The sequence below is a fragment of the Cyprinodon tularosa genome, unplaced genomic scaffold (genome assembly GCF_016077235.1).
Source record: "Cyprinodon tularosa strain WSP-4 unplaced genomic scaffold, ASM1607723v1 ctg71, whole genome shotgun sequence".
Taxonomy (NCBI): Eukaryota; Metazoa; Chordata; class Actinopteri; order Cyprinodontiformes; family Cyprinodontidae; genus Cyprinodon; species Cyprinodon tularosa.
The window spans coordinates 4,231,268-4,375,446 of record NW_024039463.1 but is presented as its reverse complement, the minus strand read 5'-3'; the positions used below and the strand labels follow the sequence as shown (position 1 = coordinate 4,375,446).

Below are 144,179 nucleotides of genomic sequence, written 5' to 3'. Positions count from 1 at the left end.
GTTAGGGACCGTCAACAAATCTTTAAACCAAGCACTCTTGAGAAACAAAAATCAATACATTCCTTATTTTATGACCAGCTAAGACTAAAATGCCAATAGATAACATATGTAAGGCACACTTGCTTTTATGCAATTTAAAATATTTTTACCTTTTTAAGATATATCTAAAGACAAAAGTTGGGACCCTCATTCAATAGCTTACAGGTCATGTGAACTAATTTTTATTCAATTTTAAGCCTTTGTTCATTTTTCAAGATTTTTATAATTAAAAAAATGTTATATTTCTTCAATAGCTTCCAGGTCATGTGACCCACCGACTCAAATTCTTTGTGAAATTGCTATACTACATTAGCCTGATGAGGCACACTCATTTTATTCCATTTCAAGCCTTTGTATATTTTAGCCTAACCCGTGCGGGGAGAGGCATACCGTCGGGTTCGGTCGCTCCATCCCCGGCTGGCTCCGGACCGGGACCAGCCCCCGAACTGTTGACTTGGTTCGAATGCCTGTGTCTTCCTTTTCAGAAACCCAAATCTGGTCACCCTACAATGAAACATATTGACATTTGTGGTTATAGGTTGTGTGAATGCTTGCAGGGTGTAAATACTTGTTTAAGGCCCTGCAGTATCAGGTTTCTGGCATATCAATATCAAGTTTTAAACCTTTCTGGTGAATTTTACTAACTTTCTTCACAAAATGTCCAAAAAGAGGGTTGAAATTTGCTGTCTGAAACATTCAGTTCTTATTTTCCTATGACTAGAAGTGCTTTTTCGGGCACACCATGTACTTACTTAGAAAAACACATATCAGTGGGAAATTTTGCCACACAAATATTTTGTCCTATCAGCACATTCGTGAAAAAGAAACTTCCTCCTCTGCAGCTTTTCTTTTTTCTGTTTTTTTTTTTTGTACTTTTTATTCAAGAAAACTAACAGTATGAAAAGCTGTGAAACCAAATACCTTATATATGAAGCATCACGTTCAGCTTCACGTGGGAGAACAATGCTGCAATAAATGCGTTTTGTTTTTTTGTTTTTCTTGTAAGCAAGTCATGATGACACAAGAAAGACTAGGAGTAAGATAAAATAAATACAACTGTCAAATGTCTGAAGGAATTAGAAAGGGGGGGATGTAAAATGTGAGACAGGGCAGTGAGGGGGCAGAACCAGGATTAAAGTACTGTACGTAGTGATGGGAGGTATGTATGAGCCAGAGAGAGAGAGAGAGAGAGAGAGAGAGGGAGAGTCACGTGTATGCCAGAATAAGCTCAGAGCTGTAGATGGGAAATCTCTGGATAGAGCAGCAGCAGCAATAAGTCAGACCCCTCAGTCCCTCATGTTCCTTCCACATGTATTTTTTGTAGCAACACTTTAACACCTGTCCGCCTTACCTTATCTGACCCTGTCCTCTTTTAGCCCCGCCCCCTCCAAAGGGTTTTTAAATAACATTAAATACTAACCTCATATCCTCTTATTTGGAATAACTTTATATCCTCATTGCACACTTTAAATGTAGAATGAATCCAGTGTAAATGTGCATTAAGATCTGAAAGTGTTATTCACAGGCTCATATCTTCTAACATATATGCATCAGGCATCCTAAAGCTACGCACAAAGCCCAGCCTAATGTCACCTAATGTGGGTTTTTCTGATTTAAAGAATGTGATGAAGGACCCTCTGACTCACACTAATTCTCCTCCTCCTTACAGAAAAAAAGAGCTGGTAAAAAGCCAGGTGCTTTTTTTTTCCACTTTAAAGGTTGGAGTGACATTCAAACAAAAGGGTTAGAGTCCAAGTGTGGGCCTTACGATATGCAAGACTTCCACTGCAATAAAGCTTAAGAAAAAAGAAAAAAGAGAAGCAATATAGATAGCACATGCTGAAAGCTTTACTTTTCCTATTGGTGAAGAAAGCTGAAACCTCACAGCTGGGGTAGGGCCAAGTACACGTGTTGGCCACAAACAACCCCTGCTATTAAAGATCTGTTCTGTTTGGACGTTTCTGAGGTCAGACTCCGTGACCACACTGTAAAGTAACTCTAAATTGGTGACTAATGTTCGTCTGCTGCTGAGGTGACCATTACAGGCAGTGAAAAATGGACGCTGACATTCTGCCACCTGCGTTACGACAATGTGACTCCTTATCAGATTTTAAAGTAATTTACTTGTCATACATAACATCTGCTTACATCGCTTCTGCAAATGAAAAAGACCAGGACCAGCAGATGATGAATTAGCTGTTCGCCCATTTTTTAGGTAAGAGGAGTGGCCCATGAATCCACATGTTTTTTTTTGTGTGTAAAGGCATGATCTTCAAAGTAGAATGTGGTAAAAATGAGTAAAATACTGCAGAAAAGGCCAGTGAAGCTGTAATATATGGCAAAAACTATACAGGAGCATTAGGGTCACTTGAAGGAAAAAAGAATATGGAGGATTTGGGGGGGTATTGTATTTCTAGTTCAAGTAATATATTAAAGAAAAGGTTGTGAAACTGCTTGCAGGCTATCTCCACACATACCAGATGGGCTTACTAAGACTGTGCATCCACAGGATGTTTATACACTAAAACAGAAAGAATTTCCTGTCATCTTATACGAAAGTATAAAGTTACAAACTCATTAACAAAAGGCTGTCACAGTTCCTTATGTAAGAGCTGCTTAACTTTAACGTAACTCTCACCTCAAATGCAGAAATACTTTTTCAACAATTATATCGTAATGCTTTTTTCTCCTAACCGGTTCTTTTTCTCGAAGTAACCCTAATATATCATCTCATTTAACTGAGTTTTTTAAACAACTTTTTCATTTACTAATTTTGAATTGATATGTCAAGTGACTTGAAAGGTGAAAGTCAGCAGCTGCATTACAAATCTGTTTTCTCACCAGATACAGTTTGCAGTGGGATTAGAGGTACAAATGCAACATAAAAGATTTGCTTTTGCAAAACATCTCTTAACGTGAACAAGAACAAAGGCCTTTTGGGTTCATGATACACATGATAATTTCTCATATCAACAGATGCTTCTTTTTGTATTTTTCTTTAGGAGAACAAAACAATACTGTAATACTTTGTTTGATTATTTCAAAACTTAAACCAACTTCGCAGTTTTGCTTGAAAGCCAGTCAAGCCTGTGTAACAAAAAGTAATTCCTCTGTTAAACAGAATGTATAAAATATATATATAGTAGCTTCATCTGGTCTGTTCCTGTTTGGCTGTGACACCATCCTTGAGAGAAGTATCAGCTGTGCTGTTGCCATTAACACCTTTATTTATGGATGTTGTAGCTTGGCCTGTTTTTCAGTGTAGTCCTGTTTCTCTGACTGTGACTAAGTGGATGTGCTCTATTTATCCTCTTACATGGGAGCTGGCTCGGAGCTCGTCTGCCTGGCTGCGTGTTTCCCGGCCGCATGTGGATCTGGTTAACTGTTACCTTTTGTATCTCTGCTTCGTTTTTTGTGTCTGATTTTGTCTCCTTGAACCCCAGTCGACCTCGGCATATGGCCGCTCACAATGAGTCTGGTTCTGCTGGAGGTTGCTTCCTGTTAAAGGGAGTTTTTCCTCTCCACTGTCACTATAAGCATGCTTAGTGTGCGGGATTGCCTTAGAGCCAATGATATGATGCAATCAACTGGTTTTCCTTAGATAGAAAACTTTGAATCAGTTTCACTGTATGATCTGGATGAATTGTCTCTGTAAAGTGCATTGAGATGACATGTGTTGTGAATTGGTGTTGTATAAATAAACTGAATTGAATTGAATGTTTTTTTAAGGTTTTCCTTTACAACAAACTAATTTCAAAACCTTCTTTGTCTTTGTCAGTAATTTTCAATCAGACCCCAAGTACTAAAGAGGTGAAAATCTTGTAGTGAATATATTAGGGTTGGGCAATGAGCTGCATTTGCAATATAATCACAGTTTGGAAAATGCAATGTTCGAATCGCAGAGGCACTCAATTTTAGTCACAATACATTTAACAAGACTAAGGGCCGGATCTATCAAAGGTTTGCGTGTATTAAAACGGGAGCTATTTCACTGCGCACGCTAAAAAATGTACAAACTGATCTATCAACAGCGTGCTAAAAGGATTTGGTCTTTAAACCGTGCTATATAGCGCCTCTTATCCATTTAGTACTTTTTCTGCAATGAATATGCAATATGGGGCGTTTACACGCAAAAGTGCGTCTTGTGGGAGGAGAACATGTAAATATATTAATTTAGCACTCGCAAAGTGATTTATCAAACCTGAAAGCAATTTTGCTAACGGTATCTGACTCTATATTTAACACGTTTCAAAAGAAGGTGCAAATGGTCTGTATGCGTAATTGAATTGTGATCGCAAGAAGGAGACACCGAAATGAAGCAAGGAGACGCAGAGAACGAATTTTTTCACTCCGTGTGAATATTTTTGGAATGAACGAGAAAACGATCATCAAAACATATCGTTTATCCAGCATTGCCATATTGGAGCTGTTGGGGGAACTCCGAATGGATTTGGAGCCAGCCACAAGGAGGACCCACGCAATACCAGATATCACAAAACTCCTTGCAACATTGCACTTTTTTGCATCTGGGATCTCCCAATCTCGTTTTTCAGAAGTGCTGTCTGACGTTCTAAATGCCATGTCGCCCTGACGCCCTACCGGAGAACCCCGACACCCTGCGCCTGTGGAGCAACATGCCAATGCTGCGGGGATGCGTCCGCGCAGTCATCTTATCCACAATCACTTCTTGTGAGCCATTTGGTATGTGCATTTTTCTACAGGCCAATATAAAAAACCTGTTTTTTTTTTTTGTTTTTTTTTTTTTACTGCAGTGAAGTAGAAATTCAGCCACATACCACCTTAGGGAATAAAGGTTGCCAAAGTTTATATATATATATATATATATATATTTTTTTTTTTTTTTTTTTTTTGGAGGGGGTGGGGGTGTCACTGTAAGATTAAAATTTCTTAATGCACTAGTTTGCACAAACTACAAACTACTTTGCCGCAAACCACAAAACGCGCAAAACCATCATTTAAATAGGGCGTCTCCAACAGTTTTGCACCTGCCACCAGTTACGCAATCGCTCTTGTTAAATCACCCGCAAACCATGGTTCAGCCCCTCGCGCAAAATTCCAGTTTGCGAGCGCAAATTACTGCACGCAAAATTGGATCTTGATAAATCCGGCCCTAAGACTTTAAATGTCTCCCTTAGAGAGCGGTGATACGATTGAAATGGGTATGCTGTTGCACAGTAGGGAACAGAGAGTTGCAGCTAGCACCCACATCTACATTATAGTACAAGTAAGAACTTTTTTCATGCAAATGTTACAGCAAAGTCCTGCAACACTGGATTATGGACAAGCAGGCTTTCAAGGTCATAGAAAAACTGAAACTCTGGAGTAAAACATCAACATGCGTGTGCTTAGTTCCAAGTCCTAAGTAAAATTGCAATAAATTCACAATATTGGTTGATAATAATTGCAATTTTGATTTTTTGCAAAATTGTTCAGCCCTAGAATATAGTTATTGGGAAGGTAACCTTTATCTAAATTAATATAATCACCTAACTTTGAATGTGCTGTAATATATCTCAATAAGTCGCTATGCTCTTGGATTTGGGTGCAATTAAACTTAATCTCATATTTACCTAAAAGGATTCAATATAATTAAATAGGCATTTAACCCTTTAGTCCAGTAAGTTACCTTGAGATGATGTTTCTTTTAAATTGCAAAAATGTAAATTTAAATCAACTGCAAGTCAACATGTTGAAATTTAAAGAGTCACCAGCTGCATTCAAAATCTGTATTCTTACCAGAGACAGTTTGGATTAAAGGTACAAATGTTACATAAAAGATTTGTTCTTGCAAAATATCTCTTAGCTTGAACAAGAACACGGCTGTTGTTCAAGGACATCAGATTGAGAAACCAGTGTTCTACCCAACTGTGCAACAACTGTTTCATTTTGAAATTTGCTTTGGCTGAGGCACGTTTGTTTTCTCCTTCTAACTTCATATATCTGGTTTATTCCCCAACCCTCAATCGCTTGTTCTTACCCACACTAAGCATGAGTGACACAATTACCTTTGTGAGATTTAAAGATCATTGCATATTTCTGAGGAACACCAGCAGGTTAAGATTCTTCTTCTCTAATAACTATATACATGTATTGAAGCAGCTTCCCTTTCAGCCCAAACAGTAGAAAACAGTATGTTACTATGGATGAACAACAGCTCTGACCTCTGGTCAACATTTGTAACATTAATGGTACAATAACAACAAATCGAGTTCTGGTTAAGCTACAGATAAAGTTTTTTTTACAACAGGAGTCCGAGCTGGGAGGGAGGCAGACCTCTTTCAGACTGTGAAACATTTAGATGATATGTAAGCTGTGATTTCTAGAAACCTAGAATTCTGTTGGCAACTGGGTCGCAGCAAACTGGATAGAAAATCCTTGAACTGATCTCTAGTTTTCACTTTTTGCGTTTTGTGGTTTATAAGAGATGATCATTTTCAGATCACTCAGAATTGACAAAAAGACAGTTGCACAAACAAAGTATTGTGGTATTTGAAGTATCTAGAAAGATGTAAGTAAAAAGGGGACATATATAGTGGATCTCAAAAACGACATTCCACCTGTTAAAAAAATCTGCTTTATGATTTTTTTTTTAAAGCAAATAATTTTCTAGAAATATAAACCAAAAATTTGAGTATGTTAAAATAAAAATATAGTAAAACTCTGCATTAACCTGATGTATAGGTCTGCACACCAACTAGTCTTCTTCTTTTTGAACCACCTTTTAATTCATATTTTTTTCGTTTTTGGAAACAAACCCCACACTGATTCCAAAGATTTTGAAAACAGATATAAAGCTAAACTGTCTTAGTAGGATTCCCATGGCAATTATTCAGTTCCATTTTTCGACTGTAATCAGATTTTGTACAAAGATGTTACAAAGGGTCTACATGTTGTTGCACTAATGCAGAGTCAGCAAAAATGCACTAACAAAATTACAAAGCAATACTCTATTATCTAGAGAGGTTAGTGATGAAAGATCCAAGTGTGTAAAAAAATGAATGACTTCCACTGTGTTTTTCCGAATTAAAAAAAAGGACATGGAAACTGCTCAGGAATCTTGCCACAGGTTGATTGACAATGTTAAATGGAGCCTGATGGATTTTACATGTGACAACGATCTCTTGTATTTACCATATCTCTGGTCTAAGGAGGAAGGTTTCAGAATTAACATTCAGGCCTGACTAAATTCTTCCAAAACCCCTTTGGAGAAGATGTTTTACACAAATAGATGTTTCCTATGAAATAGTTTAAAAGAAACTGCTAGGCTCATCTCTGATTCCACTGAGGCAGACCTTTCTCTTAGCTGCCAAATTAGTAGGCCTGAATCAGAGCCTCCCCTTTGTAAGAATCACCTAAGAAAGTGAAGAAAATTTTGGAATCCTTCTTCAGTAAAAAAACTGAGCATGAGTACTTGACATTTGCAAAGTCCAAAGTTTTGTTTTCTCTAGTACAGCAGCTGACAAATTTGGAACGTTGGCAGTGTAGCAGAGTGAGACGTGATTAAGATCACCAGGTATTGTTGTGTCTGGAACTTAACTACAACAGAACTGATTCCCTCACATGCAGTGTTGGCAACTGCAAAAGGTGGAATGTAAACGGAACACTGGTAAACTCTTTTAGCAGATAATATGACGAAAAACTAACTGCCAACAGTTAAATGTCTTGACTACAGTGACAAATCTTCAGAGTACAATGTCCTGGATGAAATCATCTGTTCACAAACTGCCAACCCACCTCCTTTGAATCTTCCAGTCTTCTTTATATCTCTGTCTGCTCATATGGTCAGAAAGCCTGACTTAGAGACACTGGTCCATGAGATATGATCCTACAGCCATGTTTTAGTAAATCACATAATGCTGTTTTGATGATATTCTGACTGGGTCATCGCTTTGGTTTGGAGTTCTTCTAACTTCCTTCCTAAAGATCTTAAATTGCTGTTAGTGATTGATGGAAGACATGGCTTACATCTCTTGTTCCTCTCTCGTCTCCTTGCTCCTGCTCTGCATCCCTGGCACCGCCTTTTCAACTCAGTTGGTACTTGCGGAAGTAGTTGATGCATTAATTCAGTTTTAGAGATGATTATTAGCTTTGGAAAAAAAATCAACTTGCTGTAGTTGTTGTGGTTATGTATAATAACAAGTATCCAAAAAGGAAAAAATATCAGTTAAAATCCTTCCAATTTCACAATATTTCAAGACCAGAAACAAAAAACATCAGAAGAACTCTGATCCACAATCAGTCAAGTTTTCATTTAAAAAAAAAACAAAAAAACCCAGATTAATAAATTTTTTTTCTCTTTATAGGCAAACTTAGTTTGTGCCACAAGACTATTGATACAAAGAAAGTGTTTAAACATGACCTTTGTCGGCTATGTTACATGTGCCTGACATTTTTTTTATTTATCTTATGGTTATTTTGTTAAAACTTTAAGATATAGTCTCCTTTGTTTAAGCATCCACCTCAGTTAGTAAAATTACAAATCAGGACAGGCCTGTAAAAAAAATCTGATATTTTTCTCTTTCCATCATCAGATGTATCATGTTTGTTGAAACTTGAAACGGATTCCTTTCTTACATAAAAGAAAATATATGAAACTCTGCAAATAAACATCTTTGAAATGAAGGGTGTTAAAGAAGATATTTTTTATTCAAACCTTCCTCATTCTGCTTTCTGAAAGACACATGGCCATTAAATACATTTTCAGCAAGAAACTATTGATTTTTTCCCTGATCCAATTCGATACCTGGGCTGAGCGTATCGGCCGACATCCGATATCCATGTGATATAACTGTTGAATGAATTCATCCATATATCTTAATGCTATCTCTGCTTCTGTCTCCTTGAACCCCAGTCGGCCCCTGCAGATGGCCGCTCACACTGAGCCTGGTTCTGCTGGAGGTTTCTTCCTGTTAAAAGGGAGTTTTTCCTCTCCACTGTTGCTACAAGCACGCTTATGAGGAATTGTCTTCGAGTCAATGAGTCGATGCAATCAACTAGTTTTCCTTAGATAGAAAACTTTGAATCAATTTGACTGTATGATCTGTAACTGTATTATCATGTGTTGTGAATATAAATAAACCGAATTTAATTGAATTTAATTTAATCTTGACACATGAGTGAAGGCTTTAGCCTTGACAAAAACATTGTTTAAAAAGGTAATGCATTAATAAAGAAATAAATGTACTTTGTACTATTCATTAATAAGTAAGCAGCAAATATATTAGTTCTAAATAAAGTGCACTGGATTGGATTTCTGATATCCCCAATATCCAATCCAGCTAACTAGTCAATATCAGAGCTGATATCCGATCCAGGTATCGGATCGGTTCAGCCAAAGTACACAACACATCACCGAGTACAGTTTCACCTAAACATATGGCTCAGTGCTAATAGCTGCAACACCATGCAACCCTGCTCAACTGTTTGTCATTATTAACACATAATAGGAAGCCTTGTGTGGGGCAGTACATGATTGTCGCTCTGTAAAAGGCCACAACGATATACATCAAAATTAACAAAAGAATGATGTTGCCATAAGGAAATTAAAAATTTAAAATAGCCAGGCCAATTTCCAAGGGAAATCTGATATTAATCAGTTAAGTGTTGGGATGTTGGTCAATCCCTATCAAACAAAACCAAGTGCACAAATACTGATAATTTTAACTTCAGGCTGAGCAAATATATATATAACCATGTAAATACAGCTTTAAATATGTTTTTTTAAATCTTCCCTTTAAATTACTTATTTAATTTTAAGTTGAATTGGGCAGGATATATGTCACATTAAAGTGCATAAAATGAGAAAATTACTTAGCTTGGTTTTTTAGCTTTTATAAGTTGGCTTTTTAACAGAGGTGTGTGTACAATGCTACCGCTGTAAGAGAATGTCTGTAATGAAGTTATTGCTACAGGATAGTGTAAAAGAGCTGCTGTGCACAGTTCCTCTCCAAATGAAGCTGGATGTTTGCCTACAGAGAAATTATCAGCCCCTATTACATCACTCTTAGATAGAATCTCACACTGAACCACCCACGTGACGATCCCATAAAAAAGTGGTAGCAGAGGGAGCGTGGGCCGCTCTGCATTGGACACAAATTTGGCTGCTATACTGTCGTCGACCATCTCACCAGCTCTCCGCAGGGAGCCCCACCTGCCAAGACATCCAGTGTCACTTAATAACTTCACAATTATATGCTTATATCAAACCACACTCTAGCAGATAAATCACCTTCTTACGACTGTAGAAAAGAGCTGTCAGTGCCTTTCTTTCACCTTTCATAAATCCCCTTATGTAACCCCTAACCTTCACATTAAGATTACATTGTGATAGAGCTGCTAACTCAATTTGTTACATCATCTGGAATCAATAGGAGCACATTAGTTGATGGGAAAGATAAGCTGTGGTAGCTCTGGCTCACAAGAAACTCATTATATGTCCTATTGAAGTGAATGACAACTCTTAAGAAGCCAGTTTTTGTGAACTGTGTGCGCCTGTGTGTGTATGTATGTGTGCATACTGGCTCAAATTCCAGCCCAGTGCAGGAATTATTCAATGTGCTGCAAAGGCAATACTTGTGGTAAGCTCCCAGCCCTCTGCATCATGCGTAGTCCTCATCTGTGCGTGGAAAGTGCAGGCTGGAGTGCTTACATAATCTAGTTAAAATATATCCTGGTCACATGTAACATTCAGCCCTGCAGATAGATATCCCACTGTCGCTTGAGCTGCTCTGGCAGCCATTCAGATATTAGAGAGAGTATGAACACACACACTCACAGATTTGGAAGAGATTTGACAGTAATTAGTTGGCAGATATTTTCAACCCCTTGCAGATGAAGACTCTGTGGGGCAAAGCTTTCTGGGAGCTTATCTCTCTGGATGAAGCACATGTGACTGTGCGAAGCTAGACAAGGAAGGGACAAAGGAGAGGGGAGGGTGAACAGCAGGAGTCTGGAAGTACATACTCCCAGTATATTTCCTTCTCTGACTGTACAAGTTTGAATATTAACAATAAACCCAAGTACAGTTGACTGCAGGCACACACTGCTGCTGCACTGTGCCTACACTACATGTGGTCACATCTCTGGTGCGTAGGTGGGGTTAAATTGCGGAACTAGATATTACTTCATCAGGACGACATACAGTATCAGGAGGAGTAAGCTGGTGGGATGGAGGAAGCCAAGAATAAAAAGAGAGAGATTCTCGAGGCGAGGTTCTGAGTAAAAGGGTGATGCCAACCCTTATCTAATATATATATATATATCTAATATATATATATATATTATATCTAATATGATAAAACATACAGAATTTCTAAAGAGACAACTTTAGTGCATGTTAATTGGCTTGAAAAAATGTCCTCTCAATTTTTTACATTCCACTACCAAAAACTGCTGAGTACTTTATTTGGATTGTATGTATTTGACTAAACATAAAGTGCTACATATATGTGTTACGAATTTTTTTTGGTGTTTGCTCAGTCTCATTCAGATTTATTTAGCAGAATCTAGTAGCATCAATTCTCCTGGCCTTTTAAGACATAATTCTGTACTTTAACTATGTCATTACAACATAGGAAACTCATAAGAGAGTTTCCTAACAGTATCACGCCCCCTCCACCATGTTTTAGTGGGGATTTTGTTTAATAATGGTAATATGGAACGTACACCAAATAATTATAATAAAAAATTATAATCTTATCTGACCAGTGTAAACTCTTCAGCATCTACTTTTGATGATCACATTTAAAAAACTTTTTCTTGCCGCCATCTTTCTATTAAAGCCAGATTTCTACAAGATCATATTGCCTGAGCTGGCTCTGCAATGGACTGAGTCCCTGTCCAGGGTGTACCCCCCCTCTCGCCCGTAGACAGCTTTAGATAGACACCAGAACCCCTTGCGACACCGCTTGTGATAAGCGTGACAGAAACTAGATTGATATTGCTTGAGCTGTGTATCTTAGTAGCCCCTATATTTACAATTGATCTATCTATCTACCTAGAAGATCATTCAGACTGAATCCCATCTGCTATCACCTGTTTTCTGTCCTTCCTGGAGGAGAACACCCCCGAACATGATGGCTCCATCACCATGTATTACATGGACACAGTGTTAATGATGGATTTACTAATGTTCTCGAAAAACCCCACCCGCCTGCAGCCAAAATAATTTTTGCCTGCGAGTTTGGTCTAGCCTCGATCAATGCCCCAGGCCCTAGAACTGGCGGGCCAATCACAACGCAGAGATGTGTTTTGAATTTCTGGATGCAAAGCGGGCGGGGTTTTGAGGGCGAGACGACAAAGCTGTGCGAGGAGAAAGCACAAGGAAGATGGCAATAACTTTTGAACAGTAGCATGCACTGCGGCAGCAGCAGCTTTCAATAGAGTGCTCCATTGAAAGTTAAAAGTTCACTTTTCTGTTGCTATTCAATAAATGTACGTGTTAAGATCATTTGAGGCGTTAATATTATACTGAAAAGAGTCACTATATGGTACATTTACTGATTTAATGCGTAATTAAAAAACAATTTCCCCAAAGTTTAGAGGACTGCGGCAACCAGCGGACCTCCGAGGCTAACGGCAGCCAGGGCTAACCGCAGCCTGTCTGCAGCGGCCCACTCTCAGCATAGTCAGTGTTGGGCACGTTACTTCGAAAAAGTAATTAGTTATAGTTACTAGTTACTTCTCCCAAAAAGTAACTGAGTTACTAACTGAGTTACTCCACAATAAAAGTAACTAGTTACTAGTAAAAGTAACTATTGCGTTACTTTTGCGTTTCTCGCCCCCGTAAACCTCACCACCCGGCCCCCACCTTCTCGCCGTGTGTTTCCAAAGCCAGCTGAATAGAGCGGACGACAAAGACAAGAACCTGCAGACAGTTTAGCATTTATTGCAACTCAACGTAAATGACATCAGGGGGGAACGCGATGTGAAGTTTTATAACAGGACATTCAGGTCCGGTGAGTATATGAAATTAATAACTGGGGATGTCTAATTCTGAAATCCTGTGTGTTTGGGTTGTTATAGATACTGCAACATCTATCTATCCATCTATCTATCTAGATGTATACTCTGTGTGTGACATAAAATATGGATCTCCATCCCTGCCACAAAGGCCATCAAATAATGTTTAAAATAAAAAAATACAGTAGGTTGAGAAGGCAGAGTATCCATCCATCCATCCATCCATCCATCCATCCATCCATCCATCCATCCAGATTTCTCCCTTTCTCCATATAGGCTATCATTTCTGGCTGTTGTCAGGTTCATTTGATCGTTCACGCTCTCCATAGTTCTCCTGTGGCGCGAGCATAGAGCGACTGTTGCACGCCTTTAGCGAGCATGCGCGTTTCCTGTCGCTTGCGCGGTGACTCTTGCCGCCTGCGCTGTGTAGAGATGCAGAGGAAACCGTTATGTGATGGGGAAACGCAGCTCGCATAACACCGGTATTTCCATGTGGAAAACGCTGTTTTGCTGCTGGAGTCATCATCACTCTCCATCTCTCTGTGTGTGCTGTACGTTAACACCCACCAGCAGAAACACCCACCTATTCAACTGACAGACGGAATCTCATCCTCCCCTCTCTCATGACAAGGTGCGCACCTCTGGATGACCTAAAAAAATAATCTTTAATATCTCTTAAACAAAAATAGAACAAACAATATTTTTTTCTGCACAAATCTGCACTAACGTTGCACTAACCATTCAGTCTATTTGCAGAGTTTTTTGACGTGGGTGGGGTGTCAGCTTCACGCAGCTGCACACGAGTTCTATCATGAAAAAAGGTTCATTGTGCGACCTGAGTAACGCGCAGTAACGGGGTGCCTGCAATGGTAACTGCGTTATAGTTACAGTCAAAGTAATTAGTTAGATTACTCGTTACTAAAACAAGGTAACGGCGTTAGTAACGCCGTTAGTTTCAACGCCGTTAGTCCCATCACTGAGCATAGTAGTGTGTGAAGGACCGCTGGCTCTGATGGCGATTTTTCACTCCGCTTTGGAATCAGTTTTGGAAGGATTAGACTTGGGGTTTTTGTTGAAATGTGAGCAGGAAGAGGCTCTACGCTCATTCATTTTCAAGTAGGACGTATTCGCTGTTTTATTGACAGGCTGTTTGTTTACACTCCCCCACCAGCTTTCTGTCATGCTTACTATGTCACAGTCAGTTGCGCTTATTGGTCAGAGCGTTGGCCAAAAGGCACAGACATGGTTTGAAAAACAACGGGTTGTTCTCATCAACAATCTTCTGATGTCTCATTCATCGGGGCCAGACTAAATTGCACATTCAATCTCACATTTAGTCTGGTTTATCAGGTTACCAAGTTGGTTAACTGTATTGTGTGGGTTGCCACTTGGCAGACGCTGCTCTGAGATAATGACTGGGGATACCTCTGGTTGTTTGGTTACTGCCACCCACTGGGCTGGAGGTGTAGTGCAGTTCTTTTTTAAACTCTCACATAAATCGGGCTGATTTAAATACAGAGTGAGAAAAATTCAAATAACCTTTGTAAAAAGAAATCCCAGTTGATTTTATTTCCCACACTTTTTGGTTTAAGAACAGACTTCTGCTTCCCCTTTCGTTCACTTTACACTACCTTGTGTTGGTCTATCACATTACCAAAAGAAAGAAAATGACAGAATGTTGAGGGGATGTGGATATGTTTTTTTTCTAGACACATTTCCTACATTGTAAGTTTGAAATGTTAGTGTGAGCCACAGGTGGAGATGATTTGTAAAGGCTTAGTTTATGTCAAAAACCAAAAACTGCCTTGAAGGAGCTGAGCAAGCAAGGGCTCCGCAAACATTGGCAAATATTATGTAATCCTGTTATTACATGGTAATTATTTGCAGCCAAGATGGAACATTGTGAAAGAGTAATTTTGGCCAGCCATCATGATATCTGATCGCTCCCTCATGTGCCTCTATGTCCTCGGTGATGCTGTGAAAATGTTAACAATACACTGAAAAAAGACAGCTTAAAAGGTGTTAAATATAAATTGCACACACACATTAATACACACGACCAAAAGGTCAGAGTCAGGCAGCAGCAGAACAGATGACCCAAGCCAGCTGAGTCATATGCACATCTTACAGCAAAGGACAGCTGCTTGTAAGATAAGACACACATAAACATGCTCCACTTCTAGCTGCACCCAAACACTCTCACTTGAGCCCTTATCCATGTGCAGCACACTTAATGGTAAGGACACTCTGCACATAATTTGGAGAAAAGTAGAGGTCAGCTGAGGGCATCGGCTGAAAGTCCACGTGAAGCAGAATGTCATTAATGGGAAGGTTTGCAGCAACAGGCAGAAAAGAAATTCAGTTTACATTTCCATAAACTTATATAAAAGCTCTTTAAAAGCCAAACTGCTCAACGTTCTGTCCATATGTTGTGAGGTGTGGCACAGACAGCTCTTCATACACATGCTGCATCCCCCCCTTTCTCTATAAAGGGAAGTTTAGATGGGGACAGAGCGTGCCCTGTAATAAAGTGGGTGTGAGTCTGATTGAGATTCTGTTTTTTTTTCATGAATGAGAGTGGGAGACATCCTGTCTCTGAGGGGTACGCTCTGTTCGTGTCGTGTGACTCATCTAGGATCCTGATAGGAGAAGAAAGCGTGCGGACAAAAGAGCTTCCTTTGCAAGGAGACTGCAAATGATTTGCCGTTGTTCCTCATGCAAATGACAAATTGGACGAATTGTCAGACAGATGAATAGAGCTGGATTAATGTTAATGCTGAAAGACTCAATGGGATCACACAGAAGATTTACTTAAGCATTCAGGACAATATGCAGTGAAATCAGGAAAACACTTCCAAAACTGGAAGATTAAATGTCTGTTAAAACAGACTGCCTAACTCTATGGTTAATACTGTGCGTACAGTTTAAAATGCCTCTTTGATCTCTATACACACAGTTCCTGTACTTTGAATGGAATGTGATATATTCCACTGTGACATGGATGGTTTGAGGACAACAAAGGAAAACAAGAGTTAGCTGGGAGAGCTGCAGGAAGCTCTCTGTCGTCACAAAGTCTGGGGTCAGCGGAGGATCTCAGTCTGCGGAACAGAACCAGTGGAGACCGTTTTTTTTTCCTTTTATGTGATGTCAAAGAGATTGCAGAACAATTAAAATCAAAGATGACTGATCTGACAGCTTCATATATCTCGACTGACTTCATACATACTCTGGTGTGTGTGAGTGAATGTGTGCAGAGTGTATTCTTCACAGCAGGATGTGATTAAAGGCACAGCAGTGCAGAGCAAACCCTCTGGATCCAGGGCTGCTGGGTGCTCCTCATGGGATGGAAGCTCATAAAACATGAAGGATTTGCTGTGAACTCTTGGCCACAAATCAATGACTTTCTGAATTTAACTTCTGTGGCACAATCTGCTTGTGGGAAGCACCGAGGACAAAATAAGAGGTTATTTTAAATATTTTATGTCAGGCAAATCTGCGGTCCGTTGAAGTGAAATCTGGGCAGCTGAGTCCTCGGCTGTTTAAACATTTTTTTTTTTTTATGATAAACGTTATGCTAGAGATGGACCAGAAAGAGTGATTTCCTTTTGAATCCTGCTCATCCTCACTGTCAGTCGAGAGGGATGGGAAAACGGGGACTGCTTCTCTGCCGTTTGGAGTGGGTGTTCTCAAAGCAAACGTGATCCCGTTTGCAGTGAGAGGGTTCGTGACTCACTGGCTCCGACTCTTGTCTGGCTTTCAGCAGAGATCGCTCCTCCTTATCCCACCCTCTCAGCCAAACAGGTCCCATGAGTCACGAATACCAACACTATGCCCTAAACAATTTTCAAAAATGCATGTGAATCAAAATAAAAACCACTTAGATTTAGGTTTGAGGTTTATAATTTATGTTATTCACACAATATCAGAGTTCTATGTGTCAGTTCAAGATTTTTTTTCTGGTAGAAGAAGAATAAGCCAAGATTTCAATAGACTTCAGTTGTACAAGTTCAATAATTAGGCTACAATCAGGGAACACCCTGCCCCGAACTGTTACCCAATCAGTTAACATTTCATTTAACACCATGTTTGTCATAAAAATAACAATTATGTCCTGATTTAATGGCTTCATATGTTAATACTGATGTATCTTTGCTTTGGCTGTTCTTAATTGAACAAAAATGGAGGTGAGCAGATGTGACTGTTCATATGCCTTGGGTAGTTTTTGATATTATTAAAACAAAGGTAGAAGTTAAACATATACCTATCTGAACATCCAAAGTGTTTCTAGTCGGACCAGAAACTGATGATTATTTACAGCATCTTCATTTTTGTCTAAATCCAGGATAGTCAGCTCCTCAGGCTAAAACTAACTGATGAAAAATCTTCTGTTTCACACTGAGAAGCTCCTGCTTATTTACAGGAGCAAATGAGATTGGAGGCAGTTCACTGTCAGAGATATTACTGGTTATGATTAATTCAAATGAACTATCTGAAAATAATACTAGATTAGGCAGTTTCTAAAAGAGGAAACAATTGTTCTCTATCACAGTAAGATTAGTGATAAAGCACTACTTCAATGTAGAATATCATTAATCATCAGACTATAATAACAACTCAATCAAACATAATATGTTTACGAAATAGATTTTGTTTTTTTCTTCTTTTGTTTAAGCTGGAGTTCCTCAAAGATGGTAGAAGTTGACTTTGGTCTTTGGTTTTTGTGATGGACTAGAATGCCAAGGGTAAGATGATATAAAGAGTGCGTGAAACCAAAGGTTAAATTTGTAGAGTGCAGAAATTGGCCAAAAGATTTTACTCTAATTAGGGCAAATCAACTGATTGGATTATGTTTTGTGTGTTATAAAACTCTCTCTTTTTGTTTAATTCCCAGTTTAGTTTTCAAAGTTTTATAAATAATTAGATCTTTCTTTTTACATCATGCCCCAGGACCATTTTCCAGTTTCCAGCTGGCTTTCCTTTTTTTATTTTTTATTGTTTATTGTCCCATCGCCTTACAGATAGGCTTCTGGTCAGGCATGGCCATCATCATCCAGCTAGACGGGGGGCCACCCTTAACCAATCTTTGCCCACCCCTGTGGCCACCCCTACCATTTTTTTCTCTCAAGTAGAATATTCAAAACATTTTAATTTTATATACATTAACAATTACTTGACAACAAAAACACTGTGGTTAATTATGCACATCAATATACCAACATTAGAGATGATTAGTACAGAATTCCTGCTCTTTCAGAACTAGAATTTGTGTTATATGCAATAAAGAGAAAATGATGTGTCTCTGCAAGTCATCTAAGAGTCTTCAGTGAAATCCTACATACTGTAAATACCTATTTTTAATAAATACCTATTAAATTATCAATTTATGCAGATATTAGTACTTGCATATATCAATTTAATGCCGAATGATATTGGTAAAAGTAGGTAAGTAATGACAATGGAAAATATGTTTGTTCCAGAACTCAACGTCCACCTCTCCCTCTTCAGTTCTTTTAAAAAACGTGTTTATTTTGGGAATTTTTTATCCGTTCCTTCAGCAGCTCTTTCCTTTTCCTTTTCTGGAATCCGCTTAAGTACCTCTTTTTGGTATCCATCGTCGCTAACACATTGCACTTAACGGTTATTGTTTAAATCTACGCTCTGAATTACCCATAATTCCAAGTCGTATTGTAAAAAATAAAATACTCAAATACATGGTCCTTTTAGATCTTTATTGGGGTTTGTAACATAGTATATGAGTGTATTTTTTTGCCAACCGTCTAATAAACTGTACACTCTTATTAACATAGTAATTAAAAGTACCACCGTCTGCTTTGCCATTGGTGTCATGTTTAAACGGCCCACCATCATGTTGAAATCTGCTATATGTTGGGGTACAGATACAATCCTGTATCAGGTGTGTTTAAGAGGAATTTTTTGCACCATTACATCTGCAAAGAGACGTCCTAGTCCACAATTGTGTAGATTGTGTAGGGGGCCAGCTGTCAGTGACGGGGCCTCAAAGAGGTCAGGGGCCCCTAGGCAACTGCAGTCTCTGCTTACCGATAGTTACGCCATTGGTAAATACCTATTTTAATAAAAACCTATTAAATTATGAATTTATGTACATATTAGTACTTGTATATGTCAATTTAATGCAGAATGATATTGATAAAAGTAGATAAGTAATGACGATGGAAAAGATGTTCGCTCCAGAACTCAAAAGTGAAAGAATTTTATCCAATATACCTTTTATCTAGAGTGATGTTTAAATATCTGTATTTATTTGTTAGCAAAGGCTGAAGGAAACTATAGTTTGTTTTTATTTAGAAATATGGGCGTTGTGCTTGTTCCTGTTGGAACTGGTGCCTATCCACTTTTGGCCACCCATCAGTAGGCCTATACATTATAAAAAATTTCTGGCTACGCCTCTGTCGTCATCCAGATGATCATGACGCTGAATGCCTGTGTAGTGCGCAGTGAGGGGGGGGGGGGGGGGGGGGCAGCCCCGGCTTGACTTTTCGCCCCGCTGTTGAAATGGAAACCGATCCTCGTGTCCACGTGTTTGTGTCATTTCCATGCTATTTGCATATGTAAACCGGCCTCTCCTATTGCTTCGCGGCTGCATCGAATCGGCGAGCCGATTCGTCGGCCGGGGCCCCGCGGAGCGGCGAATGGCAGCGCAGGAGCGCGCTGGCCCCGCCCGCTCAGACACGTTGCTTCTGGAGAAGCAACACGGGGCTGATTACTGGCCGTGGCTGCTGCCTCACCGCTCACACGCTGCACACGTCCCGCACATCAGCTGCTTCTCCTCTCTGCCCGACGCTCCTGGCCGGATTCATAAAGTGAACAAAGGAGGAGAGGAAACGACTGGCCGCCGCATCCCGGGAAGGTTGGTAGATCTGCGCTCCTCATCCTAATTATACCTTCATTATTTAATCTGTGCAAGGTTAAGGTTACCTATTTAAAAAGTCATCTGGAGGAATTTCACAGAAATATTGCAATAATAATAAAATAAAATGTTAAATATATTAGGGCTGAATTGTTTAGAGACTGGACAGTATTTGATTTCTCTTTTTCTAATTATGTAATCCTAACGGCGCGCTCCCAAATTTACTATGAGCGACGAGGAAGTCTATTGTGTCTTCTACAGTCCTCATTCACTTTATCTGATTTTTTTCCCCCTCTCTGTGAATCATTATAGTGTCTCTCCCTCCTAATCTCAGTGATGTCTTTATGTAATAAAGGGTTATTATGGTAACTGATGGGTATCTTTCACGTTTGGGGGCCTTACCTGGCCAGGTGTGCATAATTAAGGCTGTCTGATATTTTAAATATCTTATAAATTATATATTTTCTTAGTGATAAATAAAAGAAAGAGTAGGTAGGGATGTGTTGAGGTGTTTTATAAAGTCCTGTGCTGCTGGATCTTTGTGAAAAACCTGGCAAGTTGTTTGGTTACATAACTATGTCAAATCTGTGGTTGAACAAGTTGTGGCACCAGCATGATGTTTGGCTTTTCTTTAGCTGTAATGAATGTACATGTCATTTTGTTTTATAACAGAAAAGTGGAGCTATGCAGTATGAGGTTTCTTGTCACAGGAAGTATAGGAATCTGTTTGTCATCCCCTGTTACAAAACAGAAGGTTTTGATAGTGGGCACTCCAGATTAGATAAAAGTTTCAAACTGCCTGCTGTGTTACTATGGTTCTCATTGTATCCTTGTAAAACTGCACGATTGCAGGTTGCTTTCCGTGATCTCCCCCCCCCCCCCCCCCCCCCCGATTTCTTTAAAATATTTTTAGTTTTTGGAGGAAATGTAGGCATTATTTTAAGGCTTGTGTTTGGTTCTTTGAACGAGCGAACCATCTATGCTCCACACTGGCTCTATGACCATTAGATCAGATTCCTCGAACAAAGAACCTGTGAGCCATTACCTCTTCTAACCCTCAGATTTCATAGGAAACCCGAGACATGGCAGACATAAAAAAAAAATCGGAGCTGTTCTCACTTCCTTTTATCGCCAAGGAAACACGCCGAAGCCCTGGCAAGCAATTAAGCATCCAAGAGAAGCGTTTTCTTGTTTACAAGACAGGCTTCAATAGGGAACAAGCTGATGTTTTATTCTGTCTTTTGTTTCCCTCTAAGAGGTCAGGACTCCAGTCCAGACCTCCGCCCCCCTCTATAGGAACCCAACAATGTCTGAGCCGATATGGGTGCTGGTAGATCCAGGGATCTTTATTCTATCATAACCTTGAGTGAAATTACCACAGTATTCACACATGCACTCAAAAAAATAAAAAGGTAGAATCTAATATAATTACTGTTATTTGAAACAAAAGAGCTGCAGGTGATTTTGATAATTGGCTAAAATGTGTATTGTTGCTCGGCTGTCTGCCTTGTAACTAGCCTGCATTCTGCTGCTTTACAAACCAGCAGTTGTCTGAATACAGTTTTATCTTAATTAGAGCGAAACCTGGTCTTTGGTTAGTCTTAATAAAATTGCTTTATGTTTTCAAGAGCTGAAGTATTACTAAAATCTGTGTCGTATGAGAGGGAGATTCACATTAACCCCTTAATCTTTATGTTAGTCTAAATCAAAAGATGGCAGAATGACTTTAGTACCTTGTTCTCAATGCCTGGGATCTCCCTGGAAATCAAAAAGTTTTACAGTTTTTAATTTTCTCCCATACCTTGAATCAACGTCAGATCTGTGCACAGCCTGGCGTGTGTCAAACGCTTCTTGTTTCACGGTTTACAGGGTTTGGACACGTGTAGCTCTGAGGCCTTTGTTGGGAATGTTTTTGTAGTTCTCTGTGATGTTGCCTGGTCTGTGTTTACCAGCTCAGGTGTTGCATCTGCAAAAACAAGCAGGTCATTGTGGTCTCACTGCCAGCATCTGTTTTTCTGTCCCCTTTCACCTCTACTTGCTCAGAGTTGCTGTTTTTAGTCGACTTTTCATGACTGTTATTATTTCAACAAGCCCTTGTTGCTCAGACAAGGACGCTCCTGCAGTTATTTTGGCTCCAGCCTTGATTTGTTGATATTTTAGCCATCCTTTTCAACCATGGCTGTCCTTGCTCATTTTTCTTGATGAATCTTTCTCTCACACCAGGTCAGTGATGATCAATGCTGGTTAGAGCCTGCAGCTGAGGATGTCTGCTACAGATTCGGACAACTCCATCGACTGGCTGGCCAGCGACACAGAGAATGAGAGCGAACCAGAGCTGGACTGCACGGCAAAGCACGTCCAGAAAGAAGCGTCTCCACCTGAGAGGAGCGGCGAGCTGAGGGAGGATAACTGCTGCGAGGTCACCGGTAGCAGGAGCTCTCCTCGCAGCGCTGTGAGCTCGGACAGAGACTCTGACAATGGACTGTATAAATCGCAGTACGGAGAAAAGGTGAATTGCACGAACGCTCAGGCGGCGAAGAGACGCCATAGCCCCTCCGGAGAGCAGTGCAAGGACCGGCAGCCTGTATCCAACATGTTGGAGAAAGATCAAGTTTTTATCAAAAAGGTGAGCACCTCTGTGGCTGTTTGGTTCTCACAGGAGGTGGTTGATAATGTCAGAAAAACTTGGACATTTCCTATCACCCTGATTACCCCACCCCCATACAGCTCTTTCTGACATTTCCTGTAAACCTGACCCTCCCCCTTTAACACCTCTGTTCTCCAGAGATTGTGTCATCTGATAATAAGGCTTGTTATATATTTGACTTCTGTTACTCAAGCTGATTTTTTTAAAGCTGAAATCAATGTTCTATCATTTCCAGTGCATGGAGCTTCAATGCTACATCCACCCTCTGTCATCAATCTTGAACGGCCTTCGTTCGGGGAGATACAAGGAAAGTAAGTCATTCCATTTTGTCCTCTGTGCTCCTTTTAGTTAACATTGAATACAGGAAAATTAAGGGATTATCTCCATTTATTATCTCTATAGCAATGCTTGTTGATGTGTTTACAGATAGAAGTTCTTATTTTTAAAGAATCTTACAGAAGTGAAAGGGATTTTTCAGTTTTTGACCTGATTGATCATCAGTTAGAGCTGAAATAGAGAAAAATGGACAGGCATTGTACATCTGAAACCTGTTTTTTTTGTTCTCTGGCCCCCCAGCAGTAAATTATAGCAGAGTTTGTTTGTATGGAAACTGCAGTTTGTTGGTGTGTCGACATGTTTCCCAGAAAAAACAATGGAGGGAACAGACAACATGCTGATCTTTGTGGAAAAAAAAAAAAAGTGTCTCTGAGATTTGAGAGTGTGATGTCTGACACATGGTATTGTTGGACCATCCATTAACCACAATTCAAATTGGTGGTACCTTCTCTGGGGGTTATGTAACAGAGATCGTTTTGGGTGAAGGCTCACTTAGGGACAGAGTATTTCAACAGATAAAGAGAGTCCTGAATGATTTTATTTAACCCACAGAGAGTAGGAAACCTCTCTCTTTACACTTCTCTGCAAACTTGGCAGGAGTGAGTGGGAACATACTGTACCACGCTTTACCAGAGAAGCAGCTGCTGTTTGTGTTTTAGTAAGAGCGGCATTACATGTGGCTTTTGGGAGATAACGGCCGTGTCCAGACAGGCTCTGAAACGGCTTCGGTTTGGGATCTTGGTCTGACCCAACCTTGTGTGACCCGCACTGGTTGCTCACAGAAGCTTGGGAGCCTGTTCCCTCATGCAAACACTTCCCAGAGCCCATCTGCTGCACAGACTTGGGGTCCTTCTGTTGACGTGCTTCACGCTGCAGCTTTTCTTTCTTTTCCAGGGCTCAGCAGTTTCCAGGAGAGTGTGGCTATGGACAGGATTCAAAGGATCATGGGTGTTCTGCAGAATCCCTTCATGGGGTGAGTTTGACCTAAAAACCGTCTACATTTATTTCCCCCTTCACAGCATACTTTTTCTTTTAGTTGTATGAATACCCCCTGGTTGTTTTCAGATTTGATCACGTTGCAATCAGAAATTTCATCCTCCTATTTTATCTTGATTTTGTGGTTTAGACCAAAGCTTTGCAACCTGTGGCTCCAGAAACATTTATGACCTTTTCTAAATAATTTAAGTGAACCGGTTTAGAGGCTTAAACAAAAAATTAACAGCAGTTGTTTATTTTTTTATAAGAACAATTGCAAATATGTGAAAAAATGTTGAGTTTCCACAACAGGACGACACTAAAAGTGTTTTTCACTTTTCACCAGATATGAATCTTGGTGTTTTTTTTAAAGTCATTCTCACATATATATTAATATTCCATAGAATAAACCTACATCCATTTTAAAAGTGTTTTTGTTTTGTTGATTTAAAAACGTTAAAAAAAATTAAATATTCAGAGATTAAAACAAATTTTCTCTCTAAGATTTATATCAGTAAAAATACTTTTCTTCCCTAAAAATAGTCTCAACCGATTTTACTTACCTGGACTGAGAGCAGAAACAAATATGTAGATCATCAAGGTTCTAGATCCCTAGAACCCAGATCAGCACAGTGTAACAGAAAACTGTAAAATTGAAAGAAAATTAGAGTTTTTATTTTAACAAATAAGTCTTCTTTACTTCGTTTACTTCTATACCATTGAGTAAAATGCATTACGTCATCTTATTATTGAAACGTTTTCCATTGTGCTGTGTTTTTAATTACATTGATCACAGAGCTGCATCACAGAGACCAATGATCACAGCAGGTCAGGGACAAAGTTCTGGAGATTTTTTAAGTGGAGTTTAGTTATAAATCAGTATCTTTGGATTGTAACCAGCATATTTCAATATATTATCCATGATGATGCAAAGAAAATTACATGACTGCAAACACACCAGAGCAAGTAGTTTTGAAGAGCATCAATCATAGACTCGTGGAAACTCTGGAGGAGCTGCATGGATCCACAGTTCAGCCAAAACATAGGATACCTTTAGCTGTTCATGCAACAAACCTGGCAAGGGTAGCTATTCTTAAAAGGAATGAAAAAGACCTGCTGCTTTGTGTCACATATGTAACCCTGATGTAATACGATGAAGTATGTGTCTGAGGCATGATCAAATGTGAAAATGTCTCGGTTCTATAAAAACTTTTCCAAAGAACTCGATGTACCCTCCTGCATCATCATCTTTTTTTTGTATTATGCTGCCTTAGCTAGATGTGTTTTTTTTTCCCTTATATTTTCTGGTTGAGGATCTGAGGCGAAGCACATCCGGCCGCTCGGAAATACTGTTTGCTTTCTAAGTGGTCTCCATTATGTGTGTGACACATGGCTCACAGCAGGCCGCCGCTCCCCCCACACGCATTTCAGGATAAATTTACTGCAGAAACGACTGAGCCGCACTTTAGCCGGCCATCTCGTTAAAAATGTATCATGCTCCTTGGTGGGAGAGGGACGCTTGTGTCCGCTTGATTAGCTCTCCACTGGCCAGACGGTGTAATGGAGTATGATATTACCCCCCACCCCCCCTTCAAAGGAGAAAGTATGAGTCCTTGTAATATGATCGCCTTTCATATCATGAAGTCCAAGCTTTGTTCGGTTATATTGGTAAAAATAAACGTATGGATATTTGTTTGATCAATACTGAATGCACCGTGATGGTGAAGCGTAGATGTATGCTGCTGAGTTCGGCGCAGACCTCTCCCAGCTGCTGCCTTCATATAGGAGACAAAGAGTGGGTGTGGTTGCATCCCACAGACAGCCAGGGCAGCGCCTGGAAGGTGGACCCAGCCCCTCCCTCCTGTCCCTGCTCTCTGCTCCATGTTACCAGCTGGTGGCCCCTCCAGCTCCGGATCAAAGCAACTTTTTGGGGGTTTAAGAGATAATCTTTCACATGAATTTTACATGTTTCCACAAGGAGAACAATAACATTAAGATGTGGCTCCTATGATGACTGTTAATCCTCTACCTGCCATCTGCTTTGGTCGGTGCTCCTCTGAGCTCACTCTCCTCCTTCCGTCTCCTCCTCCCACGACATCATCTCGTTTATTTCCACAATGACGCTGTTGGACACCGTGTGGCTTTGGTGTTTATATTTAGACACAAGCAGAGCTATTACACGTCAGGCCACGTGTGAGCTCTAAACATGTGAGAAATGTACTCAAGACTGTTTCCACACATACACACACACACGCGCTCTGTCTCGCTGCATATTTCCCAGATTCATTTGATCAGGAGAGAACAGTTCCTCGAAATGGTTTGCAGATTAAGATTCATGCACGATAGTAAAACTAAACATTGCCGTTCTTTGTCTGCTCTGTAATCCACCTCTCTTTCTTTGCCTTTCTGTTTTGCAGGGAGAAATATGTTGATATCATCCTGAAAATGGAGGCGATGTTAAAGAGCTGGTTCCCTCACGTGAAACTCCAAGAGCAGCACGCTACCACCCAGACAGAGGGACTTGTGCCCAGCAAAAGGCTTAAGGTAAAGTTTTTTTTTCTGAAATATAAAAACAACCCTGTTGTGTAAGAGCTCCTCAAGAAGACATGAGCTGCTGCCAAGATTGACAGGGCTGCCACGGGGGAGACAAAAATACCCATTGTTATTTGATCAGAGCCCTGTGACAAGAAAAGAAGGATTTAAAGCTATTTTCTACCGAGTCTCAGGTTCGCTTTTAACAATGACACAAGAGCAAAGATAAAACTGGAGGAGTGGCCTTTGCTGGTATTGAAAGATCTCAGCATACCTGGAAGAATCGTACGCATTTAAGTGGTGTGGATTTCTTCCTGATGTTAAGCTAGTCCAACCATAAATAAGAGCATTGTGTCGCAGGTTTTAAAGAATAAATTTGGTCACATTTTCACCCCCACAGGCTGCCAGTGTTTTTCTTTCAAGAAGTAGATTAAAAAAAGTATCACTGAGCTTGACCCTGGAAACATGGTGGAGGCAGCATTATGCTGTGGGGTTTAGTTTGGTTATAACTGACAGAAAGATGCAGGAAGCTAAATACATGACAATCCAAGAAGAACATCTTACCTCGACCCGTAGGGCACAATAGAGCAGAAGATGTAGATCAAAGCAGAGGCGAGTTCAGACCTGAATCCAATTGAGCGTGACGCGGCTTGAACGTTAATGTTTACAGATGCTCCCCATCCCATCAGTTGTAACTTATAATAAAAAAGAAGTGGGGGAAACATCAATCATGTAACCTTCTGTCCCACTGCTTTCTCGAACAGGGCTGATATTTCTTAATCCTCATAATTATTGACAAGTCTAATAGAATCAGCGCGGGTGCCAATAACTAAGGGGGCCAGTGTACTCAGACTAATAGCTTTTTGTAGGAGCAGCCTTTCAACTGTTTAAGCATAATTACCTGTTTTAAGAAGTAATAAACAAACTGAATAAACAAGAAAATAAAAGATATGGTTTTAAATTTCAGTGGTTCCTGATTTTGCTAAAGAGTTAGCGCTCTCCATCTCCTTATAGGTATCGCCATCGGCTCCGTCTGCTGCTGGGAGCTCCGTCTCTCACAGTGATCCTCCGGCTGCCACCAAAGCTCTGAGGGTCACGGACCTGACTCCACCTGAAGCCTACTCCGCCAACAACCTGAAGTGGCTCCACACGTCGCCGATCTGCTCCCCCACGGCTGAGGAGGGCCAGGCTGGTCCCAGGCACGCGCTGTTGCCCGGAGACAAAGACCTTACGCAGGACAGTGCCGTCTCCTCCAGCACAGATGGCCACGTTAAGACGGACTCTGTGCTGAGAGGACCGCCGCCGGGCAAAATCAACGCACCTTGCCTGGAACGGCTCCTTAAATCCACAGACAGCATCATCACACGCAGCGGGACAGGGGGTTTGATGGGCAGCAGCTGGTCCTAGTCCAAACATGGGGCGGGGGGGCTGGGGTATCCAGCTGTTACTGCGGCCCGACCCAGCCTCATCCTGCCCCACCCAGCTCAGAGCCAGTTAGCTCGCTTCACTCATTCCAGCCTTCAGGATTGATGGGAGCGTTCAAAGAAAGGGAAGTCGCAGATTCCTCTCCAGGGTCGCCAACGAACACGATGGGGTTTTTCTCAGATGTGACGAGGGTCCGCCCTCGCTTGCCCTTTTTATTGACACATCCACATTTCTCCTTGGATTCTTGAGTTGCGTGTGAGTGTTAAAAGGTTAGGCGACCCACGCGCAGATAACCGAAGCAAGTATTGTCAGAACTGGACTCTTCCCACCGGGTCGCACGATACAGGTTTTCATCAATCTGCCGTTCTGCCTTGAAGGGAAGAGTGTTAGCGTGTAGGAAAGGATTTTTCAGATATCCATACATGGTCTACATATTGTTGGTCTACTAAAAATGTGGCTAAAATGTGACGTTAACGCCCCCAAACTCCTCCCCTTCCCTCCCAATGACTCCACTCTTAGGTTTATTGATGTGACTGTTACTCATTTCTACTATTCATCAATAAATCTTTTTTTGTTTTTGGTACAACTGTTCTACCTCATCGAGCACCACGTCATGGTTAGTTAGTTGGAATGTGACAACTTTGCTCAGAGTCTGGACCCCCTGATGCGGTCTGCGTTGAGCCAAACGCCCTCCGACAACAGGGCCGTGCAAACAGAGGATGCTCTCTCTATCTCTCTCTCTCTCTCCATGGGGGACGCCCTTGTGGCCTGACTGGTGCCATTGTAAAGAATGTCAACTGCAGATTTGTTTTTCTGAGTCTCCCAGAAGAAGGCAAACAGTGCCTGCAAAGTCAAGCTGTGCCTGTCAGCCGTTTGATTAGAAAAGAGAAGCGTTTAGACTACCTTCACCTCTGTGGGGTCTACAGATTCAGGAATTGTCATTCTGCCATTTTCCTGTATGAATAAATTATTGCCAACTACTTGGTGTGGTGAAGTAGAACAACTACTATCAATTTATTTTGCCACACTAGACCGTGTGTAGACCACCTGAGAGGGACAAGGGATTTGTCTTTAAATCTTACTGCGAAAGGTTGTAGATTTACCCTGAAAAGTGGCCTTTATAGTGTGAAATTTTATACTTTCTAAATAAATGTGGTTATATTTGTTTGATGCAAATTGCTTGAGTTATTTATATTTTTTGACCTGTGAACACAGGTTATCACTGTTGATTTTCTTTTTTATTTACTGTTCCTTTAAGAAGTTTTTTTTTCTGCTTGTCTACAATTTGTCACGTTTCTTTGTCCAAGTCTTTACAAAGTTGTTTAAAATTGTAAAACATAATCTCATTTTTTTTTTTGCTAAAATAACCTACTTTATTGTAATTTTTCATAAAAAACAAAACAAAACTTCATGGCTAAAAGGAACCTCTTTGCTTGGTTTTGCTTTCTCACTGTTGGGTCAAATATTTGTGGACCCAAACATGGGTTTGTTTAAAGCAACAGGTTATGGTTTCCACTGTAACAAGTAAAGGAACCAGAGGCAGGATGAGAAAATGCGCAGAAACACTTAAAGGGTGGATCATCTAAATAAGTGGTCCTCCTAGTTGTCAATCATTCTGGTGATATGCTTACATAAGGCCTTCCTAAGTGCGCGTCCAGTTTGCTATCTTTTTCTGCACATGCGTACGTTCAGGCGTATTTCTTGTGAGCTACGGTATCAGGTAGTCATTGAAGCTCACCTTTCTCACCGCGGTTCTTTGAAAATGGCAGAGGGTCATAAGAGAAAATGTGTGGAGAGCTCTCCCTGCAAAGCATTATGGGATTTGCTGTCACAGTGGGCCGCTGTTGCTACCTCATGGCACAGGCACCGCACGGACGAGGAGTTACGTGACCAACGGGGAGCAAAAAGCAATGATCATCTGTCCAAATGGTCAGTTAGCTGAGTTTGCAATAATAATCCATTATATAGTCCCCGCTCTATACAGTTATTGAAGGATTTAGGGGTTAGGGCGGACATTTGAACACAGTAAGCTTGTATGAGCTATAAGAGGAGCAACTTTTAAACGGAGCGTGCACGAGCCGAAATGAGCTTGTGCATGCTCATGCATGAGTTTAATAGGCGTTCCCTTTTGGGAGCGGGTACAGGGTTGTGCATGTGCATTTTTTTTAAAAGTGGAGAGGATGAAACTTTTAAAAAATCGTGAAAATCCTCCACAGTACCTTTAAGGCTGTATTTAGAGCATTACTAAATACTTGGCAGGAAAAACCTTATTTACATTTGAGTTGGGAGCATTTTAGCTGCAAATCAAGAAGCAGAATTCATTAACTTATAGAAAGTATATATTCTATTTAAGAGCTTTATATGTCCTGGTTAAAATAAATCAAACAATCACAAATGTTAATATATAAAGAAAATGAAGTTGGCAAATATAGAATTAAGTGTAGTCATATTAGATCCTAAACTAAGAGTCAATTTTTCTACGGTGTTTTCTGTCTGGAAACTTGGAGAAATGACAATTTAGCAGAAAGGCTAATGTTACCTTAAGTAAAAAAGTTCTCTCGTTATCAATTCTTGTTTCATCCTGTTGATGAGATTAACTCTGATCAGGTTACTAGTGTCTTCTTTAAAATAACGACCTCTGAAGATGAATGAGGCTCCTTGTCTTTTCTCTTCTCCGAGAAACCGGATCACAGGCTAAGTTGTGTTCAGGAAAGCATAAACCCGGTATTTAGGCTAAATGGATTAAACAGCTGTTTATTTTGTGTATAAAGGGCAAACTGTCCAAAAGTTGAAGTCTGAATGGACCTTCCCTGTTAAGGAATTATTTAAGGTTTTGGATGGTGTCATTTTCAACCAGGGCTGGACTGGCCATTTGGCTTACTGGGCATATGCCCTGTGGGCCAACGCTCATTTTGGAGCTGGGCTAAGGCAGCCATAATGTAATCATAAATGTATTTATCATTAATTATTAAATATATTGACCTATATTAAATTATTGATCCATTTTCCAAATTAAAGGGTAAAGGAAAGCTTTAAAAAATTATTATATAGACTATCCACCGCAACAGCAAAGGAAAATGCAGTCCATTTTTTGTTTTAAACACTCAAACCTAGTTTAGTAACCTCTTTACCAAAGAGTTTTGTGTTTTTTTTGCTGGAAATTATACATAGGTGCAATATACTGATTATTTCCACAGGAGGTTTTCACTATTTGGGGTAAGACAACGAAAAAGTAGTTATTTACAGTTAGAAATCATGACATAGTAACAAGGATGCAACTAAGTGAAAGGTTTTTAGCATTTTTTTGACTTCCACTTTCAGAAACTGGACTACCAACTGCAACTAATCAGAAAAGAAGAAAAGCTTAAAGTTGGCAAAGAGATAAAACACAAGATACAATGCTGAATCTAATAAGAATTATATATATTTTTTTGGGGGGGGGATGAAAGTTCAATTAAAACCCACGTCATGAAGCACTTGCCCAAACCTTTTCTTTCTCTTTCTTCTTTTCTTGATTTTTTTTTTTAAAGAAATTTTTACTTATTCCAACCCCTATATTTAGAGGAGTAAAAAAACAGATTTCTTTTTAGCACAGAAGCGAAAGTGCTCTCTGACTCACTCCCTACAGTCACATGTCAGTTTTTCTAGATTAAAAGGTTCTGATTGGATCGATTAACCACACTGCATTGTTTTCAGCTACACTGTCCTACATCCCATCAGCCAGGGCAAGGCTAATGGTCCGGGCTCACGTGTACAGACGACCTGATAGTGTCTGCGTGCAATCAGAGGTGGCACTGACTGTCTGTTTTGTGAATGGTAGGAAGAGTTGCATCAACAGAACAGGAGCCTTCCCGACGCTAAAAAGATCAGGTGATGTACTGATAAAATAGAAAATGGAAAGAATAAGAATACAAACAGGGAACCCATCATGACACACAAAATATAGTGTAAATATTAATCTTCATATAAACACTGCATTTGAAAAACATTGATTTCCATTGAGGTTTTTCACTTGATGTTACATTTCAACCAAATATTTTGAGATTTTTTGTATATTTAATGTGACAAACAAAATAAGTACAGATTCTTTAAAAAAAATCTATTATTATCTGGTGTACATCATTGAGAGGAAATGTGATAATTTCTATTCAACCTTCTTTACACAGACTCCTCTCTAAATTAAATCCACTGCAATCAATTGCCCTTGGGAACCATCTAATTGCTAAGCAGTGCCCAGCTATGGATTATTTCACCTCAGTGTGAATGCAGCTGTTCTGTTAAGAATGCAGAGGTTTAGCAAACGAAAGTAACTGAATCCCCAAACACTTCAGAGCTGGCATCGGTAGTCTTTCCCCTTCCTTTAAAAAAAACAAGGGCGGTGGCAGCATTATGCTGTGGGGACAATTTCTTTTCAACCACATGGAAACTGGTCAGAAGGTTTGATCTTTTGATTATTTGCAAAAAAATACTTGCAAAAAAGATCTTTACTGTACCTATTTAAAATTTTTAAAGAAATACTGCAGAAGGGCTTAGTTGCAGCAGAAGGTGGAAACTTTGTAAAGTGTTGACTTAGGGGGCTGAATAGAAATGCAACAAAATAATTTTCCTTTAATTCACAATTAATGTTTGCTACAAGATTTAAATCTATGGCTTTAAGCATGAAAAATTAGAGGAAATTCAAGGGTTTTAAAACAGATTTTAAATGTCTGGAAAAAATCAGCACACAGCATCAGCTTCAAAAATCTAATAAGATATAGTTACTCAGCTCCATATTTATTCAAGTGGGTTCAACTGTACAACACGTGTAACAATGTCACCCATAGAGACAACTCTCATTGCTTCCACTGTCAAAGCTTCATTGCAATTTTTCTATTTTTTATTCTTTACAAAACTGATTGATGTCTGAGCTTCTTTTGTCACATTAGAGGCAAAACTACAAAGGCTGATCATTACTGGAGCAGCGCAAATGAGAGTCTTTTGTTAAATCCTATCGAAAGGAGAGGGAAAAAAAGGGTAGGAGGACTGGTTCAGAGTTCCAGGTGCAAAAGGGTAGATGGAATAATAAATATGGCTTTATTCACTCAAGCTGCTTTTTGTTAATTGGCCTTTACTTTGAGGGTAGACTACAAATGGCATTAGTCTGAATTATAGCCAAATCGGTGAAGCTTCATTCTGCTCCAATTATTTAGGTATAAAACCATAAAAATGTGGAGATGCTGTATGTGCGAGTTCATTTCCATCACCTACCCAATAATCCAACTAATGGAGATGACTATTGTGTGGCTTTAATCATATACAGGTAGTATTTCTGCAGATTATTTGCTTCATTTTATGCAACTTACCTTTTTAAACCTCTTGGTCAAAAGGTCTATAGTTCAATTTTCTCCTGTTTTTCATTGTCAAAACCACATAAGTCATGACAAATTGAATAAAAAAAAAAACACTGCAAATTTATTTCACTCATTGACTGTAACTCATTAATCAGTAGTTTTGCAGTGAACCGAAGAATTTGTTTTCCTCTGTAATCTTCTGGTTGTTAGATGTATGGACGATACTCACAACGCACCCAAACCTTCGATTAAACCGCCATACGTTTAAATCCCACCTCTGCAATAGCCTCATTATGTTATTATGAGCAGCAAGTGATTCATTCACACTCCACAGAGATAATGGTCTCATCTGTCAGGGAACCAAGCCCCTTTAATTAAGAGATGTGTGAACTGAAAATATCCTCCCTGCTCAATTATTAGTAAAGCCGGTTATACTAATGGTGAAACAGCAGCAGCAATGCAGAGCTGCTCGTAGCTGTGGGGTCTTTAATTTGCAAATCCAACCTGGTTTGAAGAACCTGGCTGTTGCTGTCTGGTTCTGTTTGGATGCTAGAGAAGCAGTGATTTTCTAAGCTCCAGGAGCCAAATAATCACTAAGTACATCTCTGATTCAGGCAGGAAAGGGCCTCTGGCATTCAGAGAGGTGCAATCAATTTTGCTGTTTCCAATAGGTTACCCCTTTTAGATGACAGAGCAAAGCTGAAAGAGCCCCAACGTCTTACTGTCTAGGCTTGCTAGGTTCTGGTATTTTATTCTATGAAAAAGTTGCTTCTTTTTGTGCACAGGAAAGTGGCATTCATTGAACATGGACGGCATTAATGGCTAACAGACAATTAGAAGGGAAAAATACATTTTCCATTTTCCAAATGTGGTTCAGCTTTCTTTCTAACCTAATTAATGTCTTTTTGATGGGTAACTTGATGGGTTTTACAAAGTGTGAACAAAGGCCTTTGTGGCTTTTAGATATGTAAGCCAAAGCTTCATCCAGCTCTGAAATAATCCCCACAGAACGTCTCAAAGATTTATAGACACAACTAACACTTGTGTGACTTTGGGCTTTTTTAATTGAATGTTAATTGAACTTTGAAATCGAGAATTATTTCTGTTTGTCTGATAATCAGTGATTCTGGCAGTTCCTCTTTATTCTCTGATGCCAAGTCAGTTCAACTTAATTAGATAATCATCAAATATGGCATTACTGAATAGAATAGAATAGAATAGAATAGAAAATCAATTTATTGTCCCACAATGGGGAAATTCTTGTGTTTACAGCAGCAAAAAGATTATAGAAAAAATTGTCACACAAATTTATAAGAATAACATAATAGTGAAGAGTTAAAAGAACACCAGATAAAGGCAAAATGACAGCAGCATGTTATTTAACTGACTAAGATAGAAACTGTGCGAAATCAGGATGATTGTAACAGCTTATTGAGGTTGTTGGGAATATTGATTGTTTTGAAGTCTTATAGCTGCTGGGAGGAAGGATCTGTGATAACGCTCCTTTGTGCATTTAGGGTGCAGCAGTCTGTCACTGAAGGAGCTCTCCAGTTCTGCAACAGCTTCATGCATGGGGTGTCAGACATTATCAAACAGAGATGTTAATTTCCAGAGGGTGCTGAGCAAAAATAGGGCCCAAATAGATCAGATTACATTAGTAGGACTCACTTTTCTTCTTTGTTTTTTGCACTTTTTGTCTGCAACCCATCTTCAGTATTTTTTTGCTGTTCGCCCCCATGTCCTGCGGAGCATACATTAAATCTTTGAAAATACTTGATTTTTGATCAGTGTACCATGCAGAAAGTCCAGACAGAACTGATGAAAAACAGATGAAAGTTGGAGCCAGTATAAACTCTCTTCTGCATAGTTTGTTCTCAAGTTCTAGTTGTTGAAAATCTGCCTTCCATTTAGATTTCTTTAAAAAGAAAATTGTTTCAGCTTCTTCCTCTAACACATCTCATACATAACCTCATATTTAGCACTGCCAGTGGTTTCACACAAGTGCTCCTTAAATATCACTGATATTACTCAATAATTACATTGGATAATCTTTTGACATTGTATGTCGACCCTCACTACCCTTATGATTCATTTACCTCAGGATGCTAAAATGCTTAGCACCAAGGGCAAGGCAGTCCAGTCTATTATCTGAATAATTTGGCCAATAATTTGACCACTTTAGGCACTTATAGACTGTAGAGTGTTGAACTTTAAACTCCAGATCTTTAGATGTTGATAGAATTTCATCATGTGAGAAAAAACATAGAAGTGACAGGGTTTGATATTTCACAAAATGGTCTTCATTTGTTAACCTTTAGACCGACTTAAATAGTCGGACATCCCAAGTACTAAAGTAAAACCATTCCGTTACAAATCATGCACTGAACTGTCTGCCAGTTACCAAACTACCATACGACATATACAAACCCTGAGCAAACAACAGGTAGCTTGTGTAAAAATCTCCAGTTGCACCAGTTGGAGTAATTTCTACGGTACATCATACTTTTTTGAAATTAGAGAGGTGTCTTACTGTTTGTAGGGTTTTTATTTCACATACTTCTATAAAAAATGCTTACATGTAATGATTTTAAACAATATTAGCGGCTTTTCTTATGTTTTAATTACAGTAGGCTTGGCTAGGCGGTGGCCACATATACAGTATTTTCCCCCCTGATAAGATACTTTTGCTTTTACTGGTGAGGTCTTTGAGAGATTTGATGTTGTGAAGCACTAAGATGGGTGAAATGGCAGCAAATGAGAAATAAGAAAAGGTGAATACACTTTTTATACCACAGTAGATGTTAGTGGCTGGCAGAGAAACTCTAACATGCAGCCTCCTTAAGCAATGCAATTCTTTAAATGTAAATAGTTACCATGAAAACCTATACATGCAAAGACCTTAGAAAGATCAGTATACCTCTTAAAATTAGATGAGCTTCTGCCATCTACCAGGTAGTTTTAGAACACCAGTTGCAACTTTATGGAGATTCAGATTTCATTTTGCAACAGGACTTGGCAGCTGCACACTGGGCACGGTATCCCTGCTCTTTACTGGACAGCTAACTCACCTGGCCTCAGCCCTATGGAACATCTATGGGCTATTGTGAAGAGGAGGATGTGATACACCAGACCTAACAACCAGAAGAGCCGACTGACTCCATGCCACCCCGTATTGCTGCAGTAATCTAGGCAAAATGAGCCCCTACTAAATATTTAGTGTTGTACATGCTCATATTTTCCTTGTTCATACCAGAGGTATAGAAATCCTTTTTTTTCTACTGGTTTCAAGTAATATTCTAATTTTCTCAGATAAGAATTTTGAGTTTCTGTTACAGTACTTGCCAGTGAAAGAAACCAAAAATAAAAGAAATAACGTTTTTAATGAATTATTATAATATACAAGTTTAACTGTTATATAACCAGCACCAATATGCTGACATTGTTTTAAATTTCTTTCTGGTATTTCAGTCCAGAATAAATTCAGATATCATAATGTGTGCTTGTATATCTCTTTTCTCTTAATTAACCAATCAAAATGTGTTCAAAATAAATGAATCTAATTCCAGAACTGTATTGATTGTTGCCCTTGTAGTTGCAGATTCAGAGCTTTTACTTAAAGCCCAGCCTGTTAAATCTCCTTTTCTGTCCTGAAGGGAAGCAGTAGTCATGGTTAGTAATGAGCAACACTTGTCACCTCCCTCGGGTCTAATTGTGCAGGCACCAGTGAGGCAGATCACAGAAGATCAATCACTGCAAGAAATTAGATTGCTACGACAGAAATGTCACTCAGTGTTCAAAAGCACAGAAGACCCTCCTCAACCGTACTTTCACTCGCCCACTCCCATTTTGTCTTATTTCCAAGAATAAGTCGGCCGGCTGTTCTTCTGCTGGTATGAATAATGGAAGCAGCCTGCAGCAGGAGCTCATTTCCAGTGAGTGATCACCACACTAAAGTAAGACCTAATGATCACACAGATGAAGAGTAAGGCTGGCATGCATGATTAACATCCTCAGGTGTGTCTCTAGAGCCACACTTCTGCTGTCAGATCTTATGACAGCTTTAATTGTGCGGTTTAAAATATTTCCAGGATATATATATATATATATATATATATATATATATATATATATATATATATATATATATATATATATATATATATATATATATATATATATATATATATATATATATATATATACATATACATATATATGTATATGTATATATATATATATATATATATATATATATATATATATATATATATATATATATATATATATATATATATATATATATATATATATATATATATATATATATATATATATGCACACAATCATGAGATTATTTTCCTCAGCTATTTCAGAGCAAATTTCCGCGACACGATGTCACTTTAAACAAGCTGTAACATGCTGTGCAGACAAATCTATAAGATTTTAATATCTATTTTACTATTTATAATGAAAACTTTGTTTTATTATTCTATGACAGAATGTAGCAAGAAATATATCAAATATTAACCTAATAAAATCAAATCAAAATCATTAAGTGTATTTGAATGATGTTTTACTTTTAATGATTAAGAACATATTAAAAGATATATATTAATTTAACTTCAAACTATTTATTTACTTGTTTGGGTTTATAATTATTATAATGAGAATATAATCATAAATATAATAATTTATAATAATTTGTACTGTCAATTAATATATATAAAAAAAAAAATATATATATATATATATATATATATATATTATGGATTGTGGCCATTTTGACACATAGTCACTAGATGGCAGTGTTGTACTGAAAATAGCCTGTATAAAAAGTTCCTCTAATATATAATCATGTCAAGTTACATCTGATGATGAAATCATCCCCAGAATAATTATAAAAACATTTATTTTAGAAAGAGTAACATTTTGACAAAATGTTAAGTTTTATTTTTAGTTTCACATTTACAACAGCCTTCTTACAGAGAACAGTAAGGGTTTTACTCATACTGAAAATATGAGGCATCACACTTTGAGCCCATGACATGTATCTGAGTCAAGCATTGCTTTAAAGACACTCCAAAGGACATGGTTTCAAGTTGCTCTCAGTTCTGCAGCACGCTTTATTTGTCTGTTTGAAAGGGCCATGCTTCCAGTCATATTGACATAAGTCAGCTGGAATCCCACAGAACTGATCCCAGCACACCAGCTGGGACTCCTGTTACCATGAGATGCTTTAGACCGAACTGTAGCGACTGACTGGAAGGCATGTTGTCTCACTCTGCACCAATTACAAAGGCCTGGGCTCATGAATTGGTGAGACCCGACTGAAACATTTACATTAAGCTGTCTGCTTCATCAGGCTGGGTACAGATGATAGGCCTGAGCATGTAACAAATGCTCTCTCACTTATCTCATCACATGCCACTCATTCAGCGGCTGTCATTACAAAGCACCAGCACCTGCTAACAAAGCACAAGTACATCCAAGCCGTCACTAGAGAAAAGCATAAACTGCTTTTTTTTCTAGTATTACAGATTCTATCTTAGATAAAACATCTGTGAAACTTCAAAATGTATGACTTCTTATAATGTGTGTAAAGGAAACTTTTATGATTACATCTGGTTTCTCTCCCCGATTATACATTATACACATTAAATAACTGACAGTACAACAGTTTTAATAGAAATTGTAAACTCAGACCACAGAAATGGTTCACGTTAAAAATGGCAGCCCTTACCTCCAGGTTTGCTCCTTCAGAAATTCAACCCAGAATAACAGTTAAATAAGTGGTTTATACATCTCCAAGGCTTCCCTCTGCCACATCACACATATGGAGACATCACTTGCTCCAGCCATATCAACATATTATAAAGTATTGTTAGATCAAGGACAACCCGAATGCAAAGTGACAAAGCTCGCTCTTAAGAATAATCCACCCTGTCCCTATGCTCCCATTTCATTTCCAAATCTTGTCTTAATTAGATAAACGGCTCGTGAAAACATTATACTTAACAGGTATGAGGCAGGTATATTCATTTAATTCAATTCAGTTTATTTATATAGCACCAATTCACAACACATGTAATCTAAAGGCACTTTACAGTTCACCAGATCATACAGTCAAATTGATTCAAAGTTTTCTATCTAAGGAAAACCAGTTGATTGCATCGACTAATTGACTCGAACGCAATCCCTCACACTAAGCATGCTTGTAGCGACAGTGGAGAGGAAAAACTCCCTTTTAACAGGAGGAAACCTCCAGCAGAACCAGGCTCGGTGTGAGCGGCCATCTGCTGAGGCTGACTGGGGTTCAAGGAGACAGAAGCAGGGATACAAAAATAAATTTTAAATGGCCGGTCCCTTCCAGGAAACACACAGCCAGGCAGACGAGCTCCCAGTCAATCCCCATGTCAGAAGATGAAGAGAGCACAGCCATCCAGTCACAGTCAGAGAAACAGGACTACACTGGAAAACAGGCCAATCTCCAACATCTATAAACATTAGGGTTTAACAAAGCCATACTCAAATCATAAAAATAACGCTAACAATTAATAACTATTCTTTTTTTCTTAAGAGACTACCAAGGCTTAATCTAGGCCAAAATTAGAGCAGAATAACATTTTGGGCTCTCATTTTTATAGCATCTATTCTGATTTAACATAAGTTGTTTAAAGTTGGTTCGTAAGTCAACAAATCAATTACATTTGAGAACAGAATGAGTTCTATTAACTCATTTCCTATTTTTTTTATTACATTTCTTTTGAAATTAATTTCTATTTTATAAAGGCTTTCCTGAGCATGCATGATAACTCATGAGGAAACGATCAAGTAGGTCTTTCCAGTCTGTTGAACATGATAGCTCCCATAAAAAGATAAGAAAAACAGAACAAGATTTTTCTGTTCTGCAACTTTACGACACATTTTATCCATTTTTATGTTTTGTTTCACAGGGATCTTGATTTATTTGTTGGACAGAGAGAGAGTTAAGGCATGCAGTGGATGGAGGAGGTTGGGATGGAACCAGGATGGTAATGATGAGGTTTATAAGCTTTGTATGTCTGCTAAATCCATAAACATAAACATGTAGTGCTGCTGCTCTACCACTGAGCCCAACCACACCGATACGTTTTCAGAGTCGCACACGATTGGCTCACCACAGTGCCTTTAAAAATCCTCTAGTCTAAATTAGGAAGATCAAATAAATAAAAAGGCATTATATACCTATAAGGGCACAGCAAACCCAAGAGCTGGATTATTAAAATAAAATTTAAAAAAACACAAGAAACTTTTATGTTCATTAGTGCTTTAAAGCTATTAACAGTTAATGAGTTTATTTGGCTTTTTGTGTGCTCATATGTCACTCAAAAAGTTTTAATTTGACAGTTTGTTTTAACATATGTTCATGAGATTCCTATGAGGATAATATCTCTGCTTCCAGGGGGAAAGAAGAAGGTCGTATGCAGCTGCAGAGTTTGTGAATACCTCTGGCTTTCCCTGCCTCGTCATCCACCATGTGACATGTTATATACTAAAGAAATCCCACATACTTCATTGTACAGTGTACTGATTTCCCTGCTGTCAGATCAAAGTGCCAGTTTGGAGTTTTTGTCTCCTTCCTTTTGTGAAAAGCACAGCTGTTAAATCCAGTATAAAAACTCCTATGGCGACAAAGCAAACAGGAGAAAGATCAAGGCTAATTCTAAGATGACTGTGCAAAAATCCACAGAAACTCTTATTCATAAATGCCTCAGTAAGTTTGTCACTGTTATTGAAGTGGGGGGAGAAAAAGCACATGATGAATGAGCAGCCAGCTGGTTTTGTTTGTGTCTCCAACAGGTTGATATATAAAAAAAAGTCTCATCCTTCAATCCAATCCTGCTAAATAAAACCAGTGATTAACAATATTAGGCAAAAAACAAATTTATGATAAATTTAAAAACCAAATAAAACAACATATATCATACACAAATTTATTTCCACCTTCTTGTTTCTGCTCATATGGGCAGATTAAGTGTCTTTTTAAAATTATAAAATTTTTAATAAGACAAACTTGCTCATCATTTAGCAGAAATATGTAGAAGTTAGTTTAAAAACTAACTTGAGAGGACAATAAAGTCCAACCCGACCACAGGCTTTATCGACCTATTTGTTGATTATGACTCCTTTCACATTATTTGTACAAACTGGCCTACATCCTGGCAGTGCCTGCTAGTGTTCAGCTCAGGTCAAACTTTCCGTCCAATCTCCTTCATCCCAGCTGAGCCCAAACAGCCCTACTGTTGTGAAAATAAACTGTAACTGGGAGAAAACAGAACACACTGTGAGAGTGATCATAATTGGGTCTGGCTGATAATCCAAAGACTATTTATTAGTTGTTTAGAGTATTTTTAGTTGCTTATATAGACTGTAAAAATATAGTGGCATGCAGAATTATGCTGTTAACATTAATTAGTTCTTCATTTTATCATATTTTAACAGGATTTCAAGCGCAGAAAGGTCAAATGAAAGTACTGCAAATTACTGAATTATAGGGGGAATTAACATAGTTTTAAAGGGATTTTGTTAAATAAAAATCTAATCAAGTGTGGGTTACCTTCTTATTAGGACACAGAAAATGAAATTTCATTTTGAGATTCACCTCAGATGAGATCTAATCACTTAGAGAGGCTTTTCACCCACGCTTGCAGGAAGGAGAAAATTAATCATAGAAACACATAAGAGAGCCATGGTATGGTAACTCTGGAGAACTTGTTGAGATCTGCAGCTCAGGAAGGAATCTATCAAAATTGCAACTACCTGTCATTTAGCTCATAATTCATTCATAGTATTTTCTTTTTCTCATAAAATTGCAAACAAACAAAAAAAGTCAAAAGTTTGTAACAAGCCACATAGTTGATAAAGCAAAATCGAGAGAGGGTGCTCTGGTCATTTGAGATTAAATATATATATATTTTTTAACCTTAACCACATTAATAGGTGTATTTTTCCACCAGAGACTTGTATTTCTAGTGGGAAAAATACACCTGTGAACAAACTATGTTTTCATAAATTTAAAGCCAGAACAATTAAATGGTCTATTGAATGCATATTCAACTGTTGGAAAGGTGCAATGGAGCTCTTAATAATCCAATCAAGACTGGGTTATGATTTCGGAAAATTTTACATTAAGAGATGCTCTAATTTAAGCCTGACTGAGAGTGGGTTAATTTGTGAAGAAGACTGAGCAAAAAATGGCAGCCCCAATGTGCAAAACTAGTGTAGATGTACTATCATAGAACATGCAGCTCTGGTGTTGTTCCATAAAGTATTGATGTGGGGGAGCTGAATATTATTGTATTAAACAGTGTTCTAATCTTTTAAGTATATTGTATTTATATCAATAAACTGTGTTGGTCCAGCATAAGAATATGAAATGACAGAATATAAATGCCCCTGCAAGGCACTACATAATTTAATTTAAATTCAATATCATGACCTTTAAGTTGCCATTTGTTAAACTTTGATAGATGAACAATATTGTAATCTCTGTCTACATATATTTATATACAAACAAGCAGTTTCCTGGTGTAGTAATACAATCCCTGGGAAGCAACAGAAAATTTACAGTTTAACCAACAGGACTGATAAAAATCCTTTTAAGATCCTCATATAATGCATGGACGGAACGCCAAGTGTCGGCAAAACAGTTATTAAACCTGCTCTGGTGGCTACTTTGAAGAATCTAAAACATAAAAGATGTATTAAGGTATTTTAAAATTATTTCTTTGATACTTTATTCTACATTCTTTTCTTTACATTCTTATCTTTAATGTATATACAATGTAAAAAGTAATTAAAAAAAAGAAACATAAATGACAAGGTTAAGCTGAACCAGGTGTTTGTCCACAACGGTAAAAAATGTAATTTATTGATGCGAGTTCTGATAACAAACTTACATCTTCCTAAAAAGAAATGTGAGGTATAGCAGAAACATCTGGTTTTTATGAATCATATTTTCTTGCTGTCATTTTGGTATCACTGTACGTATAAAAACATCTATTGACTTTTTACATAAGAAAAAACTCAGGAAGACCCATCCATCGATTTAGGTTCAATAAAGACAAGAGTTTTCACAAAAACTTCTTGTTTTTGTTGCTGGGAAGAGACTTTAACATATTTATTACAAAATCTATCTAATTAAGGCAAACCTCTAAAACCTTTTTTTTTCCAAAATGTTAATTTTAACTTTGTTTCCTTAAATATAAAATATACAATTATTTACTGAGGACAAAATAAAGTATCCATTTTTACTGATAATTATACACACTTTTTTCAAGAAAAACAAAAATACTCTTAAGTTTTATTAAACACTTCGTACATACACACCATAACATTTGTGTTTAAACCTATGAACACTACTACAAGGAGCCCAGATGAAGGTAGAAGTAAACTTAAGACATTTGTTGGAGCTACAGAGCCTCTATTTACATCATAAATACATCACATTATAGCATTCTTTTCAAAAATGGCAACATTTGCCGCACAAAATAAAGATTTAGACGGCATCTTTATGTACACACAAGATAAAATATGGTTAATATATGATCATATACAAGTATACAGTAAACTGAATTGTATACAGGTTTCAGAGGTGCAGGATAAAAGTAAACTCTATTTGCACAGACAGGGCTGTGTGTGAAGCAAGAAACATGTAAACATTTGGTTACAGAGATCAGTTACTGATTTTTCATCCTCTGTGGGCTAAAACGTTTTATTTAAGCCTCAATACTTTGGACAGAAAAGCCCACATGTAGCCAGTGATAGAAAAAAAAAAAAACACTAAAAAAACCAAATGGTGACTATCAACAGATGACAGCTGAAGCACTTGTAAGGCTGCAGTCATGAGAGGAAGCCGTCTGCGTTCTTGTGCAAGTGTGAATATCCACAAACAGTTCCTGTCAACAGTATAGCTGCTGTACATATTCTTCTGCCAGAAAGCAGCTTCACTTTAAAAGTGGCACTTCTCCATTTAACACGCAGAGGGATATGTGCTCACTTTATCAAATAATAAAAAACTAGGCCTGACGTCGCTTTAAACAGTTGTAACTCAAACACGCGGTTGCAGACTGTGCCTTGGAGAAAGTGCAGAGTCACTGTTTTATCCTCTATATAGGTCAAGGCTTCAGGAAGTGCTGCTTCTCTTTCGGGTCCTGGGCCTCCTCTTCAGAATTTCCTCCTCTTGGTCACTTTCACAATCCCGCTAAAAGAGCACAACAGGGTAAAAAAAAAAAAAGATAACATCATTTATATTGGGAGAACAGTAGAATCTGATGCTGTCATCAGCGTAATATCCTGAATTTTATCCTGAACTTGAGTATTCTGGTCCAACAAACATAATGCTTCTGTGTGATTGCTGCATATATATTTAATTCTTCAATATTTCTTTATTCTTTTTTTAACATCTTTACTAGAGGAGCATGAAATATGTCCCCGCCTGTGTACAGCATTAAAATGACTGGAGGTAAGATTGTTGATTTAGCCTTAATCAGGTAAGCCATGCCACTTTGCTCCCAGTTTTTCTAAGTAGCAAAGCTCTTCAGGGACTGGCTGTGTAAGAATAACACAGACATGAGAGCAGCAGCAGTCTTAATCTCCATCAGCAAAATGTGGCGGCAACTTTTCTATATGGAACTGCTACCATTGCTGAAGCCTGGATTCCTCACCTTATCCTCTTCAGGCAGCTTCTGACCCTTCTTCATAATCCTCGTTAAGTGATTGCACAAGGCTACGATTCGAAAGGACAGCTGAAAACATTCAGAAACAGAAAGAAAAGCAGTTACCAAAGCCACATTTTCTAGAGATAATTTAAGGATTTAAAGCTGAGTTGGATGCTTATCCTGTATTTTACCTTCCAGCGGCGTCTGGCATACTGCCTCTTAAAGTTCTCCAAGTTAACCACTGAAAGCCTCTTCTCCATGGCCTGCCTGGGATTAAGAGGCTACAGACACATAGCAAAGAAAATCTGTGAATTTTTTACATTTTTACTGCCTTAGCATCATGCTGGTAGAACTCAGCATGCGTCAGATAGTTCAGGTATTATACAAAAAGTACAGTTTAGGAAATAAGTTTACAATAAAGAGGCAATTTTCATTTTAGGGATAAAGAAAGACAAAGACACAAAAAATGAAACAAAGAAAAAAGTTTATTTTAAAAAGTCAAGAAAGAAAGAAAATAAATGTACCTTTAGAGTTGTAAACCACCAGGTTAATCACAATAAGCTGTTATACATTGATTTCTTTAGATATTTGCTGATATCATAAAGTATGTTACAATATCGTCTTACAGGAAAAAAATGGAATTGAGCCTTTTAATGTTCTTACAGGCATTTATTTCAAAATCAGCATTTATCTAAATATAAAAATGCTCTTGATGATGATAGATGGCCTGTTCACTCTAGTCCTTCAAAATAAAGGTGTATCTTAAAAAAGACCAGATGGATAATTAATTAATTCATTAATGATTGATGTATTGTTACATTTCTGGTATTTATACATAAAGAGACCTCACCACAGGTGATGGATTTTCAGGAAATAAAAAAAAGCATCAAGTTTTGACATTGCATTAAATTTTCATCAATTAATAAATAAAAGAAATACATTTAAGAAAATAATTCATATTATACAGCAAATAATAAATAAATTTTAATATGACATAATACCTATCACAATAAAATAAAATAAAATGTATATTTATATAAAAAAACTTTCTGACAGCAATCAATCATTTAAAGTACTTGATTTTGTGCCCAAGGGGAAAAAAAATACAAAAAACCAAATTTTTAAAAACAGTAACAAAGTGAAGACAGTTACATAATGCAAAAAATTTACTTTCAAAATAAAATGAAATGTTAATATAGTCAATATTTCTATTAGTATAATTTATTTTCATGGTTCTGAGATTGGAGCTGGAGCCATTATGAAATTAGATCACCTTATTTTCGGACAGTTAGCTGATTCTGTTGTTACCTGGGCAGGAGTTACTGCCTAACTTTAAACAGATAACATTAGACAAGGAACAGAGGAAGAACTGAACCCACTTCTAACTATTAACAGAGAACAGTAAGCTCCTTCTTCAGGGAATTAATCAATCAGGTCTCTCAAGCATAGTCTTACTTTCAGAAAATCTGTTCTTATTATTTACCTTTTACCACAAACATGAACTTAAATGCACCAGAATCATTGAAACACATGCTTAAACTGGGTGGATCCAGCCAAATATGCAAACCTCTATACCTGCAAATGATAAACTGATTTATGCTCTGGTAAAAATAATAAAATAAATAGAAGGAACAGTGAGTGACATTTCATGGTCCCACATTTGAAGAATTATATTCAATATATCCAAAGTGTGGCTGTAAACAGTATTAGAACAAAGAAAGTAAGACAAAATAAAACAAATAAGAAAATATATCCACTTTTTAGAACCCATTTTGCCGCCATAGGGTTAACAGCTGCATGCTTGGGGCTTCACATCCTTTTGTGACAGATGCAACAACCTCCTACCAATTTCTGGTGAAGTTATTTTGATAGGACTTAATAAAATATGAATATTTAGATATATAAAATGCGATAGTAGGAGACAGGCAGTCTCTGTGCCGTGTTAACTGCCTCTATTATGTACGTTTTCACTCAAATAAACTAAATAAATAATCATCTTTTTACATAGGTTACCAGGAAAGAAAATAAAGGATTAACTTTTATATAAAATTCTTCTTTGTGGTCCTTATTTTGTTGTACAACACAGTTTTAGGAACGTAGTAACTATGTTATTTTGTCAAACTGCAACACAGCTTCCGCCAGCAGCATTATTGTCCATTAGTTGTACTCAAAGCACAGTTTGATATTCCTTATGTACAAATGAAAGGAAACGGGTTCCTCTAACACCATGAGTTAAGAATTGGAAGAACTCAAAATTGTCATAAACATAAACAATCTTGTGAGCTGATTTTTTTCAATTTACACCAAACCCAATTTAACCTTGTTTTAATTGAGGACTAAGAAGAATCTTTCAAACGCTACAAGAACAGGTAAGAACTACAGTAAGAGGTTCACTACATGAGATTGTTACAAAGATTTCATGGAAATGTCTGAAAACTAGAGGTTTTGATTTCACTTCTATAGCTCAGACTGAGAAGATGTTTGGATTGATAGATGTCTATTCATAAATTAATACACCTGCTGTAAACATTTAGTGTGTTAAGTCGTTGTTTGCTGCCATAAACATGCTTCACGGCTTGAAGCTAAATTTGAAAAAGAAATAGATGACTTTTGTCATTTTATTGTAAAACTTAGGTGAGAAAAAAATTTAAATTGAGATTAGATTATAGCCCATCCCTAAACAAAGATGATGTACACAGGGTCTGACCATGATGTGTGGAATGGGCTACAAAAACATATAAATCTCAGCTTAATTCACTTTATTTAACTTTTGTTTATATATTTATTGACCTTCAGTGTTTTACGATGTGAAAATATTTAATATTTAAAGCGATCTGAAATGCCGTCATCTTGGCCAGGTCAAAAGAAATAAATAAAAAACTAAGATGGAACCAAATAAAATGATCAATATCTCACATTCACAGAATAACAAAATGCTCCAAAATTTAAATCACATTAAGATTTATAAGGAAAGGTTGGGATTTCCCGTTAACTGCTTCAAGATGCAGACAGCTCATTGGTTTCTCAAGCTGTTTTGTCCAGATGACTTGCCTAAGGTCACAACTCCAAACTTGCATCCATCACCTTCACATCTTTTAGTAACTGCCATCCCCTGGTGCCATCCATTTTCATAAATGCAAAGTAGGTGTTTCCTCATAGTTTCCCTTTTGTACCAAGCCTCCTTGTCGCTGTAGATGGAGAACAGTGCTTCTACGTCACTTTGCACGGTGGGTGAGCACCTTCCTCCTCTGACAGCCCCGTCTTCATGAAGCCGATGTGCTTCACAGAATAAGCAAAGTGCTCAAAGTTCACGTATGTGTTGCTTTGTGGCAAGCTGCTGCGAGATTGGACGTTGTGCTCGTTTAGATGTTTCATTATGAACTTTTCAGTTCTCTTCGCAGCTCCAGATACATCAGCATCTTCTTCAGTTTGGTTGCAGGACTTAAGAAGGATTGCAGGAAGGAGGAAGGGGGAGGGGAGGGGAAACTGAGTGAGAGGCCATCACATAGTTGCATCTTGAAAACAAACTGTGGTGAAAACCCCAGTAGATGATTAATGCGTGAAGATGGCAAAAACACAGCAAACATTCTTGATGAGTGTGTTATGTTTCCTGGCTTAATGCTCTGATCCAAACAGGATGGAAGGACATCACAGTGAAAAAGAAAAAAAACTTCTACTTGTATTATGGTCACTATTGTGACTGGACTTCCTCAGCGGCTCAGGCTGTAGCATTTCCACACCGTTAGAAACACAATTGGTGAGATTTGGTTTCACTTCAGTCACGTTGAGACAAAGAGACTTTTCACACTAGTGTCAGGGTTTATATGATGAAGTGGGTGGAAGTTGTGAAGGTTGAAATAAATATCCCCACATGAGGCGTAGTCCAGAAACATATACACACCAGTGGGTGTGAACTCCGGGACTTTGAGACCACAGTCAAACATCTTTGAACTTTTAACGATTAATTCTGTAAGAAGCAATTCTACTACCCTGCCATAACCTTTGACCTCAGAGGCCGACTTCTTTTACATTTTCAATAAGACGTGACGAGAACAACACAAAACATGCCACAGAGCAGCACATACCTTAATCCACGGGTGATTCAAGGCATCTTGGATAGTCATCCTTTTTCTGAAAAATGGTAGAAAAAAGCCAGCTGAGTAAACACACCCAAACAAGTCTGTCACACACAGCGCAGGCTGACCTGTCATGCATTACAATTAAGATCTCTGAGGAATTCAGTGAGAAGTAACACTCACAGGAATATCATGTTTCTTAAAGGTTGATTTAAATGGAAACAGATGTAAGGAACCAGAAGTCACATGGTGCAAATAAAGACAAGTAATGCTTTGTCTGAAGTAATTAGCTAATGGTTTGTCCATGGCTTGTTTAACTGATTTTACACCTAATATCATGCTGGTGACTAAAAACAAAGTACCAATAGTGTCTTGCAAAAATATGCATAGTATTTGAGCTTGTTTACGTTGTATTGACATTTTCAGCTTTTACAGTGTTTCATTATGATTTGATGCGAACATCATAAGGTCATGCATAATTGTGAAGCTGAATCAAAAATAATACGGTAAATTATTTCCAACTTCATTTACAAATGAAAGTATAGAAATTGTGGTATGAAATCTGAATCTATTAGGCCAAAATAAAAACCACTTCAAAATTTATCTAATAAGTAAGTAGCCAACCCGTTTGACATTTAACCTCAGCATGAATTTATGGTTTAATGTAAAACTAAAGCGCATTCCCCCAGCATGATGCTGCCACCATCAGATCTCTGTGTTCAGGATAATTCACAGCTTTTGTCTGGCAAATAGCTTTGCAATAGACACAGGTAGACTGTGCTCATTATAATGGACTACTGAATGGTATTAGTTGCCGTAAATTTTATTCAAAGGCATCCGAATAATAGGGACCAAATAAAACTGCTTTTCAGATTTGAGAAGCATTTTAAACCATGAGTATAATTTGTTTTATTTCCAATACAAAACAGAAGGCAATATAAAATGCGTTGGGTTTTTTCAGCCCTATTTTGGCTGATATCCTCCAAAAAACAAATAAATAAAATGTAATAAATCCCTTTCATGCACTTTCCTTAAAAATCACACGAGTAACTCTGGTGAGTAGTGATCACCAGTCTTGTTTAATCTCTGTTCCAGTCCAGCTGTTCTGTTAACATCCTACAGGTTTGTTGGAGACATTAGTTAATGAATAGATTTAATTTTAAGGAACACGTCAGTTATGAAGTTTGTAATTTAAACTTAAACTGTACTTTAAACAATATCTAAAGCTTTAAGGATTTCACATAGAACAGTTCAATCCATTATCTGGAAACAGAAGGCAAGTTAGTCACAAACTCCAAAATCACTGAAAGGGACAGAAAAAAGTAATAGAGAGAAGCTGACGTGGTCCATAGGAACTCTGGAGGAGCTCTAGAGATCACTGCCTGAAGTAGGAGAATTTATAGACATGGAAACTATCTTATTATTATAAAATGTAGGGTCATTTAGGTGACAGGACAGAATAAAATTATTTAAAAAAAAACAAAATTTTGCCAACACATTCACACCATCTCTAGGGTGGAGGATGATTATGGCGGATTCATATTTTGGGGATCGATTTCTTCTGCAAGATCAGCAAAATGGGTCAAAGTTTTATGGAGGATGAATGGAGACGAATGCGGGAACCTCAGATTACAAACCTGCTGAAACTTTAAACAAAACAGTCTGCACTAGAAAAATCTAAATCTAGAAAATTCATTTTTTCTTAAAATAAGTGTATTTGTTCTTGGATTGAAGAGGTAAAAGAGACATTTTGCCAATGGATCAAGATGATTTACACTTAAAATAAGAAAACACATTACATTGTCTTTTTTTAAGTGCATATTATCTAATTATCTTATTTTAAGAGTAAAAATACTAATTACCATTGGCAAATTATCTAATTTAACTACTAAAATTAAGGGTAAATACACTTAATTCAAGAAATTTTTACTTATTTCTAGATTGATTTTCCAGTGTGGGTCTCTAATCAGCTATTAGTCTGTGGCAGGGCTAGAAAATGTGTCTTAGAATGCACATCTTCATCTAGCCTGATTTATTTTAAATTATTAAAAAAAAGAGGTGAACAATTTAAGAATGTAGATGTACAACAAAGGTACAGACAAACTCTGGAAAAGCTCTAACAACAGGGATTGATTTTATGAGGTACTAATTATTAGAGGCTGAATAAAAATGTAGTTCGTAGTTTTCAGATTTCTTAATATTGCATTTAAGATTTTGGCTGTAGTACAGTAAATAGTGAAATGGTTTTAGTGGTATTAATACTTCAGGAAAGAACTGTATGTCACTAATCCAGGCTGACTGATGTTTAACAGTAGATCCCCAGTTCCTGGCTGTACATTACATCGCCCGGCTTGACCTCTGTCCCTCAGCTGTTTGCCATTCTTTTACCTCGTGTCCTTTTCCAGTAGCTGCCTAATGAAGCTCTTGGCCAGCTCGCTGGTGTTACTGAAAAACTCTTCATCAAAGTCGTAATCCACCGCTGAGATGTTTCCTAGTGTTTCCTGCTTTGTTTCACCAAGGAATGGCGAGATGCCGCTCAAACTAAAAAAAGCACAAATATATTAACACAACGATCAAGACCCCAAAATCTCCACCAGTGCCATTAAAAATGAACTCACAGTATATAGGTGATGACTCCAATGCTCCTGTGCAAACAGAACAAGATTAATTCACAGCTATGCATGGCAGCTTGTTGTGTGGAAACCAGCAGGGTCGGGCATAATTAGAGGATCTTACCACATGTCTGCTTCCAGTCCTAGCTGCTCATAGTTGACTATCTCTGGGGCTGAAAATAGAAAAAGCAAACTTGCAGACGGAGTAAACCCAAAAGATGAGGACTTTGAGTGGAAGAAACATTTGAAAAGTCTTACCCACAAATTCAGGCGTGCCAAAAATGTTTTTGAAATCGGCCCCAGGTTTGATTTTGTGTGCCAGTCCAAAGTCTATGAGTTTAATGCGCGGTAGAGGAACGCTCCTGTCCAGCAGCATGATGTTTTCAGGCTGCAACAAAAAACAAACAAAAAAAACAAAGCAAAATGTTTTCAGTTGACTTTTTTTCTGCTGTCGTAGTTGGATAATGAGTGAACATGCATTCAACCTGAGTTACCTTGATAAAACCGCCTTTTTATGTATGCATTAAAGAAAAACAGGGATCTCTGTTAGTGCAACAGATATAAAAAGCTGTTTAAATGTTTTTCTGTCTCATAGTTCACCTCAGCTTTGCACTTAGGCTAGAGGAAAAAGTGAGATCAGAGTGCTAAAGAGCTACATTTTATGTTAATCATCAGAGGGACATTTTTGAGATTCATTTGTTCAGTGCATGAGCTAAGGAAAGGAAGGGCCATGTGGGCCTCTCGGTTCGCTGCTTTTCCACAAAGGATGCCAGTAAAGGTTGGTTGGGTAATTTGATACAATTTTGGTCCGATTCTGCAGATAATTCTTGATCTAAAGGCAGTTTATTCTTTGCGGCCTGTGTAAAATATGCCAGAGTTTGTAGCTCTGACTCATAGGGGAGAAAAGTGGCTCAGATCTGCAGTATTTCAGCAAACCCATATAATAAAAAAAGACAGCTCTCTAAATTTCTTCAGACATTGGTATTATACTCTAAATTTTTAAAAGACGTTTTGTTTAATATTAATAAGAAAGATACATCAAAGAAAACAAGAAAAAAGCAAAACATAGCTACAAGTAAGTCTTTTGTTGGAATACATAGTTCATAGTTATGCTGACACAGTTCATCCAGTTGTTAGAGGAATAGAGAAAAATGTGGAAGCTGGGGTTGAAACGCCTTTTCCTGAGTTCTAGGGCAGTGTCTGCTTGCAGCTCTTCATGAAACTCCCCAGTAGAAACTAATCATACTGGCTGATAGCATCTATTAACTAAGATTGCTGAGTAAATCTCTGAGCTACAAACTGAAGCCCCTCTGAATGCTGCAGGGCTTTGTCATATGGCTTCGTACCCAGGGCAGTAAAGACAACAGGGGGGCCAAAGCTCTAGAAAATTTCTTCAAAAAAAGAAAGAAAAGCAAAATACTTTCAGCTTCTCCCAATTTTTTTTTTACTATTTACTGTTTGCATTCTCTTAGACTATGCACTAAGCTCTGTAATGAAAAGTGAGAAATATTGGTTTCAGATTTCTAGCTTCCAATTCCTTGCTCATTAAATGGCCCATCTCATTTTTTAAAAACTAGTTGATGATCTCAATGCTTAGATTCTTCAACTATGGCAGCCTTTTAAATCTTAGATTCTTTAAAATATAGATTAAAATGCATGAAAACTTTTTTCTTCTTTTTTTAAAACACACAAAAAACTATTCTTTTTTTTATATACTATGACCACATCTCAGATGTTTGCTGGGGTGGAAGAATCACCATTCAAGCAGGAATCACCACTGACTGTATGCTTCAAATTTCAAAGATGGTGTGGTTTCTCTGGTACGATTACATGTTTCTGATTGGTTAAGTACCTCCATCTTATAACTTTCCCATATTTATGTCAAAGATTGCTAAAAGGTTCGTGCAAATCTTTAAACTACCCTAAGTTTTCTTTTTCTTCATCCAGCACCGGGTCCCAGCTATTCCAAGCTGCATCTCTGCCAGTTTGTAGGAACACAAACGAAAGGTCTTGTTGTTTCTTTACTGCTGCTTCTCTGTCCTGCGTTTTGCATCTTGTCGACAGATTCAGGAAGACAGAGAAGTAGCGTCTAATTTGACTAAGACAAATAGTGCACGGTAGGGAAAATGCAGGAGGCTCTCTTAGTCCCTCAAGAAATAATTCCTCTAAGATTAAAAAAAGCAGTGGAGTTTTTGTCCTGTTTCATGCATGTTCTAAGATTTAATCTGCAAAAAAAAGCAAAAATAAAACAAAAAAGCTGACATTTTATGTGCTTGGACTGTCTTGGAAAATAACCTGAAAGCACAAACTAGGCAAGTACTTTATACTAGCTATAACTAGTAACGCACAGAGATTAACCAGATTGTTATAGATAATATTGTGCCTAATCAGATCTGACCAGGAAGTGGGAAGTCATATGCTACAAAGCCTATTCTACATGTGAGCAGGAAATACACCATAACTGCCATCACTTTTAAATGACAGTGATAGTCGTCTTAATGGATGCTACCATACTGAGAAGAAGACTCCACTTGATCAGGGTGGTTAGTTTAAAAATGTTAATCTATGCACATAAACACATTTGAGATTAATTAAGATAAGGAGAGAGCGCAGATAACAGGGTGGCTAAAAATAATACAATGCATCACAATATTCTACTCCATTTAAAGCATTAAGATAACCCAGGAAGAACGAAGATGGTTCCTTTAAAAACAGCATAGACACTAAGATAGCTAAGTTCTATTACAGAAACATATAGTTAGAGATACGATCCAATACCTGGATCAATATCGGCTCCAATATTGACTAATTAGCTATATATTGGAGATCCAATACAGTGAACTTTATGTAGAACTGTTATATTTCTTTTTGCTGCTTATTTCTTAATAATTGACATTAATTATATTTGTGTTAATTTGTTACTTTTTAACAATCTTTATGTCAAGTCCAAAGCCTTCACACACACTGCAAGAAATATAGTTCATTCAGTAAAAAATTTAATAGGGTTGATATCGGATATCAGCAGATAGCCCAGGTATCGGTATCGGATTGGATCACATAAAACTGGATCTGTGCATTTCCACTTCAATTCAACCCATAGAGACTGCATTAATTACAGTAGAGGATCTATAAGACATCAAAATATGTTTTTGTCTGTACTTTGTGATCAGAGTGGTAATGCAGGCAAATTATAGCCACCTGAACCTTCTTCAGTGTCCCTCATTTTAAAAAGTGCAGCTGGTCCTTTTAAATCAGGTCTTTTACAGTTAAGAAGATTCAATATCCTCTTTCTTACATCATATTAGATGAGCAATGTTTTTAAAATGACTATGAATGAAAGGTTTTAAGTTTTTCCAACTGTAGTAGAAAGAAGGAGTATCAAATAAAATAGCAACCCCTCTCATTCCAAGGCCATTTATCATAACTTGGCAGCAAATGTTTCTCTTTAGCATTGTGTGCCAGTCCAAAGTCCTTTTGGACACAAATAGACTCTATTTGGCACAACTTATTGAATGTGCTTTAAAAAACGAAAACGGCTGAATTTGTCATAAGGGAAGGGTTCATGTCTAAAGTCAGGTCTAAACTGGTGTTCTCTTGTAGGCAGCGCCCTGATACAGCTCTCGACAATTCCACAAAATATGCAGCATTTGCTGCACTTCATGGAATGGAACTGTCCTGAAAGCTGTTCAAAATGAATAAGACAATAAAAGTTGTGTAAGTCTAAGGCTATTAGAGAAATGCAAAACAGCAACTGCTTACGGACCTGTGTGAGCCACCCAGCTTTCTGACAGAGAAGAGAAAACCATGTGATGTTACTATCTGATGTTCTAAATGCTTAACTCACCAAAAACAGGAAGGAAATGTAAAACAGATGAGTGTGATACTACCTCAGAAACATGCAAACCCTGCTGTGAAAATTTTCAGCAAAGCCTTTTGTGGCCTTACATGGACCCAACTAATGTTGCTAAATGAAAATATTGAATCTCAGTTAAATGTAATGGTGATGGAACATACAGTACCTTCAAATCAAAATGTGCAATCCCCTTGGAGTGGAGGTACTGGACCCCATCTAGTATCTGTTTAATAAACTGAGTGGCCTCCTCTTCACTGAGGGACTCTTTCTGAGCCAGGAAATCAAAGAGCTCTCCTCCGGAGACCCTGCAACACACACACACACAGAGATATGTACACACCTGTTTATTGTGGGCTTAGATAACTGGGAGCAAGGGCCTCTCCATGGCTTTATCTAAAGTGTGCTCTCTGGAGCTGGACGCAGAACTCCTGGATGCCATAGATACAGGATGTTTGTTTGTTGTATCAACTCTGGCTTGTTTGGAGACATTCGCCCTACATATGAACCACTGTTTTCCCTCCATAAACCTAATGAAAAGGCTTATAGAAGTTTATGCATAAACAGAGGTCCATCTAGCAGCTAACAACCAGTTCAGTCTGTCAGTCACTTCACAATAATTGGACTGGGTTTTTTTTTTTCTCTGGTCCTAATTAGGCCCTACATTTTCCCAGGCCCTCACTGGACAAAAATGGGGCCTACTGGGGCACAAGCATTATTTTCTTTGTCAAACCATTTGGTTCTATCTGATACTCATGATCCCTTCCAAGGCAAAGGGTTTGAACAAACAAAAGCTTTAGCAAACAGTTCATGTGAACAGAAACAAACTAAAGGCAGGAACATGAGCGTCAAGGTTCAAGGTTGCTGAGTGTGACGGGTCATTCGGATCAAGAATGAATTTTTTAACAGAATGCTCTGCCACTGATCAACCTTTGAACCCTATAACATTCTGACATATTACAACATTACATGATCAATACACCATGATTATTGGTGACAGACCAACACAACATGGTAGATAATTCTGAAGTGTTGTGTAGCCTATTCCATACTTTTTTTAACACTTCTACAAATAAGATTTTGAAGTGGGGCATGCATTTTTATTGAGCACCAATTTACTATAATATCCTTTTATTAAAAACAAGTGCTGCAGTAATAATCTGATTGGAAATGATACTTTCAATGTTTTTTTTTGTTTTTTTTCATCTCACTTAAACAAACCTCAGTGACAATCTAGTTGGTGAACAAAAAGTATCATGAAGATCAAGGATCACAGCAAAATACTAATGGATAAACTACTGGAGATGTTCAAAGCAGGGTTTGGTTATAAGAGCATATCCTTAGTGTTGAACACAAAGAGATCTATTCCATCCATCATTTTAACAATGGAAAGGCAAATCTCTTGGTAAGACAATCAGGTCACAGTAAATCAGTAGGAACTGGAGGGATACATAACTCAGGTGTGAGAATCTGTCCACAGAAAAACACATATGTATTTAGCTATTTATAGAATGGCCTTTTTAGAAAAAGAAAAGTTTCCGAAAAAAGAAAAAAAGCAGATTGTTGATAAACGGGCATCTGAAGTTTTGCAACAAAACTTAAACCTTTGGAATAAGTAACTGGTCAAATGAGAATGATAGTCATCTGGCCTGTATGTAACATTCTACTGTTTTTAAGGCATTAAAAGAACACCCTAACCACACCACACAATGAACAGACATGGTGGTGGCAGCATCATGCTGTGGGAATCTATTTCAACAGGTAAAGGTTAGTTTGTTCAAAGACTATAGGAAGATAGACTAGGTTAAAAGCAAGACAGTTGTTTAGGAAAACATGCTAAAGGCTGCAAATGGTTGAGATCCTGGTGGAGGTTCAATTTCAAACGGGACAAAAGTCCCATAAAAAACATCCAGGATTAGATTAAATATAAGCAGTGTTAGAATGGTCCAATTTAACTCCACGCCTACATCTGGGGTAGGAATTAGACTTTAAAACAGAGTTGGGCAGATGATCTGCTTCCAAACATACCGGGCTTGCCGCGTTTTGCACGCCTTTATTTGCAAAGGTCTCTATTACAATATAACCATGCATGCCTCATTTTCATATTCCAAGTATGCACTGTTAATTTTTTTTTTTCTTTTTTTATCTGTACTAAAATAACTGAAGTTTCTGATAGTGATGAGACAAGATGGGGAAACAGTTCCCTTTTCTAAGCACTTTGGCTACTTAAGCCTTTTTTATTTTTACCCTGATATACATAAGCTGCAGAAACCGAATGGATAATGAGATGACTCACAGTTCAAGGATGAGCACCACATCTGTGCGGTTCTCATAGACGTCATGCAGCTCCACAATGTTTGGGTGCTGGATCTGCTGCAGGATGTCCACCTCTCGTTCTATTTCCTCTCTTTTCACACCCCGTCTGCTGACCCGACTCTGCCGCTTCTTGATGAACTTGGCAGCATAAGCATTTCCCGTGCTCTTCTCTTTACAACGCTTCACCACAGCAAACTGCCCACTGTGGAAATACAATAGAAAGGACAATTAGTCATCATAAATTTGATAAACACTCAGTCTTTCCCAGTTTGGTGTTTAAAATTGAACGAGGTGCCATTTTGTGACAACAGGATGTAACTAAACAGACACCGAGCAGGAAGTTGCATGTCAAAAATGTCTGAAATATTTCGGTATAGTCCATTACTTCCTGTTTCCTGACGAGACAGAGAACAATCACCCAGGCTGATAGTTGGACAGAGCCTCTGGACTCCCACATCATCCGACTTCCTGCCAAAGCTCTTCTTTTTTCCCCATTATTTAGTCTACTGAAAGAATCCCAAAAACTCTGAATATTTCACAACAGAGGTGCAGCTTTCAGAGAATCCACAACAGCATCATTGTTGTTGACTTTTGCTACAGCCACAGGATAATTGCTTATGACCCTAAACGGATGAGCTTACTCCTCATTTTGATTCAGCTGAATATATTCCCTTTGTTGTGCCTCACAGACAAAGTGAATTACACATATGAAAACATCTGGAAACACTACACCACATCAACAATGCAGAGGAAGTCTCTGACATTGTTTCCAGAGGTAAGCTGCCACCACTCCTGCTGCTGCTGGCTGATCAAGTGAGTCTTTAGATCCAGACCGGGAGAACAAGCCTCTGCACTGCAAAAAATATAAATCTCAATAAGTTATTTTTTCTTAAAATAAGTGTGTTTTTCCTTGATTTGAGGAGATAAGTAAGACACTTTGCCAATGGAACAAGACAATTTCCTTTTAAAATAAGAAAAAACTATTTTATCGTCTTATTTCAAGTAAATATTATCTAACTATCTTATTTTAAGAGTGAAAATACTCATTCCATTGGCAAATCATCTTATTTACCTGCTCAAATTAAGGCTAAATATACTTAATTTAAGCCATTTTTTACTTATTTCTGGATTGTTTTTGCAGTGTGGGTTTGTCCGCCATTATTATACGTGCAAACAAAATATTAGTGGAGTAAATGGGACATGTTGCTTAATAAAATATTCATGCCACATTGAAAAGCTATTCACATATAAGATAATTATTTGTTTCCGATAGGTCAGACTTTATTTACACACCTTTTCTTTTATTATCTGTGAAGATGGAGTATCATAAACAGGCAGCAGATACAAACCATCGGTGACAACAGTTAACACATTTTTAATCATTTTATTTCACACTCAGAAGTCTGGATAAAATTTCCACTGCATCAACTATTTTAGCTCATTGATCCTCTGTTAATGCCAAATAACCCCACCTTATAAAACAGTCCCTACCATGCTTGACATAAGAGGAGTTTTTTTTTTTTTTTTTTCCTGGGCTTCCTCCATGATTCAGAGTGACATGATTCATACCTAACCAGACCAGGGGTACAGCTACCTTTGCTCTAGAAGACATTTTACAGCTTAACGTCTCATTTGTCACAGCTACTCCCATGCCTACTATTTGGTATGATTCCCATATCCATGCAGAAACTCTTATCTAACCAGGGTTATCTCTGTGTGCGGCATGTGTTCTACTGGAAAATGAAATGAAGTAAGGTTGCTAGTGGCTCCAGACTATCTCTAGAGTAATGAAAGCTGTTATTTTTAGAGGTAAATTCATGTGTTAAAAAACTAATGAGACCTTAAACAGACATCTTTATATATTGGCACCAATGTTAAAGCTGTAAACAAAATAGCACGAGGTGAAAGGTGGCGCTAGAATGAGGAGTCAGAACTCGCAATGGGTGATTTGTTTTGATTATCATTACACTGTCACAAGTACAGAGCAACGGAATTATCTCTCTGGGTTTAACCCATCTGCTTTGGGAGCAATGGGCTGCCATTGTGTGGCGCCTGGGGAGCAGTGTGGGGTTAAGGGTCTTGCTCAGGGACCCAGAGTGCAGGCTGTGGGGACCCAACCAGGTACTTGCAACCTTCTCAAGGCACAAGCAAACTGCTCTAACCACTAGGCCAACACTCCCCTAGTTTTACATAAGTTTGGCTCAGTGTTTTTTGCCACATCTTCTTAAATAGATGCAAATGAAGACTTTTAATCACAAACGCGAACCTACAATCAAACTGACCAACAGCCCGTTTCATGGACTAAACAGGCAGAAGCTGCTATTTAAGAACATTCTGCAGCTACATTCCTTTTTTTCTTCTGAGGATGTTTCAAACCTTCTGCGTCTTTGTTTTTTCTTCTTGATGTCTTCTTGATGTTTTCTCTAAAGCTGTTTTATAGACAAAGGGTGTCTTCTGAGGATATCTATATTGTCGACAAGTTTATTTTTAAAATCTCTGTCAGCGTTTGTGTATTCTAAATCGAGGGTTGTGAATTTTTGTTTTTGTTCCATAATGACAACAAGGATGTGATGCTTTACTGTGGCCTCATGTGCCAAAGTTGTTTCTTTCAGTTCTCCTTTGTCCTCCTCGTCCGTTTTCACTCAGGATATTTTTCTACTCACCTAATGGACTTTTGAGGTAGCATGGACTCATAAGTTTAAAATGCATCAGGAAGAATGTTGATGTTAAGGACTATAGGAAGGTGATTAAATTGGTTTCTCTTCTTCATGCCCCTTTTCAGACATAAGCACTAAATTATCTATAATTATATGGGCCATTCATAGGGCTGGGTATTGTTAAAAAAATTTCGGTTCCGGTACCAATACCGATACCTTCACTTCGATACCGGTTCCTGAACGATACTTTTTTCGATACCAGTTTTATAATATCAATTCGAAAAAAAAGAAAATTACACAACATAAAAAAATACAAATCTTGAGTTTTATTTTAAGCTCTGTTTTTCCATTTACATTTTTCCTCTTACATAAAAAAATAAATAATTCAGTGTCTAATATTCACTGTTACATTGTGAGGACCTTTTTACTTAGCAGTTTTCCTTTAGAAAAATTACCATGTCTGACAAACAAGCCCGTTGAATGGGATCCTACTGACAGCGCACCGCTGGTATGGGGGGGGTCTGAGCGGCTCCGACAGAAATATTGAAGGCAGGATGAACTGACTGCACTGATTACGTTTTCAGGTGGATTTTCCCACTTAAAAACATAATAAAACTACTTTATTCCCACTGATCACAGCAAATATAGCTGCAAGGCAAATAAAGGATAGAGTAGCTCCGCCCAACGCGCGTCTGACCCACTTTGCGACCGCGCAGCCAGAGCAGCAAAGCTTCTTCAGCAGCGCGTCAGAAGCTGGTACAAGCAGCAAAAATGAAGCAGCAGACGAGATTTTGCTGCTCTTGCTGCGTCCAGTTTGAAAGCAGCATGATTCACTCCGCTCTGGCTTTGCTCTGCCCACGGGCTGCTGAGAGGAGGATGGTCGCGCTGGCTGCGGTCCGCTCTTCTTGCAGTCAAACACAGAGCGACTTTCTGCTCTTAAATTATTTCCGTGCACGATGTATTGCATTGTGCACTATTAGCATCAGTCTTAATAAAGTGAAGCCGCACTTTTGACCTGGGGGGCATTTTAAAGGGGTTCCGCGACGCTGCAACCAGTTCACAAAAGATACACATGAACCCTGGCTGCAGGCGTGACCACCTGTGTATTTTTCCTGGATGACGCAATCACGTTAAGTGTTCCAGCCAATCACCGAAACTTGGTACCGAAAGACGAGGCATGTTTCGATACTCTGTAGAACCGAAGCATTTCGGTCGGTACCATAAAAGTACCGAAGTTCGGTACCCAGCCCTAGCCATTCATGATACATTGTGTTTGCATGTGATAAATGGGTTTTTATTAACAGAATTGTCAAAAAAGAAGTTGTTTATTCATTTGTGGAAGTACTTTCTCTGTGGTTGGAGTCCTAAACCACAGAATTGTCTTTCATATCTTTCTGGACTGAAATATAAAGACTTTGGGTTTCCTCAGCAGGGCTTGATGTTAAACATTTATCATACTTTCAGTGTTTTATTGTTCCTTTAAAATGTATTTAATGATCTGAAACATACATCACAATCTTTAATTGGACAAATATTTTTTGCATCATTTTTTTTGTTTAAAGAAGTGTTGCCCTGGTGGTCTGAATGAACATCTAATACTCTATTTGTCAACTCTCTGCTGCAGAGTCGGATGGCTTTAAGGGGCAGAAGTTGGAGAATTTGTTTCTTGCAGAATAGCAGCCAACACCAATGCATTTAGAAAAGGAAAAAAACCACACAAATAAAGCAAACAAGAGAGGTGGCGAAACGTCTTCAAATCTTGAAAACCAAGTCCAATGGATATTTTTTGAATTTTTACGGAAATAAAGCAAACAATAATAAAGTTACAGCTCATTCTTTAAGCTCTCTTAAACCTCAATATTGTGTGAGGGTTAAACCAATTTGTTGTTTTACAGACACACCCAGCTCTTACTCACTTCAGAAAAATATCCTCTTTAAACCTCCCATAATAAATAAAATGTTAATTGAAGGTATTTAGAGACAAACGTTTACATAGTTAGTAACTTAGGGGAAATACATTTAAAATTCAAATATAAAAAGATTGAATAAAGCCTGGCTGCAAACATCCAAAGAAGGCTTCATATTAGACCTCAGACGCTTTGGGTGAAGCAAAACATTATCTTCAGGTAATAAATATTAACATTGATAAGGACGAGTATGTATGTATGTAGATGTATTTATATATTTGTGTGTGTATTTTTTTTTTTTTGTATGTGTGAATATTAGATACAAAAACACAGAAATTTAACTAACAGGAAGGTTACATTACTTTAAGAGGGGGTATGAAAAATAAATTTTACTTCTTCATACCCTTTTCAGACAATTTTCATTAATCAATGTCATTTCTCTGGCTGTATATGCCAACAGCTTTAGTTGGTGGAGAGTTTTGTTTCTATTTATGTTCAGGTGAAGTTAGTTTGTTTGGAAATTGGAGTTTGGTTTGATGTTAACCAGTCTCTTTTTGTATGTATTTGGTTGATTGATTTATTTATTGTTGTTTGTCAAAATTGTCTGAAATAAATTCCTTTTCCTTCATTCGTTCATTCTATTGTTTTTTTTCCCCTTATAACAAAAGCATCAAAAACAGCAGAATATTATGAGAACTCCAAATATAAAATGAAAAGCAGCAAAGAAAGGCAGGAAAAACTTGATCAGGCTGCAAGGGCTCAGTGGAATATAGTTATTGTTATTACTATGTGCTTGATAGGCTAACCACTGTTAGCTGTAAATCACAGGTGAAGACCCACCTTTTTACAGCTGCCTTTGATTAGTATTCTGCAAACAAATCCAGGTGAAAAGCTGCTCTAAAGAAAATATCTTATTATACATTGACCATCTCCCAGTGATTATCGTGTGTATCTGCTGGATGGTTTTTAGGATTTTTTTTTTTGAGGTTTTGACTATTTGCTGTTTGCTTAACTGATGTTTTAATTGATTTTGCTGCGCATTTGTACTGCAGTTTCCACCATGTGAAGTAAATAAAATAAAATGAATCCCCATTTGCATATTCAAACACAATATTTGTTAAAACACAATACATTACAACTTGTGGTCTGGCAATGAAAAAAAAAAAAAAAAAAAAGCTTAACAAAATTCAAAAAGCAAGTTAAAAACTCCTTAGACAAGCTAACCCCCATCAGCAACACATGCTAACAAGAAATTATTCCTTTGCCTTTTATTCAGTTGAAAACTAAATATTAATTTTTATTTTTTAGGAGTTGCGCAATGCTATTCAAGTGAAAAATTAAATAGGATACAAAGGTTCAAAAGAACAAGTACACATTTCTAGTGCTGCAGATTTCAAACATAGTAGTCATGTTGGATGTTTTGAGCTTCCTTACCCCATTGTTTTCGTCCAAAATCTTCTGAATTTTAATTTATGAGTAGAAGAAGAACAGAAAATGAAACCACATTCTTTCATTAATATTACAAAGCTCAGTTGGAAAACAATTATTGTGCGTTTCCACTTCCTTATTATCTTATTGTATAGAATTAGCAACTGAAATAAGTCCGACTTGTCGGTTTGCTTCAATGTGTCGGCACGCTTCAGAGACTTAATTATCAACTGAATTGGAATACCAAGGTTGAGAATGCCATTAGACAGGTAAACATGTTAACTGGTGTTTCACCTGGGAGTCTATTTAAAAAGGAATGCATTTCAGCAGTTGTTTTATCTTTGCACACTACCCCCAGGAAACCTACCTATTAAAGCCCTTAAGCCAATGCTTCTTTTGAAGGGTTATATTCCCTGTGAACATTTTCAGCAGAGAGCACAAGCGAAAGTGAGCCTATCGGTTAAAGAAGTGTTTCAGTTGCATGCACATGCCTCATTGGAAAAATAACCACAGAGTGGGTGGATGAGGGCTTAAACAGTTTGGAAAGTCTAATGCTCCCGCTGTATGATCTTTTAACAGGGCATCTCCCCCCCTGAGCCCTCTTTAAAGGCTGACCCTGATATTAAGGACCATCATTATGTGGGATTTGAGGAGGAGGGAAACAAACTCTAAGAATTCCTCTTGCAAAAAAACAAGTGTCGAGTTGCCCAAGGCCAGGAAGTGTTATAGGGAAAGCAATTCCAGCAATCCCTCTGAGTGTAGAACTGTGAGATAAACTATGTCTTTAGAATATGAGACCATGCAAACCAGGTGTCAGTGTGGAGGCTTTGCTTTAGTTTGGTTACAAAGCGTTGAGTAACAGGACAGAGGCTGGCAGGGGTTTTCCACGACAGGCCAGGCATGCCGTCTGTCTTCGTTCTTAAGCCGGCCTGTGCGACTGAAAGTGACATGTCTGTCCAGAGTTTCAATTTCCAACAGCTGATGGCCATTATCTGTAGACAAGGTGTGTAGAACGCTCACACAAGCGGCGCCAACTACATATCTAAAGGCGCTTCTCAATGAGCAACCCACTCGGACTTCATGACAAAGACAGTCAGGATGATAGCTGATCCACTGACCTAAACTGATCTTCTCTGATCTGCACAGCAAATGTCAACATGCTCAACAAGAGGCCAAACAATATCTGCTAATTGGCCTAAAATCACAAAAAAAGAGACTATTAGATACTTCTTTGCTATATTGCACAAAATGTTTAACATATAAATATGTTAGAGATTCAAAATGGCATTCACTGTGTATTAATTACCTAGGAAGCTGCATTGCTGCATAATATCTGTTATGAATTCATCTCTGTCAAACAGGAACTTAAGGAATGCCAAAAAAAAGTCTCAATTTAGTTTTTCTTCTTTACTCAAAAGCAGCAATGTCTGTGCCCCAGAGCAAGCTGCACACACCCATTCCTATCCATACATGCCTGCTGTCTTCGCTAAAGATTTATTAAGTATAGTAGGTCTTTTGGAAAGGATTCATTGCAGCCATAAGTGAACTTTTCTCATTTCAAAAGCTCAGCGTCTAAAACGTTTTTTTCTCTGCATCAAAGGTGTAATTTATAACTTCTTCAAATTACATATGTGTCTTCAGTTTGTTAGTTGCATGTGGCATTTTCTTGTGTCTTTACAGCAATAGTCAAACAAATGCATGTTAAATTTTAGTGTTTCTTTAACCTGCAGCTATAAAAAATATTTGGGTTTATATCAGTCCTGTAACAAGCCAGCTCTGACTGACTGTATTTGTGGTTTTGCATAGATAAATAGAACAAAATTTCATTTCAGCATGCTGTCAATCAACGGTAGTTAAAAACAAGTTTAGTTAGCATTCTAATTAAAAAAGAAATAAAGAAATGAAAAGATATTTGTCTGTATTGTTAGTAAGGGACAAATGCAGAGGTAGATTTTGCTTCACACAGCCAGAGAAAGCAAGAGAAAACTTACTCCAGCTGTTTCTTCTACCTCTATAAATAACAGAACTATTAGCGCCATGCCTGATCTGCATCCAATCCAGAAGAAATAAAATATTTTAAATTCAATTCAAGAAAATAGGAGAGATCATCACGGACCAAGATTTTCTTTAAATAGTTGTTTTCTATTATGAAAAGTAACAAATTAGGAAAATGTCTTCAATTTCTCTGACTTGCAGAGGAATTAAAGGCTTTGAAGTTTTTCCAATAAATCAATTCAAAGCCATTAAAGCAGATGATATAATCTTTAACTGAAAATATCTTCAAGCGATCTCTTCCCTCTTTTTTACACAATAAAGTCACATTCATAGGACAGAAGGGCTCACCAAATTCGCAAATTGGTTGGAAATGATGAGAATCATATGCTGCAGTCTTCACAGTCACCGGATCTCAACCAAGTTGAACACTTTGGAAATAAATTCACTAATAACAAAAGCAGCAAATTGAGTAATGTTATTTGGAAGAATGTTTTATCCCTCAAGAGGCATTCCAGAGACTTGCAAAATAACAGCTAAGCTTTTCTGACGTTGTTCTTGCAGAATGCGGTGACCCAACATGTTATTAGGAGAGGATTTATGAATAGTCCCTGTGTGTTTTTCTTTATTCTTTCTTGGATAGAAGTGCTGGATCAGTGAAATGAAAGAATGGTATAGCCATGTGTAGAATGATGTCCACAGCGTTTACAAATCAGTTTTAAACCAGTCAGGATATATTGTCATGGAGTAGCAGTTGAAGCAACCGTGACGTCAATCAGTTTCATAATAAGTTGGAAAATGTAGACATCTTTTCTTCCTGTTTAGGCATGCAAAGAGAAAAGACGCTCCCTTTTTCACGACAAGGGCTTATAGAGTTTTTATTGTTTCATCCAACCATTTCCTGCCATGACAGGACTGCTAGTATTGAGGTGTTGTGACCACATATAGGCTGGTCTCCAGTATCCCAGCATATCAAACTGTGAAATACCTGCCATTTCCAAACCCTTGAAATGGTCTCCGACTCTGTTCCAAAGGTTTAAATCGGGTTTAACAAGATACCAGAGAAAGTGCTGGGATGAACTGTGAACTTCTTCTGGACAGACGTTTCTCCTTGGCTCTACCTTCCTAATACCTCATTCAAAATAGTTAGGTTATCCTGAGCTATTTTCTATATTTATGCTGCTATAGGTTTAGGCTGCTGAAGGACATAGTGACCACTTTTCATCATTATTCTTCATTCTATATCTATTATTTGATTATTCAGTATGTGTTAGTTTCACTCATAGCTCTATGTTTCCTCTGCTTTTTTTTTTTTATAGTAGCTTCATCTGCTCTGTTCCTGTCTGAGTGTGACTCCATCATGGGTTGAAATATCAGCTGGGCTGCACCATTAACACCTTTTTTATAGATGTTGGAGTTGGGCCTATTTTTTTCAGCGTAGTGCTGTTTTGTTTCATGTGACTCACTGTACATGCTCTCTTTCCATCCTATGACATGGGAACTGCCTGACTGTGTCTACCTGGGCTGGGCCACCTGTGGAGCTGGTTGACAGTTACCTTTTGTACATCTGCCTTTTTTGTATGTTTACTTGCTTAGTGTGAGGCATTGCTTTAAAGTTAATAACAAACTGCAAGTGAGAACTTTTGCCACAAGCATATCTAGACTTAGACTTAGCCAGATTTATTTGTCATTTTGTTTAAACAAGTGTAAAACAAAACGAAATTTCGTTTGGAGCAGGTCTCTGGACAATTTCATCTTTTTTAAAAGTGCAGCCTTGAAAAATAGTAAAAAAAAATATATATATAAAAACAGTAATATAAACACATGACTGTAGATTTACCTTTTAGATTTTCCTTTTTTAAATTTTATATAATGATAAAATATAATAAATATAATAAAATATAATACAATAACCCATTTTACAAAACATCCAGCAGTCTAATGGCAGTGGGGAAGAAACTGTTGTGGAATCTGCTGGACCTGCATTCAATTCTTTGATGCTTTATTCAATGCTTTTCCAATCTAGGAGAAGCATGTCTTGCAAACGAATGACTCGATGCAATCATCTGATTTTCCTCTATAGAAACTTTTAACAAATATGACTGTATTGTCTGTATTGTCATCTAAATTCCCTTAGACGACATGTGCTGTACATTTGCACCATATAAATAAAATGAATATAATTCATTATCAGTTTTTTCCAGCTGTATACATCAAAGACCATTTCAATTACACCCTTCCTCCACAAATTAATGAACAAAGATGTGAGCTAGCTGAAAAAAAGTCACTACACCTTCACTGACTTAGACCAAAAAAAGGTAGCTGTTGGAAAACTATCATTGATTATGAAAACCAGATAGTGATGTTAAAACTAGAGCAGTGCCACCAATTGATTAGACTACAAAATGGTCTAATGACTGTAATCATAGGATCTTCATAATTAATTTTTGAGTTAGACCTGGTTAAAATTGAATAGCTAAAATGAATGAAGAAAATAAATTCAACTATTTTCAAATCCTAAAATTAGACCAAATTATAATTATCAAAATGTGCAACAATAATATGAGGTAAGACACTATTTCCCAGATGTAAATTTCTAAGGTAAAATCCCAATAAAACCCCTAGCCCTACCTTTTAGCCCTACTCCTAAATTTTGTGCGTTCCAGTGAGAGTAGTGATGCCCCAATTTTTCCTTGCACGTATGAGTAGTGAACATACAGAGGGGTAGGAGGTATGAATCTAGCCCTTGAAAAAAAGGAATTTCAGATGGTGAATTGCCTGGAAAGGGCCAGAGATTTGCAGTTTTTTTTTTTTTTACTTCTGAAACAAAGCATTTGGCGTTGACCTTATTCTCCTAGACAACAGAGGTTTGGAGAGACAGTTTTTTAGAGGTCAGAGAACAGCGCACCAGGGAGAGAAGGCAGCCGCTTGCCGCTGCTTGCTTAGGAGGAGAGCAGGGAAGCACAATGGTAGATTGGAGAAACCCACTGCTACCAAAAAACGTCTTAAGAGCATTCCTCACTTCATCCTCTGGCAACCTTATTTTCTCTATGTTCCATTTTGATTAAAAAAGCACTATATAATTTTTCCCTATAATTTTGAAATTAGCATTTTATTACACTAAAAATTGTCAGCTGGGTTTAACAATTTTTAAAGTGTTCATACCCAAAAGGAAATAGTTAACCAAACTTAATTCCATTTTTACATTTTAAGGTTCAATTGTTTTGTTTTTTTCTTTTTAAATAAGCTTTGTCTCCTCTCTTATTGTGGTACGTATCTTATGTATGTGCATATGTAGATACCCAGTTGTTTACGTACCCAAACGTCCACTATGCAGGGCGGGGTGTCCCAATTCCTAGGCGAGATTATAAAGCCCTAACTGTTATGGCTTCAATTCAGGGAGCGTTGGTAGTGTAGCTGGTTAAAGAATGTATTCAGTTCATTCTGATCATCCTTCTGCTGGACGCCTGTGATCTTCCTGATCCCTGACCACACATCTCTGATTTTGTTCTGCTAGGGCTTGTTTTCCAGCCTCTTCCTTTTGCCTCCTTGCTTTCTCTCATTTTGACCTTAAATTGCTTCTGTATACTCCTTATTAATTCCCTGTCCTCTTCTTAAAGTCTTGTTTTTTCTTGTTGAGCAGTTGCTTCAGATCACTTGTGATAATGGTGTATCATTTTAGAAGCATTTCACTGTTCTGGTAGGGATATTGTTATCTACACAGAAGTCTATGTAGTCAGTCAGACACTGAGTCATTGCATTGATGTCCTCTCCTTGTGGCTGACACAGTGCAAACCAGTCTGTAGCCTCAAAACAACCTTGCAGGGCTTCTTTAGTTTGCCGTGACCATCTTCTTACAGTTATTTTAATGCAGTTAGTATCTTATAAAGTGTCTTATACTCTGAGCAAAGAAAAAAAAAATACTGTAATCTGATTTCCCAAGAGGAGTCCTTGATATTTGCATAAAATGAGTCCAAAATGTTTTTTTCTGGTGCAGCAGCTGACCAACTGCTGGAACATTGGCAGCGTAGCAGAGAGTGAGGCGTGATTAAAACCACCAATTATTGCCACAAATGCATTTGGCTGTTGTGTAGCTTATACCAAAATGGAACTGAGTACATCATATGTAGGGTGGGCAAAGGCAAAAGGTGAAATGTAAATGGTAAATGTAAACTCTCTGGGCAAATACTATTGGCAAAAGCCAAGTGCCAACACTTCAATATGTAATCTTCACATTAACATGTCCTGGATTACACCATCTGTTGTTCAATAACACTGCCAACCCCCCTCCTTTGTATTTTCCAGTCTTCTTTAAATCTCTGTCTGCTTGATCCTCCAGCCATATTTCAGTAAAACACATAACGCTGCATTGCCGATATTCTAGCTGGGTTCTTGCTAGGGCTTGGAGTTCTTCTAACTCGTTTCCTCACATTGTACATGATGATTGATGGAAGAGATGGCTTAAATTCCTTGTTCCTCTCTCTTCTCCTTGCTCCTGCTCTGCATCCACTGCTGCTCCTTTTTAACTCAGCTGGTACTAACAAAAGTAGTTGAAGTATTATTTCAGCTTTAGAGATGGTAAAGATCTGCTACCGGGTGTAATAAATGAACTTGCTATGCTTGCTGTGGTTATGCATCATAACAAGTATCCCAAAAAAAAAAAAAAAAAAAAAAAAAAAAAAAAAAAAAAAAAAAAAAAAAAATATATATATATATATATATATATATCTTAGTGAAAATCCCTCCAGTTTCACAGTATTCAACCACAGAGGCGAAAAAAAAATCTAAAAATGGAAAAATTAAACTGACTAAAAGAGGAGGAATAAAAATTCTCTTAGAATAGAATATTAGCGGAGAGCTAGCAGAGCTACTTCAATGTGCAGTGACCTTAAGCAGCGCAATTCAAGAACGTTCATCTTGTTGGAAAGCTTAAATCATATAAATTTATAAAGAGAAATCTGATTTCCATTAACAGTTAATAAGTATAGTAATGAATACATCACATTATTTGAGTAGCAGTAGGAATATATCCTGACTTCCTGAGGTAAATCAAAACGATGAGAAGTTATTTTCTTAAAAAAATGAGACCAAACAAAGAGAAGATTAAATTTACTTCTGACATCATTTCATTTGACCTCTGAGGTTTGATTTCCTTACAGCATTCAAAATAAATATAGCACTATGTACCAGTGTAAAAGTTAAATGTGCCATTACCTAAAGGGTAAAACAGCCACAGAAACTCACACTTAAAGTTGTACTTTCAAGCAATCTTTTTTTGTTAACCACACAGGGCCCCAGAAGGGTAGAACCAATCAGCAGGAGGGCAGAATGAGTACATATTAAACCTCAAAGAAATAGCTCAACATCTCCAATGAGCTTATTGATCCCACACAAAGATTACATCTTGGCTCCCTTATTCACACTTTCCAAATACTTTAGGAACATCTCCTCGTGTGGAAAGCTATGAACCAATAAGTGCATGCAATGTGAGATGCATCTAACTTGGATGGAAAATATCACACCTGCGAGCGAACATCAGACCTGCTTCTCTAATTTTTTTTTTTAACTGCTGTGGTTTTTTCACCACATGTTTTTTGGTTTCTCATGATCGCTCTTCAGAACATTTTTAAAGCTAAGTTTAGAGCAGAATATTAACATTGCAACACAAGCGATGATATCATGTGAGGTTTCTTTTTTTGGAGTTCTTCTAAAGAAATTTAGAGACCCTTTCAAAAACTAATCACATTTTTCAGTGATGTTTACTCATTTTTATAGATCTTAAGATGTATACAAAGCTAAAAATGTTTTCAGCTGCTGCTCCAAAATGCCCAAAAACCTTTTGTGTATTTTGGGGTCATTATATTTTATAGACAAACACATGATTGAGCATAGTAATGTGAGAAGTACGGCATGCATTTGTACTTAGGAATGTTGTTCAGGGTATTTATTTTTCCTCCATAAATCTGATCTGGCTAGAGCAGTGTTTACCACATGCTCAATCTGTCCCCTCATGACTAGGGGCAAACTAAAAACATTCACATTCTGAGTGTAAACCTCTGAAAAATCGGTGAGTCAAATGGTTTGTCCCACCCGAGTAATGGATCTCTACAACTCCTCCAGATTTACTGTAGAATTATTGAGTGCTTCCCCTATTAAAGTTTTGCTCAGCTTGGAATGCTGCTGTATAATCTAAAAGTGCTTTCAATATTTCAATTATTGTATCTCTGACCACCCTGTCTTTTTTTTTGGCCTTAATGATGATCTTGTTTTGTTTAAACAAAAAAAACTTCATATACTGAGGTTATAGCAACTACGTATCATGTTTCTTTTACTTGTTTTGCTCATTAAATATGTTTATTTTCTTATTTTTAACGTATAAAAGTGTAAAAAATTTGGCTGATTTCTTGTTTCGCAATAAATATCATCAGCTTTCTCTTATCTCTGAAAAATTCCTGCCACGTCAAGCAACAGCGTTGGGTTGACGTTATTTATAAACCATTAATAACTGTTCAAAGTTATTAATGACCTCTAATGGAGCTACTATATCTTGCGTGTTTAGTTACTCTTAAGGTTGCTTTTTTAGAAGTTCTCCTTTTGGTGCAAATATACATCTGGTGCAGCCAAAAGCAAGATGTTTTGAAGGAAATGGTCAAGAAAACCCATTAGAACACATTGTTTATATGTGAGTTAACTGCTAAAAGGTTACAGGTCACCTTCCGTTTACATCCACTCTATCTGCTGCTGCACATGCCTCAGCTGGCAAGAACAAAATAGATATGCAGCTTCCTCACTGAGTCTATATTGTTCTCTGTGAACTTCCTTAAATTTATTTCCCCAGAAGATATTTTGGTTTTCTTCAAATATGTCTATTCATGTTCCACCCAGAATCAGCTCTGATAAAGAAAAATAACCCATTAGGCCATCCTGTATGTTTGTCTTTGTTTTCATGACAACCTTTATCTCCTGCCGTTAACCCCAGCCCACTTTGACACAGTGACACTCCACAGTTCAAGCTTAAACAGGCCGGCTGTTTGCATACCTTCACACACAGAAGGACCACTGCACCATGTGGCCTACGGAAAGCTCAGCCACACGCTCACACACCTACACACAGAGTGGTATTTAAAGAGCTGGTAGGAAATACCTTCCTCTGCAAACTACTCAGAGGGATTCCTCACCTTCCTAGTTCTTCTCCAATTTCATAGAAGTCCTCCACATTCTCCTGCTTGAATACCGCCATACCAGGTGTCCTCATCGATGTGGTGTTCTCCTTGACATGAGCTGCAGAAGCCTGTAGATCAGTCTCCCGTGGAGCAGTCTTCTTGTTTATTAACTCCACAGTTTCAGCCCTGTTGATGCACACAGTGGTTCCTGTTCATTTCTGACTAAAGGCATAATTCTTTTACATTCTTTTTTTTAAACCACATGTTCCAGCTTGTTGTAGCTGCACCTACTTTTACCCAACAGTCAAGAACATCTCCACACTTTAACTTGACAAGTAGAAAATAAAAATAAAAAGAGTTGCAAATAAACAATAATGTGGGTCTATGTCCAGCTGGGCATAATAGGAATGTTTAGTTCTTGTGATTATAAAAGGATTAGGGAGGAAAAGAGGATTTCTGCATAATTAGGACACAGTGTCTGCAGTGAAACATTTATTTGGCACCAATATAACCTAATATATATTTAACTTTGTTTTCATTGGAGTGAAAATATCAAGTGTAAATCAAAAGTTGAATCTTGCCGCTAACAATTTGATACAAACAAGTACGAACAAAACCCCAAATGCCACAAACTTCCTTTCTAGAGTTTCATAAGCTGCAAAGTAAAACTTAAAGTTGTACCTTCAGTCAGATGGAGAGAAAAGGATAAACCAACATGGGTTCCAATGGTCTCCTACAGTCCCCTCATACATGAAGCAGGAACTTGCTCCTTTGGCTCTTCTGCTGCTGTCACCAATCTGCTCAGCCCCATCAGGCTTTTGTGTCTGCACAAGTCCCTCCCATCACCGCAACCCCCTCTTTACTGATGGCTCTCTTATGAAAGTATAGCGTGCAGCAGAAGAGAGGCAGGCTGACAGCAAAGATCAACGCTTATCTACCGTTTGGTTTCAGCAGGTTTTTGAGGAACTGAAAAAACATTTAATCGCTACATGGATGCAAATAAAACAACACATTAAAGTCAAGTGTTTTTTATTGAATTGATAACAGGTTTAACAAAAGCAAAAAGTTGCAGACACTTTAAAAATTTCCATCTTTAAACTGACAAATTAAGAAATTTAAAAGTTGAAGTGCTCTGTAATATTCTGAGATCTCACAATATGTTTGTGCAATACACTGCTGAGAAAAACATTAGGGAGGTGTAAAAGAAAACAGAAGTGGAGGGTTTTTAAAGGTAGCTTAATCAGAAAAAAGGACAATAAACCTTTTCTTCTAGATGTGACTTTTTTTTTTATCAGAAAAATGAAATGTTGATCTGATAAGAGACCAGCTCTCATAAAAACAATTTAAAGCAAATTATGTGTCCGTTTTATGTTGGATTTCCAAACCAATTGGGTAAGATCCTGATCTCTGCAAACAGGTTTGAGTGAGTTTAAAGATTAAGTTAGAAATTATGCTTCAAACAAACAAAAAAACTCTCTCTTTAGGTTTAAATCCCATTTTTTCCAGCCTTTCACAGTTCATCAGCCAAACACACATACAATGTCTGAGATATTGAGTTCCCCACAGCAACAAGGTATAAAGTAACATGAAGGTACCTGAATGTGGAACAGTTTCCTGCAAATGCCCTCAGCTTTCTATAAAAAAATGCTTCCCTCCTTTAAATGATTTAGATTTCTAAGAGACACAAGAAGGAACATACATTTTTAGATCAATTACACTTTCTTTCAACATACCTTCAAAATTGAGTTAAGACAAATGTTACACTGCCACTCTGTGGACAATCAAAGCAGATACAACAGCATTTTTCCCCAGGTTGGGCTCAGAGAATAGAAGTACTACTATGACCAGAACATTAAACAAAGAACTGAGCCCTGAAAGGTAAAGAAATAAAAAATAGAAGAGGTCTTGCAAGTAAGGATATTTCACTAGAAGAAACAGGGAAAGAAAAAGTTGACAACAATGTCCAACTTTCTACTCATTTAAGAATAAATGCATGTGCAAAAGAAGCTCTTTATAATGTAAATTTAAAATAAGTAACTTTGAGCTTAAATGTAAAATAGTTATGTAATAGAAATATTGGACAAAATATCCATAACAACTAAAACTGGACTGATAAATGGCACAATATTAGAAGGTTGGTTTGATTTCCACATACACATAGAAGTTGACTTATGTAGAACGTATCAGTTCTACCTGCTGTTTATCTATCCGTCAACATGTGAGAATACTTTGTACTTGTCGAGTAAATTAATTTTGTGTTTTTAGATTTTAAACTAGTCTGAATATAGATTAAAAAACAATGAAAGGTTTCAGCAAAAGACTAAAGTTACAGCATGAATAATTCAAGTGCATCAAAACATAAAAAGATATAGAATGGTTTCTTTTAGGAGATGTTGCATAAAAATAAAGAAGAAAAATTACAGCACAGAATAAAGATTTTTTTTTTTTTTAGAAATGTGAGCAAAAAAAGAAGAACAGCTATTCCTTCAAAAGGTACCGAAATGTTTGAAAATACTGTTTAGGACTGCATGTGCTGAAATGGAAGTAAGCTGCTGGCTACACACAACATGGAAATACAGCAAAACAAAAACTTTAACTGAAAAGAAAATTGGCAGGAATACTGATATAATGTGTTTGGTCCTTTAATGCTTATATGTTCAGTTCATTATTCCAACACAGACATCCGGACAGGGGGAAAATAATCCCTTTAGCAGCCATAAAGTGTCGCCGCTCTGTATAAAAAAAACATTCTTTGTAATTAAAGCGACGCAGCCGGGAAGCAAACAGCTTAGCTATCCTCTTCATCGTCGCTAACAAAGCTCCGGCGATCCAAACTGGTCTCCCTCTCCTTCAGGAATGTCTGTCTGATGGCCTCCAGCTCTGTCAGCTCCAGACGAACCTTTTCCAGGTGGAAAGAGCGGCGGTTCTGGATTTGCCTCATGGGGAATGGGTTCATATCCACAAAAGCAATGTTCATCAGCTTCCTACAAAAGAAAAAGAAATAAACATGATTTTTTTGTTACAATTACCGTTCCTGTAAAGATGCATCAGAAAGCAGGTAATACTTCTTGTTTCTGGTTGCCTTCATTCATTTAGAGCTTGGATTCTGATATAAGCAGTATGGGTGGAAATGCTCCTCCATAGCACCCCCTGCTGGTAAGCTTCATTGTGTTCTAACCCTCTGACAAGCTGGATTTGTATTTCATTTTTATTCATATGAAGTCAATTAACAACAAATGCATTGGGTCATTGAATTTGCAGCAATCCCTAACAGCACCAGCATCATATTAACAAAACATCCCTAAATTATGCATCCATTATACATCAAATTATATCATCAGTGTATCTGATGCCTAGTAAGCAGCAGCAGTTTTCTGCTTTCACATTGTACATCCTTTTTGTTTTCATTTGTGTCTATTAGCAGAGCAGAAAAGAGGATTCTCTATTTCCCTACTTACTGCTGCTCTAAACCATGCAAAACCCCAGCCCATATCAGTTCCCTGACCTTGAGTCCAGGATTGTGCGTGTGAAGTATCGAAGGTATTTGAAGATCGCTGTGGAGTCCTGCAACTTCAAAAACTCTTCTTCTTTGTACTTAAACAGTGCGAGAGCAAAACGAAACACGATCTGTAAGAGAAGAATGATTAAACATACAAACTGTGAAATCCACCCCATGACTTTGTGCTTGCACCTTTATGTGCACAAAAAAAAAAAAAAACCCTCAAAATGTCGACAAACTGAAACAAAACAAAACACAAACGTCTTCAAACAGTGATGAACAGTGTGAATAAGGTGGTTATGTTTCCTGTTGTTAGTGAGCTAAAGTACTGTCATGCACATCTCCCACATTATCTGTCAAACTCTAAGTGATATAAACTATTTCAGGCTAATTTTGAGCTTGCTATAATCAAATTGTTTTTATTAGTTTTTCATATTAAAGCAACAAACACCCCATCCAGGGCATACAAAACAAAACAAAACAAAAAGACTCCATAATTACATCACAACGACATCACAAACAAAAAAGAAAACTATCAACAAGACAATTACTACACCCGCACATACAACCCATGTTCCAGACATCCATGGATTGAAAACCAAAAACATTAGTATGAATAACAATCATAATAATAATAATTCCGCCAAAAAAAAAAAAAAATGCTGATTATGCTGAAGCAGATTGAACCTCTGATTCAAAATAGGAAATAAAAGGTTGCCAAATCTGGAAGTATCTCTTATTGAGCTTGCTATAAAATCCTGATCAAAGACCCTCCAGTCTGCAGCTGTAGCATGCATTTTTTTCTTACAGTCGTAGGGAAGCAGCTGTTCTAACTGTTGCAGCTCCGAATTCTCCCGAGTGGTGCCTGACTTTACACGAATGAATAAAGTGAAGTGATTGGTCGTTTATCAAAGGGATGGGATTGTTGTGGCGGAAGCTTCACAGGCGTTTTGGTTGTCGCCGGTGTCTCGGAGCTAACCAGTTAGCATCTAGTGCCAATAGGTTCCCAATGGGAAATTCCATTGGGACCAAGCGGCACTAAATTGGTGACTTCGCAACAACACTGTCAAGGAAGGCTATGGAGAGCGGAAACATGCAAGAGGAGGAGAGTTTTGAGTCGGAGGTCATAGTTGAGTCTCCTCCGTCATAAATTTTTTATTTAGAGGAGGAAAGCGGGGACGAAGATGCTGTGGAAGAGGACGCCAGGGCGGCAGAAGCTTGGTTTGGTGTAGAAGGCTTACAGCCGTACATGTTTGAGCCCTTGCCTCGCAACGCTGCCAGTTCTGTTAGCTCTACGCCTGCTGAAGACACAGACGTCCATCCCTGTGAACACTGGGACGGAACTCAATGGGAAAGTAAATCATTCTTATTTCTTATTTTAACCGTTGCGTATATTAGCTGTGACATATAAATTTAGATGCTATGACTGAAAAAATTTGGTTGACAGATGACCGTTGATATATGATTGGCCGAATTTAGGTGTTCAGGCTGATGCATAACTAACTGGCCTGCATAAAATAACAAAAAAAACCCACAGATTTTAGGACTGAATTTTTTTAGAAATAGAATTTTTTTTACTTTTGGGAGAATAAAGAGTACATTTATATACATGTTTAAGCCAGAATGATTTGAAACTTAAATATGACTTCCCTACAACTTTAAGTTTATGATCATGTTAAAAGAAAAAAAAAGAAAAAAAATCCATCCTGCTTCTCACCTTTGGCCCTTCGAACAGAAAGGCGTCCCAGATCTTAAACAGGATGTCGCTCACCACGCTGTCCACAAACACCACCAGGAACCAGTTGAAGGTGATGAGGGAGAAATCCACCGTGTGCTGCTCAAAGTGGGCATGAAGGCGGGGCAGCTTCTCACTCATCAGGTCTCTGAACACGCGCTGGTCGACCTGCGGGACGTTTTTCACATTTGCAAGAAGTCGGCGACAAATTTTTACAGAAAAAGGTCATCAGGTTTCAAAAATTTAACTAAACTAAACTTCTTACCTGAGAGCCAAGCAGAGTCTTTGTGTAGTAGTCTCTTGGCATGAAAACCTCTACGATGGCAACAAGAGTCCAAAAGGCATCTTCTTGGTCTAAGTAGAGCAAAGCAATTGCTGCAAGCCTAAAAAAGCCACATGGATTAAACAACGATAAATGATAAGAACGAAAAAGAGCTAGCGATTTTAAAAGCAGAGTTATCAGTTCTGATGTACCTGTTCAGACCCTGGCAGTAGCCGATGTCTGGATTCCTCCATGAGAAGGCCACCAGGACGTTCCTGAGTTTGTTGATCCCTCCTGCGCTCGGGGAGGCGTAGTGCTTGTTATTAGGCAACGTTCGTAGCAAGTCCAGCTCGATCTGCTTTGATGCCGGGTTGGGCCGATCCCGCGCCACCTTCAGCAGGGTCTCGTAATAGTCTGGAGCCAAGTGGTCGCGGAACTTCTTGACGTGCAAGGTGACACACCAGCGCCACACTAGGGAGCGGTGTTCGTGGGGCACGCCGCAGCGGATCAGGGATTTTAGCTCAGGGGAACGGACCAGATCTCTGTTCATGGTGCCGGTCAGAAAGTTCTCCCACTTCACCCCGACAGAAACCTCCTGGTCGGTCATGGACAGAGACTTCAGCTCAAGGGCCCTCACCTTCGCAACCAGCCTCTCCTCCTCTTCCTCCTCCTCAGGGACCGTCTTGAAGCCGTAGATATCATACTCACTGAGAGATAGAAATTAAAGAGTTTAATCACCTACAAACATTAAAGCATGTACAAGGGGCCTATATCTCAAAGTTTCTCAGTGCTGGCCCAAAGAGTGCCTGAACTGGTTTAAAAGTAACAGCAAATTATCAAGTGAAACCTCAGAAGCAGCAGAGTTCTAAATATTTAGGAGCAGCTATAAACAAACAGTTCGCTGATCTTCCAGGGCTGCTCTAACTTCTCTAACAAACATTTCTTTCTTGCAGAATTCAGCTGAAACATGACTGAAGTACGACAAACTTATTTCACGTTCTATCAGATTATAGCTACTGATTATAGACAGCTAGTTAAAAACTGTTTTTCCCTTTTAAACACAAATTTAAAAAGTGAGGCATGAGTTTGTTAATTATTTTATGAACACCTTTCACTGCAGTTAAAGCCGCAACTGTGGACGTGCTTCTGAAAAACCACTTCTTATTTCTGGATTTAGATCTGGACTTTGAATAGGACATTCTGAGACATGAATAAGCTTCGCTCTAAATCATTTGAGCTCATCTCTGGCTGTAAGGTGCTGAATACCCTAGTATCACACTCACCATGATGCTGCCTTCACCGTGCTCAGAATGATCTGAACTAATCGTTTTTCATTCGAACATATTGTCAAGTATTAAAATCAATCAAACTTTATCCCCCAATAAAGGGCAATTCAGTTTACAGCTCTCTCTGGTCAACATGGCAATTATTTAATAAAAATAAAACATAAACACAATTTATTTCTCTCATATAAGCAAAGGACTGTCTCTGATATTCAATTAAATTCAAAAGTACGTTCCTAGTCTCAAAGGGAAAATAAAATATAAGTCGTCAATAAAGTTAGAGACTTAAGATTTTATGCGTCATTTTGTAAACACAAGTGTATAGAAAAAGAAATTTTTTTTTAGTACAGATCTTTTTCTTTTTTTAAAGTGCAGCCTTGATAAATGTAAGCAGCAGTGATAAAAACACTATGATGAAAGAAAAACGTTCTTAGTTTTATGAAAAATCCTTTTAGTTAAATGATCACCAAAGCTTCTAGAAGAATTCAGGATTCTTTTTATTGGCTTTTAATGTTTTATGCAATACTTATAGTAATAGTTTTCCCGTAGACTTATGGGTCTCTGCACTTCCTCTATAACCGGGTTGTTTTAGACTGTTTTCATTTTCAGATGATGAACCACATAGAGCCACATGTCCAAATCTGTGGATAGTGTTAATAACCTAACCCCATGTTAGACATCACATCTTCTATTTAGAATCTCCATCCTTCACATAACTGGATTTATACTGAGATCAAAACTAATGAAATTCTCTGTCCTTTATTTAGGGGAATGAAAACTGAAAATTATTGAGATCGTAGATATGCAAAGTTAGAAGAATACCTGACAGTATTTGGTTTGAAGATGTGGTTTTCACTCTGTTCAGGGCTCTCCACCTGCAGGGCGTCCTCCAGTAATCTGGAAATGACTTCCCGGGCCGGGTTCTGTTCAGATGAACAGACGGGATTTCTAACCTCTTGAAGCAGCACCAAATATTTACTCTCCACCTGACAAAGCTTGGCCTCCAGAGCCGTACACTGCAGCAAGGACAGCAAAACAATGCAGAGGCATTTTTATTACTCACATTTCTAGGTTTGCGGAGCTTCAGCTCAATTCATCTGAATTTATTCATATTAACTGCATGTTTTTTTAACCTTTGCTTCTAAAGCCTTTTCTCGAGTCTCTGCGTTCCTGCGCAGGACCGTCAACTCCAAGATCTCTTTATTCAAGAACTTGTTCTGGGATTTGTAGCCTTGAAGACTGTCCTGAAATTAGAAAAAGAAAATTAAAGTAAGATTGTCAATGAGATTTAAAATAGAAATCTTTTGATTTTGTTTTCTATCATTAGGACCTTAAGAATGCTGAGTTCCGGCTGAGGTGGAGGAGAACCACTCTCCGTCAGATTCCCGCTCTGCTCCGAGTTCTCCTGAGACAACTTCACGATGACTTGATCTTTGGCCTGGATGGTCTCCATCAGCATTCCCAGCTGGTCGTTAATTTCACCCACTTTAACCTTCAGGCTCTTTAGCTCCTGCTGCAGGCTCTCTTTCTCCAGTGAGAGACGCTCCATGTGTCCACAAAGCGCCTGGATTTGACCGTCTCGCTCCTGAAGCAGCGCCTCCAGCTGGGCCACATCCTCCTGGGTCACTGCGGGACTCTGAACCTGGTCCGGGTCTGCGGATGGATCCGGAGCTGCTCGACACACGCTGGGCCTCTCACACTGGGAGCTTCTAAGAGTCTGCTGCAGAAGTCGAACCAGCTCCTAGAAGGGGAGGCAATTATGGCGATTATTCCTACAGTCATTGGAAACAAAATACAATATAAAACAAACATAAAAAATAAAAAAAATCTTTGGCATTTGTAAAAAAAAAATAAATAAATCTTATAATTCATCCAAACAGCTAACATTACAAATAAACCGATGTTCAATTGTTAATTACATTTAATATTGGTTGGAACAAAATTGGAGATACAGAATGAACACAGGAGAAAAAATTTCAGACAACAGCTGTTCTAGCTCATTCTAATCCCAAATTAATACTTCTCATTCTTCTAATTTACATTATGTCCGCACCGCTGCAGTGCGAAACCCACAGGAGTACCAAGGAGCAGACACAGACCGCACATTAAGGCCGTTTCTCAATACGTGTACTTGTGTGTTCTCATGTGCTCGTGTACTAGTGAAACGTCCTCAGCCCTAGTGCTATTCCAATTCACAAGAACAGCTGACCGAGAACAGACAAAGTCCCCGGATGTTGTTCTCGCCCCTCCCCATTTACCCAGTATGCATCAGAATAGACTTGTCCATTCATGACAGCTGTCCCAGCATGCACTGCGGCAGCAGCAGCTGCTTCCAGGTTAGCACTTCAGAACTCGGAGTATTGAGTTAAAAGTTCTCTTTTCTGTTGCTGTTGCTCAATAAAAGTACCTTTTAAGATCATTTGAGCGAGAATATTATACTTTATAGCGTCACTATATGGTCCATTTACTGATTTAATGTTTAATTTAAAAGAAAAATTCAAAGTTGGGAGGACTGTGGCAACCAGAGGACCTCCGAGGCTAACGGCAGCCAGGGCTAACCCATCTGCAGCAGCCCTCTCTCGGCATAGCCGTGTGTGTGAAGCACCGTTGGCTCTGATGCCAATTTTTGTGTTTTATTTGGCAAAATGTTCATTTGATTTGTGTTTGACTGTGTCCATTATTATTCCCCCACTAAATGAAAAAAGTAATAATTTGTTATTATCTAGAGACTTTTAATAACAGAAGGTGCAGTTATGCAGCTCTAGACGAGCCGGGCATGTGGCGACATCATGAGTACGCCACGACAAATCCTCCATGGATTTTAAAAGTTCTACTTTTAAAATCGAAGAAGTTTGAATTTTGAACTTTTAAAAGTTCAAACTTCTTCCCTTATTTATTTTCAGCCATCTAGATACCTTCTTCAATAATCTACAATGGGTGAGCAAACTTGGTGCGGAAAAGCTAAATTTGTTGCTTACATTTCTGCATTTAATGTTCAATCATTAGGCTTTTATTCCTACGTTAACATATATACAGCCCTGTCATTGTTCTAATGTGTCATTGACAATGATTAAAGCGAATATGTTAATCCTGCAGAGTCAATAACTGCATGCAATCAGCTGGTTTCTCCCAGATGGAAAACATAACCAATCTGATCTGATTAAATTATCTCTCTAAGGTGTCCTGGAATTACATGTGTTGTGAATTGGCTCTATGTAAATAAACTGATTTGAATTGAATTATATACAAATATACTCAGAAATGTCTTAATATATCAAGGCTTTAAACAAATAAAGCAGTCCGTTAACCATTTAAAAACTCTAGATGCTGTGATCATTCAGTTTCCGGTTGGAGTGAAGGCATTTCTGAATACATACTGTGGTCTTGCCGTCTGCTTGCTGCCACACGGTGCAGAGACACTAAATGGTCTTATTTGGCGTATCGGATGCCATCTAAATTAGGTGTTAAGGCCAAAAAAGGCAAGACAGGAAGAACAGGATCTCAAACGCAAGCGGCTCAAAATGAGCAAAATTTAAATGTGTCAAAGGCTGCAGGAAACTGGAGCAACGTTCCTGCTTCTCTGAAAAGAACCAGTTGAGCTGGTTAAGATCTATGTTCTTAGTTAGATCAACTGTCCCAAAGGGAGGCTCCCTAGCACGTCTAATATCTCAGACCATGGTTTCCTATCAACAGAGTTGAAAAGATGAGGTCAAGGGGTCAAAAATAGTTTTCACTGATTTTACTACTTTAGATAAAATAGAGGGATGTAAACCTTTATTGTTAAATATAAGCTTTTTATTTATATTTTTTTGTTAATTCTACTTATTTTCTGTTTTGAACATTTTAAAGCAATTCTTTATAAAGTGGCTGCACGTCAGAGAAGACCGCAATCATTGCATCAGATGGTAAAGGGCTGAAGTGAAAAACGGCAAAAAGATCCGTTTGAGAAATGGACAAAAAAAGAGAACAGGAAGTATTGGAAAGAAGCGCAGCAGCTGTGATTGTTTTCAACAGAACTGCTGTTTCCTTGTTTCTGACTGAAGCATGACTAATCAGTCCCTGCCTTCCTGAATCAGTGAGAGCTTTAGGAATGACATAGAGTCTTTTAGCCTGACACAGCAAGAACAGGTTCACAAACTCCTAATGAAAGAACTCTGCAAAAGACCCTTCCTTGCTATAATATGAACTGTGCCTTTATAAATCATGACTAACTCGGTACAAAGACAAGTGAGTGCACCTTCTGGCTGGCCAGCTCCTCCCGCAGCTTGAATTGCTCCTGCTGCATCTGGCTCAGCTCATCCTGTTGGTTCTGGAGGCGGAGCTGCATGTCCAAAGCTTTGCTGCCGTTGCATTCCCCCGTCGGACTCTCGGAGCCTCGCCTCTCCATGCCCCGCCCTTGCTTTCCAGATCCCCTTACGTCTCGAAGCAAAAGCCTCTGGGGTCGCTGACGGTTCCGCACAAAATCGAAGGTGAACGCCGACCCAAAAGAATCTGAGTGAAAGGAGGGGCACATGTGGGAAGAATACGAGAGGAGTACAGAGCTCCAGGCAATCCAGGATGAATGAGAGTGGACTTACGCCTCTGTGTTTCTAGATGATGCTTCTGATCGGGGAAGTCTTTGGGTGGAGCTTCCACCAACTCCCACTCTTCTGAGTTGCCGGTGTAAAAGACGCTGCGTCTGTTCTCCGCTCGGCCAGGTCGCAGATTAGACATAGAGTTCCTGAGAGATAGGAGAAACCAGTTCAAACCTGATCCTCTGCAACTTTGTAAATATTTGCAATCATTGTTCAAGTTCTTAACGTCAGCTGAGGACAAGGCCAGTGCAAGAAAACGGAGAGTGTAACACATCGCACCAAAAGAACTGAATGGACAGGATGTCTCTTAGTTTTCAAATCTAGAGAAAAAAGTGGAGAAGAGTTGGAAAAAAAAAAAACTGCCTGCAGTGACACAAGTCATATAGGTGCCACCCAAAACAAGGGAGGACGATACTCTGGTCAAATAAGATCAAATTTTCAGTTTCTGGCATAAAAGCAAAATGCTGGGTGTGGAGAAAAAGCCCTGAACGCACCGTGCCAACAGAACAACACTGTAGTGGCAGCATAATGCTGTGGGGAGGTGATCATTTAATAGGGAAAACTTGCAGCAACATTATCATCTAGTTTGCAAATTATAATATTATTGGCAGGTCACATCATATTATTGGTAGGGACAAGTAGGTTGGTCATAAATATCGGAATGGACATGTCCCTATGGTCGCTATGCAAACCTAAGCCCATGGTTTAGAATTTCTAGTTTTAAAAAAAATTAAAACATCTTATTCTTCCCAATAAGACTTATGGGCTTTTTTGTGTTAATTATTTAGAATCTCATTAGCAAAAAGGGAAGTTCCAGATAATAGGACAGAAAGTTAGCAAGCAATGTTTTATTACAGCAGAATGAAATAAATTCTGATGCAGTTTCACTGTTAAAGTGGAAATGTGATACACATTCAGCACCCATTATGAGTCTCATTTTAAAACCACTTAGGGTCTTCCCTTTTGTTTTCGAGTAAAACTGTTTACTCCATAAAAGAGGAAGTCTGGATTGTTAAAAAACGAGTGAACTACAGACGTGACCACTTCCTCTGCTACCGTTGGTCTAAGGAAGAACCAAAAGGTGTTTTCTTCCCTCATTAGGGACAAAAAGCAGACAAAAAACCCAGCTGGTTTGGCAGTAAGTGGGAAAAAAAACAAAAAACAAAACAAGGCTCTTTGTAATAAAACAGCCACTGATACAAATTAGGCTTTGAAGAGCCTTGGCTGGGCTTTACCTGAGCTCGGTACCAAGGTTTTTAAGGGAGAAGGGCCCTCTGGCAGACTGGATTCCCACCATTCCTCCTACATCAGTGTCTGTGTCCATGGCAAAGTCGCTGCGGACCTTCTCCATGCTTTCACATAGTTTCTCAGAAAATACAGCATCTGAAAAAAAGACAAATCATTAAAATCAAAGGATATGATTCGCCTCAGGCTAATACACTAGATAAACCTACAACGTAAAACGACACAGTAAGTTTGGACTCATAACTATTTTTAGCTCACTGGAACATTTAGATTCAGCTCTCTAATGTCCAGCAGCACAACTAAAATCAGATACTGATTTAATGGTAACAGTTTGATAAATCATCTATAAGCACAGAGCCAATAGTGTCAGTGAACGCCAATGCTTCTTGTTATACTTCAGTCAAACAACAGGTTATCAATTACCTTTGCTAGGTTACTAAGAAAAGCCTTGACATTGTAGCCTGTCACACAGAAGCTTGAAAATACCCCCCGCTTTAGCTTTGAACTGAAGCTAAAAAAACACTCATCCAAAAATGGGTTAAGAGTCTATGTTTGATTGCTGCTTATGAGCAATAAATACACTGCCTGGGGTATTTTTGTTAAAAAAAAGCTTTAAATATTATATATAAACTTTGGTTATTGTTTGTTTAATTTAAGAGTTTCCTGCAGCTGTACCAAAAGTTTTCACAATGGTGGCTGATTGGTGCAAACTCGCAGTGAGCGATGAAACGAGCTGCAAAAGTATGTGTGATGCAAAATATAAAAGGGCTTTGCACAAAAAAAAAAAAATGCTGCAAACAAAAGTATACTGCTAGCAAAAATGCTGCAATCACAGCGAGAAAATTATGACAACAGTAAAACAGCAACAGCGAACTTGCACCACAAAATGGAGGTGCTCCAGACCACTAGAGGGAGTCGAACAAACAATATTGAACCAGACTCTTCATACAAACAGGGAGTCAAGCTTTAACGCTGGATTGATCATACAACATATATAAAACTGGCTGCAAAAAAACAAGGTCTATAAATGAGTAAAAATGTCTTAAAATAAGTGTATTTACCCTTAATCTGAGTTGGTAAATAAGGTGTTCTGCCCAAAAAAAAATCTGTATTTTTACCGTGAAAATAAGAATTAGATATTATGGACTTGAAATAAGAGACTTTAGCTGTTTCAGTCTTATTCCTTTTACAAAGTGTCTCACTTACCTGCTCAATTCAAGAAAATAAAAATAATTATTAATAACTTAGAATTCTTGCAGTTTAACAACCCCATCCGACATGGTTTATTCTTTGTTCAAATCCCTCCAGTGTTCTGGAACGCAACTGTTCTTTTTAAAGTTTGCAGGTTTTTTTTCTTCAATATTTGCATGATCTTCTTCTCGCTGTTGCAGTATTTTGTTTTTGCATGCAATGTTCTTTTGGCTGAACTTTTTTGGTTGATAGCAAGTTTTTGCTCCAGTCTCAGTGACTGCAGCATTTTTTTAGTTTGCTGCATTTTTCTGTTGCTTTTGTTTTTTTGTGTAATCATTGCTCTATTTTCAAATATTGTAGATTCTTTGGTAAAAACATCCAGAATAAAAGTCCTAGATTGTTACAGTACAGTTGGCCATATTCCACTGCTAGCATTGGTTAATGCAAGACAAAAACGCATTACCTGGATGATATTATAGGCCCATATTAGTGTTTTTTTTTTTTTTTTAGATGGAGGCCTTGAAAGCCTGCATCACTCCATCTATAGTTAAAGCCACTAGGGCTGGGTATTTTCGCCAAAGTCCTGAATTGATGTGATTTTGATTAACACAGTTCTAAATCGATCAATTTCGATTTGATCTGTTTTTAAAATAATGAAAGTGGTTCAACTGTGTTTCAAAATACTCATGTATTTTAATTTTTCCTGTCACATTAAACACAACGTGCAAACTTGTAAATCACACTGTATAAACTTGAGATGTGAACAAAACTGTCTCATAAGTGCTAACTTGTTTGTGAAAAGTGAAAAAGTGAAGCCTCACTTGAGCAAGCGGATGTGACACGGCGGGGACACAGCAGGCATGCATGAGCTGCATTATCTTCACTGCACAAACTATATTTGCAGCGTTGTCTTTAACAACTACAGAGTGTTTTTTGATCAGCCCCCATGTCTTCAATCAACCTACTGGCTATATTTGCAGCTGTCTGGCTTGAACTAATCTTGAGTGCATCTTTCCTGCTCATTTGAATGTAAACGCCACACGCGTCACTATAAAACTAATCAATCTCAATCCCTATTTTCCAAAAATGTAAAGGAATTGATTCAAAATCGATTAAATCGATTTTTTTAGCCAGCCCTAAAAGCCAGTAAAGACACTGGATATACCTTTTTGGAGATCGTCTAACATCAGTTCAGCGATTTGACATTCAAAACTCAAGAGAGCGAATCAGTCTCTTCTGTTTGAACATGAAAATAAGCAACCAAAAAATCCATTTGTGTGCAACTTGTGTCTTTTTGTCTTTTAGATCTAATGTGGCTCACGGTGAAAAGCAATACTTTTATAACAGAAACCACACCAATATGATCAATGCAGCCACCACACAGGTGCCCTTTAAATATTGAAACGATAAGCATAAATATAGTAAATCTGTAAACACTAGCATGGGAACTGCTGGCTCACAGCTCTGTATAGAGGAGCATAATCAGAGGCTGCTGGTAGCTCAGTGTTTACCCATCAAACTACATTTTTCCTTGTATGCACATGTTTAAAGAAACATTCAAAGAAATGTACATTTTTATGAATCATTAAATTACAATAAAGTACTTTTACTATTAAATCACTATGAAATGATTAAAGACATCCATATAATATGTATAACGCTTTTAAAATATACATTAGCAGCCTCTATGGAATATGAAAAAAAAAAAAATCACAGACTAGGAGGATGGCCCATCATCTCAGTGGAGCTCAGAGGTTTTGTTATGCATCAAATCTCTATTCATGTGCAACATGCTAGCCTAAACACCCCTAGATGAGCAAAGATAAATCAGGTATTTGAGCGTTTTGAAGATAGACAGATATAATCAGAGAGAAAATGGAAAAACATGTGGGCTGTGTATAGAAATAGGAAAGGAAGCAGGATTCACAGTTCGTGTCACTCAGCTGAGAATAAAAAAAACCTGCCCCTCAGGGAATGCACACTACAACCAACAAATGGAGAGTTGAGGCTGAAATCAGCTTTGAAAACATTTTTAACCACACGTGGGCTCAGACTCAGACTCTTTAAGCCCAACTCAGAATGTTTATCAATTTAATGACGCCAGCATCCAGGAAAAGTACACTCAGATAAAAAAATTCCCTATCAAGCTAAAAAAAAAAAAAAAAAAAAAGAAGAAGAAGAGAATCAGAACTGGTGATTAAAAACAACAAGAATTTGCTTAAAGATGGAATACTAATCTCATAAACCACACGAAGTCAAAACGAACACGAAACGCTAATATTTTCCAGAACGTTTGTCGTAAAGACAGAGACGTAAAATAAATGTGATCGTCCACACGAATGCATGAAAACGCTGCAAAATGTATGCCAGGCCTGTAAGTGGCGCTGTGGTGCCAAAGCAAAAATAGGCGACGAAATGTTGGGCATGCGCACTAATATTTATACGTTTGCCCTGCGGGTCCATTTTCGTGGTTCAGTCAAATTCAGGTGCTGAACTATGTCGTCGATATTGCTCTGTTCTTCCTGGAGATATTCCAGAAGAAGAAGATTCTGTTGTAAGCCCGACAGCAGGGTGAGTAGCATGAGCAGCAACCATTCAACACAGTACGGCGCCATTGTTGTTGTGATACTGTGTCGCGCATGCGTGTTTAGAGGCGACGCTATGATGCAAGCGTGTAAGAAAAAAAATGCGGTTAGAGCTTAAAGATGGAAACGCGAAAACGCCGTTTCAAAATCTTCCCACTCTGAAGGCTTAATAAAAAAAAGATCGTTTACAGACCCCGAAACGCCGGCTTCGTATGGATGAGAGGCTGGTTTGGTGAAAAATTTGTGCGTTTAGGCCAGGGTTTGGCTTCGTGTGGACGGGGCCTAAAGCAGGGGTCGGAAACCTGCAGCTCTTTAGCGCCCCCCTTGTGGTTCCCTGGTGCTTTATCAAAAATTTATGAAAATTTAATTTTTTGGGTTTATTTTAATATGGTGTGCAGGAAGTCAAACAGAAATTCTTTACGTTTTCCAATGCTGTAAACATTTGTATAATAAATACATTTAAATGAACAAAAAAAACAAATGAAAATGTGCGTCATAGACTTAGAGATCACTGGTCAAAGCCTGCAGCAAAGAGAGCAGTGGGTCTGCCTTGGGCCATGGATCCCAAAGGGAAAAAAAGGACGATACCAGACGAGAACAAGGGATTCAAAGAAGAATGGACCAATTCCTTTGCTTTCGTTATCAATGCAGAAGGATTGCCTGCATTTTTGCTTCGGCATGGAATTTGTCAAATTATAAAAAAAAAGAGTAATTTGGAAAGGCATTTCCAGGGAAGGCTAAATATGCAGCCGATCACAAAGTAGCTGACAAAGTGCGATGGCAGAACTTCTGAATAAATTAGAGGAGAGCAAAGATAGATTTAAGAAGTGGAGTGCATCTCCAAACTCCACTACTGCTGCTAGTTTTGCTTCAAGCATGAAAAAAACGTCCCCAGATCAAGCATGTAGTGCTCTGATGCAGGTATGTGAATTATTTTTTAAATTTTTCCTCCCCAAAATCCTCAAAATAAAAATAAAACCAAGGAATGCTGGTGATGGAGAATGTGGGATTTCAGGGTTAGAAAGCTCTGCTCTGATGGATGTCAGTTCCTGCTTGGTTCCTCATGACTCAAACAACTTCTCCCAACAGAAACACATAGAAACACCATAGAAAGATTCCTTTATTGTGCTTCTATGATTTCATCAATACAAAAAAAAATTAAACCGAGCAGCGAAGGGGCGCGCGGTGAATTCCATGCGGTGAGTGTTCACTGCTCCTCCCTCACCTCATGCTACTATGTGACATTTGCTCCAGGATTAACATTTAATCATGAATGCTTACTGTATATTTAAGCCCACATAGTCCCTTTTTTATAGTGGTCTAATACACTTAGAGCCCGTGTTGTCATAAGAGGCATATATAAGACTTTTACATTTTTGCGGCTCAAGACAGAATTATTTTTTTGGTCCAATATGGCTCTTTGAGCAGTTTGGGTTGCAGACTGACCCCTGCACTAAAGCATGGGACAATCTCAAGTCATTCAGAAAGCAAAAGAACTAGAACACATAGAAACAATGATGATCAGTAGATGGATTGTTGTGGTCCAATCAGTTCATAGTTTGGATGATCTGATGTAAATATGCGCCAGATGCAGATGTTCATCTGGTTAAAGGGCATCGCAAACTTCTATGGACCCACCCCTCAGGATGTTAACAGGACCATCAACACACATCGGTGTGGATGTTCTGACCAGAGGAAGAAGTTAAAACATGAGCTATATTCAGCATCTGTTATAAGCAGGAAAATAAAATCTTAACCAAAATATTTTTAACTTCTCAACTGAATTTTCCACAGACTGATGATGTGAAGACATCAGTTAAAGGCACACTATGCAACATTTTTCAGTTAATTAATGTGTTCCATAACGTTTTGGATGATTAAATGAGTCATTTCAGGTCGAACAAAGGTATTCTCGGCCGCCCTGGTGGTCTGTGGGGGAAATACCTCACTTCCAATTGCAGGAGCGCCGACCCGCACCCACAGGCTCAGAAGTCTTGCGAGAGTCGGTCTCGCTTTAAGGCGAGAACTGCTACACGCCCCCAGTTAAAAGCATGCTCGTTGCTAGCACAGTGGCGATCTTTGTGCAGTGCTGCGTTCACACCGGACGCAGCAAAAGCAGCAAAATCGCGTCTGCTGCTTCATTTTTGCTGCTTGTACCAGTTAGTTCTGACGCGCGGCTGAAGCAGCTTTGCTGCTCTGGCTGCGCGGTGCAAAAGTGGGTCTGACGCGCGTTGGGCGGAGCTTCACTATCCTTTCTCTGCCTTGCAGCTATATTTGCTGTGATCAGTGGGAATAAAGTAGTTTTAATATGTTTTTAAGTGAGAAAATACACCTGAAAACGTAATCAGTGCAGTCAGTTCATTCAGATTATTCTCCTGCCTTACAATATTTTTTCTGTCGGAGCCGCTCAGACCCCCACATACCAGCAGTGCGCAGACAGTAGGAATCCCTTCATCAGCAGCCTCTGGCCGGGTCGCCTCCTCGCGGTTCACCGCGGCAGCTGGTAGGTGTTTTTCATCTAAATAATCCAAACTGCAGGCAGCAGGATAATAAAAGTGAACATATTCTGCCGGCAGATTTCTGCATTTTAAGTTAATTTAGGCGTCAATAAACTGTTTAAAAGGAGTGATCATAGCGCTCTGATCATCAGCGCTGTGTCTCTCTCCCTGCCAGCTCCCAGATCAGCTTCTCTGATTGGTTGACGCGGTGCGTCGAGCAGCAAAAATTAAATTTTTCCATCTCGAGCAGCAGCGCGTTTGCGGCGCGTCAGATGCTTAGTCATTCGTTGCGTTCGCCTGTCTGCTAAGCTCAAAACAACCGCGCCTGGCTTGACGGAGAAACCAGGAGAACAGCTGTGCATATTTATGACAGTGCACTTTTACTTTCGCCCTCTGGGGGGAGCCTCGCAGGAAAATCAACACCGGTTGCATAGTGTACCTTTAAAGCTCTAATGCTATTGATGTAAACTCACTGAGCATCACACTCTCTCCGGGAGAGGCAAAAAAAACCCCTGAAACTAAATAGTTTTAATAGCTCTGATGTAGCAGCAGGCTAAATATTAATCCACTGCCGTGCTGTGTGGGAATGGTGGGACCATTGCTAAACGTGTCTTCCTGCCTACCGTTATCTTTGCCAACAAGGCCGGTGGGAGGGTAGACCAAGGTGGGAGAACTCCAGCTGTCTCTGTTTCCGGTTCCTCTGGTGTTGTTGTACTCCCAACGCTTCTGCTGCAACTCCTGGAGCCAGTAATGCATCACCTGTCGGCTGGGGGCCTGGAAACAAGTGCAAACACACAGCAGGTTATTCACTTCTATCGCAAAGACTTCCTCTTTCAAAGGCTGCAGCGCAGAAGTTTAGATAGGGATAGGACAGTTTCCAGTGTTAACAGAAAAACAATGGTTAAAACAGTTACCTATTAAGAGCTGCTGACATTTGCCATAAAAAGTTATACAGCCAGCTGCTTGAAGCATAAATTAACATATTCGGCTTTCTCTACCTTTTCGCTGTTATAAAACAATGGGCCTCAATCATTTTCATCGCATGTTGCGCCTCTTGCCTCCATCAGTAGCTTACATTGTCCATCTTGCTTTTGCTAGACACGTTTTTGACACCATTTTCAGAACAAATGATTTTCCTTTTTTATTATTATTCTTATTCCTTCATTTTCACTTCTGTAACAGTACAAGCATGTCATTTAAAGCTCTTGGGGGGGGGGGGGTAAATTATTCAGATTGAAAAATTCTTATCATGTTTAAGAGGATTTGTAAGAGGCAATGGTAGGAAAAAAGCTAAATTTATGCCAAATATACAAAAACTTTGCTGCATGAGGCCCACTGGCTCCAACTGTTTTCCCTTGCTTCCAAGACAAACTCACCTGCTTGGAAGGAGATCTGATCTAGTGCCTCGGAGCATTTTTATTTAATTAAAGTGATCACTTAAAAGCTATTCAATGGAATGGTCCGGCCTTTATTTGAAAAACAGAGACGAACAATCAGCTGCCTTTGAGCTGATGATCAAGAGCCCAAGAAGAAGAGTAAAAGGTGAATTATACTTCTGCAACCGCACACATCAAATGTCGCTTGGGTCTGGTCGCGAACCAGTTTTGCTGGTATGCTTCTGCAACGTCGGTCTGGAATTTATAGGGACGCACAGCAGTTTCCCGCCAAAGGGCTAGGGGGAGCCTATTCGAAAACTTGCGAGAACTTCTTCGGCGGCGCCGGCGGGAGTGTTTATTTTCTAAAACAACATGTCTGAGGCATCGTACAAGTGGTTGTACTTCCGAACCACCTCGATCAACCTTTTGTCGTAGTTATCCATTGTTGTTATTACTCCTCGGTTTATAAAAATGGCGCGCTCCGGCACCGAATCGAGAAAGACGACCACACAGACAGACGGAAAGGCATACAAAGGACCAATCACAGCTGCTTTTTGTCTGCGCACTTCCGCTTGAGGTCTGCACGGCTTTGTGACCGTCCGACATGTAGTCAGGAATTTTTTGAGGTGCACAACGGAGGTTGCAGAGTCTCCGCGTTGGGGGCGTGGTCACAGAGACAGATTTGACGGCTGCAGAGGCTATGCATCAGAAGTATAAATTGGCCTTAAAGTGTCTACAGTTCTAAGATGCATGAGGAGATTAATACAGCTGGATTTCGCACCATCTGAAATTCATCTTGAACTGGTCTGGAAAATCTAGAGAGCTGCACGTGATGCTGAGATGTTTTTAATTGCCAAAATCATCAATTTCAATTAATATGTGTCTTATATTTGGGCTTAGCTGGAGAAAACCGGAATATTGCCTGATTCTGCAAAGCAATTGCTTGAACTAAACAATTACTAAAGCTCTGGTGCCCCACGAGGATGGCATCGCTGGATTTTATCTACATAGATGGTAACAGTATTGTTGTGGCACCCTATAATCCATTTTAGATCAAATATTTAGGTATAATTTAGCTAAGAATAGAGGCTTGAGGAATACCACTTTGTTCATACAAACAAATATCTGTCAGAAAAATGTTGGAAAGCACAAGATTATTTATTTTACAAAAAGCAGTGTAACCACGACTGTGGTTCTCTTACTGGAGTCATAAAAATGACATTGGAGACTTAAAGTGGAGCAGCTTGCAGCATTTTCTGTAGTTAATCTCCCACAGCTAATCATGAAAGCTTTGAGATGCAATAAATACTGCTGCAGAAGTAATGACGGGAGTGGTTGTTGTTTAGGACAGCTAATCTGTGACTCTCTGACATGATTAACCCTGTCATTCAATAAAATCTGCTGATGGACTTTAAACCTGCAAGCTTTCAGTAAATATTCAGTTCAATGTATGGATATTTTGATTAAGAATCCAGTTTAAATCCCTGTCGAGCCACTCCCAAGAACAAAGAAAAAGAAAAAAAAAAAAAAAAATCCTGATTTCTTTTCAATAAATATTACATTAACCAAGAACTCCAACATTTATAAATTTATATGGCATCAAAGAAAATTTAAATGAAAAGTCCGGTCTGCATGGAATAACCAATGGGTCATTATCTACACCTAAAACTAATACGTTCGCAGTGATTTAATGAATTTAGCATAAAATCAGTAAAAAAATGTAAATTATTGTTACTGCAATCACTGGGTCCGGGAGCAGCCATTTTTGCCCAAATATAGCAACACCTCGCTCCTGACATCTTCCAGCAGTTACATCACGGTGCGGTAAGCCAAGCGCCATTCTCCCCGCTTTACAAGCAAAATAAGTGGCAACTAATAAACACATCTGCAATGAACAACAATTATTTAAGAGTTCGAGAGGACTTCACCGTTGAAATTTGCAAGAGCTATAGTTAAATTTACAATGCCCATATACATGGTAGTTGGATGTTGTAATACATCGGGTAAAAGTGAAACAAAATTTGTAATTTCACCTTTCCGATTCATGACCAACCACAGGTTCCTCGTTCGATTGCCATTGAACTTCTGGCCAGAGAAAAAACATGTAATATGTAGTCAACATTTGGAAGAAGAATGTTTACAAAATGACTTTGATAATAGCGCGTTGTGACAAACACCAGATACAGCACTGGGACTTCATCAACAGCCGATACCGCACCGTGATGTCACAAACCGTTTGATGGCAGAGTTATGTTCTTTGACAAACAGATGTCTTCAATAAAGCACATTAAAATGAAAATTAGTCTTAATTAAAAACATTCATCATTTATTTAACAGCATGTAATAATTTGATATTTAAAGTACTTTCAGAAGTTTGAATTCTGAATATGACTGGACTGTTCCTTTAAATTAAATATATTCATGGGCGGCTGGCTCTCCATCAACCTGCACTACAGGGCAGAACATATTTCCAAACATCCTTTTTCATCTTTGTGGTAAGAAGAGGGAAGGGTAGGAAACTTATAGCCCGTAGCTGACCAGCCGTGTGCAGCAACAAGTGGAGGAGGGGCAGGGCTGTGTAACCACACATTCCACAGCTGAAAGAAACTCTAATCAATCCCGCACTTTCTCTAACCACATTTGAAATGGACTATCATAATCCGCTGTAACTCTTTAAAGACTGGTACGGCTTATTTGGCTTAAAACTAAAGCGGTGGAATCATTTTCATCACACCGAGAAAGTCTGAAATGAGTCCATCTGTTGTTTTGATTACAACACCCCAGTTAGAAATCATGCTAAAAAGCCAGGACTGCTACAAATAGCTGGTAACTATCTGGATCAGTCATGTGAACGAGCTGAGAGGCTGGTTTCAGTCTCAGTTCCAGCCTCTGGCTCTACAAGCTGTTTGCTATTAAGGCCATCTGCTGAAAAAGAAACCGGCTTCAGAAAGCGGGAGCCAGGCCACCTGTCTTAGTCACAATCATATGATGGCAAAGAGGACTGAGACAGCATCACATGAGATGCTTTAGCCAGTGCTCTGATTTAAACCTAATTCCAGACCTACGCTGGGAAAAGTAGTTCCAGCTTAAGAAGGTATAGAAGAACCCCATAGCTTGACCAAGGACAGGATGAACATACGTATATAAACCATAAAGCTCAGCAGCTGCGTTTCTGGTTCAAGTTGAGGTTTGGTTTAAGTACCTTCTTACCAACAAAGCTTCACATTCTAGAAATACTTAGCATATAAAAGGTGACTACATTTTTATCTTTGCAACATTTTTGCCCTATTTTTTGTAAAGGTTAGGGACAAAGTGTTCAAAACCGCCAGCATCAGATGATAAATAAACATGCCCAAGCCTGAACATTTTAAAACAAGGAGGAAACTATCCTTTTCACTTTGTGTTAAGAATTTCTTGTTATCTTTTCGGCTAAAAAAGCTATGTCACTCCATACCCACAGATAAAAGTCAGTTCATTAGAGAAGGAAAAGTGCAGATGTGAGATAAGCCTTCTTGGATATTGTGGACAAAAAACTGTCCGGTCTGATGGCTAAAAGAAAAGGAAACTACTTCTTATTTCCTTCTTATCAAATATTTCATAATCAGCCATTTGGAAATATTTCTAATCTCCAGAAACACAAAAAGTTAAGGTATGACACTGTAATGCTGATTAATGACTACAGTTAGTGAGCTTCTTGCAGCATGTCTACCAAGCAGCCCAGCTACCTGAGCAGCTAAAGTCGGGCGTACACTGTGCGATATTTTTAATCGTTGCAGCTCAAACTGTACGACGAAACAAAAGGGTTTAAAAGTTCACAGCACATGATGCATGTTTTCATACTGTGCGGCCCCACGCTCTGATGCGACCCTGGTCGCCCCTCATTCTCTCCTGTATACTATGGGATGAACAGCGACGCTGAAACTTGGCCTGAACGAAAAACGATCGTACGACTGAAGAATCGACCTGAAAAGGGCAAAAACAAATCGTACAGTGTATGCCCGGCTTAATAGTACTTTCTTAACTGACATTATTATTAAAATAGTTCAATTAAAATCAGCAGCTATTTATTATATACATCTCTAATGAAGTTATATTTTGCAGTAATAAATATTTTAGAATAGCGGAGCTATTTAAAGAACATGTGAAATGAAATGCTTTTCTTTAAAAAATAAAAAATATTTGATGATATTTAAGATTTTATTTTTAAATCTTCAAGTAAACACATAATTGCTATTTTTTTGTTTTCCGATACACTGTCCCCTTAAAACAGCTTTTTATTCAAGGCTCAAATAAAGTGAGTTATGCTTCCATCAAATCTTAGAACATCTCATAGCCTCTTTATTCCACATGGAGACATGACTTGTGTATTTTTATTATTTTTAAGAAAAAATTTGCATTTGCTGCCTTACTGGTGAATATTTCTTACTATTGAGTTGCAAACTTTATTTAATTTAAACTATGGCTGCAACTAATGATTATTTTGCAAATTGAGTAATCTGTTGAGTATTTTTTCGATTAATTGATTAATAATCGGATAGCCAACGGTTCCATAAAGAAGTTTTCTTTAAAGAAATGAAACCAAGTGAAACTAAGGAGTTCTGGATAGAGCATGTTGATGGAAAATTATGATTTTTTTTTTATCTTAAATGTAATACGTTTATATACTTTTTAACATTTTTTATATTACTGCTCTGAGTCAGTCGCTCAGTCAGCTAAAGGCATCTCTACACTTTACTCAGTAAACGATTAAATTGATTACTAAATTAGTTGATTATTGCAACAATCGATTAATCTGATTATTTCAGCCCTGATTTGAACATGACACCTTTGAGTATAAAAAAAAACTGTTCAGTATTTTTCTCATTTGTCAATTTTGTTCCCTTATTTAAAGCTGATAGTTTCCCCAATATATGACAATAGATGAGGTTTGATCTAATCTAATCTGATTTTTATAATATCAGAATTAATTTGTTTTTATTTCAGCTCAATAAATGCTGCTTCAGCTGCAAGGGCGGTTTTAGACAACAGGGGCCAACAGGGGCCAGTAACCTTGTTAAACTAGTGATGGCCCCAGTACTGAAAACATCTAAATAAAAGTATGTATATTTTCCTTTAATTGTATTTTCAGCTGATTTTAAGAGGAATTTGCTGATGAAATAAGATGTTTTAGGTTTAAAACAAGAAAAAAACTTTAGTTTCTTATTTCAACTGGATAAAATGGAGTAACTTCAAGAGCAGAAATACTATTTCCTTAGGCAGATGGTCTTATTTGCTTGCTCAAATTAAAGGCAAATGCACTGATTTTTTATTTTAGGATCAGTTTTTGACATTTAATACTAAACCTGTTTCTTATGATGATGTAGAGTGAGAGAAAGAAGCATGGTTATTTAACTAAAAACATTATAAATCAGTGTAAACCTGATCTCTGCTGAGATTAAACATAATTCAGCGTTTTATGGCCTTTTTTTAACTCAACTTCTCTAAAAAAAATAGATGTCAACTGAAATATTCCTACGAATCTTTAAAAGTAAAAAGAAAAAACAAAAGTCTGTGAAAAAAGGGCGTGTCTGTAGTTTTAACAGAAACATTAAGGAAGCAACACATGGCAGAAAAAACAAACTTGTTGTGATGTTTTTACCTTTAGGTGAAACTCCTTGTCAGCTGTGCGGACCTCGAACTGGCCCTCCTCTCCCTCTATGTCGTACATGAAGCAGGCATCGCCTATATCGATGTGTCCGAGAGGCAGGGCATCTTGGGGAGTCTTGAAGTAGTACAAGTAACATTTCCTTTGGTCATACACGAACCACCGCAGTTTGTAACCCCTGAGGGGCCCCTTTCCAGAGAGTTTGTTCAAGTAGCCGCACAGCTTGGAGGCCTGCTCCTTCGCTCCCTCCACCTCCGGCACATCTAAAGACTTGAAGGACTGCAGCCGTGAAGCGGGGCACGAGCTCTCCCCGCCGCCGTCCTCCTCTTCATGCATCTTTCCTCTGAGTTTCTTCTTCTTCTTCTTGCAGCCCAGCCGATGACAACTCGTGGATCCGTCCGCATGACTGCCTCCCCCCCGAACAGGGGAATGCTGGGAAGTGAAGTCCGAGCAGACAATGACGTGTCAACAACAGGTATGGGTTTCAGGGCTGTACTGTATAGGAGGCACCACAAGGGGGTGCTGTTTAACAAGATGGGGAAAATGATGGAACAAATACGGCAATAGATTCATACTCCCTAATATATGTGTGCTTGTTTTTTCCTTTTTTTTGTTTGGGTTTTGTTTGTTTTTATTTTTTTGTTCTACTGCTCCTCCACGTTTTTCAGGTTTATATACATCTGATGCCGATACTTTGTCTACTGTATAATTGGTTTACAAAAAAAAAAAAAAAGATTTATACTTCCTGCTTAGTGGAAACTACGGAAGAGGATTAGGACCACTGTAAAACACAATATTAAAAAGTTAACTGTTAAAATGTTATGTCAGTTTAATATGGGGAAAAAAGTTAGAATTCTGACTTTAATCTCAGAATTCTGACCTTTTTTTCTCAGAATTCTGAGAAAAAAGTCAGAATTCTGAGGGAAAACGTTTGAATTCTGACATTAAAGTCCGAATTCTGAGGGAAAACGTTTGAATTCTGACATTAAAGTCAGAATTCTGACTTTCTCATATTATACTGAAATAAAATTTAAAAATCTGTTAACTTTTTTTCAGTGACCCCAATCCTCTTCCGTTAAAAGCCAGATTAGGAGATAATTCAAATAAAAGTTTTTTTTTTCTTTTTTACTTAAACATATCATGATTGAAATTAACAGTTTCTTCCCCCCCAACATTTTTTTAGGCTTTTACTGTTATCCAACTCAAGCATAAACTTTGCCCCTCACGAACCAAGGCAGGAAGAATTATAATAAAATAAGAAATAGCTTTTTTGATCTCACAGCGGAGAAATTCACTTGTAACATCAGGATGAGTAAACAGGAGCTGCAAAAGAAGGAAAAGGTGCATGAAAGTAGTAAGTATACAAAGTCAAGCTAAGACAATAAAGAATAGAAATTTAAGGTGCCTTATATACAGAAAAGTGATCTTATGTACATTGTGAGATTTATTTTTGCTTCAGCCACAGTTCATCACATGGTTGGATTTGATAATGCATGATCCCTTTAAGAATAACTGAAAGGAAGGCTTGACATTCGTTTTTCTCTAAATGATTCAATGATCCCTCAACCTCTGATATACGTTCCTCCTTAAATATATATATATATATAGCACATACAGAACAATTTTGTTTCTGTTGTTTTGATATGGTTCACATGTTACAAGAACATGTTCAATGCACTGCATGTCCAGAGCTCTTTTACCTAAATAACTGCATCTATTATCATTTTAAGTTCAAAAAATTAGCTAGAACTCTAACAGCTTATAGATATTTTCCTTTAAGAATCGTACATCAATTACAATCAAATGAAATACTGGATGTCATACCTTTTATAACACTGATCACCTGGTTTTGACAGTTTATATCAGATTAATTTTATATGATTATTATTTTTTTTTTAAACTGATTATGATATAAAGTTATGCGTCATGGTCACAAATTATGAATTAGGAGTTAATGTAGCTTTATAATAAATATAATGAAGAAAACTATAGAAAATAATCAACAGAGGCATTTAGTAATGTGTTCGCTCTGATCTAGGCTAACACAGATTACACTAAAAGCTGATGGTAGTCAACAAGAAGACAAGAGAGCTTTATATGGGGTTCCATTTTCTGTCAAAAACTAAAGAGATAATATATATTTAGGTGTTGGTTAATGGTGTTGCTCTGTGTCTTTGCTTGATTGCTCTGGTCTTGGTGTTTTTTTATCCTGTGCTTTTGTTGCATATGCGTTTTCTGGATATGTATGTGGTGCACACGTAGATCCTGCCCATTATGGGGTGTTTTCATTTTCTGTCAAAGATTTTTGATATAATATTTGTAGATGTTATTTATTTTTTTAACCAAAGCAATAACTATACCAAAATTATTACTGGGAGTTTTAGTTTAGATATTGTTAAGATGATTGCCATCTAAGTACAAAGTGGATATATTTTCTGTGGGTCATCTTTCCTTCTCTCCCACACTTTCTCTGCATCTGTAATTCCATTCACCATAGGCAAAAAAAAAAAAAAAAAAGTAAAAGGTAGGGCAAAACAAAAAATATGCATTAATTAAAATACAAATATAACCTTATAAATAGTTTCTATTGTAAAGAAAACTTTAGCAGGTCTGTATCCCACCCCTCAGTTTTTGTAAAACTGTAAATATTGACGGTCAAAGCTGCTTTGGCCTGCACTTTTCTTTATATCACAGCTGTAATCTCTGCTGTGGGTGTGCAGTTAATGTATGTATTTCATACTGTGACTCATAACAAGAGAGGAGTGAGAGTTTAAGCTGCTGGAACGGCTTTAAGCCTACCCCCAAAAGGTAAAACAAACACACTGAAGTTATTCAGATGATTAATGGTTACAGACCTGTTATACCAGGGTGTATGTGGGCCCTGGTACAGTGAGTAAACAGAAGGTGACTGGTTTTAATGCTGGGAAATACACTTGTTTTTTTCCCTCATTATGAAGCAGAACTTGAGTACAGTGAAAAACCCTGAAGCACCTGTGTAACTGTCCCCGACTATAGGTTCTGATAACTGTCTGCTAAGATTTATATTCTACTCATTTAGGAAATCTTAAAGAGTTCAGGAGGTTGTTAGTTTTACTTCAAGGTTTGAAAAGCAGACACTGAACGCGGTTCAGTTGTTCTGACATTTTATGGGTGTCAAATTGTGACCTTTCAAAGATCCACATCCCCTCCTTTGAGAGGTGGGCTCGCATAAAACGACTGGAACCCAAATATGAGCCACAGGGGCTTTCATTTTATTTTTAGGAACTTTTTATTTTTATTTTCATCCGTTGAAGTCGTTTTTCACAAATCATGTGCACAGCGACGTTTGTTGAGTGGGATTTTTTGCAAAGATTGATGTAGCGATAAATACTGACCTCAAACCTCACATTTCCCCCCCAGGGGAGCAGGCTATGAATCACAAAGTGCTGTAAAACAGACAAGCTGAAGTGCTAAAAGTGTGATGAACTTGTAGGTTAAGTTACTGCAGCACGTGTTAGTCATATATGGAACATAAAGTACAGTTGTTATCTTGGTGCTTGTTCAACAGCTATAATTTATATGTAAAAAAAAATAAAAATCAGTGTAAATAAAATAATAAGCTATTGAAAATGGAAGAAAAAAATAAATCTACTTGAAAATAATTCTACTTAAAATAATTGTAGTAGCTAAACATGCTTTACTCCTAACGGTTGGTGTATAAAAAGGGTTGTTATTTACGATGTATTGTAAAAGAACCTTCAGACCTTCATTAACATATTGTTGCAAAACACACTAATTGAACTTGTTTCTAAAATTTTAAATGTGCAGCATTAAAAACCAGAAGTGAAATAATCTAATTTATTATATTCTGACAAGAGACAGGTGATTGCTGATTGGTGTTTCTTTACTCTTCTGTTTTTAAGGAAATTAATATGAATATCTATATTTAAGGAAATTTAAAAGAATAACATTTTGTTGTATAAAAAATACAACGTATGCATTTAACTGCAAGGCCTTTGAACACACTCATTCCATTACACTACATCGTTGGATAACAGACATGTTGACGTTCCTTTAAAGTTTAATAGATTGTTTGTAGGAATCAGTTAAATGAAAGGGGAGAATAAAATCTGGTCAAATGAGAACCAGAGGGAACCATTTCCAGAAGATGTTTAAAGGAATAATGGCACCTCACCTCACAAACACCACACCATCAGTGAGCTTTGGAAGTGATGTCATTGTGATGTGCTTCAGCATAGTGACAGACTTCATGTAATTGGGTTTAGGATTAATGGAGAAATGCAGCAGGATCAGTTCTATTAACAGTCAGAAGATTAAATTAAAATTAATGGATGTCTAATTTTAGCTACAGAAATGTGGGTTGTAGAGAAATAAAACAAAGCTGCAACAATTGATGACTTAAGTATAAATTAAAATTTTGCATAAAAATAAGGGTACGTTAAACCGGACTACGGATAATTAGAAGTTTAAAGAGTTTATGTGGAAAACTGTCACTATCACTGCTTCTGTGTTCAACTACTGTGCTTTAAGACAATTTATTTTACATTTTTTCTTTTTTTAACTAGTTGTTAAACATGGTTATGATCGTCACACAATTTCAATACCAGGCCAGATAATATGAGAAAGAACTAATTATAGCTTTTAAATGTATTTAGATGATAAATATTCAATCAGGGAAAAAAGGATTACTGCCTAAACCCAATAGCTTTTTATTTCATCGTTATTGACAACAACAGCCATCAAAAGTATTTACATTAGCTAGTAATGAGTGTTCAACATCACTGAAGCAATTCAGACCAATTTTTCTTTAGAGAAATGTTTCACATTGAGAACAATGGAGGGTTATTTAATATCAGACTTTGATTAGACACTTTCTGCCACGCAGAGGTGGTTTTATTGGTCTGCCATAAGATCACTGTGGCTGTTGAATGACACAAGTGGGCTTAAGCATAAGGTCAGAGTAATGTCATTAGATTTGCCCTCCAACTAAACATCAGAACCCACAGTTGCATCAATAAGAGCAAGTGCTCCAAGTTCTAGATTATCAGCAGAGCCCTAACCCATCACATTAATACCGTTGTATTTTCATTTATTTATTTCTTTTGAGCAAAAAAGGAAATATAAAGGCAAAATAAAACCAAAGAAAAGTTCTGTTTTTGCTTCCTTGATCCTCTGAATATTTGTTTTAACAGTCTCGGGGATTATAAAGTTGTTTTGTGAGGTGAGTAAGGCCAGCCTTTTTTCATTCTACATCTTAGCCCTTGGAGCTTACCTCTAAGTTAAGTAAACACTGACCTTAAAAGTATAGTGAAGGACGTTCTTTTTCTGTATGGATTATTAAAATAAGTGGTCGTCCTATTTGTCAATCATTCTCGTGCTATGTTTACGTAAGGCCGCACTACGTACTCGTCCCCATTTCCACTTACCGGTGGTGAGTCTGACATAGTGGAAAAATTGCAAATCTTCTTTTGGGAAGTAAGCTTGTATGAGTGATGCAAACTGCAACTTTTAAACAGAGCGTGCGCGAGGAGAAATGGGCTCGTGCATACTTTCGCACATGTTTAATAGGTGTTCTCTCTCCCGGGTACAGGGTGGTGCATGTGCATTTTTTTTTTTTAAGTGGAGAGGGTGGCTCTTTTTAAAAAGCCTACAAGTACTACATGTTTTGTTGGTTTGCGGCCTTCTGGATGTGTCATTTATGTACCGTTTACATGGACGTTTGCTGTGAATTATCTTTCTAATTGGTACATTGGAGTCCCAAATAGATCTCTCACTTTATTTCACATCTCTTTTTAAATATTTTAAGATCAGAGCATTGAAATTATAATTTTTGAAACCCATATTAGCCCCTTTTTGCCAGTGTTACTTTCTAAACACATTTATCCAGGTAATTTCCCTTTCCCAAGGCCTCAAGAGAGTAAGGTATAAGGAAACATGGCCGGTCGGTTCTGATGGGGCAATTTTTTAATTCTAGAGGGCTGACTTAAAGCGGGCCGTTATTAAAATGGAAGTAATCTTTACAAAAAAACAAAACACTGGACTATGTGGTTTTAAATTCCTTTCTTTATGGGGGAATCGTTTTGTTTACTGCACTTTATTTTCTCCACGAGAAATCCTAAACTGTTTCAGAAATGTCATCTTATCACACATAACTTGAGCTACAAACCAATTTGATTTCTTTTAAAGCGTCAATTTCTCAGATTATCGAAAACCTACTAACCTCATGTTGATTCTTCCTTTAGAAACATACACTATATTGCCAAAAGTATTTGCTCACCCATCCAAATTATTGGAATCAGGTGTTCTAATCACTTCCATGGCCACAGGTGTATAAATTCAAGCACCTAGGCATGCAGACTGTTTTTACAAACATTTGTGAAAGAATGGGTCGCTCTCAGGAGCTCAGTGAATTCCAGCGTGGAACTGTGATAGGATGCCACCTGTGCAACAAATCCAGTCGTGAAATTTCCTCGCTCCTAAATATTCCACAGTCAACTGTCAGCTGTATTATAAGAAAATGGAAGTGTTTGGGAACGACAGCAACTCAGCCACGAAGTGGTAGGCCACGTAAACTGACGGAGCGGGGTCAGCGGATGCTGACGCGCATAGTGCGAAGAGGTCGCCAACTTTCTGCAGAGTCAATCACTACAGACCTCCAAACTTCATGTGGCCTTCAGATTAGCTCAAGAACAGTGCGCAGAGAGCTTCATGGAATGGGTTTCCATGGTCGAGCAGCTGCATCCAAGCCATACATCACCAAGTGCAATGCAAAGCGTCGGATGCGGTGGTGTAAAGCACGCCGCCACTGGACTCTAGAGCAGTGGAGACGCGTTCTCTGGAGTGACGAATCGCGCTTCTCCATCTGGCAATCTGATGGACGGGTCTGGGTTTGGCGGTTGCCAGGAGAACGGTACTTGTCTGACTGCATTGTGCCAAGTGTAAAGTTTGGTGGAGGGGGGATTATGGTGTGGGGTTGTTTTTCAGGAGCTGGGCTTGGCCCCTTAGTTCCAGTGAAAGGAACTCTGAATGCTTCAGCATACCAAGACATTTTGGACAATTCCATGCTCCCAACTTTGTGGGAACAGTTTGGAGCTGGCCCCTTCCTCTTCCAACATGACTGTGCACCAGTGCACAAAGCAAGGTCCATAAAGACATGGATGACAGAGTCTGGTGTGGATGAACTTGACTGGCCTGCACAGAGTCCTGACCTCAACCCGATAGAACACCTTTGGGATGAATTAGAGCGGAGACTGAGAGCCAGGCCTTCTCGTCCAACATCAGTGTGCGACCTCACAAATGCGCTTCTGGAAGAATGGTCAAAAATTCCCATAAACACACTCCTAAACCTTGTGGACAGCCTTCCCAGAAGAGTTGAAGCTGTTCTAGCTGCAAAGGGTGGACCGACGTCATATTGAACCCTATGGATTAGGAACGGGATGTCACTTAAGCTCATATGTGAGTCAAGGCAGGTGAGCAAATACTTTTGGCAATATAGTGTATGTACCAAGGAAATTTTTATTTATTTTCCCCCCAGTGAGTAAATATTTTGGAGTTATGTCACATGTGAAATCAGGTGTCATTTTGTTCTCCATGACACAGAGTATTTCTACTTGTTGGCTCTCCCCCACTGGGACTTCCTACTGTTCCTGACAGAGCTGAACTCAAATGATTCATGACACCAGCATGAACCATGGGGGGAATGACTTATCCTATTTATGAGAACCCCAAAAGCAGACCAGGGAAATGTCTCATCTGTTCAGAAGCTTATTGAGCCTTACTGAAAACTTATCAATATCTTCCCAAATATTTCCATCCTTCCACCTTTTCAATAACAAACTCTATGAATTCACTTTACACCCAAAGTATAAAGAAAAAAAATCCACTGCAGATCAACTACTGACGCAACTTCTCTCCCGTCACTACATTAATCAGACGCTCCGTGGGTAAATTGTCTCCCTCTTGCACACCAATGCATGCGTTTGCTCACAAACCACTGTTTCTGTACACCTCACTTTCCGTTTCTCTTCAGGAAGCTCTCGCTTTGTTCAACAGCCCTCAGCTCTCTTTGTTATGCAAATGACGACTGTGCCGTTGCCTAGTACCTCTGCTTTCCAGCCCAGTGGAAAAATGTGTGTAATTGTAAATGTCATCTGTCTATATCTCTCAGTGGGGGGTCACAATCAAACCATTTTCAGTTGGAGATTAGAGAGGTTCAGAAGCTGAGAGGAGAATTTCAATGTTTGCTGCGATGACACCAGGTTCAAATCACACACTGGCATTCACAAGGACAGGTATGTGTCCCCTTCACTGTGAACTACTTTACTCTGACACAATGTGGACTTTCTGCTAATATTTATTCTTTTTCAGGATTTGAAAGGAATTGCTGTGGACTGTGCCAACAACAGAAATCCAGATCTGAAAATATTTGCTATTTTTCACATTCGAGACCAAGGGAGGAAAATCATACAAAGTCTCCTGGCTTTAGGACACGTGTGAAGTTTTGCTTCAAGGTAAGAAAAATGTTTTAATTTCCATCAACGAGATAAAACAGGAGCAGCTGTTTGTGTTTGATTTTGGATATCTAATTCTGGATATGCTAATTTAAAAAAGTCCTATATTTAAACAGTAAGCAAATTTTGTGCTGGAAAATGCAGCAGGTTTATTTTTCCCATAGCACTATCTTTAAAAAAGTGATACAACCAGAACTCTGTACTGCCTTTAGAGTCTGAGTGACGCCTCCTGGAAAATAAGCAAATTAGACCGTTAAAATACCGACTCGCTCTTGGCTGTCAGGAATAAATGCCGCTTGTGTTCACTGGACGCTCGTGTTGTTTTGATCAGGACAGGTTGAGGATGGAGCAGAGGGAGAGGATTGGGGATCCAGCCGCTGAAGTTGCAGAGGGGAAACTCAGGGATTTGGCCTCCAAGTGGTTCATAGACACCCAGCTGCCTCTTATTGTCAACAACGGACTCTTCCCTAACTGGTTCCTGGGCTTCATCAGCAGAAGGTAAGAGTTTAATGCAGATGTCACACTACTTTACATATTTTATGCTGACATTTTATGTAAAATTATGGTATCTTATCCTTTAAATTGTCTTTGTCTTTGCATAGATTTAAAAATGTATATATTAGTTATATACATCTAACTAAATGTATTAAAGCTACAGAAAATGTATCAAACTGTTTCTTTGAACTCATTACTCTATGGGATGATTCAGCACAGCTATTTTCATGTGAAGGATAATAATAGCCGAGGGAAAGTTCATGTTTGGGTATATATATTAGTTTGCTTGAAATGTTTTTATATTGTAAAAAAAAATTTGATCGTAGTTTAAGCGAAGCCACAGACATTTTATCTCTGATGGAAAGTGTCCACTTTACAGTACGCCCACGCTCACCTTCTGCCCTTTCCTCTAACAGACACCAAACTCCTACATAAAAATATGAGACAGTCAGTTACCCAACAAACAGACAGCGTCGGCTATTTCAAAAGGGCATGTTGCGAAATGGGTTTTTCCTTTAAGACACAATAAGCTGCAAAGTGGAATATTGTACAACTGCTTTATTTTGATAGTAAAAAATGATTTTTTTTTTTATCAAAAAAATTGGGTTGCAAATGGGCTTGACATATTCAGAAGGTCTTTTTTTCACGCTGTTCTTGTTTTGTCTACAGAGATGCTGAGGACATGCTCAGAGAAAAAGAGTTTGGCTGTTTCCTAATCCGACTCAGTGATAAAGCTATCGGCTATATTCTTTCTTACAAGTGAGTATTTGTTTACTAAAACAAGCGGGTCTATTTCTTATTTTAAGCAGATTTTTTCATTAGTTCCTTATTATTTAATACGGTTCCTTGGAATGTCTTAAAATTAAAAATAAGAAGATTCAATTAAATATAATTTTAGTTGGCATTCCCTCTAAGCTTTTAGTCTTTGGTAGACTAGACAAGCTTATCCTTATAGTAGATAATCTGACTTTAAATTTCCCAAACTAAATATATATTTGATCTTTGTTAAAATAAAGTTAGAATATATATCATTGTTGCAACACTTACTAAAAACAAACCTGTTTTTTCCTTCTCAGAGGCAGAGATCGATGTAGACACTTTGTAATAAGCCAGAGTGAGTCGGGACAGTTTGCAGTCTGCGGAGACACGGAGGGACACAACACTATGTTTGATCTAATAGAACACTATAAAACAAAACCCATCGAGCCCTTTGGAGAGCACCTGACGTCTCCGTGCTTTGGGGTGAGCGCTCAATCGTTTTCTGTTTTTATTTTCTGAAGAGGATTTGTATGATTATTGACCTAACAAATGTTTTTGTGTTTGGCAGGATCTCAGTGAGGACCTCTACGACATCATCAAGGTTGCCCCCAAAGAAAAACCAGAGGCTCCTCTTCGACCGGTGAAGAAAGTACATAAGCAACAGATTAACCCGGTTCCAGAGCATCATCCAATGCCGGTTCCAAGGAGCAACAGAACTCAAGAGGTGAGTCCAAAAAATTAATACAATTTTAAATAGATATATTCAATAAATTAAAATATGCGCTCCATATGAATTCATGTCTGTGCAGTTACGATGAAACTCTACTAATTCTTTTTGTATATCATCTGTTCTCTAGAATTAAATGGATTCTATTCTGTTTTAAATGTTTCAAATGTGTCATACCTCATGGCCAACATTAAAAACGCCTGTCTTGTTTTCCCATAATTAGGAAGGACCACCTTTGCCACGAAGGACCAGACCTGTTGAGAGCAACTCAGTCAGTGACAATGATGGGGTTCTGTATGCTCAGCTTAGGAAGCAAACACCCAGGGACGCACCTAGAGCCCGCCAACCCACCAAGGACAGGTCTCCAGGCAAAGCCGGGAGGCTGACTTCCAAGGAAAACAACAATGGGAGGAGTAGTCCTCCATCAGACCCTGAATCTGTCTACTCTGAGCTCAGTATGCTCGATAGCAAGAGCAAGTCACTGCCTCTGCTAGACAACAGCTCTGACAGCGAGCTGTGCTACAGACTGAGCGTTCCTCCTGACACGCCACCAAGACTTTCCCCTAGGCCAGTCAGGCCGGCCTCCAGCAGCATCTCTCAGTCTAATAGCAGCCACAGCTTGGACGGCCAGAGCGACCATTCCATCTATCACCTGGCTGGAGGCCATAGCCCAACGCCCTCCGAAAACGCATCATCCACAGAGCACCTCAGTGACTCCCTGTACGCTGAAGTGTCGATTGAAGGCCCTGTCATCGATAACGACGGCACATATGAGATCCTCCCTGACCACAAGGAGCCTGCTAAGCCCAAAGCCAGCAGCAACACTTACGACCCTGAGGAGACAAAACGCAAATCTAACACTGGATCCTGGGGGATAAAGGTCAGTGACTAGCTTTTATTTCAGTACTACTAACACATTTTTTTTTATTTCATTTTTCATGTAATAATATGTCATATGTTAATTTTTTTGCAGAATGACAGATGGAAATGGCTCTTCCCTGAGATGAAGAAGAAATAAGAAACCACCTAAGAAAAGAAAATGTTTACCTAATTTCTTTTGTTTAACACTACTTTGCTACATTAGTTTTTTTTTTACTTTCAATGTACATATTTATTTAAAATGGAACCCTCGTCCATCTAACTAAATGTATTAAAGCTACAAAAAAATGAACCAAACTGTTTCTCTGAACTCATTACCCTATGAGATGATTCAGCACAGCTATTGTCATGTGAAGGATAATAATAGCCGAGGGGAAGTTCATGTTTGGGCATAAAACTGTGGAGGAATAACAATATCATCTTACAATGGAAATGTTTTTTATCTGCGTGAAGCGAAAGAGAAATCAGATATTTTTCAGGGGAGAACAAATTGGTCCCCCTTCAGTCCAGATTCATGTGTCACTTTTAGTCATTTGAAGTAAGGAAATAATTAGTCAGGGTTAATGATAGAGAACTACGTCTTCCTTATAAGGTAACGCAAATACAAAACGTGGCTCTGATGGGGAACAGCAGAAACATTTCTATGTGCGGATATATCAAAATGCAAATAACTGCTAAATCAGTCACAAAGGAGAAATACTTCTCTGTTTATCAAAACTCCTGCTGTTTGTGGCTTTCTCTTGCCATGGGCAACTACAACCCTGTACTCTCCATAACTCACCAGAGGAGCTTTCAAAACATGAGTTCATGCAAGGGCATTCGAACGCACTGCAGGGTAAAATTCGATAAAAGGCTTGCTGCTGACATTTAAGGACGTTTTTGCTGCCACCGGCGCTGTGTGTGTGTTTTTTTCACAGGAAACTTATTTGCATAAAGTTTTAAAAAGGCCTCATTCAGCAGAAATTAGGAAATAAGCTGAAGGTGCCAAAGTTTCTTTTATTATCGGACTATTTTTTATTCTCCTAACTGCAAATTTAGTAAGAGCATATAATCTACAATAAAGAGGATAATCCCGGCCCATGCATCAGAGTGGATATGGCTGCAGCGTTGCATTTAGAAAACAAGTTTTAAAAAAATAGAATGAAAGGTGTTTCCCCTTTAAGTCTTATAAGGTGAATCAGAAAAACTGCTTAAATGTCAGTCATCCAGTTTTTGTGACCTTTCTGCTACCTGCTATTTTAAAAGCTAAGATCTGCACGCTAAACTATCACTGTAAAACATTAACAATGTAAAGTTAAAGGATGTAATTATTACACCACAATGTTTTTGTTGTGCAAAAGTGGAAAACAAGCTTCTAAATTTGTAAAGATGCAATGGATAATTATTGCATAAGTTCTTCATTGAGCAATACTGGAATCTATGATGAAATGCATTCAATCTACTGCAGATACGCATTTAAAACAAAGGAAAGATTAAAACATATTCAAGAGCCCTCAGAATTTAATACTGCATGTATACATTTAATTTCACTCTCTTCATATCCCTCTATTGTGGTTCCAGGTTTATGTTTATGGTTGTGGTTCTACAGAGAGGTGAACCTCCGCACCAATCCAAGGTCTTTTGCAGCATCTAAAAATTTTAATCTTAAAGTTTCACTGTAAATCAGAAAGTTCAGTATTTTTTTTTTCATAAAAATCTTATGTGTGAAGGGTATAGCTAACAGTTGCCCTGTCTTCAGATTTTCCAAGCCTAATTTTGCACTGGGATTTTAAGAAGGCACCAGAGTTAAGGAGCTGAATACAAACCTTTTTGAAATTAACTGCTAAAATGTAACAAACCATAAATAAATTGCTTTCCATTTTAATATTGTGTTTTTTTTTTTTTTTTGACTGTCAATACAAAAATAAATAATAAAAAATCTAATCTGTGAATATTGCATGACAAAATATAAAAAAGGCTCAAGGGGTGTTAGTTCATGGAATTTTTTTAGCAATAGCTTTTTAAAATGGCACCAGTTAAGACACTCATAGATAATATTCAATCAAATCAAAAATCCTTTTGGACTCATTTAGTGTCAGAAATATTTTACACCTCCAGTAGTATCTTTTAAATGATCAAATCATTCCACTAAGACTAGTTATTAGTGGAATCCCACATCTACATCAAATATAACCTTTGAATTTGTGTGATATTTTATTTTTCAAATGCAGTTGTGCGCCTGGACTTCCTCACTGTAGCCCAGATTATTTCATATGATTATTATAAAAGCCATTTGAGACACGGGAGTGATATTTAGTGCCTGGTAAAAAGATTGAATAATTTTTAGGGCAATCAAACAAATTACTGTCTTTCTTTAAAATTAAATTTCTATGCATGTTCTAAGGCTTTAAAGACTTGGACATGTCTTGTTATAAATATCGCATGGATATTAATCTAGAAACAAAGTGAGCTCACTGCACGGAGTCAATGCAGAAAACTGTACTCCGTGCATATAATCATGGCAAACATTATTAGACCACCTTTTTTTTATTCTGTCATGTTCATTGTTTCCATTTGGTAATAAATTCCATGCAAATGATGCAAATCTGTACCCTACACTTCAGAAACCAGCACTGAGTAACTTGGCGTTATCAAATCATTCTATGCATTTCCTTTTGATTTCTGATTAGATTGCCTATGTGTGAATAGTTAAAACATTTGCTTAAGAACTGGAGAGCACACCTAGAGTAGTGAACCCAGGGACCCCACACTCTGATATACAGCACTGATACTCACCTAAGGCCCGCCTGGTTGAGTGGAATAGACAAGATGAACCAGCAAGCAGATGGATGCTCCTCTTATTTGATGCAATGGTGATGCAAGCAGGGTGACATTTTGTGGCGTTATCATTGCACATTGTTTGCATGAGAAGGGCAAAATGTCAAGCAACCACCAGCAAGCAAACAAAGGGGGATATTTTCCTTGTTTGGGTTCAGTGTGAATGCACCCTACAGCTTTGGAGCTGCAGTAAGCATTAGCACAAAAATAGATGGAATGGATTCTAAGACCAAACTCCTACAAAAATGACAGCAAAGATCCATCTCACATATTTCAAAACTTTAGGACTGAAAAAAATATATATTCTGTGGTTTGAAAACAAAGTGAAACCTTTTGGATGGTGTACATTGGCATAAAACTCAGACAACATTTTAGGAAAAGAACATCACATCTGCACTCAAATGTGATAGCGGCGGTGTTTTGGTCTGGAGCTAATAGCAGTACTTTTGGAAATGGATGACTATAAGCATAACTGACTGAATTCTGAATTTTGCTTTCTGTAAGAAATTTCTGAAGATGAATGTCCAGATAAAAATGTGTGAACTTTTAAAAAACTAGTAATAGTAATAGTATATCTGCAAGACGGGAATCTAAAAAACACATCAGTAAGCCAGCTCTCAATGACCCAAAAACATAGAATATAGAAAAGTGTCGGTTTCAGAGGGAACTTTTTAAAGACTTTGGTATGACCCTAAATGTTTCCAAGCTTGAAAATCCTCCAATGTAGCAGTATTGTATAGTCTTGAATAAGCTAAAATTCCTCTACAAATATAAAAAAAACAGCTTCCAGTCATAATATAAGAAAAAATAACTTTATTGTCAAGTACAAAGCAACAAAATTCACTCTCTGAAATAAACCCATCCCCTGGGGCAGCAGTGGGCTGCCATTGTGTGGCACCTCAGGAGAAGTGTGGGGTTAAGGGTCTTGCTCAGGCATCTAGAGTGAGGCATTGGGGATCGAACTGGGTACTTGCAACCTTCTCAGAACACAAGTGCACTGCTCTAACCACCAGTCCAACACTCCCATATAAACTTGATTGCTGTTGTTGCAGCCAAGGGTGGCACAACAAATCATTACGTTTAGAAGTTTCAGATATATGTTGTTGTTTTTGCTCTGTTAAAAAAGGAAATCATGATTGAAAACTGCCTGTTATCTTTGCTTAATATAAAAATGTTTAATCATTGGAAATATTTAAGTGAGAAAAAAAAAACTATTTGGAAAAATTTATTCTCACAGCTTATTACAACATTCTGCATGCAATGGTCTATTTAAATACTGATTTCCTTGCGCTTTGATCGCCATGTGTGGGTGGGTATAGAGGAAACGATTATATCACCTGTTTAAAGTTGCAGCTGTGGGTAATTATTTGAAATACATTCTGCATTATCAAACATTAAGTATCCTTGCTTTTAAGGATCTTCTTTTTTATTTTAAAATTGTAATTAAAAAATGTGGTCACAGAAAGAAAAGAAACACAAATTTAAATTTAATTACACATAACACCAAATATGCGTGCATTCAAAGAAAGACAAATATCTGAGTTTTTAAGACTTTCTTTATATCTCAAAGCCTGATAAAAATTAATCTCTCATGTTATCTGTTGAAAAAGAGGATAAAACCCATGAAAACTAGTTTCCATGGCTTTGAAACTAACTTAAAAGCGAACTAGAAGCTCATTTAGAATAACAACAGGTAGCACATATTGTTTTCTTTCATTTTAAACTGTCCATACTTTTATTATATATAGTACTTTTTACACATATATGAAGGCTTCCAACATTTATGATATGTAAAAATTCAGATTAGAGCAAAGTTAAATACTTTTGTGTTCTATAATAGTGAAAATCAAATCTTTTTATACCAGTTTTATGGCTTTATATTTAAAAATGTAAAATAAACCATGCATAACTTCTACATTTTTGTTGAGTAGAAAGTAGAAAAGCAAAGGTAAATTCCAATGATTGACAGTATTAAAAACAAAACTATTTCGGTGATTAATTACTAATCTTGTGAATCATAGCCCCAAGCTCTTTTACATGTCTTTATGCATTTTTAACAAATTTTTTATTTCATTCAAATGTCAACTAACACATTTGACTGTTGTGGACAGGTAGAGCTCGATGTCATCTAAGTAGAATCAGAATTTAATATCATGCCGGCAGAAATTAAAAAAAAAAAAGAGGTCTAAGACCACTACATTGGGGTACACCGAAAGACAGAGAGATGGAAATTATTACGTTAAATCATCTGAGCCATATAGATATGATGTGAAGCAGTGGGCGTTGTATGCTTATCCAAATCTAGAATGTATTTTTATAAAAAATTTCATGTGATAAGAGGAACTGATCATCGATTGAACGCCATCTTTCTCTTCAATCTATCTTTTGTAAACCACTTTTAGATCAGATTTTATTATATGTCTCACACTATCTGCCTAAAATGTTAAATGAATAAGAATCAGAATCTAGTTTATTGCCAAGTAGGTTTGCACTTACAAGCAATTTGACTTGGTGTTGATGCTGCAGACAAAATAGATATTCAGAGAAATAGAAGCACAACACAGAGCTAAGCCAGACTCAGAATAGACATTTGTTCAAATTCTACACACATTCCTCAAGCAAATCCTAAATAATAGGCCATCCCTCTTTAGTTCTCTAACCTCAGAAAACACACAAAGCCAACAAGATCACTGGACTGACTTTAATAATTTAAAAGGGCAAAACAAGAGATGATTTTTTTTTTTTATCTTTTATTGCTTTGATGTTTTACCTCATTGTATTTACTTGATTGTGTGAATGTTATTTTTACGCATGTTTTAGTTGTTTTTTTTTTTTCCTGTACTGTTTTGTTTTATTTTATATATTTATTTTTTCTGTACAGCCCTTTGGTGAGCTGTGATTGTTTTTAAGTGCTTAACAAATAAAATAGGATAGGATTGGATGTCTGTCTGCTTTATAGCTAATATTTCTGTTTTGAAAATATTTTCTAAATATTAAGTAATATGTAAAATTATTTTTTACAGAAGCTGATTTTGATTTTCTTAATAAATTTTAAGTCATAGGCCTAACCATGAAAATTAACAAAAATTAATGAAATATATATCATGGTGGTTGCAACACATGCATACAGTCATATTCACATATTCTGTTAACTAAGTAAAATACATAATTAAATACAGTCTTACTTTTGCGCTCTTCTTTACGTTGCATAATATACTAATTACAACTAATAGAAACATGTGATTAGAATACTCCATTAGACCAATAAAAAACATTTCTAACTTATAATTGTTGACTAAATGAGAAATATCTGTAATACTTGTGAAAGGTTATGATTTCCAAAAAGTACTTTTATCTGAAAAAAAGCTTTATTCAATAATTGTTCATATATATTCATATTTATTTTATATTCCAGTACAAAATATAACTTTTGGATGTGCCTGTATCCTTTAACATAATTTAAACAAGTTTAGGACCTCAAATTATTTTGTGATCTTCCTTTTTATCTTTCTCTAAAATTGTTTTCTGTAGATAAAGACCACATTGAATAGGGAAGAATTTCTATTCAGATGGAGCCCAGTTTGGTCCTGTGGCAGGTCCATGCTCCAGTTCCCAAGTCAAGTGGTTGACATCAAAACTGTTAAACCATCTATCTCAGATACGGATATGAAAGGTGCTGGAAGGAAAAAAACAAAAAGCATTAAGCTAGTGATAATTTCAACCAAATTATATGGAGGTTACAATAAAGCAACTCTAAAATATCTAAATTTGAAATTAAAATATTTATATTTAAATGTACCTTAAAAAATCTGGTGCCCTGGATATCATATTTTCAAAGTCAGCATAGGAGAGTTTGTTGTCTCCATCAAGATCCGCTTCCTCGATGGTTTTCTCGCACACCAACTCAACCTCCTCAGGAGTCAACTCCTCCTTAGTCAGCCTATTTAGGGTCTTCTCAAGGTCCTCCTTGCACAGGTAGTTATCCACATTGAAATCTAACATAAAAAATACATCTCAGTAAAAAGACACCATGAAATGTTATGAAGCGTTTTTACATTTTGTTTTTTACCAGTTACCATATATCTTAAAGGCATATATGGCTTTAAGTTCTCTTGGAGCCATTTCACTGAGGACTGAGAACATATCCACAAATTCGTTGAAACTCAGGTTCCCCATCCCATCCTCAGAGAAGGACTCAACAATCCGGTTGCGAAATGGATTTTCCTACACATCAGAAAAAACATTTGATGTCATGCAAATAATGATGCAGAAAATATTTTTATTCATATGAACAGAAGTTAGTTAATGAATAGTTTGACAGAATGAAAGATTGATTAAAAATATATATATATGTCAACAATGGGTGGTAAGGTTGCTTAAGGACCCAGATGCAGAGCCGAGTGAAGCAGAGATTAGTTCTGACAGGTTTAATTGAAGAACAAAGGAGACAGAGGTACAAATCCAGAAATCTAACTAAAATGTTTAACAAACCAAAAACAATGGAGACATCAGGGGGGAAAAAACAGGCCTGAGGAGCCACGGGGAGATGAGCTGAGTAGACGAGTACAGCATAGAGAAGGAACCAGCACTGAGTGACTGCAGAGGTGGAGTATTTAAGGAGAACAGAATAAAGGATGGACTAATGAGCTGAATAAGGAGCAGGTGTGGGTGGAACTGGCAAGAAGGAATCCAAGGGGAAAGAAAACAAGCACAAGGGGGCAACAGAGAGTAACTAAAGAATGCTTGAATATCATTGAAAAATAAAAACAAAACAACTGATAACAGAAAACTGAAAACTCAGAGTCACAACAAATGGGAAGAACCATAACAATATACATCTTTAAAAAGTTTTAAGTCTAGATATGCAACTTTATCTAGTGGAATTATTGGACTAATCAAAAAAGCCTGGTCAGAAAACAGTGTTTAATGAAGCAGGTAATTATTTTCCTATTGGCAGAACAACCTTGCAACCTGCTGCTTCTTTTTTTAACAAACTTAAACTCAAAAGTAAAGTAAGCTAAAGCCATAAAGTAACCAAGCAGCTTCTTCTTACCTTTAACTCTGGCATGTCGACTATCAATGCTAAAGGCAGTTTACAGTCAGGTTCGTTGGTGTAATCCATTGGTACAAGATGTGGAGCCAATTCATGGTATCTGCTGTGTAGCCTGGGGCAGAATAATGCAAAAACAAATTTTAGGAACTATGATATTGTATGTGCATTATAGGATATACCGTATATCAGCCCCCCTGATTCAGCTACAACAGCTTCAACACTTCTGGGAATTCTGTTTCCCAGTTTTAGGAATAATGTGTGTATCGGTTATTTTGACTACTTTTAGAATCATATATTTGGGAAGAACGGCTGACACACAGTTTATACTCTAACTCATTTCTGTTGGGTTTTGTTCAAACTTCAAAGTAGATCAGTCAACTTTCTCCACACTAGTCTTCCTCGCCTCTGTCTGGATAGGTCCTGAGGCATCTCTCCCCTGTTTCTAAAGAGTTTTAGAGCAGGAAATTGATCAAAATGTCTCAATATGTCCCTTCAGTTTGTTTAAGGGGAGTAAAATACCTGCTGAAGACATAGTTCTCCTTGTAATTACTAAATTCATGCCCGTCCATTGCTTTAGCAGACAAAAAAGTATCTGCTAGCTCTCGGGTGTACACATCTCTACAGCCAGTGGAGGAGGAATTAAAGCACTGCATCTGACATATTGCATCACACGTGGTGACAAAGCTCTTCACCCACTGTTTTTGGGCAAATCTAAAGGCCACAAGAGGTTTTAGTGGTAAGCTGTTGCTGCAAACACAGCGGAACAATAAAAATCATCAGCCTCAGTATCTGCTGAGCCACTATAAAATTCTATATGGCATTTAATATTTTAATTGATTTGCTGTCATTTCTTAACTCTTTCACTTTGCATTATAACACTTGCCTTCGACAGTGGAAGATTTAATAATAGGAACATTTCAGACTAATTTCAACTTGATTTATTGCACAGTTTGCATCCTGTCACTGTACAAACATTTACCACCCTGAGCTCTGAGAGCAACCAGTTCTTTAACAAATGCTTATTGAAGCAGTTTGCATTTCCGCAGGCCTGGTCTTTAGCCATAGATTGCTTGAGTTAATCGATTTGGATCATTACGTGAAACCCTTTGAACTGTGTAAAAAAATATGTTTACCTAATTTAAGGTCAGAATGTCATAAAAATAAACAACTAAACCAAAATCAGGCTGTGAATTTCTGGGAATGTATGCCACACCTTTTACCCATTGCAGATGGAATTTTATTTATAAGGGAGAGTAGGCTATGCAAATCCTGTTTGTGGTATCGCTGTGCTATAAAAAGATCCTGCAGAAACCTGTTTAGTATCATTTAGATAATTATTATCTGTGCGGATTTTAAGCCAATATGTGTAAAGCCCATATTAAACTAAAGCCTTTGTTTTATCCAATTTATCATTTCCTGTTAAGACAAAAGGTGGCCCCTTTGAATGTGACTAAGAACATTTTTATTAAAAGTAATAAAACCGTGAGACCCTTTCATCTGCATATCACCACCATGAAATACCTCCTTTTTCTTCATTTAATTTCTTTAAGATTTAGAAGTAATAAAAACATTTAAGCATGAGAATCATTGTATTCATAAAAAAAGAAATGCAGGCTGCTTCTGCGCGTCAGTCTGTTGGTGAGTGACACAAAGAGAGAGGTGATGTTTATTCACTGATTACACAAGTTGGTGAAAGGAGGAAGACCTTAGACCACTGTATGTGACGCTTTGCATCACACTTGGTGACAAAGCTCTCTACACACAGATCAATTACTTTCTTTTAAGATTTATCTTTTAGCTGCAATGAAAAACATATAAACACTTAGGTACCATCTCCTTGGACAACAACCTCTAGACTTTCATTGTGTCATTTTTCACTGCATTTTTCTGTTGTTTTTCGATTTTTGTCCTGACTGCATCTCGCCTTGTGATGATAATCTCCCTTACATGTAATCATTTAAGAAACACTATTTAAAGCAGCCAACAAGGCATGGCCATCGCTGAAGCTTTATATGGTAAGAACCCTTTGCATGAGTTTGATGAGCTGAATTTAAACTGTAATTGAATTGAAATAAAAAAAAAACTGAAACTGAATTTAAACTGAAACAGAGATAAAAGATAGTGTGGCTTGGGTTTATTTTGGGTCAAAGGAGGAGGAGTTTTAGGAACAGATCTTTCTTCAAAACAGAACAGAACAGATCTTTCTTCAAAAGTGGCAACAGACTACTATATCTAACACAGCAAACTATTCTTTGGTTTGTCAGAGAAAAAAAAAATCAAATTTATTGGTTGAAAATAGTAAGAAAATAAGACACAACATTTAAAGCTACAGTGTGTAATTTTCAGCGACATCTAGCGGTCAGACTACAGACCGGAGCAAAATGAACATCTCCCCCCCACCGCTTCTCCCCCCCAACAGTACGGCGAGCGTTACGGGACAAAATTTCTTCTACGACGTCCACATCACCTACCCTCTCAAGTGATGAGGTTTGTTTACATAGATAATTTTACAGATAGTATTTCATTAGTCTGTGTAGGGTATAGATTTCATGTAGACTTAAGATAATAAATATACCCGTTATTTTTTCTACATCGTTGTGACGTCTTGGTGAGCTGCTTTGCATGGTGATATAAACAGACGAAGTAATTGTAGTCATTAGTTTAACAGCGAGATTGTGTTCGCTGGAAGAATATATATCCCCCGTTTACAGAGTCCAAGTCATTTTGGTGGCACGGGGGTTACAACGCGAGGGAGAGGGAGAGGACGAGGGCGAAGGCAGGGAGGCCGTGCAGCTAGGGCCAGGCGAGAGAGGGGAGCCAGCGGGGTGAGAGCAGAGGAGGAAAGGCTTGAAGATCTCCAAAGGAGCCGGAGAGAAGTAACCGAGGTATATATCCAGAAAATTATTTTACAGAAAATTACTGAATCATTACCTGTGAAACGTCAGGGACGTTGCTGAATAAGTATACTGGAGAGTAACAGCATCATCACGCAGCATGTTATTGTTTTAGACAGGTCTGAGCATCCTGTACTCCAAAAACTGCAGTGATATTAGACAATTGTGTGTGTAGGATTAATTACCTGTCCAAGAGAAAACTGGCAACTTGAGCGTCACTTTGAAAACCTTTTTCCTCCATCAGTGACTTCCATCGTGTAAATGCCGTGCCAATGTTGATCCGTGTTTTTTGCCGTTTCTTGTCACGCTTGCGTTTATTCTCGTCGTGTTTCCGCTTCTTAGATGACGGGGGTTCGGTGTCCGCCGCTTTTCGTTGTGATACAGAGTAGGCATGATCCTCCATTCGTCTGATGTTTGGCCACACAGTGCCAAACAGTTTGCAAAGTCACTCACGCCTGCCGCCTTGTTCACCTTTCTTGTTACTGAGGCGCAGTATACCTGCTTCTTCTTCTTCTTTGGTTTCAGGCAGACTAAACGCTTCTCAGGCATAATACTGCCATCTACTGTTCAGTACCGTCTCAGTTAATCTCTCTCAACTTGCCGTAGTTATTTTTGAGCGTCATGGGAGATCTCGCAATCGCTAGTTTGTTGCCTCTGCGCTTGCCGTAGCGCAAAGATGTCAGCCTCCATGGCTGCGAGACCCGCTCCTATGTAATTATAAATAACGAATTCTAAGGCAACGCAAATATTATGGTTAAAAGGCTGAGCTCATAGGTGATGATAAATAACATAGTTATGTATAATATATTAAATTTCTGACTTTATATGCCTGTAATTATTACACACTGTAGCTTTAAGCTATTGCCTTTCTTGTGGTCTACTTTAGTGATCTGTTTTAAAGTAGATCAATTGTGACTAAACTATTATTAGGCTACTAAGGAAATTTCCTTTTGGGTATCCAAAGGTATTTCTGTCACATTAAGGATGAATAGTCATTAATGTTGAATTCTGGGATTCAAGGTCTCTAACACTTGGGATGTGTCCTATAAAACCTCCAAGATAAGAGCCTGAGAGGTATCCTGATTAAGAGGCTGAACTACCAAACAAAGTATTTTCCATCTTATTCCAGCCTTTAAGCCCATATACCATAGGAATCAGTGAGCAGCTGGGGCAGAAATGGATAAATAACTTCTACTTACAGTGACAAGCAGTAAACCTTCTGAAATGATTGTGTATTAAATACCCCTATTTAGAAGAAAATAGTTTGCGTACGTTGAATATTTATGTCAACTTTAATATTTAACATGCAAGATTAAAAAAAAGGTATTTTATAGTCGAAACAGGTGGTTGAATATTGAGTCTAATGACTTTCAGTAAAAGTACAAGTAATCAAAAGCAACAGATGCAAAAATAAAATATCTTACCGCAAAATTTCCTTGCGAGTGAAAAACGTGCAGTCCTGCAATAAAAGAAAACAGCAAATAAAAGCAATATATATATATATATATATATATATATATATATATATATATATATATATATATATATATATATATATATATATATATATATATATATACATACCTGACATAAAATTAGGACCACTAACGAGTGAAATTAATAAAAGGAATCATACCTTATCATGTTATACTTATCTTAGTAGAACTTATACGTTTCACAGCAGGTGAACATTGTGTCCAATAGCAGAGCTTTTGTTGCTTGCATGCAAAGCTCAGTATCAACAGAGCTTAAATAAAGGAACAGTGATAAACCAGCAACATTTAATTGTTGCAGATTTGGAGAGAGAGGAGGTGCACAGTTCAGTCATAACATTATGTCTTATTAGTGTAACAAGACTGAAGACGTTTTGAATATAAAGTTTTCAATATATCACGCTTCATTGGATGCTCAGGGACTCATCTGTTATATCTTAATAAATAGTTTCACGGCTCCTTTAGATTACTACAGAAAGCTACTCCAGGTGTTTGGTTTCTCTCAAGTAATGATAGCTGTGAGAGTTCATGCAGGAACATGATCCACTTGTCTAACACGCATGTGTTGGCAAATAATATCTAACAGCCTGACAGGAGGTACCATGGCTTACATTCGCCTTTCATAATCAGCTGTCTAACCTGTGCTTGGTTGTGTGAGAAACATCGCCTGAACAGCTGCAGAAATCTTGTAACAAGATGTACTGTTGCTGTCTGGGATATAATAATGACTCTGTCCAAAGCCAGATGCTTTAGCTGTGTGATAAGATGTTTAGATAAATACCACTTATGCTCAGAAAGACCTCTGAAGAGGAAAAATACCAACAAATTGAAAGTGTGGTTTTCTAAGAGGAGCTTTTCAGGGCCACGGTTGTAACCAGAGAGGTTCTAGAAAACTTAACTCAGACCTGAGAGTAGAGTTTCACAGCATATCACTGGCTTGGCATCAATTATTAATCCCACAGAAAATCACAAGGTGAACAGTTGCACTTGGAACTGTTTTTTTTTTAATTATTATTAATACTTGCATTATTGGTTAATTGGGTTCAGAAAACAGAGAATTTAAGAGGCTTTTTCTGTTCTTCAATTCCAAGACAATTAGTTAACTTTGCAAGGGAAGTTATATCAAGATAAATATACATTTATATATCAATATCCTTTACAAGGCTTTTAATATCACAAAATACACGAAGACAAATTATATCATTTAATTTATACATGCATATATAATTCCTAAGAAGGATAAAACCAGTGAAGATGATGAGCTCTAAAGATAGAGTTGTAAAGTTCCCTTTTGTAAAGCTATTTCTGTAATCTTTTGAGTATTTCTTTTTTTTTTTTTTTTTTTTTTAGAAATGCAGCGTTTGACCGTAAATTAAAAGCAAACATTACCACTCATCAGTGAACACAGATTGAGCTTGCTAAATTGCATTATTCAAATATAACACAAAATGCACCAAAACTGAAAATCAAAAGCAAATTACCCGAGCAACTTATTTTCTTACTTTAGTCTTACCATCCTCCACTATAATATAAACAAAGCCGACATGCATCTTACCTGATAGGCATCAAGTTGCTCATCGGTGAAAATTGTTTGCTTATTACCCATCTTTATCAAGTAATTTGTTGCTTGTACACTTTCAAAGCAAAGAACGTCCACCGCCTTTTCTCAAAGAAAGGCATTTATGGGGTTGGCGGAGTCAAAGTCTCTGCACAACTTGAGTTGAGTTTTGTTGCAAGGACTTAAGAAAGATTGTTGCTGATGTCCATTCAGGATATGCCTGCCACGAGAATAAATACTTGATGGAGAAAAAATGTCTAAAAGAAAGAAAAAAGATGAATGGATGTCCTGTCTCAGTCGAGCCAGAGCAGTGGACTTCATCTATGAACCTTGATGACAGCAAGGTGATCTGGATGTCCTTAAAAAGCTAGGCGGCCATTCCGTCAGAGAGGAAACAACCAATCAGAAAACCTACAGCCAGATTAATAAATAAACAGCTACTAGAACCTGCTGGTAATACAGTTGATATGACAGGTAAGAAGAGGCTCCTAGGTAATAACCGCTAATGTTAAATAGTATAGAAATAAGGAGATTGTTATGTATTTGCTAGATCATCAATAGATAATCCATGTCATTATTTAGCCTAAAAGTATCATCTAAAATATTAAAAGAGGATGTTTTTATTAATGAGCTCTAAATCTCTTGCAGTCATTTCAATTCAGAGAAAATGTTTAACAACATATCAACTTGATACCTTGATAAGTAAAACTCCATTAGAATTAGAATTGTACCCAAAATTGAGTTAAGTGGAAAAAAAAAAATGCATAATTCATCTTAATATGAGATACTTAGTTCAACCTAATTGACCCAACTTCTGCTTGGCTGTTTCTTCCTTATTGTCTTATTATAAAAAAATATTTTTAGGGTAAAATAATTATATTTCTAATGGTTACATGTTCTGGTTTATTAGAGATTTAATAGCAATGTCTAAATCTATGAAAAAAGTTCATAGTCAGGGATGGTCAAAATGCTTTTCACTCACTTTACTATAAGTGGCAGTTTGTATTACAGTGAAATATGTTTTAATAATTTGCTTACACTAAAAAAAAGTAAAAAAAAAAAAAAAAAAAAAGAAAGAACTAGCAACACTGAAATATTGATTTTTCACTTATATGATACAGGACCAGTTCTGTTGTCCTTATGATTGTCTAAGCTAGAACCACCACTGAAATAAACACAGGTATATAGATATTGATAAAACAGACAGATTTCCATGAATAAAAAAATTGGCTTAAACCGTATTTTTAAAAGCATTTTTCAGTGATCATTTTAGCAGTTTAACAACAGTAATTATTAGAATCAGCTTCATAATCATCTGAGATGATTTTAAGAAACTTCAAATCTTATTAAAGAGCCTGTTGCACTTAAAGGAAAGAAAAACTTTGATTTAAAGTCCCTGCTGCTCAATAATAATAATAATCCTGTCTTTATTTTCCACTGAGCTGCAGAGACTGCTGCCATGTCCGTCCGTCTCTTCTTCTTCTTCTCTTCTATTATGGCGGATCACAAGCAACTTTAAGGTGCATACCGCCACCTACTGTACATGAGTGTGTAGCAGCGTTACTTCACATCTATTAGATTCTATTTTTTAATTTTGTATTCTTAAGATACATAAACAATGCTTTCCTTAGTTTATGAATATCTGTTATGTTTCCTTCATTTCCTAATATTCCTTTAAGATTCCATTCATGCCCTATACTTCTAACTATTCTCTTTAATTTTTCCCTTTCGTGTTCATATAACTTACAGTTCATCAATATGTGTTCTGCATTTTCTTTTTCACCACATTTCTCACATTTATCACTATTTTTCCTCCCTATTAAATAAAGCATGTCATTTAAGTAGGTATGACCTATTCTTAATCTACTAACTATTATTTCTTCTCTTCTGTTTCTTTCATTAATGTTTCGAATTCGAACTGACTTTTGCACTTCATATAATCTTCTTCCTTTCCTATCTTCGTTCCATATTTTTTGCCGTCCGTCCGTCTCTAATCCACCTGTCTGTTATTACTGCACCAATGAACGCCTCCACATCCCACCTCTGGACAAATGATAATTTCACACTTCCTAAATAATTCCAGTTTTGCTTTGCGCTGGTTCAACTGTCACCTTTCGTGACTTTTCTCTCCATTGTCCCTGTGAAAGTTGCCCAGCATGGACTGTAAGCGAGAAAAGGAGCAGGGTAAGTTATAACGGATAGCTTGTTGCTATGTAACCGCGATAGCCGCTAGCATCATGTGCTAACCGAAGCTAACTGTGTGTCTCGAGATAAAATGTAGCTAACGGCGTGTTTTTGTCTGCTGTCTATGGCTTCGTTTCGTCAAGAAGAAATTGTCACTGTTGTTCTTTTATTGAAACACGCGCCATGTTTTTTTTTAAATGTATTTAATGATTATCATAATTTCTCCTAGCTGCTGCAATAGGAACGCCCATTCTGCTAGCCTGAATATAGCTAGCATGTTTTGTTTAGCTAATCGTGAAAAAAAGTTACTTTTCTCATATTTTTTTAAAAACACAAGACATGTGCGGTGCTCCTATGTTTCTTTCACTCAATATTTTTTATGTATCATTATAACTTTGTAATCCACCTATCTAACAATTTGCAACTGAGCTAAATATTTGGAAAATAAACATACTGATAATATAAATATAAGCAGACACTATCATCATTATATCTGGTTAAGTAAGTGAGGTGAATTCATGTGTAGGACTCACACTGCCTTAGGCACACTAAAGCAAATATAACTCCCTGAGCTGTTACTCATTGGAATTATAACATTACACAACAGTGAACACATCAGCACATCTGTCTGTTTGCTGTGACCCTTTCCTTTGCAGCTTTCAGGGAAAATGCTGTGTGTTGTCAGGGGGAAAAAAAAAGAGCTGCTTGAATAAAAATTTTTTCCTCCACTATTACCAGAACAAACAGTGCTTCTAGCATTTTCTTATGCAGTGAGTCACGAATAAGGAATCTGTTGTTGCACTGCATGTTTAAGAACAGAAAGAGAATATGCTTTGTTTTATTTGGTTTTGTGATTCCTCCAGATGCAGAGTGTGAGAAGATAACTGCTGTGCTGCTAAAGTCACGAACCGGAGAATTTGATTTGGAATCCATACTGTTTCTTAAACTCAGGGGTCTTGGTAAGAATTAATATTCTACAGTTTAATCTATATATATTGATTTAGTTATTGTTTGTAATATTGTTTTTGCTTCATACCTTTAAGGTATACATGACCTCGGATGCATTGGCGAGTGTGTAAATTTGGAGAGGCTGGACCTATCAGGGAATATTATATCAAATCTTGGACCTCTAGCGTCTCTTCGGCTTCTGTCTGTGCTTAATTTGTCGGCCAACAGAATCTGTAATATAGGTAGAGCAAAACTCCTTCATTTTAATTCCCTTTTTTTAAAACAGCATGTAAAAATGATTTATATTCTTTGTTTTTGTTTGTTTTCCCAGAGCCACTTCGTAGCTGTGAAAATGTACAAAATTTGAATTTAGCTGGTAATTTTATTTCCAGGTATGTTTTGTCACAAATTTACCTATTAATATATGAAACTGTGCATTAATATTGTAAAAAGAGGAAACCCAAAATGACATTAAAGGCCGATTCTAATTGTTGATAAATCTTGTTATAAATTGGATTTCTGCCACTATAGTAGTTTCAAAATGTCTGAAAACAGACATGATATTCCTTTATGACACATATTTACTGGATAAACTCAGAATTTGTTTAATTGTGATATGAAGACTATGTCATTTGTTTACATTGTGAGCTCTATGGGGAAGTAGATTGCAAAAAAAATGTATTTTGTGTTTTTTTTTAACAGCACTGAGAGCCTACATTGCCTTGTTCCTTTAAAAAAGCTAGAAAGCATACGTCTGAAGGACAACACATACAATTACAGTAACCCAGGTAATTTCTAAGAATTTTCTTTTGAGATTCCAGTAAATGGAAAACGGTGATTAATGTTTTTCATATGCCTTTGGTTTTACCAGTGTGCAGGAGCACTTCATACAGAACTGTTGTACTTGAGATGTTCCCTAACATCAAAGTGCTGGATGGTAAGATTGATTTATTTTCCCTTTATTCTTAAACCCAAATGTGTTATTTTAATAACAGTGTTAAAATTGTTGCTTTGTTTTGGCTGAGTATGTTTATTTGTTTACCATTACAGGAGAGAGAGTTGTTGGACGAGGAAGTGAATTGTACCAGTTATGCAAAGACATTGATGAGACTATAAAGGGTGGGGTTTTATTTCTCTGCAGCAAACATGCTTGTAGTTACCAACCAACATCAATCTTACATGGATATATCTTTGATTTGGTGTTTTTTTTTTTTTCCTAATATATCTTTCTTCTCCGAATGATTAGCTGGTTCATACAAGAACGGGCAGCTTATTGAACATCCTGATTGCAAGCCATGGGTAGAAGAAGGTTACTGGGAAATAAAGCGATCCAACAACGCCATTATTGAAGAAGCCTACAAACAGTTCAATGGTGAACAGTTCACTGTTATTCTATATATCATCTCTGCGGATTTATACTTTTGAATCTAAAAATACAAGTGCATCTCAATAAGTCAGGGAAGCATCAAATAGTTTATTTAGAAATGGATCATGCTATTTTCAAGCAATCTCTTTTTCAGTTACTGTCTTGGAAATTAATTCAGTGAAAAAATGAATTCTAATTTATGAATATGTCAATTTACTTTTTGTTTTTTCCTTCAGATGTTCTTCATGAATGCAGACTCCTGAACAACAGAGCCACTCATGTGATTTCCCAGACTGAGAGATCCATGAGCTTGAAAAAGCAGCCAAAGCAATATGCCATCTGAACAGGGCTATTTTGTACACACCTTTGTGCAACGTTCAGCAGCCTTTGTTGCTTTTTAATGACGTATATGACAAATGTACTGTAGCTTTTAAATAGCCATGCTGTATCCAAATGCTTTAAAGATATCATTGCCTGACACACATGCCCTGTGCCGCTGTGTGTGGACTTCGCTGTTACCATATCCATCCTATGCATTGAAAAATGCGTTGGTGATTGGAAAACCTTTACTCCTACTGCTACCCCTCAGTTTGTTTGAAAGGTGTCTTAACTTGCACAGTAAGCATTTTGTAAAATGCTGTAGCCTGAAATTATGCTGAAAGCTATGCTGCTTATAAGAATTTTATTTGTCTTTATTTCCAGATAGTTTTAATGACGTTGTTAGTTTAAAGTGTAAATGTGTTCTGTACTGTGTTTTTTTTTTCTGTTTATGCAAAGTTTGAATGATTGTTGTGGCTCTGACTGCTTATTCTTTTTTTTAAGACTTTGCAACTGACCTGTTGAAATTTTAAGCCTGTGAATGTGTGTTTTAAACTGCCCCGTGTTTTTATTTAAAATAAATTAAAAAGGAAATGTATATGTTCATATAACTGGGCGAGCAGTTGCCCAGCATGGTGAATCCCACAATCGATGCCATGCTGCCCCCTGCCGGTGAAGACTGTTCAATGCCATTAGGAATAAGCTAAAGCCCGTGCAGAATAGGTAAGATTTAATTGCCAAAAGTTTAGTTTACTGAGTAACATGGTTTGTTTTGATAGAAATCAAATGATTATTAAACTAATATAACAGGAGGTACAGTCATCATAAATATATAATATATAAATTTCTCTTGTAATGTCCACAAAATTCTTTTTTCCAGATATAAGTTACGTTCAATACGATAAAAAAATATATAGATATAGATTTTCAAGGCTTACGATGCTTATTAAAATAGCTACTTCCTTATGGTTACCATAGCAACCTCATTCTTGCAGTTGCCTTGTGTGCTAAATAGATAAGCAAAAATAACTAGAAGGCTTTCCTACTCCACAGAGGTGTCAAAAGTATAAATGTTTATTACTCAAGTAGAAGTATAAATCCTACTGTTTAAAAATACTTTATTAGTATCCACTAAGCTATTTACTAAGTAAAAGTGTAAAGGTAGCATTTTTAAAACTAAAGTATAAAAGTAAAAGAAATGCAGGAAAGAATGTTTAAACCTTACACTGGTTACTGCACTACTCTATTAAAGGCACATTTTTCCACATTCCTGGGTGATAACTTCCCTATACTTAATTTTCTTAGCTTCATAAGTAATGGTAATAGTGTCAAATGTAACTTTGCATCATGTTGAAAAACGATTTATTTTGGTAAGTGGCGAACAAGTTGGTGCAGCAGCGAGTCTAACCACAAAGAAATTGTCTGGAAGAAAAAAATTATGTTGATGGTTTTTAATTTTTACCAACAGGTCATAACAAAAATGGACTTAAATGAAACTAAACTATCAACTCTATTTTTTATATTTAAGGAGTAGAAAGAGATCATTTAAAAAAAAATTTAAGGACTAGAAGTAAAAAGTTGTCTAAAAAATATTTACTCCAGTAAAGTATTGATATAGCCAAAATTTATACTTAAGTAAGGTGACAAAGTATTTGTACTTTGTTACTTAACACATTTGCTACAGAACAATGCTTGAACAGTTTTTTGCTCATTTTAAGATAATTTTCTTCATGCTTGGGATTTAATACTTTCTCTCTGTGGATTATTAATCTGGTAAAAAAGTTGTTTTTTTCAACAGTGGCAATGATTAAATCAAATCACAGAAAGTTAGTTTTGTCTGGTTGTAATTATAAAATGCCGACTGTTATACCTATATTACAATATTCTGAAGCTTGCACCTGTCAGGCTGCTTGTAGTGTGGGATTCTAAAGCATCTTTTTTCATAGCCAAAACTTGCTTGCTATTTGTCATTTCTATATAGACATGACTGTAAGAATATAATATTTTAGATAACTTCCCATTATAGTCTAAAATAGAAAAAGGCAAAGTCTTAAAGATTAGATGAGCTATATTTACTCATGGGCAATTTCTTATGCTCCTGTTTAGTGGTTGTTCACATAAATACTAAAACAGCCGATCACATGACAGCTTTTAAGAACATTTTAGTTCTAGACAAGGTGAAGATGACCTTCTGAAATTCAAAGTGAGCATTGGAGGTGGGAATAAAATATAAGTAACTTATTCAAGGTGCATCAGCTATGTAAAATAAAATGCAGTTTTCAGAGAACAGGTAGATTGCCTTGGAGAAGATAGAAAAGTAACAGCAACTTTTACAATTCAGGTATACCACACTACGTTCCCTAAAACCACGACATACAGAACCATATAACAGATGAACTACAGAAACACCTATGACCAAGGAACAGGAAACCGATGCTACGCTTCTCACTGGTGAAGCAGAATTTAAATAACAGTTTGGAGAAACATTGTCTTGTCCCACTGTCTCAAATTCAGCTACAATATTAAGATAAGAATTTGGTTTTTGACATGACTGTGATGTTGCTCCACAATCACCATAACTTAAGTCCAGTAGTATTCAATTTGAATTCAATGGATGTGCTGCTTTTTGTGAATATGGACCAAAGTCTCTGAAGAATTTCTCCAAACTTTTGTTGCATCATTGCCATGAAGAATTTAGGTAGTTTTTCAGAGGAAAGAAAAAGAGACCAGTTTAATATTTAAAAGGTGCCTGTGTGAAAATGTTCGGCAGCATGTCAAACTTAAATAGGATGCCTTTACTCATAAAATTGATTATTTAAAACCAGCCTTTCCAGGTGATCATTTCATATTTGTTTTCAGTTTTTGTTTGTTCTTATTTTTGATTATGATAGTGGCGACTTTCTTTTTTTTTTGGTTGCCACCGCAAGCCATTGCTGAATCTGTCTTTGCATTGTTAAAGGTGGTTGCTTGTTTTACTTTTTGGTTGTTTTTTTACCCCTTTAAGTTCTCTTGCAAACTGTATCTCTTCTTTTATCTACCAAATGATGACTTATGTTTCTTGTTGGCTGTAATACTGAATTCTTTTAAATAGATTTACTAAAGTGCCTAAATGAGAAGGCGTCTCTTTCAGTTGCTGTTTTAGCACCATTCAGGAGAAAAAAGTGATTGACTGTCAAAGATATGTTGTCCATGTATTATTAATAAGATGTTCTTTCTAAAGTTGTTCATACTTTTCTTCAAGGTTCTAACCAAAGACGCAGAGGAAACTCAAAATGCTCACAGTTCACAGAAGCCACATGTTAAAGAGTCAAGGACATAGAATAAAAGGAGCTTATAAATAGGGAGTGGTTAGGGCATAAAGTTTAGAATCCTGAGGTTCTGAGTTTGAGCCCCGCTCCCACAGACTGCCACTCTGGGTCCCTGAGCAAGACACCTAACCCCAGACTGCTTCACGGGTGCTGCACAATGGCAATGCTCCCCAAGGGGATGGGTTAAATGTAGAGAGTTCATTTCATTGTTTTGTACTTTTGACAGTGTAATGACAATAAAAGTTGGGGGGGAAAAGTAAAAAGTATATAGCCTCTTTACGTTTTCAAATAAATATTGAGTTACTAAAATCAGCCAAAGTACCATATTTGTCGGCTAAGTAACCAATTATTGTTCATAATTTCTTTCACATATTTTCAATATATGTGAAAGAAATTTGGTTTAATGCTTAAATCAAAATTGATACTCATGTTTTATATGGAGATTCTTTTCTCATTTCATATCAGAAATACTTGCAGAAGAAGATATTTTATAACCATATTTTATAATCACTGTATATATATATATATATAATGTTATAGTAACTAACTAACACCAACCTGCACCATATACATTATTATATCATATATATATAATTTATAAACATATTTGCATACTATATATCAATACATATACAAGCCAATTTTTTCCCCTCTATATTCAGTACACTATAGCTCCATTTACACTACCCTCTGAAAACCGATCCATACCGAGCTTAGTTAACAGTGCCAAGCTTGGTTCCTTGCCACTATTAACGTACCAAGCTAGGACGGAATGTCTCCAAACCAAATTAATTATTTATAATTTACATTATATTTACAGCAGGTTCTCTATCCTCTACCTTTCTTTTACAATCAGGAATCATGTGAAGACCTCTGAAAAGTAAAATAACTATATCTGCTGCCCCACAGCGCCTCAGTGTGGCATATTCAAGCCATAGAAATGATTAAAATGTGGGCTTGAAGCACTGCTCTGCTTGCTCAGTTTAAACACATCTGAGCAGTGACGTGCGGTCAGGGGAGGCAGGTGAGGCAGTGCCTCACCAGCCATCATGGAAAGAAAGAAAATATATAATCATAAAGTAATTTAAATTGTTATATTCATCCGGTGGTTTGTACTAAAAAATATTCATTTTTCATGTAGCTTCACCAATTTCGATTTTTATTTGTTCAAAATCGCTGAATTTTCTTATTTTCCCATTCAAATGCTTGGAAGCGATGCCGGTGAGGCAGCAGCGAGCTCTGCCTCACCTTGGATTGCGCAACCCCTGGCTCTGCGCTGGCTGCAAAGCGGAGAGAGCATGTTGCTGTACGGCGTCAATAAAATGGTTTAAACAAATGTAATATGTGAACTTATTTCTAATAATTTGGCTTATGTATATAATGTACAGAGCTTTTTGTCACCAACTGTGTTTGTGTAACGTGTTTCGTGTAATGAGCGATTATAAACGGCAGAGAACAAGTTCGAGGTGAGGCAGGCAGTTCTCTTGCCTCATGGCAGGGGGTGCTCAAGAGACTGAAAACATAAGGCAGGAACAGGACGGATCAAGGAAGGCTTTCTTCCCTGGCAGTGATCTCCATTGAGACAGAGAGACTTTTAAAACTGAAGGAAGATAAGGAGGACTTCTATTCATTTATAAGTAAAGGTAAGACAGTAATAACATTTATTTTGTTTTGTTTTTTAAGGAAATGTGTGTTTTGTGAGCTACAGTTTGTATGTGTAAGGATGCAGAAGTGAAACATAACCTGTAAACTGCTGTCAATCTATGCATCTATTTGCAAATCTGATTCTGATGACGTCAGTGCCTCACCAGCTATGAACCTCACCGCACGTCACTGCATCTGAGAAATTGCTGGAGGAGATTCTCAGTCATCCAGGTCATAGTCATTCCAAAAAATTGAAATAGCTTCCTGGATGGAAAGCGAAACGTCTTCAAACTTGGAAACAAAGTCGAGTGGATTGTTGTTGTTTTTTTGTTTTGGGGTTTTTTGGGGGGAAATCTGAGAAAACAACAATATCCTATTAATAGTATAAAATTACCTATTAAAAATGTCAGTACTTCCCCTAATTTTTTTCTATTTCTGTTTCTTTAAAACAGAGAAATGTTTTTATTAAATGAAAAAATCATGAACTAAAAATTATCTCAAAGCAGCTCCAACTACTATGTCTGATGTATGTATATTTATATAATTTAATATACATTTAGTGATAGTATGAACCAACCAGACGAGTTTAACCTGCATATCTCAGATAGTTGTCTGCTTTGTGTGACTGCAGTCGTTAGTAAACTGTATTCAGAGGACACCTTGTACCCTGTGGTGTTCAAGCAGGATAACCAAAGCAAGAGAGCAAATAAAGATACTGTATACCTAAACAAGAAATTACTCTCTTAAAATATACCTCAAAACTTTAACTATGCAGCTTGTTCAGTTGTTTAAAAAAAGCACTCACCTAAACTCAATTTCTGTTTGATATTGTTTGTGATATGTAGTGATAGCGTTTTTGATAAACAACTATGGGCCGGATTTATCAAGATCCAATTTTGCGTGCAGTAATTTGCGCTCGCAAACTGGAATTTTGCGCGAGGGGCTGAACCATGGTTTGCGGGTGATTTAACAAGAGCGATTGCGTAACTGGTGGCAGGTGCAAAACTGTTGGAGACACCCTATTTAAATGATGGTTTTGCGCGTTTTGTGGTTTGCGGCATGGTGAGTTTGGACAGCAGAAAGCGCAAAAGGAAATTCGACCCCATGGAAATGGAGGTGTTGGTGGATGAATCCAACAAACATTTAAGTGAGCTACAGCAAAGAAGTGTGCCTGTCACACAGAGGAACGCTATATGTGAACAAATCTGTAATAAAGTAAACGCTGTTGGTGAAACCTTGCGAACAGTGGATGAAGTAAAAAGAATACCAGGATATTAGAAGGCGAACCAAAGAAAAACTGGCATATAACAAAACATCTGCGAACAAAACAGGAGGGGGCACAGTAGATAAGATGCCTCTGACCAGCATTGAGGAACAAGTACAGCTGACGCTCTGTGAGGAGCAAATCACTGGAATTGCAGCTTCAAAATGGCAATGCTGGATAAACGATATGTTTTGATGATCGTTTCCTCCTTCATTCCAAAAATATTCACACGGAGTGAAAAAATGCGTTCTCTGCGTCTCCTTGCTTCATTTCGATGTCTCTTTCTTGCGACAATAACCGCTGTCATGTGTGCGCAATTACGCATACAGACCATTTGCACCTTCTTTTGAAACGTGTTAAATATAGAGTCAGATACCGTTAGCAAAATTGCTTTCAGGTTTAATAAATCACTTTGCGAGTGCTAAATTAATATATTTACATGTTCTCCTCCCACAAAACGCCCCATCCCACAAAACGCCCCATATTGCATATTCATAGCAGAAAAAGTACTAAATGGATAAGAGGCGCTATTTAGCACGTTTTAAAGACCAAATCCTTTTAGCACGCTGTTGATAGATCAGTTTGTACATTTTTAGCGTGCGCAGTGAAATAGCTCACGTTTTAATACACGCAAACCTTTGATAGATCCGGCCCTATAGCCTATGTTGGGAGCTGGAGAAATCCCATCTTTCTCCAGCAGAGTCCGCCGTGGATCCTCTGAGGGAGCCTCCTGCACAGCTGCAGCTCGTCAAAGATCATCAGAGAATCCACTATATAAGCTGTCTTCACACCTTGCCTCAACGCCGCAGTGTTGTTCCAGTTGGTCAGCGCTAAAGCCTAGATCCTCAGTGTATCTCCATGACTTTGAATCCAGTCTGGATTCTAACTACTGTCTCTGTTTTCCAGGAAACCCGTGCCTCCTCTGTGAGATCTCTGGAAGAGCTAACCTGCCGAGCCGACCCTCTGAGCCAAACCCTGAAGATTCACAGAGAGCCCCCAAGCAGCTCAGGACTAGAGCTGGGAAATCTAAGCCAAGGTCTGTTCAAGCTAAGACGTGAGACGCTGAAGCAGCAAACGGACTCTGCTGACAAACCCTTCGCCAGAACCAACAGTGACTCTCCCAAGGTTAACCTGAAGAACCCTCAAGGTACAATCAGTGAACCAGTGGAAATCAAACCCTGTCAGCAGTCACTAACTGTGCTGTCTCTCACGCAGACTCCGGTGAACCAGTTCCCAGGCCCGAACCAGAATCAGTACATTCTGTGTGTTTTGTGCTTTAATAAACTGTTCAACTTTTCATCCTTGTGTCCGTCAGTGGTGTTCTGCATAACTGGGTCTCCTTCAGTGAACCCATCATGACACTATATGTATTGTAAAATTCAAACCTCCACCAAAAAGTTGGAAAATGTGCTTACTCTCATAAGTTAATGTTAGAGAGAAATATTCTACACCCTGCCTACACTTTGACTATTATCATTTCAGGATATCTATCAATTTTTAGTTGCACTGTCTACCAAGAAGTTTTTTCTTGCTTGAATGGAAACCAACAAACACAATGGTAAAAAGGCCTTAGGCTTAGATTTAAACAAACTTTATTGTCATTTTTTATATGATCAAAATGTAAACAGTGTAGGAGAGACATAGTGCAAAAGGCATTGATGTGGAAGGTTGAAAATGCAGTCAAACACTGAGCTGAATTCTATTTAAAGGGATGTAGTGCAATTATGATGTTTAAAGTGTGATGCAGAGTCTTGATTTGTGACTTGATCGGAGTTTTCAAAAGTTCAACAGTCTTATGGCAGCGGGGAAAAAGCTGTTGCAGAAACTGCTGGTCCTGCATTGACCTGTGATTTCTTTTAATTTTAAGACAACAAAAGAAAGCTTTTATTTTGAATTTGAAGATTAAATGTGATTCTTTTTCATTCCTGGACAGCTGCTAGAATGTTTCTGCTGGTATTTTTTATGATTTATTATTGGCAATGTGCTCTTTTTTTTTTCTTTTTTTTTTTTTTTACGGTGTCCTGTCAATGTGGCAATAACAATAATTTTCTTGATTCCAAAAGGAGCCCAACATATTTTGCTTTCACAAGTGGAGCAGTACGGCTATTGCCATAGTCTTCTGCTTGATTTATGCATATAACTAGCTTTATTATAATTATGCAGCCGTTTTACAGATTATATGGACACTGTTATGTAAGTAGAAAAGGACAGGAAAATCAGGTAAAAAAAAGGAGAAAAGATGAAAGAAAGAGGAGATGAAAGGGAGATAACAATGAAAAATCTTCAATCTGCTTCATCACCTGCAAAGAGTAGTAAAAAGAACAACACAACCAATGGACATGGTACAAAACATAAAATAAAATAACACCTAGATACTATCACTGAAGTATAAGTAGTATTATTTAATCGGACGTATATACTGTGGTAGCTGAAGATAAGAATATGGGCTTTCTGTATGGAAGTGAATCTCTGAGTACCTGGAACAAAGCACCTGTAGTTGTTTGCGAGAGTGCACTTGAGCATGTAAAGTCTATCAAAAGGAAAAATGCTCAATAGTGGTTGTGAAGAGCCAAACAGGCACCCCCTTCCAGAGCACCGGGGGCAATGTGCTCTAAGTGTCTGTGGAAGGGGCGGGGCTGGGGGCATATCTGCGTAAACTGCAATGCTCACACAGACAACCTGGTCTCTGAGCATAAACCAGCCTTATGTCTTTGAGTTTGTAAGGTCTATTTGTCTTTAAACTAATCCTTAACCTGTTACATATTCTCCTTTAGATTGAGGCCAAAACCTTGGCTGGGCTAATCCAAACAGTGAGTAATATTGCTAATAAGGAAAATATGTTTTTTAAAATGACCAAATCTGAATTTGAGAGTGCTGTGAATTATATTGGATTACCTTTCACATTATAATTTCTGTCCCAAAACATAATACTCAGTTAACACATTGGATTTTATAGATGAGGATTAAATACAGCATAAAGCATAGGAACACATGCATGAGGGGCCCAAATGGGACATACCAGGGCCCCTGGAAAAAACGTCATGCTCAATTTCTTGGGAAACCAAACTAATTTTGTCCTCATTTTCCAAGGTGTGTTTGTCCAGACGGCTTTTTGATGGGCCTTGGATGGGCCCCACATCAATGTCTTTCTATTTTTTTATGAGAACAGCTCTAGAAAGTTCCAGAAAGAAACAGAATCATATTTTACAAATGCGTACACCGCAAAATTTTTTTTATCTAAATAAGTCATTTTTTCTTAAAATAAGTGAATTTTTTCTATAATTGTGGAGGTAAATGAGACACTTTGCCAATGGAACAAGACGATTTACATTTAAAATAAGAAAAAAAACAATTGCATTGTCTTTTTTCAAGGACAATTCTATCTAATTATCATTTGAAGAGTAAAATTACTCACTCTATTGGCAAATCATCTAAGTAAATGTACTTAATTTAAGATTTTTTGTTTTTTGTTTTACTTATTTCTATATTGTTTTTGCAGTGTAGGGAGACGTTTCCTGCAGGTGTTCTCTAAAAGCAGCTTTTACGCTATGAGCAGCTGCTGAAATTGGTCACTGGAGTTCATTCACATTATAGGAGAAAAAACTGTTGTGCTATATAAACTCTCCCTGCCAAGAAATAGGATTTGAAAATACATTCTCTAATGTAGTATTTAATAATGAACTAACACATGCAATTAACTATTCCTCTTTAATAATTCGATTTCAAACGTGCAAATAGGAAACACTTTTCATATTGGATTACTAATGTATGACTTAAACGTTACATTTGAATTGCAGTTTTTCTTTTTCAGTGACTTCTGGTTTTTATTATAAAGGACAGAAAAATATACAATAATTGAACTTTATTGATCTCACATTGGATAAATTTATCTCTGCATTTAACCCATCCCCTTGGGGAGCAGTGGGCTTCCATTGTGGGGAGCAATCGGGGGTCAAGGGTCACTGCTCAGAGACCCACAGTGGCAGTTTGTGGGAGTGGGGCTCGAAATCAGAACCTCAGGTTTCCAAGCTCTATGCCATAAGCCAAGGGTGTAACTTGGTGGGGACACTCTTAGGGTGGAGGCTGATGGATCTACAGTAACTTGACACAAACGCTTTCAATAGGGTTTGTATTTTGCAAAAATGAACTCACACACATATTTATTGAATGCTTTCCTAATGTTTAGAACACAAAAAAACAAAATACACAGATATTTATAGACAGTTAGACATTAATATATATAAAAAAAGGATGAAAAGCCGATTCTGATGCCAACTGCAAGATACCATGCCTCCCTAGTATGCACACAATTGGATGTTTTCCCTTTCAGCTACATTAGTGGATATCCTCCTTCAAAAGCAGTCAAATCGGATCAGTATTGAAATTATTGGTGGGGACATGTCAACACCAGTCCTTCAGAAAGTTATGCTTGTGCCCTGACCACTATGCCGCCACTCCCCTACACTCCCCTTAGTGCAGCATGACCTATCAGACGTTTCTAAAAACAGGTTTCTATAGCTTTTTTCTGCCAAATGTCTTCTTTATGTTATGTAAGAGCAATACTATCCGCCTATCCCCCTCCCCACGCGTGGATGTTGCATAATATTTCTATGTAAGACCTTCACCTACTGCCCCTTATATGAAGAAGGGAATTAGGTCAAGTCATCGGAGAAGGAAGTATGGGAGCGCCGCCCCTATTTTTTTCCTCTGCTCTAGTCTTTTCTAGACTCCCTGGCGAAAGTCTACGACACATCCGGGAGCTTCTGCTCTGAGGGCTCCAGAAACTTCTGCACGCCGCGCGGCTATAAGAGCGAGCCGCGCGCTCCTCCGACAGCTTCACTTCAAAGAGCGCTTCTTCAGGGCGAGAGCGAGGAAACACCGCAAGTAGCCTAAGTAGGATACCTTCCAGTGCAATTTTATTTAAATATAAAGGGTGCAAGGAAATTAATTTACAGCAAGCTGCATAATACACATATTAAATAATATTCTCTAACGTCAGGGTTAATACTTTATAACCCATAAGAGAGCTAATTTTGACTTAAAAATTTAAATAATACATACATAAAAAGTTAATTTTATTTATTTTTATGCTAAAATCTGCCGTTAGTCCATTTAATTAATTTAAGCTATTTGTTTTTTTACAGTTGAGTCACTATGGTGCGAGAAACTGGCTACTATGATCTCCTGGGTGTCAGCCCGAAAGCCTCTGCGGACGAAATTAAAAAAGCCTACAGAAAACTCGCACTGAAATACCACCCTGACAAGAACCCCAACGAAGGCGAAAAGGTAAGGAAGAAAACAAAATTGTAGAGATTGTTCAAATGTGTGGAAATGTTCACTCAGTGGAGCAGCGCGTGCCGGTTTTAAACCGGCTGCCATAAAAAGGAAAGGGGCTGGAAGATTCTGGAACCATCCACTGCGCTGCTGCTCTGCTATCAACAGGAGGAGATTATAGGCAGAGCAAGCAGGGGTGGAAATATTAAGATTTAACATCAAATATAACTGATTTTGTTAAACGTTTTTTTTAATTAATTAGTTTATTTAACATAATCAAACACCTTGCATGATCTATATCCAATTTAAATCTTAAGAAGTTGTGATTTAGTTGATTTCCCTGAATTGTTCCTCAAGCATTTTTTAAGAAAAAAGAAAATCTATATTTCAATTTCAAACAAAAAACTTGTGATTGCATATTTAGGTTTTTGATTGTGTATTTAGCATAATATTGACTGTGTAAGCATGGTAATATAATACTTCCATTCCTATTTTTCCATGTTTTTAGTTATGATCTGATTTCTAGTGGCGCCAGTAGCAAAGCAGACAGTGGTACTTTTACTTAGTATGTTAATAACTGTATAGTTCATTAGACGGTTGGTAAAAAATGCACTCATATAATATGTTTCAAATGGCAATAAAGATCTTAAAAGAATGTATGTATTTGAGTATTTTATTTTTTACAATACAACTTGGAATTATGGGTAATCCTGTTTTAGCAACAATGGATACCAAAAAGAGGTAATTAAGCGGATTTCAGAAAAAAAAAGGAAAGAAGAGCTGCTGGAAGAATGGAAAAAACAGATTGCCAGCATTTTTAAAAGCTTCCTTCACAGAGATCTTAAAGGCATCCTGGTTTGTTCTTCTACTTCATATATCGTATTTTAATATCGCTTGCTATTAAAATACCACTGACCCCTCTCTGTCATTCACACCTAATGCAGGTCTGCTTTTAAGTATTAAAATAACCTTAACTATTTGCCACCAAATACATCTAGCTCTTATTTTTACTTTACTGTTCTTATAAAGCAGAAGGAAAATGATATGTACTAAAATAAACACAGGTGGACGTTGCTGCTACAGTGAGTGAAGATTGTGACAAGAGGGGGGGTTGTACTTTATATGGGGCCAGATATTGTTGCTTATGGACCTATGTTGTGTCGTATTAGGAATAGATTAAGATTATGACCATCGGACGATTATATAACCCCTGTTGTTGTTAGAAATTGACAAATATCAATATAAAGTATCCCAAAGAAGAATTGCACCATTTCAAATCCAAAAAAGTCTTCCATGACCCCAGTGCTTCAGGCTCAGTGAAATGAATAGCATCATAAATCCATATCTTTAGTCATTTACATTGAAGAAAGTTGGACCTTGATGCCTGCTAATGTAGCATAATATAGATACACCAAATCAACTTTATGATATGATATCAAAACATCAAATATCAGACCATTTAGTTGATTCAAAGATTTTTTTCCCCTCATCCCTAAGTACATTAAAGTCAGTATGCTGAAAGAATTACTGCATGTTCATAACTAACAAGAATCTGACCATTTTTAATAGTCAGTAGGAATATTAAAGAGGATCCTGCAGCAGTAAATTAAAGGTGAATGCTGACAGCAATCTAAGCTTCCAGAAATATAAATGTTGTTTTAAAACTTTAGACTAACATAAAAAAAGTCATATTTATTAAATGAGAATTAATTTTATTTAACCTTCATACCTAAAAGTCTAAAAGCCACCTAATGGTTTCTCTTCTGTTCCAACAGTTCAAGGTCATCTCTCAGGCATATGAGGTGCTGTCTGATCCAAAAAAGAGGGACTTGTATGACCAAGGAGGGGAACAAGCTATCAAAGAGGGAGGCATGAGCTCAGGATCTTCACCAATGGACATATTTGACATGTTCTTTGGAGGTGGAGGCCGAATGCAGAGGGAGAGACGAGGTGAGATGCAATTTCACAGTCTAAGAGCTCGTACCTTGGATGCTGTATGCTGTAAATGTTGGGTTTTAATTTGCATTATCCCCTTGTTCTGCAGGAAAGAATGTTGTCCACCAGCTTGCTGTCACACTGGACGAGATGTACAACGGTTCAACTAGGAAGCTTGGACTTCAGAAGAATGTGATTTGCGAGAAATGTGATGGTGGGTGTTAAATCTTATGAAAACGACAAACTTAGTCCAACTTAGCTGGACAGAAAATGAATGTATCTTTGTTTAATTTTAAAGGTTACGGTGGTAAAAAGGGGGCCCTGGAGAAGTGCTCGACCTGCAAAGGCAGAGGAATACAAATCAGAGTGCAACAGCTAGGGCCGGGCATGATCCAGCAGATCCAGAGTATGTGCAGCGACTGTCAGGGCCAGGGGGAGAAGTTCAGCTCAAAGGACCGCTGCAAGAACTGCAGTGGACAGAAAGTGGAACGCAAGAAGAAAATTCTAGAAGTACACATCGACAAAGGTGAGACGGTCAGACTTAGAATACACAAGAGAAAGGAACATCCAGCCTAATTTAGATGAAGAACCTGTTTAAATCGTAGGTTTCAATTGTTCCAGGTATGAAAGACGGTCAGAAAATAACATTTCATGGTGAGGGCGACCAGGAACCAGGACTAGAACCAGGAGACGTCATCATTGTTCTGGATCAGAGGGAGCACCCGGTTTTCCAGAGACAAGGCAACGACCTGATAATGAAGATGGACATCAAACTGACAGAAGCCCTTTGTGGCTTCAGAAGGACTGTCCGGACCTTGGATAACAGAACGCTTATTATCAGCACGAATCCAGGTACTGTACCTCTGCCTGACCAGCCAGCTTCACCTGCATTGTTGCTGTTGAGTTTATAGCTAAGCTATCTTTTTTCTTTTTACAGGTGAAGTAATTAAGCACAACGACATTAAATGTGTTCAGAATGAGGGCATGCCAATCCACAGGGATCCCTATGAAAGGGGAATGCTCATCATTCAGTTCCAGGTGAGAGTCTGAACACGAATCATTACAACAATGTTGGCTAAATCTATTCGGCATGTGGCTAATCATAGTATCTCCTCTCAGGTGGAGTTCCCAGAAAACCACTGGCTCCCAGAGCATCTCATGTTCCAGTTGGAAAGACTACTGCCCCCCAGAGAGGATGTGATGATCACAGACGACATGGAGGAGGTGGACCTCTGTGAGGTGGATCTAGGTTCCCAACAAAAACGCTACCAAGGAGAGGCTTATGAGGAGGATGAGGAGGGTCCAAGGAGCGGAGTGCAATGTCAGACACAGTGATCACAGTTTAGGTTCCAGTTGCTGTTGACTCAAGGCAAAGGACTTTAAAGCATGAGTTGAACCAAAACAGCTGCCAAGGTTTATTTTTTATTTTTATTTTTTTATTGATTTTGACATGGAGAATTGGTCTTCTGTTTTACAAACTGTATATTTTTTGTGTGTCCATGATTCTGTATTTAAGATCTACTCTTTTCTTCTGTTTTTCTTTTCTTTGTATGTATATATTTGTGGCCAATGGCTCACTCGTTCTTTGCATTCAGAACCAGAAAGGACGATTTGAATGCTTTATGTGAAGGTAACCTCCGTTGTAACACATTTTGGGTCTTTTAATAAAGAATAGGAATCTTCAGCTGGAAATTTTTTTCTTTTGTTTCTAACAGTTTAATGACACATCTAAACATTGACGTAATCACAAAACTGGGCGGGTCTCTATTCCAGCTTTGTTTAGATAAAACATTTAGAAAGGAAACTTGCCTTCAAGTCGGACTATTAGCATAGAAAACCTATTATGCTCCCTGAAGATGATCAATAACTCAATCTAAAATGCTTTTATTTTCCTATGCCACCTAAAGAAAAATTGCTTTATTTTAGTTATACTAAAAAATGTGCATGACGTTATTTATTGCATACAGAATTAAACATCTAAATTCCAACCATATCTCTGAAGGTTAA

The 144,179-nt window shown here is 37.7% G+C and overlaps 7 protein-coding genes across 9 annotated transcripts; 4 read left to right on the top strand and 3 right to left on the bottom strand.

The window, feature by feature from the left end:
• The first annotated feature begins 19,752 nt into the window (after positions 1–19,752).
• On the top strand, positions 19,753–29,000 carry LOC119772429 (circadian-associated transcriptional repressor). The gene is made up of 6 exons (XM_038268849.1): positions 19,753–19,909; positions 22,133–22,535; positions 22,792–22,867; positions 23,787–23,865; positions 26,285–26,411; positions 27,414–29,000. Exons 2-6 carry the CDS (start codon positions 22,173–22,175, stop codon positions 27,804–27,806), a joined length of 1,038 nt encoding a protein of 345 aa, XP_038124777.1. The 5' UTR covers positions 19,753–19,909; positions 22,133–22,172; the 3' UTR covers positions 27,807–29,000.
• A 14,782-nt stretch (positions 29,001–43,782) lies between these two features.
• On the bottom strand, positions 43,783–73,692 carry dapk2b (death-associated protein kinase 2b). The gene is made up of 12 exons (XM_038268908.1): positions 73,536–73,692; positions 72,870–73,040; positions 57,688–57,909; positions 55,561–55,699; positions 51,800–51,929; positions 51,666–51,714; positions 51,548–51,574; positions 51,318–51,470; positions 48,939–48,984; positions 45,045–45,134; positions 44,860–44,940; positions 43,783–44,396 (listed from the first exon to the last, which is right to left on the bottom strand). The coding sequence occupies exons 2-12, from the start codon at positions 72,944–72,946 to the stop codon at positions 44,319–44,321; spliced, it is 1,092 nt and encodes a 363-aa protein (XP_038124836.1). The 5' UTR covers positions 72,947–73,040; positions 73,536–73,692; the 3' UTR covers positions 43,783–44,318.
• Positions 73,693–73,866: 174 nt separating this feature from the next.
• On the bottom strand, positions 73,867–99,170 carry tbc1d2b (TBC1 domain family, member 2B). Its single transcript, XM_038268838.1, has 13 exons — positions 98,741–99,170; positions 92,350–92,500; positions 85,443–85,590; positions 84,211–84,353; positions 83,871–84,124; positions 80,964–81,374; positions 80,767–80,877; positions 80,456–80,649; positions 78,563–79,057; positions 78,354–78,471; positions 78,071–78,256; positions 76,360–76,481; positions 73,867–75,838 (listed from the first exon to the last, which is right to left on the bottom strand). The coding sequence occupies exons 1-13, from the start codon at positions 99,080–99,082 to the stop codon at positions 75,643–75,645; spliced, it is 2,871 nt and encodes a 956-aa protein (XP_038124766.1). The 5' UTR covers positions 99,083–99,170; the 3' UTR covers positions 73,867–75,642.
• Positions 98,789–110,412, top strand: LOC119772425 (SH2 domain-containing protein 7-like). Of its 3 annotated transcripts, none has more exons than XM_038268839.1 (9): positions 98,789–99,221; positions 106,914–107,037; positions 107,114–107,256; positions 107,588–107,754; positions 108,421–108,510; positions 108,828–108,993; positions 109,079–109,234; positions 109,461–110,117; positions 110,211–110,412. In XM_038268839.1, exons 2-9 carry the CDS (start codon positions 106,983–106,985, stop codon positions 110,253–110,255), a joined length of 1,479 nt encoding a protein of 492 aa, XP_038124767.1. In that variant the 5' UTR covers positions 98,789–99,221; positions 106,914–106,982; the 3' UTR covers positions 110,256–110,412. The 3 variants fall into 3 exon arrangements, with proteins under 3 accessions (XP_038124767.1, XP_038124769.1, XP_038124768.1); XM_038268841.1 differs by having other exon boundaries at positions 98,790–99,221; positions 107,593–107,754; positions 110,211–110,411; XM_038268840.1 differs by lacking the exon at positions 98,789–99,221 and having other exon boundaries at positions 106,658–107,037.
• A 5,662-nt stretch (positions 110,413–116,074) lies between these two features.
• On the bottom strand, positions 116,075–124,275 carry cib2 (calcium and integrin binding family member 2). The gene is made up of 6 exons (XM_038268913.1): positions 123,929–124,275; positions 122,305–122,339; positions 117,987–118,098; positions 117,010–117,157; positions 116,733–116,928; positions 116,075–116,609 (listed from the first exon to the last, which is right to left on the bottom strand). Exons 1-6 carry the CDS (start codon positions 123,977–123,979, stop codon positions 116,588–116,590), a joined length of 564 nt encoding a protein of 187 aa, XP_038124841.1. The 5' UTR covers positions 123,980–124,275; the 3' UTR covers positions 116,075–116,587.
• A 1,636-nt stretch (positions 124,276–125,911) lies between these two features.
• lrrc61 (leucine rich repeat containing 61) lies at positions 125,912–129,268 on the top strand. The gene is made up of 9 exons (XM_038268736.1): positions 125,912–126,115; positions 126,979–127,074; positions 127,159–127,305; positions 127,395–127,455; positions 127,766–127,851; positions 127,935–128,000; positions 128,114–128,182; positions 128,310–128,435; positions 128,666–129,268. Exons 1-9 carry the CDS (start codon positions 126,088–126,090, stop codon positions 128,770–128,772), a joined length of 786 nt encoding a protein of 261 aa, XP_038124664.1. The 5' UTR covers positions 125,912–126,087; the 3' UTR covers positions 128,773–129,268.
• A 10,421-nt stretch (positions 129,269–139,689) lies between these two features.
• Positions 139,690–143,864, top strand: dnaja (DnaJ heat shock protein family (Hsp40) member A). Its single transcript, XM_038268697.1, has 8 exons — positions 139,690–139,847; positions 140,108–140,249; positions 142,013–142,187; positions 142,282–142,386; positions 142,471–142,698; positions 142,794–143,024; positions 143,110–143,210; positions 143,292–143,864. The coding sequence occupies exons 2-8, from the start codon at positions 140,118–140,120 to the stop codon at positions 143,505–143,507; spliced, it is 1,188 nt and encodes a 395-aa protein (XP_038124625.1). The 5' UTR covers positions 139,690–139,847; positions 140,108–140,117; the 3' UTR covers positions 143,508–143,864.
• Positions 143,865–144,179: the final 315 nt, after the last annotated feature.

Bases quoted from the DNA above. Each gene is read 5' to 3' on its own strand.
- LOC119772429 (XM_038268849.1), top strand. From the start codon at position 22,173: ATGTCTGCTACAGATTCGGACAACTCCATCGACTGGCTGGCCAGCGAC. The intron at 22,536-22,791 runs GTGAGCACCTCT...TATCATTTCCAG, and splicing joins ATCAAGTTTTTATCAAAAAG to TGCATGGAGCTTCAATGCTA. The intron at 26,412-27,413 runs GTAAAGTTTTTT...ATCTCCTTATAG, and splicing joins TGCCCAGCAAAAGGCTTAAG to GTATCGCCATCGGCTCCGTC.
- dapk2b (XM_038268908.1), bottom strand. From the start codon at position 72,946: ATGAGGACACCTGGTATGGCGGTATTCAAGCAGGAGAATGTGGAGGAC. The intron at 48,985-51,317 runs GTAAAAGAATGG...ACCATTTTTCAG, and splicing joins CTACTGGAAAAGGACACGAG to AAAAAGGATGACTATCCAAG. The intron at 45,135-48,938 runs GTATGTGCTGCT...ATGTGTCTGTAG, and splicing joins TGAATCACCCGTGGATTAAG to CCTCTTAATCCCAGGCAGGC.
- tbc1d2b (XM_038268838.1), bottom strand. From the start codon at position 99,082: ATGCATGAAGAGGAGGACGGCGGCGGGGAGAGCTCGTGCCCCGCTTCA. The intron at 84,125-84,210 runs GTAAGTCCACTC...CCTTTCACTCAG, and splicing joins TCATCTAGAAACACAGAGGC to ATTCTTTTGGGTCGGCGTTC. The intron at 76,482-78,070 runs GTGAGAAGCAGG...CTTCTCTTACAG, and splicing joins TTCTGTTCGAAGGGCCAAAG to ATCGTGTTTCGTTTTGCTCT.
- LOC119772425 (XM_038268839.1), top strand. From the start codon at position 106,983: ATGTTTGCTGCGATGACACCAGGTTCAAATCACACACTGGCATTCACA. The intron at 107,257-107,587 runs GTAAGAAAAATG...TGTTTTGATCAG, and splicing joins GTGTGAAGTTTTGCTTCAAG to GACAGGTTGAGGATGGAGCA. The intron at 108,511-108,827 runs GTGAGTATTTGT...TTTCCTTCTCAG, and splicing joins GGCTATATTCTTTCTTACAA to AGGCAGAGATCGATGTAGAC.
- cib2 (XM_038268913.1), bottom strand. From the start codon at position 123,979: ATGGGTAATAAGCAAACAATTTTCACCGATGAGCAACTTGATGCCTAT. The intron at 118,099-122,304 runs GTAAGATATTTT...ATTCTGCCCCAG, and splicing joins ACTCGCAAGGAAATTTTGCG to GCTACACAGCAGATACCATG. The intron at 116,929-117,009 runs GTAACTGGTAAA...TTTTTATGTTAG, and splicing joins ATATGCCTTTAAGATATATG to ATTTCAATGTGGATAACTAC.
- lrrc61 (XM_038268736.1), top strand. From the start codon at position 126,088: ATGGACTGTAAGCGAGAAAAGGAGCAGG. The intron at 126,116-126,978 runs GTAAGTTATAAC...TGATTCCTCCAG, and splicing joins TAAGCGAGAAAAGGAGCAGG to ATGCAGAGTGTGAGAAGATA. The intron at 127,075-127,158 runs GTAAGAATTAAT...CATACCTTTAAG, and splicing joins TCTTAAACTCAGGGGTCTTG to GTATACATGACCTCGGATGC.
- dnaja (XM_038268697.1), top strand. From the start codon at position 140,118: ATGGTGCGAGAAACTGGCTACTATGATCTCCTGGGTGTCAGCCCGAAA. The intron at 140,250-142,012 runs GTAAGGAAGAAA...CTGTTCCAACAG, and splicing joins ACCCCAACGAAGGCGAAAAG to TTCAAGGTCATCTCTCAGGC. The intron at 142,387-142,470 runs GTGGGTGTTAAA...TTAATTTTAAAG, and splicing joins GATTTGCGAGAAATGTGATG to GTTACGGTGGTAAAAAGGGG.